The 117597-nt window shown below is 45.2% G+C and overlaps 3 protein-coding genes across 11 annotated transcripts; 2 read left to right on the top strand and 1 right to left on the bottom strand.

The window, feature by feature from the left end:
* Positions 1 to 14863: 14863 nt before the first annotated feature.
* Positions 14864 to 27349, bottom strand: EIF3L (eukaryotic translation initiation factor 3 subunit L). Of its 5 annotated transcripts, none has more exons than XM_083156455.1 (15): positions 27218 to 27349; positions 26983 to 27031; positions 24907 to 25117; positions 23284 to 23369; positions 22610 to 22671; positions 22440 to 22509; positions 22283 to 22356; positions 21781 to 21952; positions 21046 to 21200; positions 18471 to 18641; positions 18255 to 18388; positions 15962 to 16135; positions 15694 to 15883; positions 15514 to 15594; positions 14864 to 15024 (listed from the first exon to the last, which is right to left on the bottom strand). In XM_083156455.1, the coding sequence occupies exons 1-15, from the start codon at positions 27236 to 27238 to the stop codon at positions 14986 to 14988; spliced, it is 1689 nt and encodes a 562-aa protein (XP_083012581.1). In that variant the 5' UTR covers positions 27239 to 27349; the 3' UTR covers positions 14864 to 14985. The 5 variants fall into 5 exon arrangements, with proteins under 5 accessions (XP_083012581.1, XP_083012583.1, XP_083012580.1 ...); XM_083156457.1 differs by having other exon boundaries at positions 23290 to 23369; positions 27218 to 27348; XM_083156454.1 differs by having other exon boundaries at positions 26983 to 27034; positions 27218 to 27347.
* A 24565-nt stretch (positions 27350 to 51914) lies between these two features.
* Positions 51915 to 64689, top strand: ANKRD54 (ankyrin repeat domain 54). Of its 2 annotated transcripts, XR_014454355.1 has the most exons (9): positions 51915 to 52333; positions 53028 to 53075; positions 53155 to 53253; positions 58856 to 58927; positions 59015 to 59062; positions 59631 to 59755; positions 60955 to 61062; positions 63236 to 64207; positions 64527 to 64689. XR_014454355.1 is itself a non-coding variant. In XM_083156453.1 (8 exons), the coding sequence occupies exons 1-8, from the start codon at positions 52123 to 52125 to the stop codon at positions 63308 to 63310; spliced, it is 786 nt and encodes a 261-aa protein (XP_083012579.1). In that variant the 5' UTR covers positions 51915 to 52122; the 3' UTR covers positions 63311 to 64689. The 2 variants fall into 2 exon arrangements, 1 of the variants encoding a protein (XP_083012579.1); XM_083156453.1 differs by having other exon boundaries at positions 63236 to 64689.
* Positions 64690 to 70027: 5338 nt separating this feature from the next.
* Positions 70028 to 94888, top strand: HMGXB4 (HMG-box containing 4). Of its 4 annotated transcripts, none has more exons than XM_083156450.1 (11): positions 70046 to 70183; positions 72416 to 72498; positions 73200 to 73348; positions 75521 to 75599; positions 76958 to 77808; positions 79771 to 79855; positions 80464 to 80528; positions 81638 to 81743; positions 82210 to 82382; positions 92336 to 92458; positions 94135 to 94885. In XM_083156450.1, exons 2-11 carry the CDS (start codon positions 72477 to 72479, stop codon positions 94177 to 94179), a joined length of 1698 nt encoding a protein of 565 aa, XP_083012576.1. In that variant the 5' UTR covers positions 70046 to 70183; positions 72416 to 72476; the 3' UTR covers positions 94180 to 94885. The 4 variants fall into 4 exon arrangements, with proteins under 4 accessions (XP_083012574.1, XP_083012575.1, XP_083012576.1 ...); XM_083156452.1 differs by having other exon boundaries at positions 79774 to 79855; positions 94135 to 94883; XM_083156448.1 differs by lacking the exon at positions 72416 to 72498 and having other exon boundaries at positions 70028 to 70183; positions 94135 to 94888.
* The last annotated feature ends 22709 nt before the right edge of the window (positions 94889 to 117597 follow it).

Genomic DNA, 117597 nt, shown 5'->3' with positions numbered 1-117597 from the left:
CACTGTCAAAATGGTGGTGGCGATTTTTCCATTGATCTGCGCATGTGCAGCGGAGTCTGAATGCTCTATTAATCAGACCCTATTGCACAGCGTGGCTCCCAGCAGAGCGAAGGGGGCTGGGGGGACGGGGACTGGGAAGCTGCACACAGGCCTCCTTCTCTCTTAAAGCTGTGTGTGTGTGTGTGTCAGGAGGGGTATTAATTCCGTGTGTGTGTGTGTGTCAGAAGTATTAAAGCCATGTGTGTGAGAGAGAGAGAGAGAGTGGTGTGGGGGGTATTAATGCAGGGTGAGTAAGGAGGGGGGTGGGGGGTTATTGTGAAGGTAGATTCCCGCACCAGGATCAGTTCCCAAGTTATAGTGTTAAGGAGAGATCAGTACAGTACTTCCTATATGTATTTTAGACACACAATTTCAACTTAAATTAGGTCCATTGGTTTAATGTATATGAAATTGGTCAAAGGAAAGCAATTCAAAGCGAATGCACTCTTCCCTCCACAGAATAAATACAATATATATATATATATAAATGCATACCTCCCAACTTTGAGGCAGCCGGTGAGGAAAGCTGGCGCCGTTGCCTAGCTAAAGGGGGCGTAGCGTATACTCGCGGCGCTGCCGCGAGGCCACGTCACCTGATTTTACCTCGGGAATCCGAGGTAACCGGGACAGTTGGGAGGTATGTATATGTATACTTTATTTATATATCATTTTTAAAATCCTTGAATTTCATATTATGTAGAATACAATATATAGAGGGTGTATTATTACCCTGTTCTTTTTATTTGTTCATAAAAAGTGCCCTATAAGAGGGCTAATTGAGCGAAATATATGATAACATTTAATATAGTAGAGTAAGAAAAAGAAAATCAGATTTGTGAATAATAAAGTTTTAAAATCAGTGTGTTATTTATTATTTATACAATATTCCCCTAAGGGCAGTGGTTCCCAAACTTTTTTGAATCACGGCACCCTAGAGCATCAAAATGTTTTCAAGGTACCCCTAGGCCAAATGTTTCTTATTGAGAAATTTAGAAAAAAAAAAACATTAAATTAAGTGCATTGTGTGTATATGTCACAGTTATGTGGTGAGGGACAGGATTTGCACCTGTTTGTCCACATATATTATGATTGGCAGCCACCAGCACTAGTTTTGCCTGTTACATTGACCATTAATAATATGAATTGATCCTGGTCCACCAACCCAAGGCACCCCTGCAAGTGTCCTGAGGCACCCCAGGGAGCCTAGGCACACAGTTTGGGAACCACTTCCTTAGGGGTTATCAGTGTCCTATATAGATGATGGAGGCGTGGCGATGTTAGGTCCTGTTGATAATGTTCTGTTCAGACTCCAATTCTTCGAATAAAGGTATTTAAGCGTTACAAAATACATCTTTATAGGGTTAACATTACTGTGTAACTATCTAATTTTCATTAACCAGTATTGCTTTATTGTTTGTCATAAAATATACATCTTCTCATGAGTTTTGATTTCACAGAGAATGTTTTGCAGATGATTGTCTCATTTACAAATGACAGCATGGTGTTCTGAAGCAGGAATATACTACACACCAGTCTTTGATTTTAAATTACTCTTTAGTTGCTGCTAGCACAAAAAGAACTTTGGAGTACTGTAATTCATCCTGTTATAATACTTTAAATATAATGACGTACAATCTGCTTGCATAAAATGTGGGATCATAATTAAGATATTTTGACTAATGATTTGTTGTCTCGATGGGCAGGCAAATAAATATATCTCATGGGGAGAATTATATGCCCTCCAGGCATCTTTTAGGATAATCAGTGTGCATTATTCCTTACATTTACCATGCTCTCTCTGAAAGAAGTTATCATTAGCAAGTTTTGCAGGTACTTATGTACAATCACGGCTCCCACGATGTGCATCGTACAGGGAAAAATCGCATGCGATCTGATGCGATGCGATGTCATTTTTCACAGAAATTATGGACATGAGTTGAAATCATGTAAAATGCACCCAAAATGTCATTTTTCACACTGTACCACCCCCACTATCAACGCCAACCCGAAGCGTGGCGAGCGCCGGCGGTACGCGTCCTACGACCTTTTCATACCCCCACTATCCACGTCGGCGTGGAGTTGAGAATAGAAAATGTGGCGAGTGCAGCGAGGGGACACGGATACCTGTGAAGCCCGCGAGGGGACACGGATACCTGTGAAGGTATCCGCGTCCGCTCGCCACGCTTCGGGCTCGGTGGCTCGCTGCGCTCGCCACACTTTCTATTCTCAACTCAACGCCGACGTGGATAGTGGGGGTATGAAAAGGTCGTAGGATGCGTACCGCTGCGCTCGCCACGCTTCGGGTTGGCGTTGATAGTGGGGGTGGTAGTGTGAAAAATGACATTTGGGGTGCATTTTACATGATTTCAACTCATGTCCATAATTTCAGTGAAAAATGACATGCGATCGCATGCGATTTTTACCAAAAATGCATAAAACCACGGTAAAATAGCATCGCATCGCATGCCACTACATATGGCATGCGATGGCATGCGATGGGAGCCGTGAAAGTACACAAGTACCGTTTTGCATTTACCTGACCAGAGTATCATGGCATCAATTTATTTAAGCCCCATACACACTACAAGATAAAATGAAAATTATCTCTCAGAAAGCCCGTTTTGCAAGATATCTTTTACTGGTACTTATGTAATATCTGGGCTCCCGTTTTTCTTATGAGACCGCATCCCCGCACGGGGCTCGCTGCGCTCGCCACGATTCGGGCACCGTAGCTCGCCACACTATATAAAATCAACTCCATGCGTAGTTGGATAGTAGGGGTATGAAAAAATGGGGTGCATTTAACATGGGAGCCCAGATAATACATAAGTACCCTTTTACTTTATCTTCTAGTGTGTATGCTTGATTTCAGTTAATGATGCACGCCCCGCGTGTTGTGAATGACCCCCTTCCTCTTCCAACATATGAGGGAGATCCTCATTAACGTATCATGGCCATCACCCAGTGGCGTAACTATACCTCCGCAGCCCCCGCGGTGGCGGGGGGGCGCAGAGAAATTGGGGGCGCCGCCGGGGGGCTGCGGAGGTATAGTTACCTGTGGTCTTCGTCTTGCCCGGCTCTCTGCCGGGACCTGCCTGACGTCACGGTCCCGGCCGGCTCCTGCTGCAATGAAAACTGACTATTATAAAATGGCTGCCACCATACTGCAGACAGTTTTCTGTCTGCAGTATGGGGGCAGCCATTTTCTAAGAGTCAGTTTTCATTGCAGGAGCCGGCCGGGACCGTGACGTCAGGCAGGTCCCGGCAGAGAGCCGGGCGAGATGCAGACTGCGGGGACAGGTAAGTGTAAGAAGGGGGGGTCAGGTTAGGTGGGGGGGTGGCGGGCGGCGGGGGGGGGTGTTCGAGGGGGGAGGGGGGCGCCGAAAAACCATCCGGCGGGGGGGGCGCTAAAAACTTAGTTACGCCCCTGCCATCACCCCCACCACTGCCGCTCACCTCGGAACCAGCATTGGCAAGTGTGTATGTACTCGCAGATATTGGTGTCGTCAGGGTCGCCTAATGTGTATGGGGCTTTTCCTTTTGAAAAAGTCAGTGTGACAAAACACATTAAGGACTCCTCTTCTTATCACCCCTCTTTCATACAGCACCCAGGAGAACTATATCATGACACCTCAAATGTGGATCTCCATCTTCACACTCTCACCTCCGGCCATTGAACTTACACCATCCAGGTATCTTTTTACCCTTTGGCCACAAGCAGCTGTGTATTGGGAATAAATGCTGTTAGGCCAGACACCCTGCCATAGTGGCGTAACTATGGGGCCGCAGACCCCGCAGTGGCTTGGAGGAGCCAGCGCTGACAGGGTCTGCGGGGTGCCAGCACCAGCAGGACATCAGTGGAGGATGTGAAGAACAGAGATCACCTCTACTGCACGGCACCTCCCTGCTTCCCCACATCCTCCGCCATGTGGGAATGATTGCGGTGAGGTCAGACACCTTGCCACCCGGGCGTGTGTTCCATAGACCCGGCATCTCCACTATCGATAGCCACACATGGTGAGCTGGGCTAAACATCTACTGCCACCAAATGGTTCTGTCTCCTGATGCCGATCCCCGGCTCCCCCGCCTGGCGTCACGACGCTCTGTCATAACAGCACCTGACTCCACAAACAGTGAGTCCGTAGCACCACAGATATTTATCGCCAGCACCACCGCTACCTACAAGTCTCTCCAAGCTATCTTATTTCTTGGCTGGAAATACAATAGCAATAAACAGGCCGCCACAGCAGCACATGCAGGATCCACACTTTAGGGTCAATTTAGTTCACTTAGCAAACTGGATTTGGCCCCTGCCCCGATGGCCGGGGTTTTTGCATGTGGAAGCCCCGACTGCGAATGGACTTGGCGATTTACAATGCCGTCAGGCCGTTCACAGCAGGGAGGGAGGGACGGGAGCGGTGCTGGGCCATGGGAACGCCCAGCGTTTCTTGGGGACACAGGCAGGACGAAGTAGGCCAGGGGCGGGCAGCTGATATCACATGACCTCAGCCACCCTCCCTGTTTTTCGTCCCAGTGCCTGCAAATATAAGTCAGTCTCCACTGACTTATATTTGCGAACGAATGAGAAATCATTCCAAAGGTTGCCGACCCTCGAATGATTTTTTGGTACTTGTTTCCTAGTAGGGCGCCCGTCGCAGGTCATCGCATACCTTAACTTAAGGTATGCGATGGACTCGACCGACACGATTTCAGGGCTATTTTTAGCCTTTTCCCCGACCATTAAAAAATCGGGTACTGCTTTCCTAGCACGGCGCCCACGATCTAGATTGTATGTGTGGGGCTGATATCTCAAGCATCTTATGTGTTTGTGCGGCATAAGATGCCTGAGATGATGCAATCGACGCGATCGACGAGATTTTTACATTGCAAGCATCTCATGCATCTTATGTGTTTGTGCGGCATAAGATGCATGAGATCATGCAATCAACGAGATTTTTACATTGGAATCAATGTAAAAAGGCCCCAAAACCCCAATTTTAATTGCTGACCCCCCCCCCCTCATGGGTGAAATGGCCCCACTATTGACGCCAACCCGAAGCGTGGCGAGCGCAGCGAGCCCGCCAGGGGCGGCGGTACGTGTCCTCCGACCTTTTCATACCCCCACTATCCACGTTGGCGTGGAGTTGATTTCATATAGTGTGGCGAGCGCAGCGAGCCACCGACCACAAAGCGTGGCGAGCGCAGCAAACCCCGCGAGGGGACGCAGAATACATGTAAAGTAGTCCGCGTCCCCTCGCTGCGCTCGCCAAACTATATAAAATCAACTCCACGCCGACGTGGATAGTGGGGGTATGAAAAGGTCGGAGGACGCGGGCTCGCTGCGCTCGCCACGCTTCGGGTTGGCGTTGATAGTGCTGGTGGCGTTAACAATGGTTATTGGGGGCTCACGATTTTTTATCTCATGGATCTCATGCATCTTATGGATGCATAAGATCCATGAGATTAAAAAAATCGGGTCCATCGCGTTGATTGTATGCCTTAAGTACCTTAAACTTAAGGCATACAATCAATGAGATGGGCGCTGTGCTAGGAAAGCAGTACCAAAAAACGCGTCTATCGCATGCCTTAAGTTAAGGCATGCGATGCGACCGATGTGATGGACGCGATTTTACATAGGGAACAATGTTAAATGGGCCAATGGACCCGATTTTTCATTGTATACCCACCCTTATGGGTATTTTACATGTGAAATGGCCCCCCCATTGTTAACGCCACCCCACGATGAATTCCAACCCGAAGCGTGGTGAGCGCAGCGAGCCCGCGTGGGGCGGCGGTACGCGTCCTCCAACCATTTCATACCCCCACTATCCACGTCGGCGTGGAGTTCATTTTATATAGTGTGGCGAGCGCAGCGAGCCCGAAGCGTGGCGAGCTGATGCGTAATACCTGTGAAGTAATGCGCATCTGATCGCTGTGCTCGACACACTATATAAAATCAACTCCACGCCGACGTGGATAGTGGGGGTATGAAAAGGTCGGAGGATGCGTACCGCCACCCCTCGCGGGCTCGCTGCACTCGTAACGCTTTGGGTTGGCGTTCAACGTGGGGTAGCGTTAACAATGGGGGGGCATTTGACCCATCAGGGTGGGTATACAATGAAAATTGGGGTCTGGGGGGCATTTAACATTGGGCCCAATGTAAAATCTGGTCTCAGGGACCATTTTACATTGGTTCCGATGTAAATATCGCATCGATCGCATCACATGCGATGTGATCAACGCAATTTTTTTGGACCCGATGGATACAATCAAAATCGCAGGCGCTGTGCAAGGAAACAAGTACCGATTTTTCCTGCTGCGGGCACAAGTGAGGGGTCTTCATAACACAACACATCCCCTAGCAACCGGAGCCGCGTCATAAGGACTCGGTAAGCTGCAAGCTTTGCAGCTTATCGAGTCAATTTGATTCACCCCATGTCCAGAGCAAGTGAGACCTGGAGAAGCTCGGCTCTCAACTCTGGACAAAAAAACCCTGTGTATCTGCATCATTCATTAGATCAATTAGCACAGTTAGTGACAATATGACCTATGACATCACTACACCGTGATTAGATTCATGGCTGGACAATGTATGGGCCAGGCAAAAACTGAGCATTGTGGGCATAGTGCCAGAATAAGGTATGCAGGCGCTATATAAGAACCTGGTAAAAAATAAATAATAAGTAATAAAGTTCCCATGGGAATGGAGTTGAAGATTGTGAAAGACATTAAGGGGTTTATTCTAGTTCATTCTTTCTGACAAAATCCTTCTTAGATGGACAAAACCATGTGCACTGCAGGGGGGCAGATGTAACATGTGCAGATAGAATTAGATTTGGGTGAGTTATTTTGTTTATGTGCAGGGAAAATACTGACTGCTTTATTTTACACTGCAACATAGATCTCACTTTGAAGAAAAACCCCACCCAAATCTAATTCTCTCTGCACAAGTTACATCTGCCCCACCCGCAGTGCACATGGTTTTGTCCATCTAAGAAGGATTTTGTCAGAAAGAATGAACTAGAATAACCCCCTAAGTGAGCCACTGGTATGGGGGAAAGGACCACAATGTCGGAGCTGGGTTCAAAAACTTGGATGCAATCACGTTTTTTGGTGTAAAAGTAGTATTATTGGGCAGACTTCAGCCAAAATAGGGGTGGGGGCTTCTCGTGCAGCGGGTGGGTAGGTCTTTAGCAGCAGAGAAAATTGGGAGGACCTTTAGGATTTGTATATATTGCCAAACCCTGCTCCCTATGGCACTACCGCCCTCTAGTACAGCTGCGGCCACACTAGAGCAGAGGTTCCCAAACACAGTCCAGGTTTTAAGTATATACACGGCTCCGCACCGATGGTTAAAACAAATTGAATAAAAATACTAATGAAGTCACCTGCAGCCAAGCATGGATATATTTGAAACCCTCAATATCGGGGTTACTATAATGGAAATAAGGCATGATATGATTAAACTAAAACGTGTAACAGTAGAGATTAATTTTTTTTTTTTTTTATTCAGCTTGAGATTAAATTTAAATTAAATCACATTACAGATGTGTTAAAGATGTGTCCTCACACAACTCAACACGTTACATGACCTAGAGAGACCATGTGACCCTGCTAGTGCTGGGCATCTTTTTTTATTTATTTTTTATCTTCTTCATAACGTGATGTACCAGGAGCCACAGTCAATTAATTTGGTATGCAACACTTGTATATTGGGGAGCAACGGATTCTTTAGACAAAGCACCATATAGGAAAGCCGCAACAGCTGTACACAGATGTGTATTTCAGGTAAAAAGCAAAACACTCATTGCTAGAAGAGTAACACATGACCTGTTTCACATGACTGCATCAATGTATGGAAGACAACTGTACATTTCTACTTTTGATTAGGGAGTAGATCTTAATAAAAATTATTACACAGGTTAGGCTGGGTACACACTAGAAAATAGATCTACAGATTGATCTGCAGATATATCTACAGACAGATCAGGTAGCATGTCCTTCATACACTGCCTGATCAGTCGTGGCCAACATCGCATCTGGTCAGGAGCATTGACAAGCCCATCGCTCATATACACTGCACCAGCAACGTGTCTGAAAAGCGCCATTAAAACATCGCTGGTACACATTGGCCAATGGTCCAACGATATATCGCCCATTCGATTAAATGACCACTATATCTCCAAGTACGCATTTTCACAATGAACGAAACAAAGTGTTTTATATATGTCAATCAATTTTAAACATATTTCTGGTGCGTTCCAGAGGGTCAGTAGATGCTGCATTCATTAAATGTACTCTATTCTCAGGAGTCTGTTTTTGAACGTACATATCTGTAGTTGATATTTTTGATTTACACTTCTATGTATCTAAATCTGTTTGAATGTTTTTGTCAACTTTTATTCACAAGTATTTAGCCATGTGGATATATTCCAAATTGTGGAAATGTGTCCTTAAATATTCTGTAAAACAAAGTAGGAAACATAAGCATGGATTAGTTAGTATCAAATTACATATTGTAACCAGTACATTTCACCATGCTCATCATGTACTTGGTGATTTGGCTACTGAAACATGATGATGCCTGGCCGATCTGACTGGCGATGTAACATTTGGCAAGGTGTTTGCACAAATGATTGTGCAAACACATATGTCTGGCAGCAGTGTAATTTAACTCTTAACAAAGTTCAAGATAAGTTTTATTATATGCTACAATATTTTCTAATCACACTTGAAGAACTGTTGTGGGAACTTTCAACGCAAAGTTTTTTTTTTTTCATTAGAATTGACCTTTCTAATGTACATTACCAATGAACCTCGAAAAATTTGAATATTGGGTACCTATATGTTAGTTGGGCGCCCACTATAGTTAGTACGCTCATACCCCCCACTATCCATGTCCGCATGGAGTTGATTTTATATAGTATGAGCGCAGCGAGGCCGAAGCGTGGCGAGCGGACGCGTAAAATGAAGCAAATAGCTTAGTGGGGGCCCAACTAACATATAAGTACCGAATATTGTGCAAAAGTTCATTTTGGTAATTCAACTTAAAAATAGGTGAAACTAATTTTATATAGACTCATCACAAAGTGAGATATTTCAAGCCTTTGTTATAATTTTGATGATTATGGCTTACAGTTTATGAAAACCCCAAATCCAAAATCTCAGCAAATTAGATTACATGAAATCAATAAAAAATGGATTTTAAATACATAAATGTATCATGCATATGTACTCAGTTTAGGCCCCTTTTGCATGGATACAATCAGCCTGTGGCAATGCTGAGGTGTTATGGAAGACCAGGATGCTTCAATATCGGCCTTTAGCTCTTCTGCATTGTTCGGTCTCATGTCTCCTCTTTATCTTGGCAATGCGCCATAAATTCTCTTTGAGGTTCAGGTCAGGCGAGTTTTCTGGCCAATCCAGTCCAGTAATCCCACGGTCATTAAACCAGGTTTTGGTACTTTTGGCAGTGTGGGCAGGCACCAAGTCCTGCTGGAAAATTAAGTCAGCATCTCCATAAAGCTTCCCTACTGAAGGAAGCATGAAGTGCTCTAAAATGTCCTGGTAGATGGCTGCATTTACTCTGAACTTAATAAAGCACAGTGGACCAACACCAGCAGATGACATGGCTCCCCAAACCAACACAAACTGGTAAAACTTTACACTGGACTTCAAGCATATTGTGTGCTTCTACATTCTTCCTCCAGACCCTGGTTACCAAATAAGATGCAAATTTTGCTCTCATCAGAAAAGAGGACTTTGGACAACCGAGCAACCACGGTTTGTTGTTCAGGCACAGCTTGACAAGAGGAATGACATTTAGGGCGGGATGTATTAAAATACATCGCCGCCCTTCGTGCCCCCCCCCCCGCCGCGATGCCGCCGCATATGTACTAACATATGCGGCTGGCATCGCGATGCGGTGACGGAGGCCCCCCGCGATACCTGTACTGTGGTCTGCGGGGGGTCTCCGTCACCTCCCAGCCGGCTTCTGCAGTTTTCACGCCGGGGACAGCTAAGCAAGCTGTCCCCGGCGCTTCCTCCTCCCCCTGCAGCCGGAAGGACGTCCGGCTGCGTTGCTACGGGGAGGAAGAGCTTACCTTCCGGGGTCCAGGAGGACCTGCAAGAAGGTAAGCCCAAGGGAGGGGGGAAAGGGGGGGTCGGCGAGGCGGCGGGGTTGCGGCGAAAAGAAGCCCATAGGCTTCTATAGGGTATCGCCACCCAAAGGTGGCGATACCCTGCCCTGCGGTGACGTGGCGAACGGGTTTTAGTACATAGGAAAATGCGGTAAAACGGGGGTTTTACCGCATTTTCCCTTTAGTACATCTCGCCCTTGATGCCCATGTCCAGGGTCCCTTTGTGTGTGGTAGCTCTTGATGCACTAACTCCAACCTCAGTCCACTCCTTGTGAAGCTCCCCCACACTTTTCAATTACCTTTTCCTGACAACTATCTCCAGGCTGCGGTCATCCCTGCTGCTTGTGCACCATTTTCTTTCACTTAACATTCTTTGAATGTGCTTTGATGCACAGCACTTTGAGAACATTTGACCAATTTAGCAATTTCCTTTTGAGGCTTTACCTCCTTGTGGAGGGAGTCAATGATGGTTTTCTGCACAAATATCAGGTCAGCAGTCTTCCCCATGATTGTGAATTCTACTGAAACAAATTACGCCCATATAAAGTCTCAGGAACCCTTTGTAGGTGTTTTGAATTAATTAGCCGATTAGAGTGTGAAACTTCGAGCTGACAATATTCAAATTTTCTGCGATTTGGGATTTTTATAAGCTGTAAACACTAACAAATAAAGCCTTCAAATATCGAACTTGGCATGTAAATGAGTCAATATAATATTAGTTTCACCTTTTAAGTTAAATTGCTGAAATAAATGAAGTTTTGCACTATATTCCAATGTTCTGAGTTTTGACCTGTATATGTTTCTGATGACTGCGGCTGTAATTGGGAAATTCAAAAAAATCAGAACCATGAACTTTTTGTGCTTAGCTCAGTAGGTTTCTATACGTTTTTGTTTCATAGAAACTTAAGCCTACAGTACTTTTTTTGTTCCACTTCTATTAATAGAATGATCAGCATTTTGGAAGGTACCTATTTACATTTTGGGAGGGGTCAATTTGCTTTTTCTGCACCTGTAAATACATTGTATGTGCAGCTGCTCTGTATAAAAATTGGAATTATAAAAAGGTTATAAAAACAAAATACTATAAAAAAAATTGCAATACTTTAAAAGTATTTACACTCTTTTTGTAAAATGTTTAGATTTTTTGTTAAAAAGCTGTTTTTCCGTTGCTTGGACCATACAGTGGGGATCGAATGTTTGGGCACCCCAGGCAAAAATTCATTTTAACGTGCAAAAAGAAGCCAAGGAAAGATGGAAAAAACCTCCAAACTGCATCAAATTACAGATTAGACATTCTTATAACATATCAAAAAAAGTTTGATTTTATTTCCATCATTTACACTTTCAAAATAACAGAAAATAAAAAATGGCGTCTGCAAAACTTTGGGCACTCTGCAGAGTTTATAGCATGAACCGCTCCCTTTGGACAGCTGAGACCTGGCAGTGTCATGGATTGTTCTCAATCATCATCTGGAAAGACCAGGTGATGTCAATCTCAAAAGTTTTAAAAGCCCAGACTCATTGGCAGTACGGATAATGTAATGGTTAGCATTACTGCCTCACAGCACTGAGGTCATGGGTTCAATAACCAGCATGGCTCTAACTGTGCAGAGTTTGTATATTCTCCCCATACTTGCGTGGGTTTCCTCTGGGTACTCCGGTTTCCTCCCACAATCCAAAAATAAACTGGTAGGTTAATTGGCTCCCAAAAAATTAACCCTAGAATGTCTGTGTGTGTGTACATGTTGTAGGGACTGATGTGAATGTTCAAATATTCTCTAAAAAGCGCTGCGGAATCTGTGCGCGCTATATAAGAAACTGCTAATAAATAAATAAATCTGACCTTGCCCAAACAATCAGCACCATGGGTTCCTCTAAGACAGTGGTTCCCAAACCTGGTCCACAAGTACCCCCAACAGTGCACGTTTTCTAGGTCACCCGGCAGGTGCACATTATTCAGACACATTTTAAAAGATCCACAGGTGGAGTTAATTATGTCGCCTGTGATTCTGTGAGGAGACCCTGAATACGTGCACTTTTGGGGGTACTTGAGGACCAGGGTTGGGAACCACTGCTCTAAGCAGTTGTGTAGAACACTGAAACTGAGAATAGTTGATGCTCACAAAGCAGGAGACGTTAAATGGAAGTTAAATGAAGATCTGGAAGACCAAGAAAATATCAGACAGAACAGCTCGCAGGATTGTGAGAAAAGCAAGTCAAAATCCATGTCTGACTGCACGATCCCTCCAGAAAGATCTTGCAGACAATGGAGTTGTGGTACAATATTCCACTATAAAGAGATAATTGTACAAATATGGTCTTCATGGAAGAGTCATCAGAAGAAAACCTCTTCTACATCCTCACCACAAAAATCAGCATTTGAAGTTTGCAAGTACTGTGGACCGATGAGGTTAAAATTGAACTATTTGGCCGGAATGAGCACAGGTACGTTTGGAGAAGGGCACAGAATTTAATGAAAAAACCTCTGTCCAACTGTTAAGCATGGGGGTGGATCAATCATGCTTTGGGGTTGTATTGCAGCCAGTGGCACAGGGAACATTTCCCGAGTAGAAGGAAAAATGGATTCAATAAGATTCCAGCAAATTTTGGATGCTAACTTGATGTTATCTATAAAAAAAAGCTGAAGTTAAAGAGAGGCTGGCTTCTACAAATGGATAATGATCCTAAACACACCTCAAAATCCACGGTGGATTACATCAAGAGGCGTAAACTGAAGGTTTTGCCATGGCCTTCACAATCTCCTGACCTCAACATAATTGAAAATCTATGGATAGACCTTAAAAGAGCAGTGCGTCACAGAGCGCCCAGGAATCCCAAAGAACTGGAAGACTTTTGCAAGGAAGAATGGGCGAAGTTACCTCACACAAGAATTGTAAGACTCTTGGCTGGCTACAAAAAGCGTTTACAAGCTGTGATACTTGCCAAAGGGGGCAGTACAAGGTATTAACTCTGCAGGGTGCCCAAACTTTTGTAGATGCCATTTTTTGTTTTCTGTTAATTTGAAAGTGTAAATGATAGAAATAAAATCAAACTGACTTGTTATAAAGGATGTCAAATCAGTAATTTGATGTCTTTTGGAGTTTTTCCATGGCTTCTTTTTGCACATTAAAATGAATTTTTGCCTGGGGTGCCCAAACTTTCGATCCCCACTGTATGTATGTACATACATATACACCTTATGGACTATGGGAATTAGTGAACTAACTTTCCCTTACTATTAGGCAATTTCCCGCTTGGTCTCCTCCCACGTAAACATTTTTTGTAGTATTGACATTTTTTTTATGTCTTGTCTGTCACTTAAGTTTAAGATATTAGAAAGTTACAATTTAATACGAGTTCTTAAAACGTCCCCACAAACAGTGGTCTTTTATTTCAGCTATAGATTTGCAGCAAATCAATCCCTTCTATCAATCATATTTTTGAAGTTGCAAGTCAGCTGCATCAGGCAGTGTGCGTGCCATCAAAGCTGACATTCACTGTTCCTTTAAATGGGAGGAACTGGGAAAATCTCCTTTTCTGTGAAGGAAACCAATATCTGCTGGGTTAGATGCGGTCAGATAAAATGTCTGTTGGTCTTATGAGGCCAGTTTCAAAGCAATCTCCTAAATGCCCCTACATTGCTCCGTGTGTAGGGGCTATAGCGATGCACGTGGCTCAATCGGCCACCAATTAATATCCACCCTGCTGGATATTAAATCGGTCAGGGCCAGAGTTCTCAAACACTCAGCACACAGAGCTGAAACATCACTGTGTGAGGAGCGATCTTGTTGAAGCGTTCCAAGCGGTCTAGTATTGCTCAGAAAGCTCCAGCATCCTCCTGCGTGTAGGCCCCATTACAGGCATTTAATCTGACCATGTACGGCCTAGCTTAAAACTGGATACACATTAGTAGATATATCTGCAGATGGATCGGGCAGAGTGTTCCCCATACACGTTGCCCGATCCATCGGGACGGACATCTCAACTGGGCAGGCAGATGTACATGCATCCGCTCATGGAGCTGTCAATCAACGGCAGTTCCTGCAGTGGCTGATCAGGCAGTCAGCGGATCGCCCGTACACAGAACGATGTGCTAATATATCTTTAGATAGATCAAGTATTGGCTGTATTGCAAAGCCAATGCTATATATCTGAACTACGCCATTCATAGATATGTCGATGGGTCATACTGGCCGATGGTGCATTGATATATCAGCCAATGTGTACGCACCTTTAGAATACACATCCGCAAACAATCTGGCTACTTAAGTCTCATGAGGAACATCTGCTTAAAAGCTCAGATAATTCATGTAGGCTGCGAGTTCAGATATTGCTGTCTTTAGTTGTAGTCACCTGATCAGTCACTATGTGGGTGCTTTATTAGTCAGGCCAAAAGTCACAAGATCCGGGGGCTGATGTGCCACATGCTTTACCCATAACAGGAAAAACATAAAAATGTTAGCCGCCACAGCTTTTCTCTTTCTGCATAGGCCCGTAAATACATAGAAGTCAATAAAAGGAAACAAAATAGCAACTTATAGCGAACATTAAGATACATGCAGATTTAGGACTAGATTCAAAATTTTTACTATATGTTTCCTAAGAGAAAAGGACAGAGCACTGCATTCAACTTAACATCCTAATAAATCCACAAAAACTGTAAGAACAAAAAAACAACACAGGTATTTTAATGTTTTGAGCATTTTTAATTAAAACATTTTTGTCCAACGGTTACAGATGGTAAAGTGTTGGTGGCGGTCGGTAGCCCTTTTGTCCATTATAAATATTTGGTCTATGTGGATTCTTTTCAAGGTTTCAGGCTCATCTTCTTCAAGGTTTTATTTAGCTGTAAAACAAAATATTTCTCTCACACATGCACAAACAGAGGCAATCACAAGGTAGCAGACTACCTTTCGAAGCATTTGCTTTGAGCGGGCTTACTAGTATTATATACTTCTGATAAATGGATATAATCCTCATTTACATACAAACTCCTATTTTGGTTAAGCCTTGTTTAGATCAATGAAAATACATTAACTTTTTTTTTTTAATTGTTAAAGTCCTTCAAATAGATTCGCTTTTTTCATTAAAATCACCACAACAGCACATTTTGTGTACATTGGTTAGAGCAGTAGTTTTCAACCTTTTTTAACTCGTGGCACACCAAACAAGATTTAAAATTGCCGATGCGTATCAGTCCCTTACGGGGAAAAACCACAAAGACTATGGCCCACACAGGGAAAAAAAAAATTAAACAACAACCCCATTGGCCTCCAAAATTAAGAAAGAAAGAAAGAAAGAAAGAAAGAAGAGAGACTTGAGAATGACAAATTACCTCTTCAAACTTATGTATCTGCCGTATAAAGAAATCTCCGTAGCGCCGAGCAACTTTAGTGTCTGCAATGTGTATCATGTCCTGAGGTAAAAAGAGGTTTCAGATTAAAATTTTTAAAAACTAAAATATTTCAATATACCGATTGAGATTTATGCGGTTTCTCTGTCCACTTTTGATCACCTTATCTATGTAGAAGTCTACTTCTGATGCGGACTGAAACTCTCCTTCCAGTGCAGAGATACCACTAGTCCACACCAGATTCTTCATCTTGTGCTTGAAAACAAGCAACTGTATGCGAAACTCCTGCTCTGGCAGATCCAAGAACCCGGCCAGTTTAGCCACTGGCATGGTGGTATACAACTTCAGAAAGCTGTAAGCAAAGGAGAGGTGAAGATACCAACAAATGAAAGGGACTCTCTCCTAGACTGGTGCCAGTAGCAAGACTCACCTGCGGATGGTGGAGAGCTGGGCCTGCTGTTGAACCTCATCCAGAAATACTTTGAGCTGTTGCTGATATGGTTCCTTGTGATAGTTGGGGTGAACATTGTCATAGTTGGGGACCACTGGTGACAGGAACTTAGGGCAGGCAAAATTAAAAAGCTCCTCATAGATCTGGGCATCTCTGTTGGAGAAGAAAAAGTGAAAATGTCAAACAGAAGTTAGATGCCAGCTCAAAAATCATTTGCCATGTATAAAAGCATCTAAGATATATATCCATCATATATACATACAGTATGATGTCAGACACTTCATTTTGATAGCATGCGTTAAAAATGCATGAAGTGTCTAACATCATATACGATGTAGGATATATATGAAGTTAGACAATTTATAAATTAATGCATACCTTTCAAAATTATATTTTAATCACTACAAATCATGCCCCAACACCAAGCTCTACTTTTTCCTCCCTATTTCTGCTGAAACTATTTTGACTCTTGGGAGCACCACCAAACCTATTTAACCTATACGGTAGAATTGTTCTATGTTGGCTCCTCAGTAAATAAACAACTGGTCTCTGACAGCAGGAAGGCGGAGTCAAGGGCTGCACTAGCCCAAAGAAGTTCTACTCCTTGGTGCCCGGACCTTTAGCTCCGGAATACCCTTAACTCCCAGCATCCACCGCTGGCCGCAGGAAAAAAAAAAAAAACAAGTTCTAGATCTCCATACCCCTATGTAGACAAACCCAGTGCAGCCATTTCAGTTAACGATCGGCTGCTCGATGTGTTGACCTGTAGCAAGCTTTAACTTCAGGTCAAAAAGAAGGTGAAGACCACCCGTATACACAGCCAGATGCAGATCTATCTTTAAATATCGTTCAGGCATATTAGGTGTAAAACAACAGACTTGCTATATATTGGCCATTTGATATTGCCCAATGTATACCCATTTCCTGCGATGGTCAATTGTTACATTGATCTTCATATTTCGATGTGACATTTGATTAAAGTAAAAAAATGTATAAAATAGATATTTAATGCTACATTCTAATCTAATACCCCACCTCTCCAGAATGTTGTCCCCTCTGAGGGTTTCAAGTCACCTCACTCTACATCATTAAATGCTAAAACTTTGCACTAACTTAACTGTGTACCCAGCCAACAGGACAGCTGTTCCAATGATATATCGGCTGTCCCGTGCACAGTGTACAATATTTCCAGCAACGTATCATTCCATTTTTATATCTTTCCTAACCAGTGGAGCACATTAAAAAAAGGGTCTAATATGCCTATAACAAATACTGGAGTGCAGAAGATAAAGCGGAAGTGGTTTGTTAGCTTGTAGGTGACAATTCCCCATAACACTGGCAGAAGCTACACAGGAAAAGCCTTACCACCAGAATATCTAGGAGTAACTTCTTAGTAAAAGAAGAAAAAAACAAAAAAAGCAGTTCCCCTTTATGTCTAGGCGATGCTGTAATGTTATTAGAGTGCTTATTAGAGACTATAGCTTATAAACCCCATCAAAGTCAACGTTATTACCAGCTAACTAGCCCAGCTCACCAAGATCAGAGAAATCTGTCAAAGATATGGGCATATGCATCACATTCCTCTAAAAGGAAACAAATGCCCAGAATGGGATCCAACTTCAGTACCAAATGTGCAACAATGAAGGATTCTTAGTTGCCAATGTATACAGCAGCATTATAATGTAATTGGGGGAGATGCCGTTATCTAAATGGTTGAGTCCGAATATGAACATTAAGCTGTACCATTTCCACATCCGAACCCTACATCTAGATTAGAAATCTTGTCTATAGGGGACAAGCAAATTATCCTGTTTGTCTAGAAAACTTGTCATCTGGTGAATTAGTCAATTTAGTAAAAAAATTAAAAAAATAAACGGGAACTATCCACTTCGAAAGTATTACAGTGATTTTATTTGTAAATAAAGTTTTATTTTTCCCTGTGTGAAACTTAATAAACAATTTAAATCACATGGCCCAGAAAATTCACTTAATCTCCAATACTACAAATGTGTGTGTTTTGGAAAAAGACAAAAATCAAAAAAAAATGGTTTAGGGACTATGGTTTACGGAGGCCTAGGGAACCTCTTAACCATACTTTGTACATGCTTATGGTTTCCTGCAGCACACTAAGCAACACTGTATGCAACTAGAATGTGTTTAATAACAGTAATAAATTGAAAGCATGTGAGATAAAATCCATCTTCAAATACTGAAAGTTATACATTATGCCAAAAAGTCATCAAAGAGGACACAGTGCCTGGAAAGTGCTCACCCTTTCTGCATACGCAGCATCTTGTCCCCATATTTCTCTCTCAGCTGAGTGTGAATACTCTCATCAATACGCATAGGGTACATTGTGAGGGCGATGGCCAGCAGCCCATGCATCTGCTCATTCTGTTTGTTAATCTACAAAGAAACAAAGAGAAGCTCAGTGTTCCAGATGCTAGAACATAAATATAGAACACAAAGTGATACACAGTTTATTTACCATTTCATACTTGTAAGTCGTCCTCTGGAACATACTCTTAGTTCTCTGGATATATAGCAAGATGTTGGCGAAGACCCGAATTGCATCCTGGTATCGTCGCATCATAAGGTAGGCAAAACCCACGTAATAGTAGGTGGTGACCTGGCACTCAGGAACTCTGGAGTACATGCTCTGCAAAAGCAGGAGAAGTGTTACAGGTGGGCTGATAATATACAAACATGCAAATAAAACAGTGCTGGGATGGGCACATTGGCATTGAGGGGCAGAAACTACCTGGGGCGGTGCACCTGTCAAAATGCAGGTGCCCTTGGATGAGCTCTAGGACACCTGCAATATGGTTTGGCATGTGTACCGTGCCAGTCACTCTACCCTGCATCTGCCAATGTCCCCATCTAAGCAACATTGAGATATTAAGAGGGAAGAGAATAAAACATTCAATCTTTTTCAGTTTGGGAAAAATAAAAAATAACCACTTTGAAATAGAATTGTCTAAAGGCCCATACACACACAACGATGTGTCACTTAGGACACATCGTTAATGACCATCGTTCACTTTCTCCTTTGAAGGGGAAAGTGAAAGACCATAAATATTCAGAAGAACGTTCGCCCTGCACGATGTTAACGACCATAGCCAAATTGACCTGCATGCATGAACGATGGCTATGGTTGTTAACAACCCGCGGGTACGTGCACCATCGGTTGTTGCCCGTCGTTGAAGGCATACACAGTAGACTATGTATAACGATTCACCTCCAGAACGACCCTGATCAACGTCCTTCATGGTCGTACAGGGAGGTGAATATAATGGAATCGTTTATCGTCGTTTGCCTGCTATCGTCTAATGTGTATGGGCCTTAAAAGTGCATCATATTGATAAAATGTAGCCTTTTTTTCTAAATCTAGTAACATTGTATGAGGAAATGGCCAATAGGTGGCAGTGTAGTCTTATGTGCAAACTATTTACTATTTTTATTTGACTAAAGTAGCACACAAAACAAAGCCAATAGACAAGTAGCAAACATAAAACACCAGTAAGCCCGCTCAAAGCAAAAAGCTTCAAAAGCCAGTCTGCTACCTTTTGTGTTTGTGCATATTTGAGAAGGATGTAGTTTCACTCTCTGCCAGCAGATGGCAGCGTTTGAGAGACTCACAGACGATAGACAGAAAGATAGATAGATAGATATGGGAATCACACAATAAGGTAACACCCATATTACAATAATCCTTGCATGGAAATTCACAATAGCATTGAAAAACACGCATTGAAAAATACCTTAATAGAATAACCAGGTGTATTTTAAAATAAAAAAAAATATAAAAGTGTTCCCTCTAGGAACTACGGCGGGCAGGGCGGGAGGGGGTCGGACCGGGCCCGCTGACGTCACTGTTTTGGGCGTGCCCGGGCCGCCGACGTCACAAAAGAGGCGTGCCTGGGCCACGCCGTGACGAAAAGGGGCAGGTCCGGCCGGCGGTGTCACGTAAAGGGCCCGACCGGCGGCGTCACGCAAAGGGGTGGGACCGGCCGGCGACGTCACATAAAGGGGGCGCATCCTGGCCACCCGGACGGCTGTACACTGCCGGGAAAGTGCCGGGCATCGCTAAGTACAGCGACGCCTGGCTTCCCCGGTCACAACAAAGGGGACAATGCAGGCTGTTTTAGCGGGGCGCTGCCAGAGGGGCAGGGCGCATTTTGCACTTTAAAAATCGGGCAGGGCGCAGCGCCCCGCTAAAACAGCCTAGCGGGAACACTATAAAAATGACAAAATACAATTATGAAATAGGTAAAAGCTCGCTAGGGGTGAGCAGTTGGAATCTATGGTAAAAAAGGTGCACCCCTATCCAGAAGATGTAATGGTTAGCATTCCTGCCTCACAGGACTGAGGTCATGGGTTGGACTCCCACCTCGACCCTGTGCAGAGTTTGTATATTCTCTCCGTGCTTGTGTGGATTTCCTTAGGGTTCTCCAGTTTCCTCCCACAATTCAAAAATATACTGATAGGCTAATTGGCTCCCAACAAATTAACCCTAGAATGAATGTGTGTGCATGTACATGTGGTAGGGAATATAGATTGTAAGCTGCACTGGGGCAGGGACTGATGTAAATGTTAAAATATTAAGCGCTGCGGAATGTGTGCACACTATATAATTAACTGGTAATAAATAAAATAAATGTTGTCAATTGGAGATTGCATTCGAGGATGTTTCATTTCTTGGAGGACAGTCTGTACATAAGGTAATTGACGAGAATAACTTTTCAGGTAAGCCTTTACTTATTTAAGGACATAGCTGCCAGTCCATGCTACAGAAGTGTAATACTGTAGGCATGAAAAGTGAGGGTAGGAGTTGGGTGTACTATCCACTGGGAGAGAGAGAGACATGTTCTGAGTGGCACCATATCATTTATGTACAAACAATTTGATTCCCTTAGGGACAGTAAAGGAAACGTGTGGGGGGAATTACCCAACAAGATTTACAATGGCAGTGTAATGACATAAGCCAATATTATATGCAGGGAATGCCTTCAGAGAAGTGAATAGAAACTAGAACAGTATAAAAATATCAAGATGGCTGATACCTTCTTGTTGAGCTCTATGTTCTCCAACACTTTAATGGCCTGGTAGTAGTCCCCCAGCAGGGAGTGCAGACGCAGCAGCCCGACCAAGCTGAAGTACCCCAGCATTTTGTAGAGCGAGTGTCTTCCATACTCTCCGGCTACACTTTCAGGGTCACCTGGGAACACAGGACAATAAGACAACTCTCCACAGGCTACAGAAAACATGCTAATTAATAGGTTACAGCGTGATGCGGTCAATATGCCGGCAGTCTGAATCCCGACCGCCGCAATCCCGGCACTTTGTCCCTCTATGGGTGTCCACAACAGCCACAGCAGGAGAATAAAATAGTGTGCCAAGAGTAGCGAGGCACCAGGGCCGCTGCGTGGCAAGCCTGCATGGGGGGGGGGGGGGGGGAATCCACGGCCCCCCCGTCGGTATTCCACCTGTCGGCATTTAATACCAAATCGGTTACAGCAATTCAATTGTCAACTTTATGATTCCAAAACATACAAAGTAAGGATACAACCGACAATAGCAAATAGGATCAGACTGTGCCACAAAAAAAAGCTACAGAGTCATTTTATATATTTTAGGAGTCAAATATGACAGTCAACATGACAGGTGGAATCACTCTACAAAGAGTCAAAGGCACAAGTTAGTCTTTTGTATTTCCGATAGTTTTACCGATGACATAACTCAATTCCTATTACCAGAGGAACCTACAGTATACCAAAAGCACAATGCAGCTTGCTCACCTCCACTGGTGTAAACCTCCAGCTGGCGGTTAATGTTGGACTTGTCCACTAGAGAATGCAGGACATTGAGAACACTGTGAACATTCCAGATCTTGGGGTTAGAACGTAAGAACTCTATTTCCTCCTCTGACTTCTTTGCCGTCTTACACCGATATTGACTAAATGATTGAAACTGAAGTAAAAATGGACTGATGACGTTAAAGGCCAAAAACTTGACACGTTTAGAACAAAAAATCATATTCTTGAACGATTAGATGGACAGTATACTCCGCCATCATAGTGTTACTATTACAAAAAGGCTTCTTAAAAAGTGCCGAAAGCATCAACAGGACATAACAGAAGATAAGCATAAAAATATATGTCCAAGTACAGTACGCAACCATAGTGTAAGTACAAAGCAAAGGCCAAAATAGTACTGCATCACCCCACATGCTAGGTGGGAGAAAGGCGCACAATACATAAAAGGACAAATACAAGCAGAGTAGGAACATTTATCTTATACCTGGTATATAAATTCATCAATAATGTCCCACAGCCACTGGTTTGGCAACTCCAAGGGGGCCGGTCCATCTGCATCTACAAAAAGAAACCATTAAATCTCCCTAAAACACAAAACATTTAAAAAAAAAAAAAAAGTGTCACATAGGACACAGACTTACTGAGAATGTAGTTAAAGAGGTTGCAATAGTTGTAATACGACTCAAAACGCTGCTCCAATGTGGGTCCTCCCTACAAAGAAAATATGTGAGTTCCTAGGAACACATTCACAACAGACACCACCACGCTAGAGCAGCCACTTCCCCAAAGCACATGCAGAATGGATACTTACACTGACTTTAGCATATATGTGTCTGTAATACAGCTCTTTATAAAGAATTAAGAACACAGCATCTGGAAGAGTGGAAAAAGTCAAACAGTCGTGGTTAAGATTCGGTATCAAAGAGATCTATAGAACATGCTTAACCCTTTGAGTGCAAACATCTGAGAGGTTCAAAATATGAACATCGCTCACATTTGTTAAATAAATTCAAATAAAAAAATAAAAATAAAGATATATCTTATATAAAGTAAACATTACAGGTCATTATGATGAATAAAAATATTTGCTTGGCAGTTTTCACTTGGCACTGAAAGGGTTAAGCAATATAAAACCATAATAAAGTTCTCTTGTATGTGGAGATTATGGATAATTGGCAGAATACGCAAGGGAAAAGAAATCAAAGTTTGCAGAAGCAGAACATAATATTTCTCATTTCCACTAATAACTTCCTTAATGGATAACATTTCAGTTTTACATACCTGCTTCTCCATTTATGAGACTATGGGCCTAAGATCATACCTGTAAAGGTTTGAGCCACTTGGAATTTCATAACAATCACCATAAGCTATCCAGTGGCCCATTTGTGAGATGCAGCCTCACCTTCTCCTGCCCTATCCAGATAGTGTAAGGACACATTAAGCTGCAGTACTGGTATAATGACAAAACTACACACATGGCCTCACCCTTACCATTTCCAACTTGCGCGGCGATAGCCTCTGCTTCTGGCCAGGGGGAGTTCTTGAAGAAACGCTCAGTTAACTTTGCCCAACTGTAATACAAATAGAAAGTCACTATAAATAATAGTTAGATTAAACAAGACGTGCACACTACCGAATGATAGGATGATTCTGATGGTATGGTTCTATCAGATGCAGCTGCATATATAAATTATTGCTTGGCTCGTTCATGCTTACCGCCCTTGTAAATGTTAATGGCATGAAGAACACTAAAAATGTAAGAATGAAGCACGATTGCATAACGCATCAGTACATGTGAATGAGCCCCTAAAGCTGCAAGATTACTTTCTATATGTAAATCCTCATATACATCAGCATCAATTCTAAGCATTTAATGTGCTCTTCATGAACCAGGTTTGGATATTTATTAGTCCAAAATAATAATATAAGGATGCTGTCCATCACTTAATGTCTGAAGCATTGTTTTTTTTATGTACGATAGCTTTAAAACAGGTTATTCAATGTACATCTAATGCTTTTACAAAAAGGACAAAGTACATTATTTTACTTTTATGCATGTCTCAATTTTCCATCCTCCAAATGCACAAGCTATATAGCAGCAGAAACCTTAAGCCAGTGGTAGCCAACTCCAGTCCTCGAGAGCTACCAACAGTTCACATTCTCCAGACAACCCAGCTGCTACACAGGTGCACTCATTACTCACTAACACATTTTAAAAGCCACAGGTGGAGCTAATTACTTCACTTGTGATTCTGTGAGGAGATCTGGAAAACATTAACAGTTGGTAGCTCTCAAGGAATGGAGTTGGCTACCAGAGCCTTAAGCTAAGAAAAAAGGTACTAGTTATTGTTGGTCTTCTTTCCAGGACATTGATCTTTAATGTTACAACCAAGCGACGCAGCCCTTACCCACATGCTGGCTAGTCCGGCTGCAGACAGACGCATGTCCACGTGAGACAGACTGAGCATGCTTTGAATAGAATTGAAATAGAAGGTGGCTGGGTGACGCAGATCGCATCTGAATCGCAAGGCACAAGAACTGCATGCAAATTGTACCGTGTGTACACAGCATTGCTCACTATTCTAGCCATGGACATTCTCTCTACTGCAAAGTGCCATGGTGGGGGATGATAGAGCCACCTTTGAACAGTGATATGAACTACTTTACCTTTGGTTGAGTATTTCACATAGATCCTAATAAATATGAATTTTAAAACACAAGTCCTAGACACTTGTATTTAAAATGTGTCCCATCATTATGGGACACTGTATAACAATTACACAGATGACTAACATTGGGACAGATTCAACTCGCAGCCATCAGTAGCTTGCCTTGTGTAAATATCTGCCAGCTTTGGCAAACGGATTCTGATCACACCTCCCAGGGTGCGAGCCAACTGTCTTCAGTATTTCATGCACAGAACTGCTGGAGCTTCAACACTTCATTATCTGTCCATTTGTATTCAAGCAATGGTTGGACTTTACTTCCATCACATGGTTAGTTATGTACATTCAGTTATTCTCTACATTAAAATGGTCCATTTACTTTGTGGGATATACAACACTGCCAGGGTCAAAGCAATAGCAGGGTATCATTATAAACCCTTACCTGTTCTCATAAATATCCTGGATCTCATAAACCTTCTGGTCGATGACATCACTGGACACTCTGCTGGCTTGCAGCTCATACACTTTCTGGTCAATTAAATCTGACACAGTCTTGTGGAAGTACTGAATAAAGTTCTTTATCACCTCAGGGATGACCTGATATGTCTGCTGCTCATATTGGCGTTCATATGCTAGGTCCTGCTTAGGGTCACCTGTGACAGAAAAAGGGACAAACTTTGAAAATATAAAAATATGAAATTTTTTTTGAACAAACATCTTGCCTGGCAGAATAACTTTGCCCTGAAAATATCAAATTTAAGGCTATAACATAATAAAATAAGTTACCATATTACATTGTATACAAATTTGCATTGCCACAGATTTATCTCCATCCCCTGTATCAATACCTTATAAAGAGGAGACTGTGCTTGTTTCCTAGCACGGCGCCAGCGTTTTTAATTGTATCCATCGGGTCCGAAAAAAATCGGATCGATCGCATCGCATGCAACCAAATCGCATGCGATGGACCTGATTTTTACATTGGAACCAATGTAAAATGGTCCCCGAGACCCGATTTTACATTGGACCTAATGTTAAATGCCCCCCAGACCCCGATTTTCATTGCATAAACACCCTGATGGGTCAAATGCCCCCCATTGTTAACGCCACTCCACGATGAATGCCAACCCGAAGCGTGGCGAGCGCAGCGAGCCTGTAAGGTACCTTGGTACTTATGTAATATCTGGACTCCCGCTTTTCTTATGAGACCGTGGGGCTCGCTGCGCTCACCACGCTTCGGGCACGGTGGCTCGCTGCGCTCGCCACACTATATAAAATCAACTCCATGCGTAGTTGGATAGTAGGGGTATGAAAAAATGGGGTGCATTTAACATGGGAGTCCAGATAATACATAAGTACAGGTACCTTTTCATACCCCCACTAGCCACGTCGGTGTGGAGTTGATTTAAATAGTGTGGCGAGCGCAGCGTGCCCCGCATTACTTCACAGGTATTACGTGTCCCCTCGCCACACTATATAAAATCAACTCCACGCCGACGTGGATAGTGGGGGTATGAAAAGTTCGGAGGACGCGTAACTCTGCCCCTCGCCACGCTTCGGGTTGGCGTTCATCGTGGGGTGGCGTTAACAATGGGGGGGGGGGGGGGCATTTCACATACAAATTACCCATCAAGGTGGGTATACAATCAAAAATCGGGTATGGTGGGCCATTTAACAATGTTCCCTATGTAAAATCGTGTCCATCGCATTGGTCACATTGTATGCCATTATAATGGCATACAATGGACCCAATTTTACATAGGAATTTAACATTGAATATGGTAATGGTAAATTGCGTCGGTTGCATCGCATGCCATTATAATGGCATGCGATGGACCCGATTTTCTAATTGTCGGGAAAGGTTAAAAAAGCCAGAAATCACCGTCTCCCTTCAGGCATCCTGGGGTTAGCTAAAAGAAACTTTGTTGGGACAACCTATCATGGAGCATGTGTTGAGCTCCTACGGAGGTGCAGCAGCTTGTGTGCTACGCTCGCGCGTCCTAGTCAGATGAAATACCAGCGGGGACATTCTGGCAATCACCAGCGCTGAAATAGAGGTGCTCCCTCTGTAGGTTAAACCACTTGACTAAGGGCTTCAAAAAGTGATAAAATTGAGTGATAACCAACTAGCTTCTGTCATGTTACAGACGGAGTTTAAAAAATGACAGGTAGGAGCTGATTAGCTGGTTGTTTATCACTCCATTTTATAACTTTTTGAAGCAATATACATCTGGCCCTCATGGTGCCCACTCAGAGTGATGCGGATTGGCACGGCACACTCCCGCGCATCAAAAAGCACAACAAATATGTGTGGCATGCACTTTTTGGTCTAGATCGTATGTAGTTCAAAACACACACACACCACATTGCTTTGTGTGGGCATAATAAGTACTTTGCAATCTACATTTAGATATCAGAAGCGTCAGTTATCAGTGGATGTCACGTGAAAACTCCCAATACCTATAGTAGGCTGTCCCCTATGCTGGTCACATACAGTGTGCCGGTGCAGTTCACCTACCTGTGTGCCCATCATACTCTGCTTGGTAACTGTATGGATCATAAGGAGTCTGCTGAGATAGGAGTAACAGAGAATTAGTCATCAGGATATGAGAGTGCAGCAAATGAAGCACACATGCACGGTTTATCTATAGCCCCCATGCAAGGTGTGCCATTCGCCACATCACACACAGGCATGCCCGTGTACGCGACATATTCGTTTAGGGTCCCTGCCCGCACCATGACAAGACCCTTACATCATATTCCTCGTAAGACATGGTCACTGAATCCGCCGCACACGCTCACCACCAGCCGCAGCGCGCACACAGGATAGAAGAGAGACACTTCCGGCACGGTGCGATTGCGTCGCTTCCGGGGCCGCTGTCGTCCAATCACATTTCTCCTCACAAAATCAAAAGCGCGCAGTGTTTTGTTATTCTCAATTTGATTGGTCTTACAAAGAAAGCCGCTAGTTTCGCCTGCAGCACATGATGTTTTACTTATGATGCTGATCAATTTTACCATATGATCAGCAGCAGGGCATTTGTTATTAGATAAGCGCTGTTATGTGCAGCCAAGCCGATACTGTGTAATCTTCTTTCCATGTGCTGCCTCGTATCTCAGGTGTATATATATCTTATTTACTCTCTGTAGCCTCGCATACACTGTGTTAGGGGATGTGTATGTCTAGAAGACAGGATTGATTTGATACTGGAAAATTATTTGCACTGTGTATTTACAGCAGGGGTCGGAAACCTTTTTTGTGCCAAGGGCCATTTGTATAGGAAAAAATCCTTCGGGGGCCATATGTAAAAATCTCTTACAAATTGTCCTGCTGCAGCCGTCCCACGCTCTGGCGGCTGCCGATGAATAGGACTGATAGTCTCTGGCTGCTGTTGATTAAGAGGAATCTCACAAGAACTGCCGACCTCTCGCGAGAATTCCCCTGTACTTGACCCCAAGCAAAGCCACCGAGTGGGTGGGCGGGCCACTCAGAGCGGCTACGGGGGCCGCATACGGCCCCCGGGCCTGAGGTTCCCCACCCCTGATTTACAGGCTCACATATAAATCCCACTGCAAAATGCTCTGGGATGCTCACACATTTTTATAAATCATGCTGTTGTGTCTGATTATCCCCCTGCTTCTCAGGAAGATATGCACACTAGAAAGGATTGTATGGAGAGGAGAAGTTGTCCATAGTAACCAATCAGTCTCTTGTTAGCATTTATCAAGTACATTCTACACAATTATAAGTAAAAGCTGATTTGTCAGTGGTTCCCACCCTGGGGTGCCTTGGAGCACTTGCAGGGGTGCCCTAGGTTTGTGGGCTAGGACCAATTCAAATTATTTATGGTCATTGTAAAAGGCGAAACTAGTGCTTTTGGCTTCCAGTCATATCATACTGTATATATACACAAACAGAAGCGAATCCTGTCCCTCAATACATAACTGACCCTAAGGATGACATATAAACATAACTGACAGAAATGTATATTTTTTTCTAAATTACTCAATAAGAAACTTTTAGCCTAGGGGTGCCATGATTTTTTTTTCTGATACATGAGGATGCCAAAAAAGTCTGGGAACCGCTGTGATGCACCCCCAAACTAAAACAGCACAATCTACTTTGGAATATGGGGTCAGGGGGCGGCAGCAGACGGAGGATGATGGCGACCAGAGAGCCAGACTGAGGGCAGGAGGAGGGGGGGGGTTGTGTGTGTGTGACGCCGGTGAGGGGACCAGGGACCAGTGGAGCTTACAATCCATATTCCCTACCACATGTACATGCACACATTCATTCAGGGGTAATTTTGTTGGGAGCCAATTAACCTACCAGTATATGTTTTTGGGGTACTTGTGTAGTTTCACGGCGCCGCCGCACGCACAGTCTGTCTCAGAAACTTGGCAGCTTGCCAGACGCTCTGTTTAACTGTGCGCATGCCGCTCTAGCTCTATTTAACTGTGCGCGTGCCACTCTAGCTGTTCTCAGTGCAGCTCGTGGCTGCTTTCCATATGTAAGCTACGTTATCAGCGTAGCGCCGGGCAGCAGCGCGCTGCCCAGGCGCTGACAGGTCACTGTGGTACTTGTAGTTCCACAGTGAAATAGGCAGTCCTGCGCACCGCTGACAACGGGGGCATGTAAAGTGGGCACACCGCTGACATGCCGGGGCTTCTAAACTAGACACCCCGGCACACCGCTATCAAAGGGGGTGTCCCACATGTAGACGCTAAAATGTAGGCGCTAAATCATCTGAATGCAGACCCTCTGCAAGCCGCTAAGAAGGGGGAGTCTGGATTTAGACGCTAAAGCGTCTGAATCTAGACTCCCTGCAAGCCGCTAAGAAAGGGGACATCTAAATTTAGACGCTAAAGCGTCTGAATCTAGACTCCCTGCAAACCGCTAAGAAGGGGGACATCTAAATTTAGACACTAAAGCGTCTGAATTAAGTTGGGTGTAGGGGTACATCTAAATTTAGACGCTAAAGCATCTAAATTTAGTTGGGTCTAGGGGTACACCATTAAACCTGTTCACAATGACACTAGTCGACGCAACAGCTGTCGACCTTGTAAATTCCACTATCCACGCCAACCCGAAGCGTGGCGAGCGGCGGCGGTACGCGTCCTACGACCTTTTCATACCCCCACTATTCCCGTCGGCATGGAGTTGATTTTATATAGTGTGGCGAGCCACCGAGCCCGAAGTGTGGCGAGCGGACGCGGATTACCTGTGAAGTAATCCGCGTCCCCTCGCGGGGCTTGCTGCGCTCGCCATGCTTTGGGCTCGGTGGCTCGCTGCGCTCGCCACACTATATAAAATCAACTCCATGCCGACGTGGATAGTGGGGGTATAAAAAGGTCGTAGGACGCGTACCGCCGCCGCTCGCCACGCTTCGGGTTGGCGTGGATAGTGGAATTTACAAGGGCAACAGCTGTTGCTTTGACTAGTGTCATTGTGAACAGGTTTAATGGTGTACCCCTAGACCCAACTAAATTTAGATGCTTTAGCGTCTAAATTTAGATGTCCCCGATAGCTGTGTGCCGGGGCGTGTAGTTTGGAAGCCCCATACGTTAGCGCTGTGCAGGGGTGTCCAGTTTACATGCCCCCGTTGTCAGCGCTGCGCAGGACTGCCTATTTCACTGTGGAACTAAAAGTACCACAGTGACCTCTCAGCGCTGGGTAGCGCGCGCTGCTGCTGCTGCTGCACGGCGCTACGCTGATAACGTAGCTTACATATGGAAAGCAGCCACGTGCTGCGCTGAGAACAGCTAGAGCGGCACGCGCACAGTTAAACACAGAGTCTGGCAAGCTGCCAAGTTTCTGAGACAGACTGTGCGCTCGGCGGCACCGTGAAACTACACAAGTACCTTTTTTGGATTGTGGGATGAAACCCACGCAAGCACCCTTCAGCCAATCAGCAATTGGCTGATAGAGGACTCAGCCAATCAGTGCCTTCCCATTCATTTGTGGGGGCTTTTCTGTTGTTGTTGCGCCTACTGCCCAGCTGCCTGGTCCCCTCACCGGTGTCCACCGCAACCCCCCGCTCCCTCCGCCCGACTCTCTGGTCGCCACCCCCTGCCGTCCCCTGCCCAGCTCCGTGCTGCATGTAAGATTTAGCAAATCGGGACCACGCATTGGTCGGACAGGATGTCTACACGTGCGATTTGGGCCGATTACATGGCCAGATTCATCTTAAATTTCCTGTTTACTGCAGTGTTACACATAAAAGATGACAACCTAAATGCAATTTGTAGTTATATGTGACTGCTAAATACAGAGAACCTTAAGATTAGAATGAAGTGAGCTAAAGCTGCCCTACCTATGATGTACCTCACCTTAAACCACTGAGAAAGGGCACGGTGCCTCGCTATGATTGGCACACTATTAATGTGGTAAAGTATGAGAAAATACCTTTAAAAGAAAAAAAAATAGAAAAAACTCATGTTTAGGGTGAGAGAATCAGTGAGAGATTTGGTAAGAAATCTTCAGGTTTTTTTTAAGCGTCAATCATTTACACTGCAAAACCAGTTTGATTTTGCAGTGTAAATAATTGCTGATTTAAAAAAACCTGGAGATTTTTTGACCAAATGGCTCACTTTCTGATTCTCTCACCCTGGCCCTTATTCTGATCGGTGCGGCCCGATCAGAATATGCGGCCAGGACCGTGCAGGCGAATCCCCGCCTTCCATACGGATCGCCACCTCCGTCCGTACGCGGATATGTGGCGGTCCGCATGAAAGTGGACGGGGATACGCCTCCTGCATCTTGGGAGCAGCCCCTGCATTCGATGGTCGCCGAACATCGAATGCAGGGCCGCACGCTCCACCAGCGCCCGCCACCCTAGACCACACGGACACTTGTCCGTATGAAATCATGTATGGGGGCGGGCAGCTGACATCCGGCGATGTCAGATGCCCGCCCCCTACACATGCGTCACGGCTTCATTACCATGCATACGCCCTGCGTTTGCATGGGAACGCCCATGAAACGCGGGGCGTATGCATAGGGTAATGAGGCTAAGTAGCCCTTCACGCCCCTCTCCGCGCCCTGTGCGGCGTCTAAAGAATACGTTCGGCGAAACCGCTTGCACATGCGCAGAGTGACCTCTGCACATGCGCAGTCGAAAACCATCGGCGGTACGACCGCATGCGGAAAAATCCGCACCGATCAGAATAAGGGCCCCTATTACATTTCACCCACAGTAAGCACCCACTGGGGCTTATTTACTGATATTTTAGATGCAGTTAGTAAATTCATATTTCTGAATTTACAAAGGACAGTATACGGCCATTCTTATTCTTTTGACAGGCATATTCTTATTCCTATTCAGGAATACGAACGCACATTCAAATTCATTCAAATGGTGATTCCAAATTTACTAACCGGCCATATTGAACATACGGACGGTAATTTACCTGGAAATACGGCTGGAAAATAGTAATTTTCCAGCTGTATTTGGCAGAAGCCTGCCCGGATCATGTGCAAAAATAGATGAAATAAATATATCACCCGAAATGTGGTCCCCCCGCCCGGCAATTACCAGCCCCTTGCTCAAGGAGCCTGGTCCTGATTTTAGAAGTTCAGAGTTCAAACCACATAGGGTATCCCCGCAATTTCTAAAAACAGCATCAGGCTCAAGGTTCATTCCTGGTTCCCAAAATACAGGGGACAAAATGAGTAGGGGTGCCCTGTATTTTGAGAACCAGCACTGGGCTCAAACAGTTGGCAGGGTAATGCAACAGCCAGGGGAAATAAGTTCCAGCAAGCCTGCCCTGTATGCAGGGACTTGGAGAGCCGCAAGTCCCAGCATGCAGCGCATTAATGGGCCCGCTGAGTCTTGTAGTTCTACAACATAACAAATAGATAAATAATACACACACACATAGAAAAGTCAAAGTTTATTGCACCACACTACAAACATTCACACAATACTCACCTATTGGACCAACGTTGGCCTGTCCCCTTCTCTAGTACAGGGCTCAACAAACGCCGGGCGCCAGGTCGCCACGGCGACCAGAGTTTCCTCCCTGGTGACCAGATCCCGTGAGTGGTGTGGCCTGCCCCTTGCCGAGGAGACAGGACAGCGGCAGTGTGTCTCAGCTCCTGTCTATGCTTAAGGAGGCCACATAGCTGCTGAATGCTTTTAGTAAAGTGACCCCCGCCTAGGGTGACCAACTCATCCCTTTAATCCTGGACACATATTAATTACACAGGTTCTGTGGCTGGCTTTCACCTGGTTTTAAACTGCCACACCTCAAGACTCCATTTCACCTGGCTTTAAACTGCCACAGAACCTGTGTAATTAATATGTGTCCCAGATTAAAGAGATGAGTTGGTCACCCTACCCCCGCCCCCTGGCAGCATATCTGAGATCTGGACAACACACGCGTCACAGAGATCCTTCTAAGCTTCCTCAGCAGTGTGGCATCCGTGGCTCCCCTTGCACCCAGCTAAAGAGCGACAAGTTACTTTGTATAACTATTATCAAATTAATACCCCTTTTACACCAGAGGTTGGACCCGGGATATTGCCGCTCCAGTCCGGGGCAGGGCATGGTGTAAATGGGCTGAAAAAAAAAATAACACGGGTACTGTTCCCCGGAAATCTGACCCGGCAAATGTTCAGGGTCGGACACGGGGCTTATCCGGGGCTCAGGGTGGTGTAAATGGTCATTATCCGGGTTATTTGGTGGGTAGAGGGGCGCAAAGAGCTGATTGGTGCTTCTGCAGCTCTGGCAGATGATGTCATCTGCTGGAGACCCGCACAGGGCGCATGTAGCAGCGCAGCAGCAGCGTTACCACACTCTCTCCTTCGGCACAAATATTGGTGTCGAGATCTAGACCTCTCAGCCAAGAATTGTGCTCTCCTCCTCCAAGTGTGAAGCAAGTAGCACAGGGTGAGAAGCTGCTTCAAACTCTCAATTGTTGAAAAGTACAGCACAAACTGCAACACAGCTACTCCGTCTGCTATCTTTGCAGCAATGCTGGGAGCAGAACCCACTCCCTCCCTTTTCCCTTTCTTGTGACCTCATCTCAAACAGCCCAAAGGTCCATTTTTAATGACACCAGCAAGGAAAGACAGTGTGAAAGGGCCTTACCCGGGAATAACCCGGATTGAATTGCATTGTAAATGGGGTCTGAGGCAGGGCATGCCCTGGCAATTTCCCGTGTTCGATTTCCCGGGTCCTACCCAGTATTCTGTTGTAAAAGTGGTATAACAGTAACAAATCCTGATTGTATAAAAGCCTGGGCTCTGTGCCAAGAAACAGAGTGATACAGTAGCAATATAGCTCTTTAAATGTAACCAGTGCTTTTTTTACTTTAACACACGGCATAACAAAGGCCCTGCATTTTTAAATGCTATCTTTCTGCACAAATAATTTCTCAACTTTCCTTTACACACAATACATGTTGGTTTGTTTGAGGTATATGTGATTTTAACCTCTTATTTCGTCTTGTCTAACATATTTTACATGGCCCTGAGTTTCAATGAAATAAAGGAAAAACAAAAGGGTCATTTTAATAAAAATGTATTAAAAAATACAGAGAATTAATATCCAGGTGTGCATCCAAACCCGCAACCGCTTTTTTCTCTTTTCTGTCTTACTTGTACCTCATTGGTTGTTGAGATAGCACCCCCACCATACAAAAGTAAGGTGGAATACCCCCGAATATAAGGGGATATTAAAAAAAAACACAGAGTGCAGACTTGCTCCTTCTTTCTGACCCCCTCTGTCCACTAGCCCGCTGAAGTAAACCAGCCATCAGCCGCAGGTGAGGGAGTAGCTCACAGCTAATTAGCTGTTCAGGATCGTGCACCCTGCCGGAGACACTAGCTATCGGTCCCTGGAGCCGCTCCCTGGTTCTCCTGAGTTGTACAGGAGAAACATGCTGTAATCTGGGGTTACATTGGTGGCTGTATCTTGAGGAGGTTGCTAACAGAGCCCGGTGCCAGAGGAAGGAAGACGCTGGTGGCCGTAGTGGCAGGACAGCCACTAGGAACATCACTCCCCTACAAAGGTGAAAGGTCTGGAGAGCAGGCGGATACGTAGAGCTGTAGTGGCAGGAAAGTGATCTGGTGTTTGAGAAAATTCCCCCAGGCAGAGTGACTTTGAGGTTCTGGTGGCAGAATCAAGATCTCCAAACAGTTGGGTGAGAGTATCTTAATTTTTTCTCTTATAAATTGGTCCTTAAAACGTATACATTTGACTGTGACGGGATACCCGGGGTTAACATCTAATCCCCTAAAGTCATAAGTATATAGAGGAAGCATCCTTAAAGGTCCAGGATATTCCATCTAAACCTACTGTATCTCTGGGTATATATTTGCAAAGTGACAATTTTTGTGTAATATTTTATGTACATGTTTTTTATATTTTGTGTTTTTACTGGAGTTTTTTTCAGAAAGTATTATTTTGAATGTAATAAAATTGGGACATATTTTTAAGAAAGAGAAACGGTACTTGTGTAGTTTCACGTTGCCACCGCGCGCACAGTCTGTGTTTGATACTTGGCAGCTTGCCAGACTCTGTGTTTAACTGTGCGCGTGCCGCTCTAGCTGTTCTCAGCGCAGCGCGTGCCTGCTTTACATATGTAATCTATGTTATCAGCGTAGCGCTGGGCAGCAGCAGCACACGCTGCTCAGCGCTGACAGGTCACTGTGGTACTTGTAGTTCCACAGTGAAATAGACAGTCCTGCACACCGCTGACAATGGGGGCATGTAAACTGGACACCCCGGCACACCGCTAACGTACGGGGCTTCTAAACTAGACACCCCGGCACACGCTAAAGCGTCTAAATCCAGACTCCCTTCACCCCGGCACATGCTAAAATGTAGACGCTAAAGCGTCTAAATCCAGACTCCCTGCACCCCGGCACACGCTAAAATTTAGAGGCTAAAGCGTCTAAATTCAGACTCCCTGGAAACCGCTAAGAAGGGGGCATCTACATAGGGGTGCACTGTGCAAAACACTCTTAAACCTGTTCACAATGACACGTAACAGCTGTCGACCTTGTTAATTCCACTATCCACGCCACCCCGAAGCCTAGCGAGTGCAGCAAGCACCGCGAGGGGATGCGGTACGCGTCCGACCGACCTTTTCATACCCCCACTATCCATGTCGGCGTGGAGTTGATGTTATAAAGTGTGGCAAGCGCAGCGAGCCACCGAGCCCGAAGCGTGGCGAGCGGACGCGTATACCTGTGAAGTAATCCGCGTCCCCTCGCGTACCCAGGAAAAACCCTGCAAAAAACACGGGTGTAATTCCAGGGGCATAACAACTGGAATTTCACAAAGACCCTTTCACACTGAGACAGAACAGGGGAAATTACTGCTTGCCCTGGCAAAAACCCGGGTTTTTGCGGCAGGGAGAATGGGGTATAACATATCATGTCCAGGTATTGCTGGTACAGATGTTACCAGTAGTGCCAGTTACATATCATGCCCCCAGTAGTGCCAGTTACATATCATGCCCCCAGTAGTGCTGGTACGGTACTTGTGTATTATCACGGCGCCCACTAAGCTATTTGCTTAGTGGGCTATTCTGTGTAGGAAAATCGCATTGCATCTCATGGGCCATTGTAAGTGCCGATGCGATGCAATCGCATATACATGTAAAGTAATCCACGTCCTCTCGCCACGCTTCGGCCTCGGTGGCTCGCCACACTATATAAGATCAACTCCACACCGACGGGAATAGTAGGAATATGAAAAGGTCGGAGGACGCGTTCCGCTGCGCTCGCCACGCTTCGGGGTGGCGTGGATAGTGGGGGGGGGGGGGGTGCCTAAAACCTCATTGTATGTTATTACTGTACACCTAATGGCATTGTACAGGTGCGATGCAATGCGATTCCCCGGGAGTAAGAGAGCAGTGAATAAATTACATAGGAAAATCGCATCGCACTGCCGTTATAATGGCCCATGCAATGCGATTTTCCTACGGTGCCGTAAGTAAGAAACTTGGGCGCCGTGATAATACACAAGTACCGCTGGTACAGATGTTCCCAGTAGTGCTAGTTACATGTCCTGTTCCCAGTAGTGCCAGTTACATATCATGTCCCAGGTATTGCCGTTACAGATTGTTACCAGTAGTGCCCGTTACATATCTTGTCTCCCAGTAGTACCAGTTACATATCATGTCCCAGGTATTGCCGTTACAGATTGTTACCAGTAGTGCCAGTTACATATCATGTCTCCCAGTAGTGCCAGTTACATATCATGTCCCATGTATTGCCGTTACAGATTGTTACCAGTAGTGACAGTTACATATAATGCCGACAGTAGTGCTAGTTACATGTCCTGTTCCCAGTAGTGCCAGTTACATATAATGTCCAGGTATTGCTGGTACAGGTGTTACCAGTAGTGCCAGTTACATATCATGCCCCCAGTAGTGCCAGTTACATATCATGCCCCCAGTAGTGCTAGTTACATGTCCTGTTCCCCAGTGCCAGATTAAGCCTTCGGGGGGCCCGGGGTACTTTAGCCAGGGGGGCCCCCTTGCACTTGTCATTACTGGCCGCACACTGCATGGGAGAATACTACACTGTCAAAACACAGAGTAAAGGCAGTAAAAACTTGGTCAATGGGTAACTGCATATATATATATATATATAGTCCTCGTAGGAACCGCACTCCTCAATAAACACAAATATGGGGTGCCTTCCTTGGGTGCCCAGAAGCGGGGCCCAACATACAAATTCCTTCAGTAGGCGGCACTTCCTACCACAAAAACGACTCAAGGGGTCAGCATTACATTATCAACGTTTCGAAGCTTTAATGTAGATTTTCCCTGCATTTCTAGGCTCACAGATTATTATTATTAGATTATTAATAATTAAGACACAAAACATTTGTAGTGTTTCAGCCTTTGTTTACTTGTATAAAACAAATTTAAAAGGCATATGAAAGCATGTTCCCCTCTAATGATTAATAGCTCTCACCTCCTCATTTGTCCAAGACATGCAGGCTTTCAGGGGTTAAAATCCACTTCTGGGGTCTGTGGTGCTACAGAACATGCACAGTGTCTCCCTGCACGCTGTATGCTGTCTCTGGGCGTGTCTGTGAGTGTCCACCACAACAGGAAGTTGCCCTGCTAGCAAATCAGCACTAGCAGAGGCAACACGGGAAGCAGGAACATGTCCCTGCACCTTTCACACCAGCCAGTAACCCTGGAAGGACCAACCTAGCAGGGTTGTAAACTAACCCGGGAATTTGTCCCTGGAACCTTTCACACCAGACCTAGTCTCGGGTTGTTCCCGGACCCAACCCGGGAATTTAGGCTGGTGTGAAAGGGGTATAGGTGGACTCCTTATCCCTCTCATGGGGACTGGGTCAAAGGGCCTTATTCTAGTTCACTCTTTCTGACAAAATCCTTTTTAGATGGACAAAACCATTTGCACTGCAGGTGGGGCAGATGTAACATATGCAGAGAGAATTAGATTTGGGTGAGTTATTGAGTTTCTGTGCAGGGTAAATACTGGCTGCTTTATTTTTATACTGCAATATAGATTTCACTTTGAAGTAAAACCCCACCCAAATCTAATTCTCTCTGCACATGTTACATCTGCCCCACCTGCATTGCACATGGTTTTGTCCATCTAAGAAGGATTTTGTCAGAAAGAGTGAACTAGAATAAGGCCCAAAGTGATGGCCCTGGTCTCCATATCTCTTGTCGCTGGCTGCTCTGTGTCATTGGGGGGGGGGGGGGGGCGGGGGACTCCTTGTCCTTCTCCTGGGGTCTGAGGGGCAGATTTATTAAGCTTGGAGAAGAGATAAACTGGAGATAAAGTGGAGAAAAGGTAAAAGGAGATAAAGCACCAGCCAATCAGCTCCCAACTGTCTTTTTCATACACAGCTGATTGGCTGGTGCTTTATCTCCTTTTACCTTTTCTCCGCTTTATCTCCAGTTTATCTCTTCTCCAAGCTTAATAAATCTGCCCCTGAGTCACAGTGATTGGCACAGGTCCCCATTCTGCAGCTGGCAGCACCAGGCAAGGAGCCTGGAAGAGGACCTGCCCATCCTTGGATAGGGAGCACAGCATGGCTTCAGACTCTGGGAGCTCAGCTTCTCTCCCCCACTCTCTGTACTCATGGAAGTACCCGCCAGTCCCAGTCTACTGTCCTGTTTTCTCGTCACCAGGCCCGCCGCTAGAAATGTGGGGGCCTGGGACTGACCTTCAGTCCGGGCCCCCAGTGGCACAGCGCCACCCCCAGCCCACACCCACGTGCGCCCCACCCCTATTACTTACCAGCATGCAGCAGCAGTGGTGGCATCTTCGTCTCCCTCCTTCACGGTCCGGAGCACACACTGCAGCCTGCAGAGCGCCGAGCCCCTCTGTATCCTAGGCTTGGCGCTCTGCAGGCTGCACTGTGTATTGTGCGTGCCTGGCTGGGGTCTGCCGGGTGCGGGAGGCCCGGAGACGGAGTGTGGGCAGCTGATGTGGGCTGTCGCTGCCAGCATCCGCCTATCTTAAGTGGCATGTGTGGTTTAATGTGAATAACGGACACTGCTGTGTGGTGTAATGTGATTGGTACTATTATGTGTCCGTGCCCCTTCCGCACTAAGCCACTCTCTACATTTTTTATATGCACCTGTGGTGCACACTGTCCCTGTCTTTACCATGTGTGTCGAAGGGGGGGGGGGGGGGGGGCACCAATTCCTTTTCTGGCACAGGCAAGAACATTCACGGCACTGCTGTGACTGGGAACATGTGTATAAGAGGCACTACTTCTATGGGCATTATACTCCTTTTTTTCTCAGCGTGCGCATTCAGCATGTGCTCTTTGTAAAGTATGCAAGGGTGCAAATCGGTGGCGTAATAGCACCGCAGCCCCCGCGACCGCGGGGGGGCGCTGTGCATATGCGGGCGCTGCAGTGCTATAGTTACACCCCGCCGGCATCCCCCGCAGTCTTTACCTGTCTTCAGTACGCGACGCTGGTCCCGGCTCCCTTCTTCTGCTATGAGGACCACCACAAAATGTCCGCCCCCATTTAGCAGACAGTTCTCTGAAACTGTCTGCTGTATGGGGGCGGACATTTTGTGGTAGTCCTCATAGCAGAAGAAGGGAGCCGGGACCAGCGCCGCGTACTGAACGTAGGTAAGACTGCGGGGGATGGCGGGGTTGGTGCGGCGGGGTTGGTGCGGTGGGGTTGATGTGGCAAGGTAGTTACGCCCCTGGTGCAAATGTATAGTTTGCAGGGGGCGCAGCACACCCTAGGACCAGTGGTGTAGCTAGGTCCCACGGCGCCCGGAGCAAGGGCATGTTTCGCGCCCCCCAATTTGTAGTAGGTGAGGCTCCTGCGCAGTGAAAAGTGGACACGGACCAACATTATACCACACACCGTACATATTTTAGTGAACTTTGTAATTCCAATTACACAAAAGCCCACACATGATGCCCATTGCATATTATACAACACTCCGCAATGCCCAAGACATACTATATAACACTCCGCAATGCCCATGACATACTATATAACACTCCGCAATGCCCATGACATACTATATAACACTCCGCAATGCCCATGACATACTATATAACACTCCGCAATGCCCATTACATACTATATAACACACCTTAATGCCCATTACACATTTGACACAAAAGTGCCACTTACCTTCATGCTCGATGCCAAGGGGCTTCATGCTCTTTTTTTTTTTTTTTTTTTTTTATTAAGTTTTTATTTTTCATATGCAAAATACAGACAAAACACTTAAATACAATACATCACATATACATAAAAAAAGCTTACATCCCCCATGGCCGGTCACTCCCCCCACTATACAGGAAATCTCTGCACCTAAATGTTATAGAACGTACGGCTGTAGACGGCACTAAAACGGGCGAACCCTTCTGCTCCATCCCGTATAACAAAAAGGAAGAGAACCAGTAATCGATCACTATTACATTATTGCACATGAATTCAACGTGCTTAAACTTATACCTATACCACTTGTACTCCTATACTTAACCCACCCCCCTAAATATTTACTCTCTTGTCATGTTTAACAAGCGCTAACATTTTTAAACAGTGCCTACCATGTTACTACCTATATACAAAGACATTTATTATTGAGTGAGTCCAAATAATTTAACAAACTGTATAATATTAATAAGTCCACCCCCCACCCCATACCCTATGGTGCTCTAGACACGCCCTCTTGTAACAACACCATGTTTCATATATCCAAGCAACCCCTAGTACATAATAATAATTCAATACTAAGGAAAAAAAATCTAATCAAATCTAATAATATATCCACTTCATCCTTGATCGTGCCTTTACCTTATTTACCATAATATTTAAGTTAATTCAAAAATTGTTATCGTTAATAGACTGTGCAAAAAATATTCCAAAAAAAAGGGAGAGAGCATTTGGTGATAAGTGAGTCAAAATTTCTTCACAAAGCTATATAGAATTTGGAAGTCGTCCACCCACCCCATACCTTGTAAAATTTAGAGAAACATCCTCGTGTAGCATACACGTATTTTTCATGAGAACAAGTAGCATTAACTAAATTGGTCCACTCCACCACTGAAGGCCCCACTGTTGCCATCCATTTCCTTGCTATGATTACTTTAGCACAAGATACTAAGATCCTGATCAATTGAGTCCACTGCCCACTTAATTGGACATCCACCACCCCCAAAACTAAACATAAAGTACAGAAGGTTGAACTTGGGATGCCTAGTTCCCGCATAATATTGCAAATGGCAGACCAAAACGCTTGCACATGCACACAATCCCAGATTAAATGCCAGTGTGTGCCAGGCTCCACTCCACACCTAGGGCACCCCGCACTGTCGGTGTTCCCCATACGCCTTAGTCGCTCCGGAGTAAAATATATTCGATGAAAAATATTGAATTGAACCTGCTGTACAGAGAGGGACATAGAAGAAATACTTGTGGCCGATAGAATCTCTCTCCAATCTATTAACAAGACCCGAGGGATAACCCTAGCCCACTGAGACCTCAGCTTGTCCCAGCCACTTTCCTGATTGAAGGAGTGGATATATCTGTATAATTTGGAAAGGTGCTTCCTGGGACCCAATTTTTTTACCAGCGCCTTACAGGGAGCTTCCCGAATCTTCAGGGATCCCTTCCTTAACATACTTGCTAACGCGCTCCTAACCTGGAGATAACTGAAGAACATTTTCCTAGGTAGATCATGCCCCTGTTGTAGGTCCTCAAAGGATCGAATACCCCCATCTTGCATCCATGCTCCAACTTCCAATAATCCATATGCCTCCCACACTCCCCCGCCTTGGCCCCTCAAATTTTTACCCTCTGACAAGGACAAAACCGAGGTTTGTGGATCAATATCAGCAAAGTTTGTCATCTTTTGCACCTGTCTCCAGACGCGAATGGCTTGGGCTATCAGGGGGGGAGCTTTACCCCATAACTTCCCCGCCAGGAGCACTTGAAGAGGAGACCCCCCCAATTGCCCTGTTATCGCCAGGGTCTCGAATTCCCCGACCCCCTCCCTACCCTGTATCCATGGGCATAGATGACTTAACTGGGATGAATAGTAATAAAGTCTAAAATCCGGGAGGGCAAGACCCCCTTCTACTCTGTCCCGGGTCAAGATAGATAATCTAATCCTCGGGCTTCTATTTTTCCACACAAATGAGGACAGAACACTGTTTAGCTCATGAAAGAATTTTACACCTACATAACACGGGGAATGAAGCAACAGATACAAAAGTTTAGGCTGAATACACATTTTCAACAAATTGACCCTGCCAATTTGCGAAAGTGGCAAACCCACCCATCTCCGACACTTGGTTTTAATTTCCGTTAATAGCGGCCTCAAATTGTCCGCGATGTACTCCCGCGGATCGCCGGAGATTACAACGCCCAAGTACTTGAATTTCCTAGATATTTTTAACGGGCAGGCTAGCTGGATAGCAGGGGGCACGGGACCCAGGAACATTACATGAGACTTATCCCAGTTCATTTTAATACCTGACATACCCCCAAATTCATTTAGAAGGTTCACTATTATTGGGAGGTCAATGTCCGGACTGTCAGACCCGATTAGGAGGTCGTCGGCGTACAAAGATACCAATTTACTCCCGCAAGAATTTTGACAGCCCAGCTTCTGTCTAAGTAGATGAGCCAGGGGCTCCACTGCCACCGCAAACAACAACGGGGACAGCGGACACCCCTGCCTCGTACCTCTGGCCAATGGGAAAGAGGCGGAGGTGAAACCATTAATCGATATTCGGGCCAATGGCTGTCGGTACAGTAATCTTATCCAACCTATGAATCCCTCCCCAATGCCGAAGGCTCTTAATACCGGCCATAAAAACTCCCACTCAATTACGTCAAATGCTCTACTGGCATCGAACGAAGCCACCGCCGCACTTTTATTGCCGGAATTAATAATTTGGATAAAAGAAAGGACCCTCCTCAGGTTTACCGCCGTCGACCTTCCCGGTCTAAAACCTGTCTGGTCTTGGTGAACAATTTCATCCAACACTCTTCCCAATCGGTTGGCCAATATTTTTGCGAAAATCTTGGCATCCGAGGACATAATGGAAATAGGCCGATAGGATTCAACCTGGGAGGGGTCCTTCCCTGCCTTGGGAATCATAACTATATATGCTTCCTCCATAGACGGAGGAAGCCTACCCTCTGCCCTGGCACCGCCCAATAATTCCCATAGTGAAGAAGCCAGGACATTTGAATATTTTAAATAGAATTCCCCCGGTAACCCGTCCAACCCCGGGGCCTTATTTCGGGGGAGGGCCTGAATTACCGACGTAACCTCTTCCAAAGTAATTGGAGAGTCCAACATCTCTTTAGAGTCCCCAGAAATTTGCGGGAGTCCCAATGCCCCCAAATAATCAGCAGTACTATCACTACTATTCAGGGACTGAGAGGTGAACAGTTTTTTATAATATGACACGAAGCTGGAAACAATTGCAGGGGTATCCGTCACCCTGTTACCTTTTTCATCCGCTATTTCAGAGATAAGATTAGACGACCGCTCATTCTTGGCCATCAACGCTAGCCATTTCCCACCCCGATCTGCGTTTACATACCGCTTATAATCTCCAGTTCTCACTCTCTGACAGAAAGTGTCCTGGACGTGATCCCGCCATTCATTAAGAGCAGCCTGCCACGCTACCCGGTCCACTTCCCGATCACTAGATACAAAATTATTTTCTAACTCCACTGACCTAGCCTCCAGTCTTTCTGTCTCCACACGATAGTTCTTCTTGGCGAAGGCAATCTTCTTTATAAACACCCCTCTAATGTATGCTTTGAAGGAGTCCCATAAGGTGGACCCACAGACCGAGCCATAATTCAGTTGGAAATACTCCTCAATCAATTGTTCCACCTCCTCCGCCTCTCCCATCTGTGCAAGCCAATATGGCTGCAATTTCCAACACCTGTACCCAGCCAGCCTTGCTAAATCTAGATCTACAGTTATCGGGGAATGGTCCGAAATACCCCGCGACCTGTATTCAACCTTCAGGACTTTATTTAATAGGTCCTTCGAGAGCAGCACTAAGTCCAGTCTCGAAAAGACCCCATACGAATCGGAGTAGCATGAAAATTGTTTCCGGTTAGGATACCTAATCCGCCATGGATCCCACCAGCCGACTTCCTGAATAAATTCCCTGAACTTACTACCCTCGTACGTAGGCTGACCTCCGGGCCTCCACCTATCCAAACGGGAGTCTAAAACCTTATTGAAATCGCCAAGGCAAATAACAGACGCCTGGGGAAAGCCTGCCGCAAACTCCACTGCTTTCTTTATAACTTCGTAGGAGAAAGGAGGGGGGATGTAAACTGATAATATACAAATCTGCATTTGATCTATACGGCCTTCAATAAAAATGTACCGACCCCCGGGGTCAATCCTATGGCTACCAAGAGTAAATGCCAGGGACTTTTTAAACAATATGGATACCCCCCTAGACATATTGGAGAAAGGGGCATGAAAGACAGAGCCAATCCAGGGCCGCCTTAAGGAATTTGATTTTTCCCCACTGAGATGAGTCTCTTGAAGGCAGATAACATCTGCCTCGTACTTTCTACATTGCCCCATGACTGTCGCCCTCTTGACCCTGTCGTTCAGTCCCCTAACATTCCATGATAGAAAACGCACCCCCATACATGTTTAACCTTATCTGGAGGATCACCATCACAGCCAACAACTTTATTAAAGAACCCCTTATAGGTTCTATACACTCTCGGGGGTGACCGGACCATGTAAGCTCCCAAACACTACCATGACAAATACAAACACATCCCCGCCCCCCCTCCCCCCTCCCTGTAGGCCCAACCCCAGGCATACCTACCCCAAATCTCGCTTCCCCCCCCTCTTTTGAGGCTTAAATTAGTTAACCACTAGGAGACAAACCCCCACCCCCCTCCCCCCCGACCCCCGGCCTTATCCTACTGACCCTTACATTAACCCAGCGGGGTCACCTGAAAACCCGACATGCATTAAACAGGGCTGAGACTCCCCGATTAACCAGGAACCTGGCCCCCTGATCTATTTAGCTAGCCAAAACCTGGCGCTTCCCAGGATAAGAGCGGTCAAGCCACTCTGCAACATCCCCTGGGGAAAAAAAAATGTTAGACACACCATCTACCACCACCCTCAATTTGGATGGGTACAACATATTGAACTGTATGCTCAACTCCCGTAGCCGGGTCTTGACCAATTTGAATTTCATTCTGTCCCTCTGCACCTCGAGGGGGAAATCGGGAAAGGTGGAAATCTTCTTCCCGTTATGAGCCAAGTCCCCCTTATCCCTGGCCATTCGAAGGAGGGTGTCCCTATCCTTAAAATGCAAAAACTTAGCAATAATAGTCCGTGGTAGTGCCCCGGGTGCAGGGGGTCTCCCCGGAATACGGTGGGCCCGCTCTATGGCGAACTGGGGAGAGAAGGCATTCCTTCCAAACTCTTGGGTCAGCCAGTCCTCTAGGAACTTTTCCGGCTCTCTGCCTTCTACTCTTTCATCGAAACCTAGAAACCGAATATTGCTTCGTCGAAGCCTTCCTTCCATATCTGTGAGTTTTGCTCTCATCTCACCTACTTGTGAGGAGATGGATTTAATTTGAGTGCTTAAAGGAATAGCCAGATCCTCTAACGAAGAGACACGCGTCTCTACCTCTGTCATCCGTTCTCTCATTTTTTCCGCATCTTGCCGGATAAGCATAATGTCCGTCTGAACTTTGCCCAACTGCTCGGCAAGGCGAGTTTCACACTTATTAATTGCCTCCATAACCTGTTGCAGGGTAATGTCTGGGGTAGCCTGAGCCCCTTCGCTTTTGCTGGGGAAAGATACAGGGGTAACCGTGCGAGAGCTACCCCCGGCCTGAGACTGGGCCTGGGTTCTTGCATACTTCTCAAGCCTGGCGGCCGCCGTGGTTTGGCCTGTCTTTCTTATTATTGCCAGGAGATATATTTCAGTTACAGTGTAATACGTGAAGTTCAATAGAGCACAATCCCAGACTTATTATTCCAGAAATGCAGCAGCAGTTTATACGTAATTTAAGAAGTAGCCCAGTCCAAGCTTGAATTAAGCCAGCCGGCTTTCTGCCCCCCTCTCATCCGCAAACAGGGCCTCAGGTGTGTGATCTCCCCCTCACAGAACTCTTTATTAGGGCCACGACTGTAATTCTTCCAACTACTTGATGATACACAACTCACCCCGCGTAACCAGAAAACAGCTGACCCAGCCAGGGAATTGATAGACCCAGGCTCTTTCCAAACAGGTTTAGTTGGGGCACTCACAGTTTTGTAGACAGTCCCGTACAGAGGGGGAACAGGCGGCCTCTCCGCTTAACAAGGTGGGGTGGCTGAAGGCTTCAGGCTAGCACACCTTCCTGGCGCTGGCGCCCCACCGGCTCTCTCTACTTCCACCAGATTTCACGTGGGCTGAGGGCTGCCGTACAGTGCCGGCTGCTTGCTTGCAGACACCGTGGGGCTGCTGGCGCCCACTAATGACGTCTCCCGTGTGTCTCCTCTCAGCCTCTCGACTCCTTCACGGCGGCTTACACACGCTCCGGCCGGACCTCTAACACTGCGCCCACATCAGCTGGGGGGAACTCCACTTCCAAGCGGTCACCATAGCCGGCACCTCATGTATCCAGGTCAGCTCCGGGCTCGGGGAGGATGTGGCCGCATCGGGATAAGCTGCCGGGCATCAGGCGCGATTACCTCGCTTCATTCGTGCCGGGGGTGGGGGGAGGGGAGAGCGTGTCTCCCTACGCTACATGCGTCGTGGTCCGCCCCTTCCCTCCCGAAGTGCAGCTTGGTGCTTAGGTAAACACTATTAGGTGAATATTGAGGGGGCTTCATGCTCGATGCCAAGGGGCTTCATGCTCGATGCCAAGGGGCTTCATGCTCAATGCCAAGGGGGACAGAACTGTGCAGCGGCCCATTCCTCGCTGCTATTTTCAATTGCACCGCCAGTAGTGTGCAGCAGGAAGGGAGGGAGTGGTAGTGTGCAGAAGGGAGGGAGGGTGGGAGCGGTAGTGTGCAGCAGGGAGGGAGGGTGGGAGCGGTAGTGTGCAGCAGGGTGGGTGGGTGCAGCAGGGTGGGTGCAGCAGGGTTGGGGCAGTAGGGTGCAGCAGGGTGGGGGGGTGATGGCAGTAGGGTGTGGGAGGGTGGGTGCAGTAGGGTGTGGGAGGGTGGGTGCAGTAGTGTGCAGCAGGGTGGGTGCAGGAGGGTGGGTGCAGTAGGGTGGACTGCAGTAGTGTGCAGCAGGGTGGGTGCAGGAGGGTGGGTGCAGTAGGGTGGACTGCAGTAGTGTGCAGCAGGGTGGGTGGGTGCAGTATTGCAGTAGGGTGGGTGCAGTAGGGAGGGTGGGTGCAGTTGCAGTAAGGAGGGTGGGTGACTGCAGTAGGGTGGGTGGGTGACTGCAGGAGGGTGGGTGACTGCAGTAGGGTAGGAGGGTGGGTGGCTGGGTGACTGCAGGTGGGTTTGACTGCGGGTGGGTGGGTGACTGAAGGTGGGTGGCTGCAGGTGGGTTTGACTGCAGGAGGGTGGGAGACTGCAGGAGGGTGGGAGACTGCAGGAGGGTGGGTGACTGCAGGAGGGTGGGTGACTGCAGGAGGGTGGGTGCAGTTGCAGTTGCAGTAGGGAGGGAGGGGGGGAGTACATATTGTCAACGATTGGAATGTGCACCGGCGAAAAATCGCTGGGTGCACGCTCCTGTTTTCAGCCCCTAATGGTCGCTGGTCGGAGGAGCTACCGCCAGGCAAACCTGGAACGTTTTCCCCATAAGATAACATGGGACCCGCTAATTCCGATCTCCACTCGGTTCCAACAGCTGCCAGTTCCCCCTACAGCATCACAGAAACTTGAGGTTGATCTCAGTCGAACCCAAATCGCTGGGCCTTCAATCTGATACCTGGTCCATATGGGTTCATTGGTTCTAGAGATATTGCAGGTAAAACTATTTTTTTTTTTTTCATTTCTGAAATGTAATTTCATGGCTGTTCATGTTGTTTGAGGGCAGATTTCTCTGGAACCAAACGGCCCAGTTTCACAGGACCAAAATCATTCGAAGGCAACATGTAAATGGGTCAGTTGGTTCCGAAGATATAGCTGGTTGTTTAAAAGGGGGGCGGAGGTGGTTTTCTCTCCCGCTCACACCAGAAAATGCAGGGACTAGGCTGGTGTAAAAGGGGCCAGTCCGAGAATGTCCCTGCATGATCCTGGGACCATATTCGCTGCATTTTCTGGTATGAAAGGGGTATTATTTCAAATAGCCGGGACCTGCAGTGCTCTGAATACAGCCGGGCAGCCCCCTGCTCTCTGCCTAGGGATGGCCATCGACCATCGATGATTCGAAATCATCGATGGTTCATGGCCGATGTCGAATACTTTTGCCATCGATGGGGGAGAACCAGATGGTTTCCCTCCATCGATGGAATAGCAAAACGATGTTTTGCTTTTTTATTTTTTTTTCAAAGTGCAGGGACACGGAGCATAGCTCCGCCCCTGACACCCGCGAAGCCACGCCCCCTGCGTTTTGATTGGCCCATAGGCCAATCAATCAAACACAATGGATGACCATCAATATGTAAAAATATCGATGGTCATCCATTGCATAGTTAAGCACTATCGATGGCCAGTTGCAGAATTGCCATTAATGGCAACCATCGATGGCAATGGCAACAATGGCTATCCCTATCTCTGCCCGGCTGTTAATGGTTGTCATTTCTGCCCGGCGGCGACTGTCCCCCAGTTACTGCGAGCATGTATTTCCCCTTGGCAATGAGCATGGAACCCCTGGCAATGAGCATGGAACCCCTGGCAATGAACATGGAACCCCTGGCAATGAACATGTAGGTAAGCAACACTTATGTAGCATCATTTTTAATAGGCATTATGGTGTTTGGCATAATACGTAATGGAGATTATGGTGTGAGGCTTAACATGTAATGAGCATTATGGTGTAAATTTTTAATGTGCGCCTTTGGCGCGCAATGCCCCTATTTATGAAGCATATTGTGCATTATTGCTCAATCTGTTTGGCATAGTGCAGGCATGTCCAAACTATGGCCCTCCAGCTGTGAAACTACAAGTCCCATCATGCATTGCCACAGTTTTGCAATTAGGGAATGCTAAAACTATGTCAAGGCATGCTGGGACGTGTAGTTTCACAACAGCTGGAGGGCCACTGTTTGGACATGCCTGGTATAGTGTGTATTTTGGCTCCATCCATGTGGCAAAATGTGAATTTTGCCTTAATCTGTGTGGCATAACGTGAATTTTGACTCCATCTGTGTGCCTTAGTGTGATGTTTTGCTCAATCGGTGTGAATTTTGTCTCATTCCATGTGGCATAATGTGTAAGAAGTAAGTACAGTTTGTATAAGGGGTATATGGTGTGGTAAACTTAGGTTACCACATAAAAGGTGCTGACATACTGTCTACCAAGTTTCTGTTTTCAGTATTTTATTATGACTAGAGTGACGTCTCACCCCGCAAGTATTTTAGGACATCGGCGTCCTGCGGGTGCACCTTTGGAGTGCACCCACCAATATATCTCCCTGCATTTTTCTTATGTCAGCCCCCTGCATTTTCCAGGTATATATAATTAGTTGAAAGTATTTACACAAATAGAGACACACCCACATACCTCCCAACTGTCACGATTACAGCGGGACAGTCCCGATTTTCGGGTCCTGTCCCGCTGTCCCACCCGTGGCAGGCATTGTCCCGCTGCGGGGGGTGGCAGTTGAGAGACCCCCCCAATCTAATAGAATAGACGCTGTGCGCATTAGCACAGTGTCTATTCTCGTATGAAAATGAGGTCGCGGCTAATTAGCATAAACCACAACCTCATTTGCATACGCCCCACCCCCTTTTCGGGAAGCCGCGCGAGTGTCCCTATTTCCCCAACACAGAAGTTGGGAGGTATGCACCCATGAGCAGACCACCCAACACTGGTCACGCCCCCCACATTATTAGATGCTGGCCGCAACCCCTATTATTGCGCATAATAGGCCCTTGATAGTTTTCAGCTCCAGGCCCATTTAGACGTTAATCTGGCTCTGGCTCTGTGTGTACACAGCTTAATTTCTGGGTGAGTGAGAATAGATTCGGCAGATACGGCAGATTTTTTTTTTTTTTTGATGCTTTGTGTTGCGTGATCCAGACGCATTCGATTATCATTTGGCTTGTGAATTTGCACAACAGCAATCAGGTCTGCATAACCCACAAAGTGTCCCCATATGTTTTAGATTCAATATTAATTGTTTTTGGATACTGGATAATGTATCAAAATGTCCATCACCTGAGCTAAAAATGTACAGAGCTATACTAATGCTGTGTACACACGGGGGCGATAGGGGCTGAAATCGCTGGGAATATGTTCGCTGAGCGACCATATTGCCAGTGATTGGAGTGTGCACCAGCGATAAATCGCCGGGTGCGCACTCCCATTTTCAGCTCCTGAATGGTCGCTGGTCGGAGGAACATGCTCCTCCGACCAGCGACATCCCCTGCCTCTTCACCCAGCAGTGTTTAAATTTTCATCTGCGACCATCTCTGGTCGCTAGGGTGGCCAATCCCGGGATCGGGATCGGCGGGATCCCGGGATTTGGCCCCAAAATGTCCGGGATTTCAATCCCGGGATTGGAGTATCCAATCCCGGGATTTTGGGATTAGACTGCGCATGCGCAGTCTAATGCCGGGCAGCTTCTGAGCACCCGCTCAGAAGCTGCCCGGCTGTTCCCGACCCCGGCGTGCGGCCTGCGCAGCGTGACCTCTGACCGTCATGCTGCGCAGGCCAGCGTCCTGCTACAGAGGACCGCTCCCGGCCGACTCCTAGCCTCCCCTCCTGCTTCTGGTGCCGCCGCTACCTGCTCGGAGGCAGGCAAGCATCACCGCAGCGCCGCTGTCTGCCCCGCTCCCGCCAGCCTGTAAGTAAATCTGCACCCCTGCAGCGCTGCTCTGCCCCGCTCCCGGCTGCCACGCACCTGCCCGCCCATATAGGGGTGGACAGGGTGTGTTTTTCTTTTAGGGATGCCAATCCCGGGATCCCGAGAATCCCGGGATTGAGCATTTTTCAATCCCGGAATCCGGGATTGAAAAAATGCCCCGGGATTGGCATCCCTACTGGTCGCAGATGAAAACGGGACACGGGGCAATATGATTGCTGAGCAATATATTGCTAGCAATATATTGCCAGCGATCATATTGCCCCGTGTGTACGCACCTTAATATTAGGCCACGCGGTGCACGCAACAATACCCCGTATAAGGGGTATGGGTGAAACCGGACCAGGACAAAACCCCCGGACCGCCGGACCAGACATCAAACTCTGCATTTTGGAGCTTGTAGCCTCCTGTCCGGGGGATGTCCTGTCGGGGGGGGGGGGGGCTGATTTGAATGTCATACTGACTGATTCCTTGAAAGTCTCAAGTTTTGTACACTACTGGCCCTAACTGCACTTAAGATTAACTGTTAGGGATGCCACCAAGGTGGTATAGGTAGCACTGTTGCACTTGCCCAGCAGTACTTAAAGCCTCCCACAGGCTATGGCTTCACCTATAACAGGCATGTTTGTGATGGTGGGGGGGGGGGGGTGCCTGTCACACCTGTCACCAGGTAGAGGTGGAGGGGTAGAATAAAGCCTCTCTGTATGGTCCGGGCATGCCATGTAGCAAAAGCCGGATGGTCCGGACCACACAGGGAGGCTGTAATCACCCCTTCCCCATGTCCCTGGTGATAGCTATCACAGGGACCCCCGGACAAGACACCCCCCGGACAGGACACCCCCCGGACCGGACCCTACAAGCTCCGGACTGCAGATTGTGATGTCCTGTCCGGAGTGTAGTCCGGTCCGGTTTTTACATGGTCCCCCGTATAAGGGAGCAATGAAATGTGCACTGTCCAGCAGCCCACAGTGTGCAGCAGCACGTAATGAGGAGGAAATGCATTGCTGCTGACTGTCTGACAATTTCATTCTAATCATTCATTTCATGCAGCAGGTAAAATGGCAGTTATCAAATGATATGCAAAGCAGCATGACGTAGCCAACCCCTATTGGTTGTTAAAACAAGGGGCTTTTTCTTTAGTGTCAGGTTTGCGTCTCCCCCAGTTGCTGCTGATTGGCTGCGGTTCCTGGTTGTTATGGTGACTGTGGCCTGGAGGCCTCTCGTTTCTGGAGCCTGTGGAGCGGATGGAGCTGGAGGATCAGGGCAAGCCGCCGGTTGTTCCCGCGGACCTGGGCCCCGGTGTTCCTGGAGCGGAGCTTTGCCCACCCGCTGTGCCGGAGCTCCTAAGGGCGCTGTGGGATGAGCCCGAGAAGCCGAGGAGATGTCCACGGGGCCGTGTGAAGTCTCACCGGCAGCACCGGTACCGGCTGTGCCCACTGGGCAGGGAGAGCTACGGTGAGCGACTGGGCTGGTGATTTAGCTCCGTTCTCCGATGTGTAATATTGACTGCAATCACCCAGAATAATGAGGTGTGTGGGCACCAGTGTGCCACCCTTATTGCAGCCTGCTTTGTCCCATGTATTACACTCTAATTTTGGGCCATTTTTAGTTCAAAGGGCCATCCCCATACTGTACCTACAGTGTGAGATTGAGGTGTCTGTGATGAAGCATGACCCCTGTGGGTATGGAGTGGACGGGGTTTTATTGCCGAGGTCGGTGTAGACAGCATATCGGCAATCGCCATTTAAAGATCAATATGAAAATGTGGTCATGGTTAAAATATTGACAGCCAACATGCCAACACCTGCAAACAGATCAGAAACTTTTGAGCTAGGCTTAACGTTATATGCTGACATCAGGTCCCTGCCTACATTCTGGTAACAGTCAGCATTGGGATTGTTGGCAAAACATCCTATGCCCATTACATAGTCTGGTCCAGTTACACCAGTTATCATGGGGCGTATTTCACATAAACTGAATAAAAGCTCATGGCTCTAATTTGGACATGGATGTAGGAGTGATTTTATCATTTACATAAAATGACCAGTTATGTAAAAAATCATTTGTAATATGTTTTTCATGTTTATACCACACTGTCTGTCATGAATAATGTTTTCCATCGTGCAATGCATTTTGTTTTTACTAACAGCACTAAGGAAGTTACGAGAAGCCGCCAATGGGAATGACGTAGACACAGGTGCCTGACCCATATATTTCTAATTATTATTTCCCACTGGCTATGAGATCCATCCTCTAAATATCGCATTATTTTCCAGTCCAACGTTTGCTTGATGAAGGAGCAGATCCTTGTGCTGCGGATGACAAGGGCCGTACAGCACTGCACTTTGCATCCTGCAATGGAAATGACCAAATTGGTAAGAGACATAAAATGGGTGAGGGTTCTAGTTTACCTTTTTATATTGAATCCCAACAAAGGTGTGGAGGGAGTTTAGATTGACCCACCATAATGTTGTGCTGTGGACAGCACGACAATGCTCTTATCTGCATCTGATGTGCAACAGTTGAAAACTGTTGCTGTTTAGAGGCATTTATAGGTGTTTCCCATGTTCATTGAATGCTTTGTACACATTAGACATTATTTTCAATGATTTTGGCCATGCCGATGGGTCAAAACAACAACATCTTAATATTGTCTGGTGTGTATGCTCTGTATTGCTGAGGATGTGTTCTCAAGCACGTTGTTAGCGACATACACTGTTATATGTACATGCAGTATGACCAAAGACATTGCAAGCTACGTTGCTGCTGGCATCACCCATCACGCCAACCCACGGCTCTCCCCCTGTTAAAGTGCGGCTCCTGCTCCCACTCCCCTCTCATACATCAATGCGGCTCCCGGCAGGCCCCCCAGCAGCATCCCATTACGCCGGCTCCGCTCTGCGCAATGTGACATCATATCGCATATGAGAGGCAGGAGGTGCTGCCACATGACAGGAAGAGAGGACATGGTTGCAGGCCTTGAGGATGCGTAGAGTGGTAAGTATTCCTCTGCCTCTTAAGTCCATGCCGCAGCTGGGGTGGAGCGAGCGGTAGTCAGTGGCAGCAGGGTGGAGCGAGCCTGCCGCCTATGGAAATGACAGCTCCTCGGTTAGGGGGAGGCCACGGCGGGCAGGATGCACTAACCCTGACCCGCCGCGGTATTTTCACAGCACTATACTCCCTGATTCCTCCTCCCCTGTTCTAAATACAATAAAACATATATATATATCAGCAGACAGACCTTTGCAGTACTTCACATTCTGACCAGAAACTGGACTTTCTGTTCTGCCTCTTCGTGTGTTTTTTACCATCGGAGGAGTAGATTTTGTGGGGCCGAATCACTGGACCGGGACAAACCTTGTGTCCAACAGGTGGACAACCCCTTATTATTTGATAGTCCCTCCTACATCAATTTGAATACCGCCCACCATTTTTAAGACCCATAAAATCATTGTGGACGCTCCGTGATTACTTTGTCCTTACAAAGAGACAATCCTGGTAATCATCTACCTGAAGTGAAAGCTACCACAGCCACTAGACCCCTAAAGAAAAACATACGTCAATATGCCTATTTGAAATAATTTTTTAGATATCTGAATTTTACCCTTGTGAGGGAGGTCATCACAACTTATGTATTATTGAAGCAAAACCAGCTGGTATAAACGCTGCCAAATTGCTTCGGATTCTGAATTCAGCCCCTTCGAGGGAGGTATACACTGTTTACGCATATCTGAAGAAAAACACGCGGGTATTAGCGTTTTTATATCATCATGTACTAAACCCCTGATGAAGTCTTTTTAAAGACGAAACGCGTCGGGTTACTTGCTTTTCCGAAAAGGATACCATTCCCAGATGTGACTCTGAAAAAATTATTCAATAAAAAGCACACTGGTTTTATAAAGATTTGTACTGTTTTGTATTTTGCCTAACTATTGTTAGAATTTATATTTGGTGGTTGAAAGCGCTCTCTATACCTCTATTCCTCCTATTTTCAAACACCACCTCCCACTAACAGGGGGGGTCATAGAGTAGCGGCTTGTAACATTCTAAGGGCGCACGTGGGGTCATCCTTTTGATATATATATATATATATATATATCAGCATGTACCCCGGCACTCAGATAAAATTCAGCATATACTGTGCTCCGGTGCCTTCCATGGAATTATACCTTCATAGACTGGAAATAAGGCGGCACTCGTCAGACTTCATTTGCAGTGAATTCAAAAGTAGTTTATTCCGACATATGTTTCGGGCTGAGCCCGTAGTCAGGGACAAACAATGATACAAACAGTGCACATATATATACCCATCCCACAACCAAGACACCTCCCCTCATTAACCCCAACAGATCACAGCTGGGTCCTGACACGCCGATCACCTCTACGTCCGATCCTGTGTGTCCTATCCTGACGTCAGAGGCTAGTAGCGTCGGACCCAAATGCTCACAGGTGGGGTCAATCAGTTAACTTCATAAAAATCTGTATAAAAAATACAAAATACAAGCAGGTACAATGAATACCAGAAAATTTGTACATATATTAAAAACAAAAGCACACATGATTGCTTGACGGTCATATTATTGAACAAATGTTTTTATACATATTTAAATGTTCATTATTAATATCATTTTAATCATTTTAATTGTTAAGTAAACACATGTATGCATGCCGGGATTATAAGGATCAAGAAAAATTTACATTGGGTATATAGTTTAAAGAGATCTGAGATACAAAGCTGGAAAATAGTATTGTTTATAAAAAACAAGATAAACCCAAATACTCGTTTAACCCCTTTGGCGCAATGGTCTCAAGTTTATGTATCCATTTACACTCTAATTGTAACAACAATTTATTTCTATTTCCCCCTCTTATTAAAGTAGGTATGTGATCAATTAATTTTGATCGTATAGATGATAGAGTGCCCAAATCTAGCACAATGTCTGGCCATCGGTTGATCACTCGCTCCAGAATTTAAAGCTGAGCGTATGGCCAACCGATGGTTAGCCATCCTTTCTTTAAAAGTGGTGCTGGTCTTCCCCACATATACTAAACCACATGGACAAGTTAAAGTATATATCACGTATCTAGATGTACATGTGAGAATATGCTGAATGTTATATTTCTTGCCGCTATGTGAATGTAGAAAGTGGTCACTGGCTGTCATTGCGCTGCAGGTAGTACACCCAGTACAGCGATAGCAGCCAGGTTTGCGTCTTAAGAAGTGTGCTGGCTGGTTATTAACCCCTAAATCTGTTACATCTAATTTTACCAAAGATTGTTTAAGGTTTCTACCATTGCTGTATGCCGGCATCAATCGTACATCATGAAACATGGGCAGATCGCGGTCAGCATTCACCATTGGCCACAAATTTTTTATTTTCTTTGTGGTCTGCCTGCTGGCCACCGAATATTGATTTACCCAAGGGATAATTTTATCCTTTTTCTTTTCTACCGGTTTGGGCAGCAGACAAACATCACGGGGAATGAGCATCACTCTATCTCTGGCAGCTATAAGTTCTTTATGAGGGTAACTGCGTTTTTCAAATTTGGTGACCATAGTATTTAATGCCTCAAGGACTGCCCCCTCATCGCTGGTGATTCGTCTCACTCGAAGCATCTGCGAGAAGGGGAGCCCTTTTCTCAATGGGAGAGGGTGAAAGCTGTCATTAACCAAAATGGTATTTCTGTCAGTTGGCTTGACGTACAGATTGGTCGTGATATTACCACTCTCAATGTGTATCTGCACGTCAAGGAAACTGATCACCGATGTGCTAATATCATATGTAAACTGAATAGCTTCTCCTTTGGCATTGTGTTCATCCAATATCTGTTGTAACATAGCTGCCTCGCCAGTCCACACAATCAAGAGATCGTCAATAAATCTCACAAAATAAATCATTCTGGTAACAACCATCGGCTGGGAAAAGATTTTACGTTCTTGTTGGCACATAAAGGCATTGGCATACGACGGGGCCAAACTGGACCCACACTGGACCCCATATATATATATATATATATATATATATATATATATATATATATAAGCACACTGACACAGCAGCATATGAGTTATCAATGTTTCAGGTGCATTTATTGGAGCACCTTTCGTCAGGATACAAAAATGAAAGGTTTGACTTGGCATAGACACAAAATGGGGCGTGGCCTACTTCCAAATAGACCACGCCCTTTTTTGGCGTGCACATGTTGTTGGCTCTTTAGCTTGACTACAGATATTTTTCGGCTTTTTACCTCTGACTGGTTGGCCACCCCTGACCTAGTGTGTGCACCCAGCATTAAGCAGAAAGGTGTAAGGGTTAGCATTACAGCCTTACAGCCCTGAGGTCTTTCCACCATGACCCTAACTTTGTGTAGTCTATATATTCTCCCAGTGCTTACATGGGCTTCCTACCATAATTCAAAAATATAATGGTAGGTTAATTGTCTCTTAACAAACCGGGACTCTTATGAATTACACAGGTTCTATGGCTGATTAAACCAAGGACAAATGCAGGCTTGAATTCAGACAGCATATACTTGTTTTTGCATAATTTTTCACAAAAAAAAGTATTTTTCGTTCTTTGGATTCAGATAGCCACAGAACATGTATAATACATTAGTGTCAAGGTTTAGGGATGGTATGATAGGCCTACAGTATGTATGACTGATTATCCTCTGTAAAAACACTGCAGAATGTATGTGCGCAATATAAATAACTGATAATTAATGTGTATGTACAATATAAATACCTAATAAATAAACAACATAAATTTGTATCATACATGTTAGAAATGACATACACTTTAACAAGCCTTAATATAACACATTTCACATAGCAGTGGTGTAATTACAGTAATCTTATCTGTAAATATGAATTTTCTGATGCATAGCAGTCAATTGAAACTGACTGAAACAGAAATTATGCATGAACTATATTATCGGTACTTGTTTCCTAGCACGGCCACAATCTTATGGATCGTGTACCTTTTAAGTTAAGGTACACGATCCACACGATGGACCCGATTTCAAATCAGGTCCATTTTGCCGGCTAGGACACAATATCGGGGGCATCGCGTCGGTCGGGACCATTAACATTGGTACCGACGCGATGCCCCCCATTTTTCCATAGGCTTCAATGTTAAAAAATATTTTAACATTGAAATCGTGTCGGGAAAGGTAAAATATCGGGGGCATCGTGTCGGTCGGGACCATTAACATTGGTCCCAACGCGATGCCCCCGATTTTTCCATAGGCTTCAATGTTAAAATATTTTTCAACATTGAAATCGTGAGAAAATGTGAAATGGGCCAATATGACCCATTTCACATTATAGATGTCCCCGTCGTCACCCCACGCTAGACGCCAACCCGAAGCGTGGCGAGCACAGCGAGCCCGCGAGGGGCGGCGGTGCGCGTCCTCCGACCTTTTCATTCCCCTACTATCCACGTCGGCGTGGAGTTAAGAATAGAATAGTGTGGCGAGCCACCGAGCCCGAAGCGTGGCGAGTGCACGCGTATAACTTCACAGGTATACGCGTCCTCTCGCGGGGCTCGCTGCGCTCGCCACACTATTCTATTCTCAACTCCACGCCGACGTGGATAGTAGGGGAATGAAAAGGTCGGAGGACGCGCACCGCCGCCCCTTGCGGGCTCGCTGCGCTCGCCACGCTTCGGGTTGGCGTCTATCGTGGGGTGGGGTTTACGCCGTTAAATTTGGGGGGGTTGGGAATATTTTACATTGAATCCAATGTAAAATCGGGTCCCAGGGACCCGATTTACATCTCATTCAATGAAAAAATCGGGTCGAAGGTCGATCGCATGCGACCAAATCGCATGCGATGCGATCGACCCGATTTTTCCGACACGACCACCCTGATGTAAATCGGTGTGGCCGTGCTAGGAAACAAGTACCATATTATCTAATTTTGTGTATTTTTACATATAATATATTCAGTATAATCTATGTTCTGACTTCTTTTAGTACATTTGCTACTGGACCATGGTGCTGATCCAAATCAGAGGGATGGCTTGGGAAATACCCCATTGCATTTGGGTAGGATATGTTTTTTGTAAACCTCCTTCATTTCTCCTGAGGTAATGATTGCGTACACTATGTAACTGCATTTTGTTTTCTTCCTAGCTGCTTGTACAAGCCATGTCCCAGTGATTACAACACTTTTGCAGGGAGGTAAGACCTATTTTGTTATACTCCGTAGACTACATTACTGGATGTGTGACTTGTTGGTATGGGGGGGGTAAAGCTGTATCAGCACACATAATGTGCACTGATACCTTTCCTCGCCCATGTATTCCTGTGTCTGTGATGTGAAATGTCAGGGGCATTATGCACCCATTTCATTATTGTTGCTGCTATCTTCAAGTTGCACTGACTGTTTATATACCTACATCTATCAACTTGGACAGCTGCAGGCTTCATTACCTTCTCACCACAGCAGGGACAACTCTTATCCCTGGCTTCTGGCTTGCACGGTAGATCTTGGGATAATAACTAGGCGGGAGGAGAGACAACGCATCACCAATAGGCTAATAGGGGAATCCCTGTAGTGGAAGATTTCACTCCACCACTTAGGTAAACTGGTATTTCTACATCTCGTCGCTACTGCTTCCTGTTTCACCTTGGTAAATAGGCAAAGCAGGAAGCATCAAACCACGCGGGTATAATTCATCTGCCAGTTGAAAAGTACTAAATTTACTTTTAAGAAATGATGTGTTTGCTCTTGTTTTTTACCCCCAAGGTGCCAGAGTGGATGCTTTAGACCGCGCGGGACGGACACCACTGCATTTAGCTAAGTCAAAGCTGAACATTTTGCAGGATGGAAAATCACAGACTCTAGAATCTCTGCGACTAGAGGTGAAACAGGTGAGAGTTGAAGATGTTGACCGAAAGTAAAGCTGGGTACACAACTAAAGATGTATCTGTCCAATCTGTCTGGTGGGAACAAAACTCTGGTAATGTATGGGAGCAAATGACAATAGATCAATTGCTCCCACATGCTGAAAAATGAAACCTCGCACATTCAGACAAATTGGTTAAATCCGTTTGATTTAACATTTATCCAAACAATCCTTTTTGATAATTTTCCAGAGTTTGGGTGCAAATTGCTGATTTTTATTTGCTCCCATACATTGCGAGAAATTTGTTCCCACCAGACAGATTGGACAGATAAATCTGGTGTGTGCCCAGCTTTAAAGCCTAGGATCGGTTTCCAATGGATCGGGTCAAGAAATCGGCTGAAAATTGGCCAAATCACGTTTGATATCTGCTCCGACTCAATGCTTGGTCCCGTTTGCATCGAGGCTGAGGTCAAACATGCTGCATAAAAGCTAAATTGTATGTGCAGCCGCCAGCTTTTTAGCCACCACAATGTACCGCATCCGTGTTCCCTTGAACTGTCATGGCAGCTCCCCGGGAATCCTTTTACATGTGATAAATCAATTTATCACATGTAAAATATGGCATTTTAAGTGCCAAGTCAGATGTTTGCTCTCCAGAGGAGCTGCTGGGGGGGAGCTCAAGGGAAATCAGCCACTGTCTATCCTTAAGGTTTTTTATTTTCGTTAGGCTTTAGAGATCCAATCTGAAAAGGAAAAAAGGCAGATTAAAAATTTAAAAAACCTAGAGGAAAATTAAATTGGTTATATACAAAAAATCACACACATCCCATTGAAACAGACCCAGTGTAGCAGTATAATGCATTTAAACCCATTTAAAGTGATAGGCACAAAATGAAAAAGTGCTGTTTGTCCCAAAAGCTAACTTATCGCACATTTTAGCTTGCCACCATAGAAGGCTGTGAGCTGATATGTGTCCCAACACAGCTATTCACGACCCAATGGAGCAACAATTTAATTGCTCAATGTGGCACCATCTAATGGTAGTCTTTGGGAGAGAAAAAAATAACTTTCCCCTTTGAGATAATATTCAATATATGGTTTATAATTTTAATCTTATTAACAGACTGCTAATTATATTTTCCTGCTTCATATCAGAAGTGTGTAGTATGCAAGTCTATTTTAAATAAATGTGTTTTTTGTGAGACATTGTCATATGATTTCTAGATCATCCAGATGTTGCGGGAATATCTGGAAAAACTGGGACAGCAGGAACAGACAGAACAGCTGAATCAGATCTGTTCTAGACTACAGAGGACAAGCACCAAGGAGCAGGTAATAACTAACCCAGAATATATAAAATGCATTATAGATACTAATCTTGGTCATCCTGGAAAGTTTTTTGGTAGTTGGGCTTTATTGTTTGTGCAGCTCATCCTATCTGTCTGTTGGCCTTCAACTCTACAGCAGAATTGGTGGTTTTTGGACACACAATGTGCACAGAATCATTCATACAATTAAGCTGCTGGGTCAGTAAACCAAGGGGTTAATGCTCGTTGCCAAGGGGTTAAGGCATGGGTCTTCAAACTGCGGCCCTCCAGATGTTGTGAAACTACAAATCCCAGCATGCCTTGCCACAGTTTTAACACTCCCTTATAGAAAAACTGGAGAGGCATGATGGGATTTGTAGTTTCACAACATCTGGAGGGCCGCAGTTTGAAGACCCATGGGTTAAGGGTATCAGATCCTCGGAGGAAACAGATGCTAAAAGTCATGTTTGACCTCTAGCGTCTATCTCCTCCGAGGCGGAGGAGTGCAGGGGAAGGAGGCAGCAGCAGGCAAAGGAGTGCAGGGGAAAGTGGTGGCAGACCCATTGAACGACCGGTTGCATGTGATCTCAATCACGACTGATCAGACGCGTAGCATGTCTGATCAGTGGAACAACTATTCGCCCCGTGAAACTGCGCATTGCACGATTGTGTGCACACAATGTGCATGCAGTCCGTCATACAACCTGTCGAGATTGTACGCTTGGGGCTGGGCGGTCTTTGTCCTGGCACACGCAAATATAAGTCAGTCTCCATTGATTTAAATTTGCAACCATCGAAATTATTTCTCCTGCTGCGTGACATGCGAGGGTATATGTTTTCACAACCCATCCCTTCGCATGGTTGCAAGGGGATATGGTGGTGGGGTGTGTATTCGCCAGGGCGGCCTTTGCAGCTTGCAGTCAACCAGAATGAGGGCCAAAATCTGCAACCATTTCTGATGTTTAGTATTGATTTTTTTTTTTTTTCTGCCATATTCAATAGTTTCCAAAATGGCTGGAGAAGTGACCTCTTTTATTCCTGTCTTTGCAATTTTGTACTCTTCTTCATATATGTGAATGTTAAAATACTGTACCTTACCTGAATTGCATATAATTTACAATACCTGTGGGTTTTCAATAAATTATTATTATTTAAAAAAATAATAATAATCACGCCATATAGTTCATTTAAGCTATACTATCCTATATTTTTTTTTTTGTTGGTACTTGTTTCCTAGCACGGCGCCACCGATTTTAATTGTATTGATCGGGGCCGCAAAAATCGCGTCCATCGCATGCCAACCAAATCGACTCGATTTTTACATTGGAATCCATGTAAAATGTTCCCTGAAACCCCCCCCCCCCCCTTCCGATGGGTGAAATGGCCCTCCATTGTTAACGCCACCCCACTATTGACTCCAACCCGAAGCGTGACAAGCGCAGCGAGCCCGAGAGGGGCGGCGGTACGAGTCCTCCAACCTTTTCATACCCCCCCTATCCTTGTCGGCGTGGAGTTGATTTTATATAGTGTGGCGAGCGCAGCGAGCCACCGAGCCCGAAGCGTGGCGAGGGGACGCACATTAGTTCACAGGTATACGTGTCCGCTCGCCACACTATATAAGATCAACTACACGCCGACGTGGATAGTGGGGGTATGAAAAGGTCGGAGGACGCGCACCGCCGCCCCTCGCGGGCTCGCTGTGCTCGCCACGCTTCGGGTTGGCGTCAATAGTGGGGTGGTGTTAACAATGGGGGCCATTAACCATACTTAATACCCATGAGGGGGCATATACAATAAGATATTGGCCCTTTTCCCATTTGTTCCCTATGTAAAATCGGGTTGATCGCGTCGATCGCATTGGATGCCATTATAATGGCATGCGCCCGACGCGTCAACGCGATTTTAACTTTAAATCTAATTTAACATTGTTCGCTATGGGAAAATCGCGTCGGTCGCATCGCGGCCTATTATAATGGGCCGCAATGGACGCGATCAACGCGATTTTGTCTTTACCGGCAATTAAAGCTGGTAATTGACAGAAAATCGGGTCCATCGTGTCGATCGCATGCCTTAAGTACCTTTAACTTAAGGCATGCGATCAACCCCGACGGGCGCCGTGCTAGGAAACAAGTACTTTTTTTTTTTTTTTTTTTTTTTTTATAAATAATGCTGTTACAGAGCTGTGCTTTTATTTTCAGGTGGATGAAGTGACAGAGCTTTTGGCCAGCTTCACTTCTCTAACCCTCCAGATGCAGAACATGGAAAATAGGTAGCCAAAGATGCTCTGATTGATCCTCACTGCTCTACTGCATCAGGAGCTCTGCAGTACTCCGTTGTTATGGTGATGTAGTGTCTTCACTACCGTGCAGCGTCTGCATTACTTCATATATACCAACTTCAGCATACTTTCCCATTGCTAATCGCTATCTTCAGAGTTTTTGCAAAATTTCCTTGTAAAGGATGAAGACATTTAAAAGGCTGTGACAAAAGCTATTAATAAAACAAGGACTCCTTTCTAAACTGAACAACAAAGGAGTGTCTATGTTGGTACGATGTTCACACCAACCAACTGTTATTCCTTAACTCAAGGAATTATATACTTTGAGGTGTTTTGTGAATATACATGTCCTGTGTAATTTTTTAGCAATGCTGTTAAATTGTACACTTTGTGCTGTGTCTTGTTAAAATATTAATCTTTACCTTGGCTGTTTAATCCCTGGTCTTACCTTTTTGTTTGTGTGCACATAAGCGTATCTGATGGATCCTATTTCATGTCCTTAGGCTGAAGTTTGCTTGTAAGAAAGTCCTTACAATTGCTACTTGTTCAGGTCACTTATAATCTGTATAAGAAAGTGTTTTCTAAAAACCTTTTCAATGCTCATTTAATAATGTCCTTACTGCAAATCTGGTGCAAACCTACTAATATGTCTGCTCTTTTCTGGAGGCAACACAGTCATTTTCTATAGGGACATGTTTATGGCTAAGCACTTAAGTGAAAGCCAGTGTGCTGGTAATATGGTGCTATACTGCCTGTTCTAACTCATTAAAATTTAAATTGTTCCATAAATGTGCACGCAGAGCAGGTTGTTCCATAAATGTGCACGCAGAGCAGGTTGTTCCATAAATGTGCACGCAGAGCAGGTTGTTCCATAAATGTGCACGCAGAGCAGGTTGTTCCATAAATGCGCACGCAGAGCAGGTTGTTCCATAAATGCGCACGCAGAGCAGGTTGTTCCATAAATGCGCACGCAGAGCAGGTTGTTCCATAAATGCGCACGCAGAGCAGGTTGTTCCATAAATGCGCACGCAGAGCAGGTTGTTCCATAAATGCGCACGCAGAGCAGGTTGTTCCATAAATGCGCACGCAGAGCAGGTTGTTCCATAAATGCGCACACAGAGCAGGTTGTTGCATAAATGCGCACACAGAGCAGGTTGTTGCATAAATGTGCACACAGAGCAGGTTGTTGCATAAATGTGCACACAGAGCAGGTTGTTCCATAAATGTGCACACATTTTCCTGTGCAGTGTGCATAAGAGCTATATGGAATGTAGGCATGCAAACCCTTTAAATGTGCTTTATAAAATAATCCTATATGACCCAAGAAGGTTATAAATGTTGTTCAATAGGCTTTAATAAAAAGTAAAATATTAATTTGCTGATATAAACCTTTGCTGATAGCGAAATATGAATTGACAAATAGGGTCTTAATTTGCTCTCTCAAATCTAGATATATACTAATTTGTGAGGCTCGTCTGATATTCCTGGTGTAGCCCATCCACAGAGCATTTCTGCAGGCTGGTGGTCAGTGTCCGCTTGGTTATACCCCTTTCACGCCAGAAATGCCAACCTGGGAATTAAATTACTGGGACATTCCCAGTTTGGGCCCCATTAATACATGCTTTTGAAGCAGGTACATCCTGGGTTGGCACCTTTCATACTGAACCTGGGTTGACCCTGCATTTTTTATGAGATTGTCATTAGAAATTGACTTTCTTTAGGCCCACAAAGATGTAATCATTAGAGAGAGGGAGTGGGGTAGAGGTAGAAGGAGAGAGTGAGAGAGAGGGTGGGCCATTGCAGGCTTTCAGGAGTTAAATAGCACTGCTCGGGTCTGTTGTGCCACAGAGCTTGCACAGTGTCTTCCTGTATGCTGTGCAATTGCCAATGCAGGCTTTCAAGGGTTCTGCTGTGTGATGCCTCTGCGTCTCTGGAAATCCACAACAACAGGAAGTTGCCCTGCATAGCCAATAGGCAACACGGGAAGGAGGGACATGTCCCTGCATTTTTCATACCAGCCAGTAACCCTGGAAGGTCCCTGGACCAACCCTGGTAGCTAGCAGGGTTAAATTCCTGGGCAGCAGTTGGGAATTTTGGCTTGTGTGAAAGGGGTATTAGAGAAGCAACCCTTCCCAAAATAGCTGCCTAGGAAGGTAGGACAACATTATGGGTTTAACCCTTTCAGTACAAACATATCTGTGAGAGATGTTCAAAATATATGCTAAAAATGCCAGCATTGCTCACTTTTGTTATATAATATCAAATAAATGTGGTGTAAAAAAAGACTATTTCCTATATAAGGTAAACATTACAGGTCACGATGATGATTATAAATGCTTGCTTGACGATTTTTTTTTACTCCCATTTTGACAAATTTACTTGGCACTCAAAGGGGTAAGTATAATTCCTTTGGGTATCTCTGGTATAATTTTCGATACTTGTGTATTATCACGGCGCCCCCGATTTTCCATCGCAGGGCATTGTACGATTAAAAATTGCATTGCATGCGATGTGATGCGATTTCACCCGATTTCTAATTGTACAGGCACCCAGATGCCTTATTACCATGTTAAATGCCCCCCCAGACCCGATTTTTAATTGTATACCCACCCTCATGGGTCATGAGTATGTGAAATGCCCCCCCTCCCATTGTTAACGCCACCCCACTATGAACGCCAACCCGAAGCGTGGCAAGCGGCGGCGGTACGCGTCCGCCGACCTTTTCATACCCCCACTATCCACGTCGGCATGGAGTTGATTTTATAAAGTGTGGTGAGCGCAGTGAGCCACCGAGCCCGAAGCGTGGCGAGCGGACGTGTATACCTGTGAAGTTATGCGCGTCCCCTCGCCACAATTGTGGCTCGCTGCGTTCGCCACACTTTATAAAATCAACTCCACGCCGACGTGATAGTGGGGGTATGAAAAGGTCGGAGGGTGCGTATCGCCGCCCCTCGCGAGCTTACTGCGCTCGCCACGCTTCGGATTGGCGTTGATAGTGGGGGGCCGTTAACAATGTGGGGGCATTTTACATATTTATTACCCATCAGGGTGGGTATACAATTAAAAATCATTATTTGATAACTGTTTTCTGTATATTACCATGTGGTTCTTTAGGTCTACCCAATTTATCTCTCTCCAATTCATAGGGGGTATGCAATGTGCTGCCGCTACTTCCGACATGGGAAATAGTGGCGGCTCCCTATTCAATGCTGTCTTTAGCGACAGCATTGATGCGGGATCACGGCAGAACGGGCCCGACTTTAGAAGCTGTCGGGCCCATTCTGCCTATAACGGCCGTGGATTGTCACGATCTGGGCCGCAGATCACCAATCCAGGGCCGTTTTCGCGGCCATGTCCCTTTGCGGCAGGGGGGACATTGAATCCCGCCTATCGTTCTGTGGTCAATCAGCATGCAAACGGGCCAGGATCATGGCTGTCGGCGGGGATCGACAGCCGTGATCCCAGATTGCATACCCCCCTTAGTACATGAAGTAGATCACTTAATCTTTCCTACCTGAGGAAAAAACACAAAACACCAGTCCTACTGTTTTGACTATTATGCTATGAGAACGAAAAAATGTAACCCTAATTTTATTACATTGGATCAATTGTTTGTATATTTGGTTAAAAACATAATCAAAGTAATGTTTCCATTTTATTTTTTTTGTTGTGTGTGGGTGTGCAGCACTTACTCTAAAGACTTATACATACACAAAGATGTGTCAGTAACGACCCATCTTTAACTACCATCTTTCATTTTCACCCTTGAAGTGAAAATGAACGACCTCAGCATTGCAGGTGATCACTGGTGCACGACGGCTGACAAATGACCACAAACGATGCAGGACCTTTTCTATTGAAAAAACAAACAATGTTAACGACCATAGCCAAATTGACCTGCATGCATTGAAGATGGCTATGGTCTTTAACGACCCATGGGTACGGCGCATCGTTGGTAGTCGTCCATCATTCACAGCATAAACAGTAGACGATGTTAAAAGATTCACCTCCTAAACGACCCTGAACGATGTCGTTCTGGGTTGTTCAGGAGGTGATTTATAATGGTGTCGTTCATCATCATTAAGAAGACATCGTAGTGTGTGTACGGGCCTTAACAAACTACAGCAGTGGTTTTCAAAGTGTGTGTCCCACAGCCTTCTGATTGTGGCCCATGACCATGTTATTAATAACTACTGCCACTTTACAGACACAGTAGCTGCTGCAACAAAAGTCGCTAACGTGTGCACCTCTCAATCAGGCCCTGTAAGGAAAACAGTGGTAAAGGGGGAAAGTTACTAAGACAAGAGCACTATTTCAGGAAATCGGTGGCCGGCAGGGTGCTGGCATCAGCTGACAAGGAGGGAGGGACAGCTGAGAGCATTACGAGGTAGTAGAAAAAGACTGCAGCACAGTCTAGTTCTACTTTTGATTCCCATGCCGCAGGGCCACGCATCGGGATCGGGTGTGGGGAAACACGGTGCAATTCGCACTAACTTGCTATTGAAATCAATTGCCAACCTCAAACACCAGCTTTCTGTCAAACAACTTGCATATGACAAGCAATAAAAAAAATAGCAGGTTGTTATGAGGATATGGGTTCTTTAATCATCCAGACACGAGCAGATTAAACCAAAATAATGGTTTATTTTCCACAACACACAACAACAAATGCTATACAGGAACAATAGGCCAAGTAGCACCCCAAACATGCAGTCCTTGTAGAATTACAGTTCCAAACCATTTCCACACCTCAAAACTATCACTAATCCACAATGCTGGGATAGCAGGTTAGTCCTCCCAATTTCACAGGGATCCCCACCGCAACCCTATGACGTATTCCACAAAGACGTGGATAGTGCAGGAAATCTGTATAATTCCACACAGCACTGGACACAGGGGACTAGTTGAGCCCAGCCAGGGCGGATGATGCATTTCACAAGATACTTAGGGCCAGGGCGGATGATGCATTTCACAAGATACTTAGGCAGGATAGCGATTACCATGAGGAGCTGACCTGCGCATGCTATTTAGAAACCTCCCAAATTCACTGCAGCCGCAGCAGTCATGTGGCCTGGAGAGAATGCCGAGCAGTGTCCGGGAGCGAGTTGCTGAGCAGTGGCCGGGAGAGGGTCACGAGGATCAAGACACAAGCAGCGGCCGGGGAGCAGGTGACGAACAGCGGGGTCAGGAGACCCCTTGCCTCACTTCCCCACACCCTCCTCTTTCCCCTCACCTAACCACATCACCCCTGTCATCTCACTCCTTCTTGTCCCCTATCTTCTCCCCCCAGCACCTCTATTGTCACCTCATCCTCTCTGTCACCTTACCCCCTTCTCAAGAAACCCCTGGCCACCTCACCCCATCATGCCCAACCACATCACCTTCAGCACCTCACCTTCTCTATCGCCCCCTCTATCCTAACCCTTTATTAACCTCACCCCTCCGTCACCTCACCAACACCCCGTTTGCTTTGCACACCCCCTTTTCTGCAACCACACCCTCTTTTCAGTTCAGTGCTCTTTACTTGCCCCCTTGGGTAAACGTTGTCAGCCAGCCCCTGGAAGAAGGTCAGAGCTGAAGGGACCCATGTATCATATAAAATGTGCAGCTAATTCCCTGAATACACATTTTGTAACGGGGTGGGGTTAACCGCGAACATTAAGTATCACCAGAATGTATGTAGGAGTGATCACAGCAGGAATCTCCAATCCCTGCTGCGATCCCTCCTGCCCCACTCGCAACCGCATCCCTATAGATCAGTGGTGGGTCCCGGGGCTACCGGCATCCTGATACTGGGATACAGACCCCACCACCACCTCCCCAAAGCAGAGTGCACCTGTCTCTGCGTCTGCAGGTTGATACTTTCAAACAAAAGGATCGCATTGGTGGAAAATGCCACCCAGAGCGCATTGCATTTGCGATCCAATGATAAATGGGCCCTAAAGTCAAAAGTTACTAGTTAAATTATTTTTTTTGTGATGTATAAACATACAGGTTGGTTACTATCCTCTCAGAGAAACACCAGTTTGTTCTGTGTGATAGATTAACAACATTACATAACATACACTGTATGGATGTACTAAAAGGAATGACAGTGGAATGACACTGCTGATAAGGAATGCCAATTGACTATAATGGGAGAGAATGACTTTTATATTAATATTTCTGAAATTATTGCACATATCAACTATATAATTTCAGAAATATTAATATAAAAGTCATTTTCTCCCATTATAGTCAATTGGCATTCCTTATCAGTCATTCCACTGTCATTCCACTGTCATTCCTTTTAGTATGTCCCACACTGTAGTAGAAAAGCATACACTGTAGTAGAGAAACCCTGCTGACAGCGCTCACTAGAGCAGGCATTCCCAACCACGGTCCTCAAGGCACACCAACAGTGCAGGTTTTAGTGATATCCAGGCTTTACAGATGGTTTAATGATAATTCCTGAGCTACTAATTAAGTCACCTGTGCTCAAGCCTGGATATCTAGAAAACCTGCACTGTTGGTGTGCCTTGAGGACCGTGGTTGGGAATGTGCCTGCATAGAGGGGTTAGCCTACTACAACCCTCACTTTGAGTCTGAGAGGAAAAAACCTTTGTTTTCCCTAAACACTCACACTGTAATTATACTGGTGCAGCCGCGCTTGGATGACGTAGACAGACATTTTCCCAACCCAGTTAGAATGCTCGGCACTCTCAGTCTGGCCAATCACCAGTCTCTGTGTCATCAGTGGCGGAAGTGAACGTCATGACGCAATATGCGTCCAGCAGCTCGGTTTGTCTCCTCTATGATGGCGGGAAGCCGGGGGAGCACAGCGGCGGAATGATCCCGGTACAGAGCGCACATCAGAGGGAGGACCCAGGTGGGAGCCAGTTCGATAACAGACACTGGTGCTGTTGTTTGTGCACATGTGTAGCAGCGCTCATAGTCATACTGGTGACCACACACTGGTGCACAGACTTTGAAACTGCTCAGGGCATGCATATTAACATAATATAGTGCTGGACACGATCCACTCTTTTATTACATGTACAGAGTTCTAACATAATCTTGTAATGTACTGACTCTCTACATACAGTATATATACACATTGCACATTCAGTTGTCAATGCCATGTGCATACATGCACAGAGCGGTCATGTACTGCCTCTACATGTATACACATTGCATAGTCAGCTGTCCATGCACAGAGCTCTAACCCTGTCGTGTACATGGGCAGCCAGCAGTCGCCACAGCCAACGATGGCGCTATCCCTGCTGTGGAAATATGGTATTGCTCACCCTGTTGCCAAAATCAATAGCTGCAGGTGTTGGAAAGGTCAGCGTTGTTGACCATTCTTACACTGAGGGAGATGTATTATAGCAGCACTTATCGTGCTGCTATAACACTTCCTGCATCACCTCATTACCGAGGTGGGAACAGAAAGATGTATTCACATCTTGTCCACTGTAGCAGGGGAGTGAAAACTCCCCCACCCCCCTCCACCGGCGATGCACCCTTGTGCTCATCAGGGCATGCTGATGCACTATCTATGCATGCCCAGCCTCCTGTACTGGTCATGCACGAGTTTATGACACTCGCACGAGAACTCTGGCGCAGCCTGGATCCGGTGGTCACCACAGTGCTGTCACTGCTGCAGAGATAGGGCATAGCCACCCTACAGCTGTCTAAATCAATACATTGCCCAGCACACAGCATCTGTGTGTTTTTCTTTTACATAGAAGTGCCGATATGGAGAGTGGCGCATAGTACCCCTGCTATTTAACGAATACTGGCAGCTGGCCCCATCATACATGAGAAGCGGTATCAACACATATAATGTGCGCTCATACCACTTCTCCCCATTAACGGCTTTTGATAGATTTGCCCCATGATTTATTCCGTGCTTTCTCTTTACATGCCCAGAGAGCTTAACCTGTCTCACTACAGTAGGTGCACAGGGGTAGATGTACTTAGCCTTGGAGAGGGATAAAGTACCAGCCAATAAGCTCCTAATTACCATATTACAGGCTCTGTTTGAAAAAAATGATCCATCGCCAAAGCTTAGTACGTAATTGAGAGCTAAGCTGCTCAGGTCCTGATGTTTCTGTGTACAGATAGCAGAGGCCTGTCAGCGGCTACCTACATATTGAAATGGAGGGCGCACAATGGGATGAAATAGGCAAACCAATAACCCAATATAATAGCATAAAAATTTGTTAAACATTCTTAAAAACATTAAAATTACATGTGTGCCAGGAAACATAGTGACATAAAAACAAATACAGTGGAAGGATGGAAGTCTAAGCCACACCAAACAATGGTGGTTGTGGTGGGCGTTCTGAGTAAACATGGAAGGTCCTGGGCTGTACAGCGTGGCACCTCCGCAATAAACTTGTCCAACAACAAGTAGATCTCCATAGATGAGTTTGAGCTTGGACTGTTACATCAGCTGTAGATAGGCAACAGCAGAGTAAACCTGGTGGAAAATGAAAGTGCTTATATATACATATATCTGTCTAGCTGTATGTTGGAAACATGGAGATATATATATATATATGTGTGTGTGTGTGTATATGTATATATGTGTATATATATATATATATATATATATATATATATATATATAATGTGTGTGTGTGTGTGTGTGTGTGTGTGTGTATATATGTATGTGTGTGTGTGTATATATATATATATATATATATATATATATATATATATATATATATATATATATATATATATATATACTCGAGAATAAGTCGGCTCAAATATAAGCCGAGGCACCTAATTTTACAACAAAAAACTGGGAAAACTTATTGACTCAAGTGGGACCCTCACTCGAGTATAATCCAAGGGGGCTTTTTCAGCATAAAAAAATGTTCTGAAAAAGTAGGCTTATACTCGAGTATATATGGTGTGTATGTATGTATGTATGTTTCTTCTAGAAACTGGGCAGGGACAGCATAAGGGAGTGGACTGTGCCCGCCAACTTCACAAAAGGGACGGGCCCGGCTGCCATTGTCACTAAAGGGGGCAGGCCCGGCCGCCACCATGAAAGGGGTTATATAAGCATTAGCTGCTGCAGTGCAGTAACAAAACTCTTCCTCTACAGGCTGGGTGTTCCAACCCTGTTCGGACACTTGTACTAGACGACTTGATGGGAAGACTTGGTTATGGCATACAGTGACACTCGAGGTATTAACCTTTTGCAGTCCAATTATTTGTATTTTTTTGCAATTCAAACAGTCTGGTTTAAATTATTTTTATCATTATTCAAAAATGTCCTACATTGAATGTTGAACGATGTTAATGGTCTTATTCTAAAGTTGCTCACCATTGGATTTGCTACTAGTACTAGGGCTGTTGAACCTGACTAGACGATGGACCTGAAAGGGTTAAAGAATTGATTTTTAGGGGGGTTTATCCCATTAACTTCCACCCCAGTCCCTATCTGATCCTACCTCCAATCTGTCTTCACAGCTTCCTCTCTCCATATTCAGCAAGTTTGAAACAGATCAGTGTCCCTGCAAAAAATCGCTTTCACTTACTGCTATGATATTTTTAGCACAACAGAATAATTTGGCCTGTCAAGTGGCCTCTAATAGTATCTGGCAGTTCTTCAACTCATAGAGGGGAGGAGGAGTTAGCCTTTTATATAGCATTGTGGTATGCAAATATTCCAAAATCTGAAACTCCAATATACTTCTGATCCCAAGCAATTTGGGTATGGGAGACTCCATTTGTACTATTTATTCAAAATATCAAACTTTTTTGTTTGGCCTGTCAATAGTGCAGAAACATAAAAGCCATCTGCCTGATAAGCCGATGCTGAAATATCACCTTGTTGCCTTAGGTTGGATAAATATGTGACTTTCTTTTACCACCTCTATCTTCAGAAAGCTTGTACATAGAACGTGGGATGGACGATGTTGGTTTGGCGGCTGGCAGAAGCCAGCGGGAGAAAAAGCGATCCTACAAGGACCTACTGCGCGAGGAGGAAGAGACCGCTGAGCAGGTCCGTAAGTCATCAAAAAAGAGACCTAAGGTGAGAAATTTGATTTTGTTTGCTCCAAGCCAAGGTGTACTACACCTTACTGGAGAGTTCCCGAAGTCTACGCCGGAACGGGTTGCAGTGTCCTCATCTGTTGCGGGGCTGTCCAGCTAGTGGTATATTGGCTTTCTTTGCCCTCAGCAGTACTTCACTTGTCTCACCTCAATGTTGATTTTATTATGAATGACCTAATAATAGAATATTCACCATATATAAATGCGCTGTGTATTTTTGGATGTGTTAATTCTGCACTTATTTTAGTTGCACGGGGGTTTCATTGTGCACTTTCCCCATTTCATTCTGTTGTCTATAGTTATAGAATATTGCCGTATAACATGTTTAAAAATGTGTTCTTTCAGATTCAAATACGAAGTATAATTTCTTTCCTATGTACTGCTTCTGTCACAGAGGGATGCAGGTTTTAGCTTCAAAACAGTCACAATTTGTGTCCGGGCAGGCAGGGCATTAAGCAGTTTGGGCTGATGTAAAGTTTGGGTACTTGTTTCCTAGAACGGCGCCCATCGCAAGCATCGCATGTACATCGCATGCCATGTCCGTGATTTTACATAGAAATGCATAGTAAAATGTATATCGCGTCGGTCGCATCGATTTTACATAGGGAACAATGTTAAATGGCCCAATTGACCCGATTTCACATAGGGAACAATGTTAAATGGCCCACAGACCCCAAATAGCCACCCTGAAGTGTGAAATGGCCCCCCCAATTGTTAGGCCACCCCACGATCAACCCGAAGCGTGGCGAGGGCAGCGATCCCGCAAGGGGCGGCGGTACGCATCCTCCGACCGTTTCATACCCCCACTATCCACGTCGGTGTGGAGTTGACAATAGAAAGTGTGGCAAGGGGACGCGGATACCTGTGAAGCCCGCGAGGGGACGCTTATAGCTGTGAAGGTATCCGCGTCCCCTCACGGGGCACGCTGCCCTCGCCACGCTTCGAGCTCGCTGCGCTCGCCACACTTTCTGTTCTCAACTCCACGCCGACGTGGATAGTGGGGGTATGAAATGGTCGGAGGACGCATACCACCGCCCCTCGCCGGATCGCTGCGCTCGCCACGCTTCGGGTTGACGTTGATCGTGGGGTGGCGTTAACAATTGGGGGGGGGCATTTCACACTTCAGGGTGGCTATTTGGGGTCTGTGGGCCATTTAACATTGTTCCCTATGTGAAATCGGGTCAATTGGGCCATTTAACATTGTTTCCTATGTGTAATCGCGTCGGTTGCATCGCATGCGATTTTTTTGGGCCGCATGCGATGCGTCCGACGCGATTTTCTTGTGATGCCTAAGATCAATATCGTGGGCGCCGTTCTAGGAAACAAGTACCAAAGTTTGAAGTGAGTCAGTTTTGTTGATATATCTTGTGTGTTTTCTCACTGCATCTGCTCTGGTGGCAAGTGTAAATGATGATTTGTATGCAACTCTGCTTATGGCTGAATGAGGGGGTAATTGGGTAATAACCGAGTGTAAGAAACAAGGCAAAGTTTAGTGAGTGCATGCTGATATTTACGAAGCATATACTTAGTGCACCTTTACAGTGCTGGACTGGGGATTGTTAAGGCTGTGTAGAGACTGACAGGACTTCAAGAAGAGTCTCCACTTCCACACCATATTTATTCAGCAGTCATCACAAATACGCCCTATAGCGCATATTTTACAGAAATTGTGGATGCGGGACTCCGTTTAAAAAAATGAGCTGGTTCCCAGGGATGCTCTGTGCTGAGGCCAGCTGATACTGAATGCTGATACTGTGTAAATGTGTAGCTAGTTTGCCAAGGGAGGAGGTGTACAAGGCGAGCAGGACTTGGCTAGAGAAGTATACAGTGAATGTCCTATGGGAAGTGTACAATCTGATTAATTTGCATTTGGTTTGATTACTGTACGTGTTTCCTGTTGCTCTGCTGACAAGTACATTTTTGTGTAGCTTTTTCTTCCTTGTAATTCACATGAAGCCATCATGTCCTAACCTGCTTTTTGTACTGTACAAATAATTCTTGCCGATGCTTTGATGCGTTTCCGTTAGGCCAGCTTTACACCTTATTTGCCTGCCACAGGTACATTTAGGTAAACATGCATACACTGTATATCACATCATGAATTTGCACATTAATCCAACTGATGCATTTGTAACCACGGTTTTGTTGGTAGGATGCAGACTTTCTGTTCATGGGGTCGGAGTCACATAAGAAAAAAAAGAAGCATTCCTCAGATGATGCCTACTACCCAGGTATATGCAACCAGCAATCGCCCTTCATTCATATGTGAAGAGGCATCTGCCACAACTCTTCCACATAAGGCCTGATTCAGACCTGTTTGCTAGGCTGCGTGTAAGGTAACCGCCACCAGTTTGAACATCCGACCCCCCCCCCGTGCGCAAATACCCTCGGTAACTTGGGAGCGGATGTGTATGGTAGTGTTCATTCTAGCACCCGCCATATTTGAAAACCCATGCAGTTCCTCTTCCCTGCCTGGGGTGTTGCTGTCTGCTGTGGTGTTTCTAGCACAGGTCTAGTTTGCATATCAGTGCTGATATACAGACCACACTGTGCTACAAGCACTACAGCAGACAGCTCCATCCCAGGCAGAGAAGAGGAACTGCATGGGTTTTCAAATATGGCAGGTGCTAGAATGAACACTAAATGGTACCATCCCCTTGCATGTGGCTGCAAGGAAGAGAAATCATTCAATGGCCGTTGTCTTCCAATTTCGGGCAGGCGCTGATGTCATGTGATGTCACCATGCCTGTGTTAGCTGGCAAACGGCCAGTGTTTTTATGGGGTCGCCCATAAAACGCTGGGTATTCCCCTCCTGGAGTGAATGGCTCGGCGAGTGTGTAAAGGCCCCATACAGTAAAGATTTGGGCCTGATTCGGATGGATCGGAAAATGAAATCGGGCCAAATCGCATGTCTAGACACCCCGTTCGACCCGATGCGTATCACTCGGGAGGTCGGACTGTCTGCACATAAGATTTGCTAAATCTTATGTGCAGCCTGAGGGTGGCAGGGGCAGCGGATGCTGCAAGGCTGCTGGCGGGGGACGCTGCGAGGCGGGCAGGGGTGGGGGACACAAAGGTGGCAGACACTGGTGAGGGGAACTGAGAGCCGAGCAGGAGGAGCAGCAAGAAAGAAAAAAACAATACAAATGAACGGGCAGCCAGTGATTGGCACTCCCTGTTACCTTTGCCGGCTCACCGGCGTTCCCTGCCCGCCACCTATATGTCCGCCGCCCCCCTGCTACTTCCACCTGCAGCTCCCCGGGGGTTCATATAATCGCATGCGATTTATCATATGCAAAACTTGCCACATCAAGTGCCTAATCGTTTGTCCCCCTCCCGGGGAGCTGCCGGGGATAAGGTATGACTAATGTATGGGGGCCTTCACTCATCAAAGTCATACTCTCCCAGGTTTGCACATGCGCAGACCCCAACCATTGGGGAAGGGGCCAAATTGTGACTCGTATGAGCGTTTCTGAATTGGCCCCATAGTTTGCACCTTTGCAGCTCTTTATTGTTTTCTTTCAAAGATTGTTCTTATTTTTTCCATTCTGTTTCCATTAGTAATGCCCTATACCCTGTTTGCTTTTAGAATTATCTCCCTCCGAGGGAAAGAAAAAGAAGCTCCTTCCCAGCTCCCCATCTCCATCCTCTGATACTGCCATGGATCTGCTCAACTCCATGTCTTCCCCCATAATTACTTCAAATAAACTCCCTTCAAAGAAATCAGAGAAGATGGTGGCCTCCTCTTCCAGCTTCCAGTCGCCCATCCAAGTACCACGTAAAGATCACCGTAAAAAAGTTGGAGAAGATGCTGTTGAAGACCTCTCCCACAAAGCTAAAAAACCCAAGCCTCTGACTCTACGTGAGCCAGATGGCTTGCGGATGAAACTCATCTTATCTCCCAAGGAGAAAACAAGTGAGCAAATGTTCCCACAGCAAGAAAGTCCAGCACTCGGTGGCGGAACATCTCCCAAAAAGAGCAGCAAGAAATCATCACGAGACGAAGTGGAGAGAAGCAGCCACAAGAAACATCGAAAAGAGACCCACGCACCAAGGCTCAGTGGGACTCCAGAGTCTGCTTCTTCTTCTGGAGGGGAGCTGGAGGCTGGAGAACTAGTGATTGATGACTCATTCCGAGAAATGAAGAAGAAAAAGAAATCAAAGAAAAGTAAGAAGAAGAAAGACAAACACAAGGAAGACAAACACAAGGAAGACAAGCACCGGAAACACAGTAAAAGCAAAAGAGAGCATGGTCTAGATAGCAGCCCTGCATCAGTCACCGCTCCTATGCTTCCATCACCAACCACTCCTATCACTGTCACGTCTCCTCCTCTACTCTTACCGATACAACCAACAGCAGCACCTCTGGCCACACCCATCATTAGCCCTCATCCTGAGGGTACATCGGATAAGAAAAAGAAGAAAGAGGAGACCGAAAAGGTAAAAATTTGGGGATTTGTTTATTGGGAAGTATTGTTGGGAAACAATAAAACACGAAATCTAACTCTTTTTGCACATGTTACATCAGCCCCACCTGCAGTGCACTTGGTTTTGTCCATTAGAGAGTGATTGTGCCTTTCCGAGTGAATCAGAATAACCTCCATAGTGTGAGGATATAGCTCTCCCTGCTTCTCCTCTTTACCAAGGCAATACAGTAGCAACTATAAATGTATTACCATCTCAGGGATGAATGATTGGCGGAATGAAAACCCCTCCATTGATCCCTGTTGCAGCACCGGAGTCTAGTGATGATGCTATCAGATGACTTACTAGCCATGCATGAGATCCTGCTATTATTGCCAGGTCTCCCATGCAGCCCAGAGCCTAGCAGCTGCCACAGCCAGGGTAAGATCTGTCCGTGCTGTGGAGAACGAGCAACAACACCTGCACATGTCAGAATCAATAGCTACAGGTGTCAGAATGGTCAGTGCTATTGACCATTCATACATTGCCCAACATATTGGCGTGCTATCTTACACATACTGCCAGATTCCACCTCGGAGAGAAGCGGTATCCGTAACTGAGGATCATACATCTACCCCTGAATATTCCTTTTCTGGGACAATAATGTATATTTTTATATTTGAAGGATTTTTTTTTTTGGTGACCCTATAGTTTTTGTAAAATCTATTAAAAAGTAACAATGCACCTTTTACAACACAGAGGAAGCCCTTTAATTTACTTAAGAATATAATTGACTAGAGCTCTTATTAATGTCTTGAGTTTAATGATAAAGGTGTGATAAAGGCTGTAAATGCAAGATATATATTTTTTATTGTTAATGATTTTTTTTTTTACAATAAAAATATTTCTTTTATTTATAGCCAGCACTAAAGAATACAATGTAGCCTAGAACTAGTAGAACTCCTTTACCTCACAGAATTTCATATTCAAACAAGGAATTTGCACAAAGTGCTCATTAAGCAGTCACCGCTCTAGCAATTTAATGAGGCACATAGTCAGAATTTAGTGGAACGCAATAAAAATGAATCTGAATGATCTTTTGGTTTGTTGGATGGCTGTCTCACCTATTTATTATCTTTCCATAAATCTTTTGGTTTGTTGTATGGCTGTCTCACCTATTTATTATCTTTCCATAAATCTTCTGGTGTGTTGTATGGCTGTCAAACCTTTTTATTCTCTTTCCATAAATGTAAAAAAAATCACAGGTCTCAAAATCCATGTTAATGCCCATTCGTCATCTTTATATAATTATGTCTCTTTATATATTGCAATCATGTTATATACCACTTTACAGTGTCATTCATTTAATGTCCTTCAGATTAGTTTCTTTCACGTGCACTCAAACTGGGATTTATTTGTATCAAATGCCAGCTAACACGCCCAAATACAGAAAGAACATGAAACCTCCACTGATCCTTAGCCATTCATATGTGTCAGATACATTTGTGTGATCAGAACAGCGCATACTGCAGCTTTTTTTTCCACTTACATTTGGTCTGTATTACACATACTGTACTAAATAGACAAACCTCATTCTTGTATTATTACCCGTGCTTTCAGTATGTATACAATTACAAATCAGATGCAGCGCCACATAAAGCAGATACATTCATTCATAATGTTCATTCCAGCACCTGCCAACTTTGAAAACCCATGCAGTTCCTCTTCCCCGCCTGGGGTGTCGCTGTCTGCTGCAGGGTTCTACCACAGTGTGGTCTGTATATCGGCACTAATATGCCTACCAGACCTGTGCTAGAAACAGCACAGCAGACAGCGACACCCCAGGCAGGGAAGTGGAACTGCATGGGTTTTCAAAGTTGGTGGGTGCTAGAATGAACACTATAATAGATGATTCTTACATGAATGTTGGTAATCCGTGCTGCCATTGCATGAACTGTCCTAAGTAATATGCCTTTATGAATATTCTATGTGTACAAGCAGCCTAAGAAGAAGAACATGTCTGCATATCAAGTTTTCTCTAAAGAGTACAGAGGCAGCATCATAGCAGAGCATCCAGGCATCGGTAAGAGGTGCACAAACACTTGTTAAAGCTTTGCGGATTTAAAGGGGATTCGGAAACCTAGGGGCAGATGTATTAAGCCTTAACAAGATAAATGCAAGGGTGATAAAGAGAGATAAACGTCCAGCCAATCAACTCCTTACTGACTTTTTTCAAACACAGCCTGTAACATGGCAGTTAGCAGGTGATTGGCTGGATGTTTATCTCTCCTTATCAGCCTTGCATTTATCTCTTGTTAAGGCTTCATACATCTGCCCCCTTGTGCTCTACTTTTCCAGTAATATATCGATGGCTACTTTGGGACATCTACCATTTTCTCAGTACAGATGGGTTCATTTCTTATTGTTAGTGTTGGGCTCCCACAAGTTTAAAATAAAAAATTGACGCCCGTGTCACCAAAACTTTATACAGGTCATACAATTGACTTACTGATTATTCTTAATGTTCCAAATAACTTAAAACCATCATAGTAATCTATTCCCATTATACTATATATTTTGTTGCTAGGTTAGTACATTTTCTGCTAACAATGATTTATAGGTGACTATCCTGGTTACGTTTCTATGAGATTCTTGTTCTGGTTTGATTTTTGTTTTTTAATAATTCACTAGATTTTGGAGAACTCAGTAAGAAGTTGGCTGAAGTGTGGAAGCAGCTGCCGGACAAGGACAAACTTGTAAGCTCAAGGTTTAAAGGGCTTAATAATATTGGCATGTGTGTAACTAGAGATTTCAGTTACAGCTTGAACTTAACACTATTTTGTGGATTTTCCATCCGACTGAACAGACCACTCACATTTTGAGACCATGGCCGGATACACACTTCAGCGATCTCACTCCGTTATGTTATTTCTGGCCAAATCAGAACCGCAAATGGCTGGATCGCTTAGGGGTTTATTCTAATTCATTCTTTCTGACAAAATCCTTCTTAGATGGACAAAACCATGTGCACTGTAGGGGGGCAGATGTAACATGTGCAGATAGAATTAGATTTGGGTGAGTTATTTTGTTTCTGTGCAGGGAAAATACTGACTGCTTTATTTTACACTGCAATATAGATCTCACTTTGAAGAAAAACCCCACCCAAATCTAATTCTCTCTGCACAAGTTACATCTGCCCCACCCGCAGTGCACATGGTTTTGTCCATCTAAGAAGGATTTTGTCAGAAAGAATGAACTAGAATAACCCCCTTAGTGTGTACCCATAAATTTGCACGCTCCTGCTGCAGATTCAACCAGAAGACATAGCTAGCAATGCGATTCTGCCATATACACATGGCATACTCTGTGGCCCCCTGCATCATAAAATGTTTCTGAAGTGTAGCTACCCTTAAATACTTTTAGAGTTTTATAAAAGTAGTTATTGCTCAACCTTAAAATACTGTTGGACTTATCATAGGATAAGCTATATAACAACACTAGGAGGTGTGAAAGGGGATAAGTTTCCTTGGCAAAGGCATCTCAACTTACACCCCTCACTGCCCAATCTTTCCCTAGACTTGCATATTTTTGTGCGCATTCATATAAGGGCACAACATTTTTGTTGTAAGTTTAGAAGTATTGTAAGTTTTACATATTCCCGCAATTACTTGCACTGTAAGTTGTTTCTTGCAAATGGGACCACTGTCATAACTGACCACTGATATAAACTAATAACTTTAAGACTTAATTAGCAAGCAGACCCAGGGGCCTGACTTTTCATGATTAATGTCCAGTGGCCTCCCTGATATGAGAATTGTGGTTTGTGTGAATGTCTCCTAGCTTTTTTCTCTTGTTCCGGTGGTAGGTTTGGAAGCAGAAGGCCCAGTATCTCCAGCACAAACAGAACAAAGCTGAGGCCACCACTGTAAAACGCAAATCCAGCCCTTCAGAGTCCACTTCAAAGAGCAAAGGTATTTATAGGATTTTTTTAGGGCAGGGTGCTGACCACCGGACGGGGTACTTTGTTCAATCGGGAGGACACATTCTATTTGAAACAATTACACATTACGGCACACACTGTAATGCCTCTTACACATTATACCACACACCGTAATGCCCATTACACATTGCATACACCGCAATACCCATTACACATGATGGCACACACCGAAAGTTCTCAGTGGCATGTCAGCACGGTGGGGGTCAGCGTAAGGGTGTACAGTGGCACACAAAAAGGGCAGCATGCATTTTGAGGTTTTAAAAACGGACAGGATGTGGCACCCTGCAAAAAAAAAAAAAAAAAAACCTTAGAGGTAACACTAAGCACCGACATTACAACTCCTGCAGGTGTTTGGTTTTTTCTAATAATCTAAAAACTTGTATTGGGTATTATTTTTACATTGCAGTATTTTTTTCCCTTGTTTCTTGAATTATTAGGATCCTCCTCTTCAGGCCTGTCCTCTCCTCACAAGAAGTCCCCAAGTAGCGTTGTATCCTTCTCCTCCTCTCCAGCTAAAGTCCCTGATACTGAGCCCATTGACGTGGCTGCCCATCTCCAGCTACTGGGAGAGTCCTTGAGCTTGATAGGCCACAGACTTCAAGAAACAGAGGTGATGATCACTAGAGCTGCTTTGTGTTATTCGCTTTTCAGTGTCAACTGGGGGACAGACTGGAACTGGAAAAATGACTTGCCATTAAAATGCCTGGTAAAAAAATAATCAGACAATTCTCTCTGATCCAGGGTATTATCACTTTTGCCTTATGGCAAGGGGCTCCGTCATGCTGGAAAAGGTGTTGTTCATCACCAAACTTTCTTAGAGGGTTGGGAGAAGTTGCTCTTGGAGGATGTTTTGGTTCCATTTTTTAATTCATGGGAAAAAATTAGTGAGCCCGCTACCTTGGCTGAGAAGCAACCCCACACATGAATGCTTTACTGTTGACATGACATGACTGAAGGTAGCACTCCCTTTTTTGTTTTCTGACCAAGCGTTTTTCCAGATGCACCAAACTGAAAGGGGAATTCATCACAGAAAATGTCCTAAGCCAGGGTTGTCAAACTCAAATTCATCGGGGGCCGCATCATCAGTTTGGTCACCCTCAAAGGGCCGGTTGTATCTGTAGGACTATGTGTCCACTCTTTATTATCATAAATTATTGTCACTGCATTCAATTTTTACTGTTTTTTGTAATAATGTAAGTAATAACTCGCTCTGAAAGCAGAAACATAGTCAGAATAATGACAAGTAGATATTCAAATGTACAATTTTTTGAAAAATGATTTTGGGAGGAGTTACCTGGATAATACTTGAGAAAGTTCTCAGGAAAGATATTCCTTCCTGATAGGGGAGATTGGGGACCTGAAAATGACTTATTGGGCTAATATGAGCTGCTTGGATTTTGAGAAAGATGGAAATGGTCACATAGCTATCCTAACACGTCTTAAGTGGCTTAGTCGACCTGAACACTGTTTGGCCTTGAAGTCAAGTTAGGAGGAGAGCAAGGCCTGGTGTGTAAACGTCACCCTCAGTGACAGATCCCCATGTACAGCGGCCAGCCCGAGCTTGACACTACTAACCTATTCCAGTCAGCCGCCTCGCACACACGGTTACCACATGGAATCCAGCAGTAGTAGCGACCAATCACATACTTCCATTGCGCCCATCCGCTACTACCAGTGCGGATCGCCAGCTGCGTGACGTCCCAGCATTTCCCAGCACCAACCCCGCAGCTCCGGCTACGTGAGCTGATTGAAGGGAGAGTGACGTCACACAAGTTCCACAACTCCATCTGGATGCACGCCCTGATTGGCTGCTACTCCATGCAGTAGTAGTGCAAGCCGTCAGACGTGCGGCATGATGTAGGAGTCACAGAGCTTCTGGTAGCTCTCATGCATCTCATGGGACACACTGCGTGCTATCTCCTCAGCAGACTGCAGGCCAGGATCTCAAAAAAAGAAGCGAGAATAAAAGGTGAAGGCTGGCGGCGGCTGCGCGGGCCACATGACGAGGTCTTGCGGGCCAGATCTTGTGTTTGACACCCGTGTCCTAAGCAGTCCAATCCCTGTACCTTTTGCAAAATATCAGGAGGGAAGTGGCTTCTCTGCTGCTCTCCTTGACACCAGGCCATCTCCCAACATGCTTTGCCTCACTGTGCGTGCATGAACGTTCTTCGGCGCTGTGAACCCTTCTAAACAACTATTGAAGCTCTCTTTTTGAAGTTCTTGATAATTCAATAAATGGTTGATTTGCACCTTATTTTTTACTAGCAGCAAAACCCTTGCCTGTGAAAAGCCCTTTTTTGTGCAATGATAACTGCATGGGTTTACAGGTAACCGTGGTTAACAGGAAGAACAATGATTTCAAGCCCCACTCTCCTATTAACCCCTTCCCGACATTTGACGTACATTTACGTCATGGCCGGGAAGCACTTCCCGACACATGGCGTAAATGTACGTCATGGCTTTAAACTGTCACCGCGTCTATAGACGCGGTGACAGTTTCAACATGTCTGCTGTCCCTGACAGCAGACATGTCCGTGCATGCCCCGGGGGGGCTGCGATGCCGCCCCCCCGTCGGCGATCGCTGTGATTGGCTGTTCAGTGTGAACAGCCATTCACAGCGTTTTCCTGTGTCACCGGCGAATAACGTTCGCCGGTGACACGGGATCAGAGGTGATTGGTGCTGTAAAGTACAGCACCAATCACCGCGGGGTGTAAGGGTGACACTGGTGTCACCCCACCTCACCCCGCCCGCCCCCAAAGGCCGTGATTGGTCCGTCGGACCGACGGACCAATCACAGCCAAGGAGGGGGATTTAAACTAACGGTGACTGCACTGCAGACGCCATTCCGGTCTGGAAAGCGTGCAGTGCGGTCACCGTACCCCCCTGCCGCCATACTGACCAGAACCTTGCTGCCTGCAATACTTACTTGATCGCTGCTGATTGATTACTGGATCCTGTTCAATAATTGTGCCTGTGAAATTGTGCTGCTGCACTGTATTAGCTAGATAGATAGAGAGATAGAGAGATAGATAGAGAGATAGATAGAGAGAGATAGAGAGAGATAGAGAGAGAGAGATAGAGAGAGATAGAGAGAGATAGAGAGAGATAGTGTCAGAGAGTGCTATATTTTGTGCTGCTGCAGTGTGATATAGTTATAGATAGAGAGAGAGAGATAGAGAGAGAGAGATAGAGAGAGAGGCCTACTGACAGAGTGCTATATTTTGTGCTGCTGCAGTGTGATAGTTATAGAGAGATAGAGAGAGATAGAGAGAGAGAGATAGAGAGAGATAGTGACAGATTGTGCTATATATTTTTTATATAACTGACTGCTGCCCCCTCCTTTTGTGCTGATCAGTATAAATTAACTGATCAGTAACTTTTTGGGGGCGCAGGTTTTTTTTTATATATAGATATACCTGTGAGTGCTGCTGCTGCAGTGTCATAGAGTGTTAGATAGTGTTAGATAGTGAGAGATAGAGAGATAGAGAGAGATAGTGATAGAGAGTGCTAAATTTTGTGTCTGCTGTCCCCGCCTTTTGTGCTGATCACTATATCTGAGGTGATCAGCAACTTTTTTGGGGGTACAGAGGTTTTTTTTTTTTTATATATACCTGTCAGTTGCACCAAAGGTTGTGCACCTGCTGCACCTCACTGGTAATCAGTGTCGCATCACTGATCACCTTTTTTTTTTGTGTGTGTGCTGTGGGGTATTTTTTTAATTTTTTTTTTTACACACACTGTGATTTTGTGGGTGTCCTGTGGCCGCTGTGCGCTGATCAGTGACGTACATCACTGATCATCTTTTTCGGCACAGGGTTGATCTATTTTTTTTTTTTTTTGATCAAATTCCTGTTGCCTTTGAGCGCTGTTCAGTGACAGACGTTACTGACCAACATCTGTGCTCAATTTTTGGCGCAGGACCTTTTTTTTTTTTAACCCCTTCCTTTTTTTTTTTTTAACCCCTTCATTTTTTTTTTTTTTTTTACCCCTTCATTTTTTTTTTTTTTATTGGTATAAAGCATTTTTTTTTTTTTTCTGCACTACATACACACTACACACTACATACCCCCCGGATTGAAATAAAGTTTGTGCCCCCCCCTACACTATACACGTGTTGAAACATTTCACTACCGGTAACACAAAAATACAAATGGCATCCCAAATGTCCTCCCAAATGTCCTCCCAAATGTCCTCCCAATCATCCAGGAGAATGTATTCAGTGGAGGAGGCATATGCCATGCTTGCTTCTGACTCTGACACAGGCAGTGATGCAAGCGGGGAATTTGAAGGATTTGCCTTAAGCTCCTCTTCCTCCTCTGCTGATGAGGGACCCCCTCAAAGACGCCCCCGTAGATCAGCTGAGATTCCCCCCCCAATAATTGATCTAGTATGGACCCCACCACCAGACAATTTTGAGCCCCAGGTTCCTGAGTTTTTGGGCATGCCAGGAATCCAATTTGATTCCACAGGTCTCAGAGAAATTGACTTTTTCAAATTATTTTTCTCTGATGATTTTATAAATTTAATGGTGGACCAAACTAATTTATATGCCCAGCAGTTTATTGCTCAAAACCCCACGTCATCATTTGCTAGGTGGACCCCTGTAGATGCAGTAGAGATGATGACGTTTTGGGGTCTGGTGTTTCATATGGGCATAGTAAAAAAGCCAGAAATTAGGCAATATTGGAGTACAGATGTTCTGTACAGTACTCCATTTTACCGTATGGCCATGCCCCGGACTCGATTTGAGACAATTCTTAAATTCATACATTACACCGATAATGCACAGTGCCCACCCAGAGATGATCCCACCTTTGACCGGCTATTCAAAGTCAGGCCGGTCATTGATCATTTCAGTGCCAAATTTGAAGAGGTGTACATCCCTGAAAAATTTATTTGTATCGACGAGTCCCTTATACATTTTAAAGGAAGGGTTAAATTCCGCCAGTACCTTCCCAATAAGAGGGCAAGGTATGGCATAAAAATGTATAAGCTGTGTGAAAGCACCTCAGGGTACACTCACAGGTTTAGGGTATATGAAGGGAAGGATTCAAGAATTGAACCGCCAGAATGCCCCCCCTCCCTCGTAGGTGTTAGTGGGAAAATTGTCTGGGATTTAGTGCACCCCTTCCTGGATAAAGGTTATCACCTCTATGTGGATAACTATTACACTAGCATCCCCCTGTTTAAGGCCCTTGGTTCAAGAGGTACAGCAGCTTGCGGTACTGTGCGCAAGAACCAAAGAGGCCTCCCAAAAACGCACATTGCCCAAGTAATGAGAAGGGGTGAAAGCAGGGGAATATGCAACGAAAATATGTTGTTGGTCAAATATAAGGACAAGAGGGATGTCCTTATACTGACAACAATTCACGGAGACAGTACCACCTCCGTCCCTGTACGAGGTGCTAGTACCCACACCTCCAAACCTAATTGTATCCTGGATTACAATAGGTACATGGGCGGAGTGGATCTTTCAGATCAGGTACTGAAGCCGTACAGTGCCCTGCGGAAAACAAAAATCTGGTACAAGAAGGTGGCCGTGTATATCATCCAGATGGCACTGTATAACGCTTACGTGCTATTCCGTTCTACCGGCCAGAGGGGGACATTTATGCACTTTCAAGAGGAAGTCATAAAGGGCCTAATATTTGGGAACCAGCAGGCAGAGGGCCCCAGTACTTCTAGTACTGGCCCCCGTATTGTACCAGGGCAGCATTTTCCTGATGAAATCCCCTCCACTGGAAAAAAGGGCAGGACACAAAAAAGGTGCAAAGTTTGCTATAAAAAGGGAATAAGAAAGCAAACTATTTTCCAGTGTGACACTTGCCCCGACAAACCCGGCCTATGTATAAAGGAGTGTTTTAAATTATACCACACATCTATGGAATATTAGGTTCATAATTTCACCGTGCTTCGGGGGTCTTGCTAATGCCACATAGCACCCACCATTCATTCCACCAGAATCTGAGCCGCAAAATCCAAAAATCACTCCTTCCCTTCTGAGTCCTGCCATGCACCCAACTGGTATTTTTTGGTCACATGTGAGGCATTGCCATACTTGGGAGAAATTGGGGCACAGATTTTGGGGTGCTTTTTCTCCTTCATTCCTTGTGAAATTGAAAAATTTTGAGCCAGAACTGCATTTTTGTGTAAAAAAATGTAATTTTTCATGTTCACTGCCCACTTGTATCAAAATTGGTGAAACCCCTGGGGGTTTGAAATGTACACTATACCCCTAGATGAATTCCCTGAGGGGTGTAGTTTGCAAAATGGGGTCACTTGTGGGGGGGTTCCACTGTATTGGTGCTTTGGGGGTCTTGCTAATGCGACATAGCACCCACCATTATTCCACCAGAATTTGTGCTGCAAAATCCAAATATCACTCCTTCCCTTCTGAGTCCTGCCACTTTTTGGTCACACATGAGGCATTGCCGTACTCGGGAGAAATTGGGGCACAGATTTTGGGGTGCTTTGTCTCCTTCATTCCTTCTGAAAATGAAAAATTTTGAGCCAGAACTGCATTTTTGTGTAAAAAAATGTAATTTTTCATTTTCACTGCCCACTTGTATCAAAATTGGTGAAACCCCTGGGGGTTTGAAATGTACACTCTACCCCTAGATGAATTCCCTGAGGGGTGTACTTCGCAAAATGGGGTGACTTGTGGGGGGGTTCCACTGTATTGGTGCAACATAGCACCCACCATTCATTCCACCAGAATCTGAGCTGCAAAATCCAAAAAATCACTCCTTCCGTTCTGAGTCCTGCCATGCACCCAACTGGTATTTTTTGGTCACATGTCAGGCATTGCCGTACTCGGGAGAAATTGGGGCACAGATTTTGGGGTGCTTTTTCTCCTTCATACCTTCTGAAAATTAAAAATTTTGAGCCAGAACTGCATTTTTGTGTAAAAAAATGTAATTTTTCATGTTCACTGCCCACTTGTATCAAAATTGGTGAAACCCCTGGGGGTTTGAAATGTACACTATACCCCTAGATGAATTCCCTGAGGGGTGTAGTTTGCAAAATGGGGTGACTTGTGGGGGGGTTCCACTGTATTGGTGCTTGGGGGGTCTTGCTAATGCCACATAGCACCCACCAAAATTCCACCAGAATCTGAGCTGCAAAATCCAAAAATCACTCCTTCCCTTCTGAGTCCTGCCATGCACCCAACTGGTATTTTTTGGTCACATGTCAGGCATTGCCGTACTCGGGAGAAATTGGGGCACAGATTTTGGGGTGCTTTTTCTCCTTCATACCTTCTGAAAATGAAAAATTTTGAGCCAGAACTGCATTTTTGTGTAAAAAAATGTAATTTTTCATGTTCACTGCCCACTTGTATCAAAATTGGTGAAACCCCTGGGGGTTTGAAATGTACACTATACCCCTAGATGAATTCCCTGAGGGGTGTAGTTTGCAAAATGGGGTGACTTGAGGGGGGGTTCCACTGTATTGGTGCTTGGGGGGTCTTGCTAATGCCACATAGCACCCACCAAAATTCCACCAGAATCTGAGCTGCAAAATCCAAAAATCACTCCTTCCCTTCTGAGTCCTGCCATGCACCCAACTGGTATTTTTTGGTCACATGTCAGGCATTGCCGTACTCGGGAGAAATTGGGGCACAGATTTTGGGGTGCTTTTTCTCCTTCATACCTTCTGAAAATGAAAAATTTTGAGCCAGAACTGCATTTTTGTGTAAAAAAATGTAATTTTTCATGTTCACTGCCCACTTGTATCAAAATTGGTGAAACCCCTGGGGGTTTGAAATGTACACTATACCCCTAGATGAATTCCCTGAGGGGTGTAGTTTGCAAAATGGGGTGACTTGTGGGGGGGTTCCACTGTATTGGTGCTTGGGGGGTCTTGTTAATGCCACATAGCACCCACCAAAATTCCACCAGAATCTGAGCTGCAAAATCCAAAAATCACTCCTTCCCTTCTGAGTCCTGCCATGCACCCAACTGGTATTTTTTGGTCACATGTCAGGCATTGCCGTACTCGGGAGAAATTGGGGCACAGATTTTGGGGTGCTTTTTCTCCTTCATACCTTCTGAAAATGAAAAATTTTGAGCCAGAACTGCATTTTTGTGTAAAAAAATGTAATTTTTCATGTTCACTGCCCACTTGTATCAAAATTGGTGAAACCCCTGGGGGTTTGAAATGTACACTATACCCCTAGATGAATTCCCTGAGGGGTGTAGTTTGCAAAATGGGGTGACTTGAGGGGGGGTTCCACTGTATTGGTGCTTGGGGGGTCTTGCTAATGCGACATAGCACCCACCAAAATTCCACCAGAATCTGAGCTGCAAAATCCACAAAATCACTCCTTCCGTTCTGAGTCCTGCCATGCACCCAACTGGTATTTTATGGTCACATGTCAGGCATTGCCGTACTCGGGAGAAATTGGGGCACAGATTTTGGGGTGCTTTTTCTCCTTCATACCTTCTGAAAATTAAAAATTTTGAGGCAGAACTGCATTTTTGTGTAAAAAAATGTAATTTTTCATGTTCACTGCCCACTTGTATCAAAATTGGTGAAACCCCTGGGGGTTTGAAATGTACACTATACCCCTAGATGAATTCCCTGAGGGGTGTACTTTGCAAAATGGGGTGACTTGTGGGGGGGTTCCACTGTATTGATGCAACATAGCACCCACCATTCATTCCACCAAAATCTGAGCCGCAAAATCCAAAAATCACTCCTTCCCTTCTGAGTCCTGCCATGCACCCAACTGGTATTTTTTGGTCACATGTGAGGCATTGCCGTACTCGGGAGAAATTGGGGCACAGATTTTGGGGTGCTTTTTCTCCTTCATACCTTCTGAAAATTAAAAATTTTGAGCCTGAACTGCATTTTTGTGTAAAAAAATGTAATTTTTCATTTTCACTGCCCACTTGTATCAAAATTGGTGAAACCCCTGGGGGTTTGAAATGTACACTATACCCCTAGATGAATTCCCTGAGGGGTGTAGTTTGCAAAATGGGGTGACTTGTGGGGGGGTTCCACTGTATTGGTGCTTGGGGGGTCTTGCTAATGCGACATAGCACCCACCAAAATTCCACCAGAATCTGAGCTGCAAAATCCAAAAATCACTCCTTCCCTTCGGAGTCCTGCCATGCACCCAACTGGTATTTTTTGGTCACATGTGAGGCATTGCCGTACTCGGGAGAAATTGGGGCACATATTTTGGGGTGCTTTTTCTCCTTCATTCCTTGTGAAAATTAAAAATTTTGAGCCAGAACTGCATTTTTGTGTAAAAAATTTAATTTTTCATTTTCAATGCCCAGTTGTACCACAATTGGTGAAACCCCTGGGGGTTTGAAATGTACACTATACCCCTAGATGAATTCCCTGAGGGGTGTAGTTTGCAAAATGGGGTCACTTGTGGGGGGGTTCCTAAATTTTAGCATCTTATGGTGCCTAGAAACCTACATGGTGCCTAAAAAATAATCTCAGAAAAAGGAGTCTCCAAAATCAAGTAGGTGCTCCTTCTATTATGAAGCCTGTGGTTTGGTCAACGTGCACACTAGGGCCACATATAGGATATTTATGAAAACAAAAGAATTGGGGGAATCAATTTTTAGTCACATTTCTCTAGTAAAATGTACTGTGTTCCTTAGAAAAATGTATTAAAATTGCAAATCTGCAAAAAAAAAGAAATTTTGAAATTTCACCTACACTTTGTTTTAATTCCTGTGAAACACCTAAAGGGTTAACAAACTTCCAAAATGCTGTTTTGAATACTGTGAGGGGTGCAGTTTTTGAAATGGCATCATTTATGGGGGTGTCTCACATACAAGTCCCTCAAAGTCACATCAGAACTGAACTGGTCCCTAAAAAAATCAGTGTTTGAAATTTTCTTGAAAATTTGAGAATTTGCTATTCATATTGTAAGCCTCCTAGTGTCCAAAAAAATGAAAAGGAAGTTGAAATAATGATGGAAATATAAAGTAGACATATGGTCTATGTTAGTTATTAACTATTTTGAGTGGTATGATTATTTGTCTCACAAGCAGAAAATTTAACATTTTGCAAATCGCTAAATTTTCCATTTTTTCACGACATTTTGGTATTTTTCACAAAAAAACACAGACTGTATCGACCCAAATTTACCACTAATTTGAAGTACAATGTGTCACGAAAAAACAATCTCAAAATCACTGGGATAAGTAAAAGCAAAAAAAAGTTATCCCCACTTAAGTGAGACATGTCAGATTTGAAAAAAATGGCTCTGTCAGGAACGCCAAAACTAGCTCTGTCAGGAAGGGGCTAAAGCTTCCAATGTGTTATTCTATCTCAGTCATTGTGATGGTGGCCTCCTGCCTTATCCTCATCAATGCTGTGTCAACGAGAGAATCACTGACCTGTCAGCTGGTCCTACCGTGGCCTGGGATGAAATGCAGTGGAAATGTTTTGGGGATTAAGTTCATTGTCATGACAAAAGCTGCACTAACTTTTCATAAGATGTTAAAAGCTGGTAAAACTCATGAGTGCAATAGATTGTCTTTATTTTTTTCTTCTAAGTTGCTGCCTTGTATTTTATCTTAACTGTTCTTGTTTTTCAGGGAATGGTTGCAGTGTCTGGTAGCTTGTCTGTGTTGTTGGATTCCATCCTTTGTGCCATGGGGCCGTTGGTGTGTCTCACTAGCCATGTTCCCCAGCTCAGTGGCTGCCCGAAGCAAGTTTTAGTAAGTGCTGCACTGTGCTAATTAGATGTTCGTGGGTGGAGCTTTGGTTTAGCAGCTGGTAATCTCCGCCTTCTTTCAAATTTCTATTGTAGACTGTGAGCATCATGGGTAATGTTTGTGGAGTTTTCCTGCAAATACCCCTCTTAGCATTTGGGTATAAATCATTGGGGTAAACTTAAAAAATCAGAATCAGATTTTATACTTTCGTTTACTTGGAATTTGATTCCGGTTACAATGCAACTGCCGAGAGACAACATAACGGGGAGGAATACAATATACATATAGTGTTCCCTCTAGAAATGAGGGCGGGCAGGGCGCCGCTGCACGGGGGCAGCGCAAGGGGGGCGGACTGGGCCCGCCGACGTCACAATTGTGGGCGGTCCTGGGCCGCGACGTCACGAAAAGGGGTGTGCCCGTGCCGCGGCGTCATGAAAAGGGGCGTGCCCGGGCCGCGACGTCACTAAAGGAGGCGGGCCCGGCACCGCCGAAGTTACCGTGCTGCCGAGGAAGCGCTGGGAATCGCCGTCTAAGGCGGCGCTGCGCTTCCCTGTGCACACAGCCAGGGCAGGCACCACGCTGTTTTAGCGAGGCGCTGCTAGCAGGGCAGGGCACATTTTGCCCTGTAAAAATCGGGCAGGGCGCAGCGCCCCGCTAAAACAGCCTAGCGGGAACACTATACATAGACAGTGTGGAGCACAGTGTATATTACTTTACAGTTTTTGGTTTGGGGGCTTGCTAGAATTGTTCAGGAAGTGGACTGCTCAGGGAAAGAAGCTTCTACTTGACTTTGCAGGAATTCAAAAGTCAATTAGAAGCATAAAAAGGCTTCTTTCCCCAAGCAGTCCACTTAAAGCTTCTAAAGATGAAAATAATTGATGTTGCCCATAGTAACCAGATTCTGTCTTTTTTATTTTCTAGTATACCATTTTCTAGCTCTTAATTCTTGCTCTGATATAGTCTATTTGGGTGTAGCATGCACACAAAGCAGTGTGCATCCAGCACTGGATCAAAGATTCAGTGTCGGCCTCTCTAAAATGCAAGAGGGCATGCTAAAGCAATTCAATCCTCTCCTTATTCAGTAATACAGGTTGAGTATCCCTTATCCGAAATGCTCTGGGCATTTTGGATAAGGGATTTTTTCGGATTTTGGAATACATTTTTTTTTTTCATATCTACCTGGCCCCATGGTGGTGCCCCGATGCCCCCCACAGCCGCCTTTAGGATACTATTCAGCAGCATCTCCGGTCCCAGGGGCCGGAGATGACACTGAAGAGGGTCGTGGACATGGGGGGACATGGTAAGTATGACAAAAAGCATTCTAAAAAAAAAAAAAAAAATTCTGAAGAACCACGGTTTTCGGTATAGTATGACAAAAAGCATTAAAAAAAAAAAAAAAAAAAAAAAGAAATATTCTGAAGAACCACGGTTTTCGATATTTTTTTTTTTTTTTTTGGAATACACGAATAAGGGAGACACCCGTATTCAGTATGTGGAAACAAGTTTATAAACCCATTGTTCCATACTACGATGAAAAGAACGGGGATTAGATTTTTTATTTAATCTACTTTAGTTGTTCTTGCATTTGATATGCTATTCTATGTAGGAACGGCAATTATATAAAATTTGTTGTTAATTTTAAATGCTAATAGTTTGTTTACTCCTTCTTCTTTCTTCAGTCCAACACTTTGGACAACATTGCCTACGTGATGCCTGGCTTGTGACTACAACAAGAGACGTGACCTGTGGAATTAAGAAAAAACACAGACACATATAAAAATGTACAGTGCTGTATTATATGTATACAACTTGTAAGTCTATTTTATACCCCCTAGTCACTTTATTGTAATTTTTAGAGCAAATGTTCTGTGAAATCTACATGTCGACCTGCACCAGAGTTACTGAAAATGTTGAAACCTAATCATCGTTCTTACAATACAAGATTAGTTCGTTATCGGCAGCGCTATCAGGTTTTTATTCTTCAGTGCAACACTGAAGTCTACATTTTTTTTGTTCAATTAAAAATTAAGCACAAGCGCCTGAAATTGGAACTTCATACACAAAATGAAATGCTTTATTTTACAAATTAATTCCCAGAATTTATGTATAGAAAATAGATAAATATGCATCTTATACTGACTTCCATCAGACCCATAATTTCCTGTATGTCAGTCAGTGGGTGATGACGTGTGTATTAACACAGGGTTAATGCAGAGCAGAATGCGAGTCAGGTGTAATATACTCCTCCATAGGCCTGGCTCGCTACCCATCAGAAGTGCGTATTTGCACCAGTGCTAACCTTGGTGAAAAAAAATATTCTGAAAACCAGCATATTTAGGCATGTGCATAGTTCTGTGTGGTCTACTATAGGGAAAGGATTTAGCTAAAGTGGAGTCAGTGTCGTGTACCCCTTTTTCTTCTACGATCCCCATGGCAGCCAAGACCTTGGGATTTCATCCCTCTCCCTCTAGTTAGACAGGCTGTTTTTTCCTTAGGACCTCCCTCTGTTAGTATAAATCCCAGCTCCTCCCCATCCACCTTGTCTTTTTTTCCTGTCTCCTTTCGTTTAGTTAGAGAGGCAGAGCAGGTTTGTTTTTTTTTTCAGGGAGCTTACCTTAGGTAAGGGGCACTCTGGGGGACAGAGCAGCATGGGAGCGTGGACCTGCGGTCTCCTGCCCATGTGGAAACGGCCTGGGATCATGGCCAGCATTCAAGTCCAGGCTAGCACGGCGGTTATCTTGGAGCTCCGGCAGGGGTAAGTCTCCTGTGATGTGGTACAAGCCGGCTACAGCAGCGGGCAGCGTGTCCGCGGCTTCCGGATGCGTGGTCGCGGACTACAGTACCCAGAAGTCAGAGCGTTACAGACGCGACTTCCGGGTACGGATTAATAAATGCCTGTATGAACTACACTTCCCACAAGGCCGTGCGCGTGACGCACTTCCGGTGCGGGCGCGGCGGGAAAGGAGCACAAGATACAGGCTATTTAAACCCTGTGTGTGCTTGTAGCAGCAGTATGCAGTTGCTGCTGGTGAGAGAGGTTGCTGCATCTAGTGTGAATTACTGCCGGATAAGGTGAGACTGACTGCTGCTGCAGTTAGTAACTGGAGTATGGACTAGTGGACTTATGTTAATGCAGTGTGTCTATTATAGGACTGCGTGTTATTCTGCTAAAATGGATGCGCCTTCCCCCCCAAGGACAGATAGTGCCCCTGTGAGGTAAGCTCCGGTATTACAGATAGGTAGGAAGAATTAATTTTTTATTATGATAGTGACAGGCTTTTTTACTGTTTTGTAGTGTGCCTGCCAATCCGGTGGTTCCCAAGAAGAAAATAGCAAAAAAGAAAAATATTGATAAAAGCTGTATGGTCTGCGATAAAGTATTCTCCGGACCTCAGACAAAATCTGTATGTGATAAATGTGATACTCAGCAAGTTTCTACTCCTGAGCAACCAAAAATCCTAAAGGATTTAATGGAATGGATGAAGAGTTCATTTGTTTCCAAAGAGGAATATTTGGGAACACAGAGTAAGAGATCTAGGGATCAGGCCGGGTTCGATGATAACGATGATGATGATGATGAGGAGGCTGCGTCAGGAGGAATTCCGGATGCAGACTATGTGCCCTCTGACGAATCTGGAGAGATTAAGGAGGAGCCTAGGAGCTTCAGTTTTGAGAAAGTGGAAAGTGTTCTGAAGGCTATTTACAAAACTATGAACTATAAAGAACCCGTGAGTACTGAAACAGGAGAGGACATTCTGTTTGAGGATAGGTCCAAAAAGAACCGACATTTTCCTATTCATAAAGTAATGAAGGATTTAATTACAAAGGAGTGGTCTAACTTGGACAAGAGGCAGGGTAAACTGTCTAGAATAGACAGGATGTATCCGGTTAAGGATGATGTGTTTTTGAATTGGTGTTCCCTACCCAAGGTGGATGCGGCAGTGGCGGAGCTTACTTCCAGGACCACCCTCCCGCTTGAGGATGGGGCGTCATTTAAAGAACCCATGGACAGGAGAATGGAGGGAGCTTTAAAGAAGCTTCATTTCTCATCTGCGGTGTCGCTTAAAGCAGGAGTTGCGGCTGCATCAGTTGCTAGGGCACTGAGATTGTGGGGAACCGAATTGCATTCAGATATAGAGGAGAGAATCTCCAAGCAATACTTGTTAAAAAAATTAGAGACCATGCAGAAGGCAACCGAATTCCTCTGTGAGGCCTCACTAGACATCGTATCTTTTGCAGCCAGGTCTATGGCGGCAGGTGTAACGGCGAGGAGAGCGCTCTGGCTGAGGTCATGGGCCGCCGACGCTAACTCAAAAAATAGGCTGGTAGCTCTTCCATTCGAGGGCTCCCATCTGTTCGGAACAAAGCTGGATGCGTTAATCCATAGGCTGACGGGAGGAAAATCCCTGAGGCTCCCTCAGGATAAAAGGAACAAGTTTCCATATCCAACCTCGTCTAGACAACAGTACAGAGAGGCTAAGGCCTACAGGCCGGGAAGACCTTACGGACAAAGGGGCTCCTTTCCATTGTCAAGACAATCCTTTCGGCAGTCTGCTAGAAGAGGAGGGCGGCAATGACAGCCACAGAATACCAGAGGTGGGAGCGCGGCTACTGGCCTTTGCCAACCTCTGGAAAAGTCTAGTACAAGACAAATGGGTGATAGACATTGTAGAGAGGGGTTATGCGTTAGAGTTCCTAAGACGACCCACAAGAGATGTTTTTTGGGAATCCAGAAAACCCAAGACACCGTTAGAAAGGATGGAGTTAAGAAAGCTGCTAAAGCAACTGAAGGACATAAAAGCGGTGGAGCCAGTTCCAGTCCGACAAGAAAAGAAGGGCTTTTATTCAAATATATTTCTGGTGAAAAAGAACACGGGAAGCTTTCGAATTATTTTAGATCTGAAAAGATTGAACAGCTTTATAGACGTGAGAAGATTCAGGATGGAGACCCTGAAGACGATTCTGGCGGGGATAGAAGAGGGCGACTTCATGGTCTCGCTAGATCTAAAAGACGCGTATTACCATGTGCCAGTAAGAATCCAGGACAGAAGATTTCTGAGATTTTCTGTGATGAAGGAGCATCTACAATTCACGTGCCTGCCTTTTGGCCTAGCGACGTCCCCCCGAGTCTTTACGAAGGTTCTAGTCACGATAATTGCCGTCCTAAGAAGAAGGAGGATACGTATTTGGCCTTACTTAGACGACTTGTTGATAGCGGCGTCCTCGAAGAAAAAAGTAATGGAGGACCTGGGGCAGGTGATAGAGATGCTTCAAGACTTGGGATGGATAATAAACTTTCAGAAGAGCCAGTTAACGCCAACAAGGTCGATTCAGTTTTTAGGGGTTCTGATAGACTCAGGAAGGTTCGAGACTCGCCTGTCAAGAGAAAGATGTCAGAAGATCAGAGATCTGGCAGAAGATGTTATGGGCAGGGAATCCTCACAGCTGAGGTTATGTCTGCAGCTTCTGGGCATGATGATGTCTTCCATCGGCACGATCCCATGGGCCCATTGGAGGTTAAGAAGGTTTCAGTGGGCGCTTCTTCCCTTCATAAAGAGAAAATGGCCCCTTACAAAGTCCGTCAGACTAGAGAAAGCAGTGAGAGACTCTCTGTTATGGTGGGCGGATCGGGAGATGGAGAACAGGGCAGTTTCTCTAAGTCTTCCTCGTTTCGCGGTGTTAACTACGGACGCAAGTGCCTCAGGCTGGGGGGCCCATATGGAAGATCAAAATATTCAAGGCTCTTGGTCGAAGGAAGAGAGCAAAAAGTCCTCCAACTGGAGGGAAGCGGAAGCAGTTTGGAGAGCCTTAATAGGACTCGAGCACAGAGTCAGAGAAAAGCATATCAGAATTTTTTCAGACAACATGACAGTGGTCTCGCACGTCAATCACCAGGGCGGCACCAGGAGTCGAGTTCTGATGGCAGTTATGTCGAATATCCTGATGTGGGCGGAGAAGAACGTTCTTTCCATTACGGCGATCCACGTGCCAGGCAAAGAAAACGTGCTGGCAGACTTCTTGAGCAGGAGCGAAATCCTTCCTGGCGAATGGGAGTTGAATGGGGAAGTGTTCCAGAAGATAGTCAAGTCTTTCGGGGTTCCAGATATAGACCTGATGGCTACGAATGCCAACAGAAAGGTGAAGAAATACTTCTCAAGGTACTTTCTACCCCAAACATCAGCGGTGGATGCCTTTTCGATTCCTTGGACATGTCGTCTGGGATACATCTTTCCTCCATTCCCGTTGATCCACAGGGTGCTAAGAAAGATCGTGCAGGAGAGAGTGACGGCCATCATAGTACTCCCTTTTTGGCCAAGAAGGTCTTGGTTCGCGACGGTGCTGAAGCTAGCAATACAGGAACCTCTGACTCTCCCGGTCATTCCAAACCTTCTATCTCAGGGGCCTGTAAACCATCCAAATCCAGGGATGTTATCTCTAAAGGCTTGGAAATTGAAAGGAAGCTACTGAGAGAAGAAGGCCTTTCAGAACAAGTTACTTCCTTGTTGCTAAAAGCTAGGAAGGAAGTGTCATCGCTGGCATACTACAGAGTGTGGCAGGCGTTCATCCGCTGGAAGGGCTCAGAAGAAAGGGTTGAACGAGCCTCCAACCCTGAAGTGCTTCAGTTTCTATTTAATGGCTACGCAGCTGGCTTGGCCTTATCGACATTGAAAGTACAAATCTCTGCTTTGAGTGTATTACTTGACAGAAAACTGGCAGAAGAAAATCTCATAAAGAGGTTCTGCAACGCGGTTAAAAGAATTAGACCCTCAGTAAGGTCGCTGGTTGCCCCATGGGACCTAAACTTGGTCTTGAATGCCCTTATGAGAGACCCGTTTGAGCCACTAGCAGAGACTCCCTTGAAACTTCTTACCTGGAAGATAGTGTTTCTAGTCGCGGTCACTTCCGCTAGAAGGGTCAGTGAACTTCAGGCGCTATATATTGAGGAGCCCTATCTGAAGATTTTCATTGATCGGGTAGTCTTAAGGACACACCCCGATTTCTTGCCGAAGGTTATCAGTTCGTTCCATCTTAACCAGGAGATCACACTCCCGGCCTTTTATCCTGAACCAAAGGATAGGAAGGAAGAGGAATGGCACACATTGGACTTGGTGAGAGGAATCACCATTTACCTAGACCGTCTTAAGGACATAAGAAAGTCGAAGAATTTGTTCATTATCCCAGAAGGGGTAAGAAAGGGTCTGTCACCCTCGAAACAGACAATCGCAAGGTGGATCAGAGAACTGATCATATTCGTCTATCAACAGGAAGACAAGGAAGTTCCTGGTATTATAAAGGCACACTCCACCAGGGCCATGGCAACCTCATGGGCAAGGAAGGCTCAAGCCTCGGTTAAGGATATCTGCGGTGCGGCAACTTGGTCATCCCTTCATACTTTTGCAAAGCATTATGCTCTTAATGTATCGAAATCTTGCTTTGGGGATCAAGTGCTCCAGAGTGTCCTTGAGGATTAAAATTATTTTTTGGCATTGATATAGTTTCCCTCCCTTTGTTCTTGCTTTGGTATTATCCCAAGGTCTTGGCTGCCATGGGGATCGTAGAAGAAAACTGCGGATTATACTTACCGATAATTCCTTTTCTTCCTAGAGATCCCATGGCAGCCATTAGTTTTCCCCCCCTTGTGGTGTTTTTTCCAGGACGGAGTAAAGGAGACACTAAAAAGACAAGGTGGATGGGGAGGAGCTGGGATTTATACTAACAGAGGGAGGTCCTAAGGAAAAAACAGCCTGTCTAACTAGAGGGAGAGGGATGAAATCCCAAGGTCTTGGCTGCCATGGGATCTCTAGGAAGAAAAGGAATTATCGGTAAGTATAATCCGCAGTTTTTGTGCTGTGTACAGTACATTCAGCAAGGATGTGCCACATCTTTGCTTGTTCTGTCCGATTTTTAACCTCCTTTTATGACACTTGGTGTTGTAATTCCCATTGTTTAACAATTTTATATAATTTTATTATAATAATAAGTAAATAAGATTGGAAGGAATGCTTTGTGGTGGGGAATGAGAGAACCTAGGTATGTAAACGGCATTGTGTTTATAGACTTATTTAATATGCATTTTAGATGCATTTACACTTTACAACCATGTATCTGACAAATCAAGTATTCTTGTTAAACCCATTAGTACAGATGTGGCCTTTTATGTTGGTGTCACGTGATACAACACCTGGCATAGCGTGGTGTATGCCCATGCAATGCATTTACGTCAATGGGTCCAGCATGGTCATTTATTGCTGGCTAATTGATGCCTCAGCACTTATCGAGGATTGTTTGTTTCCCCCGGGACCTGCTGAGGGCCAGAAAAAAAACCCTTATAATTGCACTGTTTTTGTGATTGCAGCAGTGAAAACACATAGAATTCGTGATAAGTTTATGGACCTTTGTGTCTTCAACCGAAAACAGGTTATACACCAGGCGTTAAAAACAGGTTCTGATTTGATTGCTTTAAGAATCACGAAAATGTCACGTTTTTATCAGTGCTATTTGAATTTCCCCTTTTAATTTACAAACACCATTTTAATGCTAAAGTTTAATGCTAGTTTACAACTGATCCTATGCATTTGTCTTGCATATTTGCATTGGATAAGTAAAATGTGAAATGCACACAAAGTAGGAATAACACCTTACTTTTGTTATTTAGAAAATTGTGTTTGAAGTGACTGTAAATAAGACGTGTTAACAAACCCACTTTAATCCCTACAAAAATGCCAAAAACTATCAAAACCAAGTTTACTTTGTAAATATTTCTTATATAGTTTTTTAATTGGTGTTGTGTTTTATACATAAAAAAAATAAAATGCTTTACTGCTTACAGTGAATGTTGTAAGTGATCCTTGTATTGGAAGTATTACACTTGTCGATTGGCGCTAAATAATAATTTAAATGTTATACAGGGGCTAGAAATGAAATGCTTGAATTAATTATTTTTATTATGTACCAGTTCTGGGTTAAAAAGCTGTGTGTGTGCTGTGTATTAAATTAAATATTGTTAAGAAAGCATTTTATGTTTGTCAGTTAAAACCAAAGGCAGGAGCCAGCTACATGTGCAATTAAAATGAGCACAATTTAAATTCCCTTCACGGTGACCTATGCCATCATGTAACCATATAACCGCAAATAGGACTGAATTTATTAAGGACATAGGCATATATGACACTCAGATTGCAAAATGCAGGGTCGCACCGGGACTTTGAAACGGTTCAGTCCCGAAGCGACCCTGCATTTTGCTCTCCACCTCGCAAGATAATCATCGGGGGTGGGAGGAGGCGGCAGTGCTTGGAACTGACGCTGTTCCTCCATCAGTGAGAACAGGAACCGGGTCGCTCGACCCGTATTAACCCATTCACACCGCACAGCAACCTATCTATGAACCTGCTTTTCTTACCGGTTCGTAATGCCGGATTGCTGCCAGTTTTCTGGACCTGGTAAGCCCTTTTTAGATCACACCTATTACCGGGTCGAACCAGCATGAACCCGGTAATAAGGTGCGTACTGAAAGGGGTTTTACGGTGTCCTTTTTGTGATGGCTTGATTGGGTCCAGAGTAGGTTCTAGGCAACTAAATCCCCCAATCCTTGGGCGGTCCCAGGGGCCCAAAAAAGTTCTGGCCAATACACAAAGGGGGGGTATTCTGGTCCGTTCGCAAGGACTTTACATTCGCACTGGGACCGATGTTTGGCGTATGCGCATACGTCTGGTGCGTGCACGCACCCAACATTGAGGGCGGAGGGTGTGGAGCGGCGGTAGATAGTCACACCGATGGGAACGCCCAGCGTTTTTTGGGCGTTCCTATGGAATTTGCCCGGTGATGTGGGGGCGGGCAGCTGACATCACCGGGTGACAGCTGCCCGCCTACTTCCTTCTGAATGCCCACGCACATCTAAGGTTACCTCCGAGTAACTTTAGATGTGCGTGTGTCTTCCACATCATTTGATGATCGGCGACCATCGAATGATTTGGGTGTTCCGACACAGCCTGCGAATAGATGCTTATGTTAAACATCCATTTGCAGCCTTACGAATCAACCAGAATAAGGTCCAAAGTGTGTCAGGGAAGCAAGATATGCCAGAGTTGGATTACATAGAGTGGGTAGAGGACATGGGGTTTAAGAAAATAAATTTGGTCAGATCCAGGAGCTGACCACAGAGAGGTGTATGCCGGGCACACTATGGGCATGGGGAGCATGTTCAGGGCCTTCCACTTGATGGATTTGGATGAGAACTTCAGCGAAGGATGACAAATGGTCTGGGATGCCTATTGGATTGGCCAAGACTTCTGTCCAATGTCAAGTTGGTGTACGCCGGGCAGACATTTGACCAGGGGAGCAGGTTCTGAACCTGAGCAACGCCGGGTACCTCAGCTAGTCTATATATAATTGTAAGCAATGTCTTAATGTATATAATAGCATAGTTATGTGAACTGAAGAAGTAGGTATAAAAGCAGACATGCTCTTATAGGGGAATTACACAATGTGCTGCTATTTCAAGTTTCTCTTACACCCTGCAAGGGAAAACTTGCAATGTTGCTAATACCATAAATGGACAAAATGTATACAGTACTCCTTTGAATGGAGTTCCAGTCCCAACACTAACTATCAGGTTAATGTACAAGTCTAATGGTGGGGACATTCTGCATGTGCAGTGCGGGTCCTGCATCCTTGCATGCAGTGGCTGCTAAGTCCCAGTCTGATTGACAGGCTGGGAAATGACTAGGTCTGATCCACAAAATAGAGGTGTGCTGAAGTTCATGTCTGCCTGGCGATACAGATTTACTGACCTCTGATGCAGATTAGTTATCCTTCAATTTGTCACAGTCAGAGCAGCAGAGCACAGACCTGGTACTACTGGGATCCGTGCAGTGCCAGATTAAGGTCTAAATGGGCCTGGAGCTGAAAATTATCAATGGCCTATTATGCGCAATAATAGGGGTAGTGGTGGGCGTGACCAGTGTTCTGGTTGGGTGGTCTGCTCATGGGTGTGTCTCTATTTGTGTAAATACTTTCAACTAATTATATACAGATGGAGCGGGCCTCGCTCTTGCAGGGGATATCGGAAGATTCGCCATATGCCATCGCCTCCATCTGTTCTGCGAAAGGGGACGCGTGCGTCCCCTTCCGACGGCACCTCCCAGCTTTCCCACCTAACCCTGTCCGTCTCCCTGGAGCGGAGACGGACAGGGTTCCCGCTGCCCGGAAACTGAGACGCGCGTGCGTGTGAGACGCACGCGCGTCTCAGTCAGATAGTCAGATGGAGCGGATCGCCAGCGGAGACAATCTGGCGATTCGCCAGCAAGAGGGAGGCTAGCTCCATCTGTATGCCTGGAAAGACAGGGGGCTGGCATAGGAAAAATGGCACAGAAAAGAAGGAAAATAGAAGCTGTACATATACTTACATGGTGCCCTTCAAAGGTGCACCCGCAGAACGCCAATGTCCTAAGATGCTTGCGGGTTGACGCAGTACTCCAGTCATAAAAAAATACTGAAAGCCAAAACTTGGTAGACAATATTTCAGCACCTTTTATGTGGTCACCTAAATTTACCACACCATATACCCCTTATACAAAACATGCAACACAGTAGTAACCCCCTTATACTGTACTTGCCTCTTACACATTATGCCACATGGAATGAGACAAAATTCACACTATGGCACATGGATTGAGTCAAAATTCACGTTAAGCCACACAGATTAAGGCAAAATTCACATTTTGCTACATGGATTGAGCCAAAATACACACTATACCAAATGGATTGAGCAAAAATCCACAAAATGCTTCATAAAAATTTACACCATAATGCCCATTACATGTTAAGCCACACACCATAATGTCCATTACGTATTATGCCAAACACCATAATGACTATTAAAAATTATTCTACATAAGTGCTGCTTACCTACATGCTCATGTAAGGTAGGACTAGTTGTGCGGACCCAGTTGCCATGATTTCACAGTTCTGCTGGCCTCCTGCAGGCTAAGGCTTCACCAATAACAGCCACATTTGTAGGGCTGAATTAGGTCCAGCCCCAGATGGTGCCGCCTGGTCTTGAGTGGGACATGGTGGCCCGCAGGAAGTGGGACACACGGCAAGGTGGGGTGAGATGGCGTACACACCCAGCCTACCAATGCGTGGGAAAAGTAACCCCACAGGTGCAACAATGCACTAAGGTGGTATATACACAACAAACCCCTTGACAACTTCGCGCAGGGATGGAATGACCCCTAGAGGGCAAACCAGACCCCCAGTGCGAGCTGCTGCAAGAATGCAGAGATGGTACAGTACAATTTCAATAAAAGAAAATCTGCAGGCAGAACCCCTGATTTATCTGGGATGATGCCATCACAGCAGAAGGAACTCAGGGGACTGCAGCACAGGAATAGGCAGGAAGGAGCACTGATTGGGACCAGGAACACAGACTCTGTAGCACAAGCAAGACTGGGCACAGGACGCTGGATACAAGGGCTGGGACCGGGCACGCTCTGGAGCAGGAACCAAGACAAACAGAACTGCACTGGGAACTATAACCGGCAGCGTCTGCATGCTGAGAACCTAACTATATAGCCTTGCATGCAGCCACACTCAAGAAGCAGGATATGCATGAAACCCAGAGAGCTGGATTATCAAAACCCTGATCCAGGGGAAAACATACAAACTGCAAACAGAATATATTAACTGCACATTTACACCGATCCACTAGAGGTAGATCGTAAAAGCTCATTGCCATGTGGGTTTACATGCTCATTGCCAAGGGGGATTACATGTTCATTGCCCCTTGGCAATGAACATTTAATCCCATGTAGCAGCCACCGGGCAGAAGTGACAGCCATTGACAGCAGCCTAGTCCCTGCATTTTCTGGTGTGAGGGGGAAAGAAAACCCCCCCTCCCTCCCCCTTTTAATCAATTGGCTATATCTTCGGATCCAACTGATCGATTTACATGAGACCAGTATCATATTGAAGAACTTTTGAGTGGCTTCGAATTATTTCAGTCCTGTGAAACCATTTGGCTCCAGAGAAATCTGCCCTCAAACAACATGAACAGCCTGAAATTATATTTCAGAAATGAAAAACTGGTTTACCCACAATATCTCTGGAACCAATTACCCGATATGGACCAGCCTGGTATCAGATTGAAGGCCCAGCGATTTGGGTTCAACTGAGATGAACATCGAGCCGGAGGGGGAACTGGCAGCCGTTGGAACTGGGTGGGGGTCGGAATTAGCGGGTCCCATGTTATCCTAGGGGGAAACGTTCCAGCTTTGCCATGCAGTATCTTCGGTTCCCGGGGGGCTAGTGATTGGGGCCGGTCTCGTTGGATAGCCCTGGCCCTCAACTAAAAAATGGACCTATTTGGAAAGTGGGCCTGGAGCTACAGCTCCATCAGGCCCATTTTTAATCCAGCCCTGGTAATAGGCATCACGGTGTGTGGGGTAATGGGCATTGCAGTGTTTCAAAATTTGGAAATGGCATCATGGTGTGTGACAAAATGTGTAATTGGCATCGCGGTTTGTGAAAAAATGTGTAATGGACATCGGTGTGTGGCATAACATGTAATGGGCATCGCAGTTTGTTGCATAATTTGTAATAGGCATTTACTGTGAGTGGCATAACGTGTAAGTGGCATTACGATGTGCAAAATCAAGAATAGAATTGGAGCAAAGGTTAAAAAAAATATAAGGCGTGTCAAGGGACAGGACTGGAGGCAGGTCAATAGGTGGGATGTGAGTGGATTAAGAGACGGGCCACTGTCCGGTAATCTCTCAACCAAAAGGTGGTAACCCTATATGTTGACCATTTTTAGGTGTCAACCTAGGCATTGTTGACCATAACCCTTGAAATGATGTAAAGTGTTCCCACTTAAAAAAGTCTTCTTTAGTAAATATTCTTTTATAATTAATAAAAAAAAAAACTAAATGGAAGAGTCGCTGTAACAGCTGTTTGGTATTACTATAGAGGTGTCAAGGTTATTTTTTGCTAAGCAAAGTAATATTCGTAATGCATACCTCCCAACTTTTTGGATGAGCAAAATGGGGCAGCTGCGTGTGCCCAAAATTAGGAGTGTGGCTTCTCGACAAGGGGGCATGGCCTGCAAATTACATAATCCCCGCACGGCCACATCTGTTTTCGCCGCTGTGGAGGCCTGACCAGCGGCGCTGTAAGCTGCTGGCCAGCCCCCAGCCTCTCTGCTGCGAGAATAGATTCACCAGATGAGAGAGGGCCTCCCAACTGCCCGCTCCTCCCCCCTCCGCTGGACAATGTCGGCGCCGGGTGGGATGCAGGAACATCCCCAAAAACCAGTTGGGAGGTATGGTTAATGTATAAAGCCTTCAAAGATGCTTACAGCACCCAATGAGCTTCTATCATTTTATAGAATGTACTTGATAAATTATATCTAAACTCTAATGGGTAGGTATAGGCAACTTCTCCATCTGTTCGCTTAAGGCACAGGTTCTCAAAGTCGGTCCTCGGGACCCCACACAGTGCATGTTTTGCAGGTTTCCTCACAGTATCAAGTGAAATAATTAGTTCCACCTGTGGATCTTTTAAAATGTGTCAGTCAGTATTGAGTGCACCTGGCTTAAGAATATAGTGTTGATTATTGATAGCTCCAACGTTTATGCGATAAGTCAGGCATTGATGGAGAACCATGGGTGGGTTTTGTTTTGCACATGAGCAGTCAGCTGATGCTACAGGTTGAGTGTCCCGTATCCGAATTATTCCGAAAACCATACATTCCAGAAAGTGGAAAAAAAAAAAAAAAATTTTGTTAAAAACTCACTGGGGACATCTGTAACAGCATCACTGAGGACATGATATGTAACTGGCACTATATATGTACAAGAACATGATTGCTTGGCATTCAAATTCAATATCTGAGATAGTACACAAACTTTTTTCATGTTTTTGAAACCTTGTTTTTTAAACAAATAAAATATATTTGTGTGCATTTCATGTGTTTGATGTGTTTATACAACATAAATGCAAGATACTTCAAAATACATCATTGAAATATTAAAATATTCTGAAATACGGAATAATCCGTTATCCAAAATTCTCCTGGTCCCGAGCATTTTGGATACGGGATACTCAACCTGTATTACACCAACTAAACTAATGATAATCAATGGCAACCGTAATCTGCTGTCACTGCTGTGACTACTTACAGTGTTGTAGAGAGTTGGCTGTGGCCTCAATAATTTTTTGGGGGACGTGCCGGTTATCATAGGTTTGGCCAAGCCCAGGCTTGCCTACCCTCCCGGAATTGCCGGGAGGCTCCCAAAAATCATGCCCCCCTCCTGGCCCCCTGGGAAGGTGGGCAATCCTTCCGCATTGGCCAGGCAGCCCCCGCACCCCATTCCATGCTGCACAAAATTACCGGTTTTCGTGGGTCCGCAGCGGGGCTAAAATGCAGTGAATTGCGTTGTTTGACTGCTATGTGGGCGGGACTTGATGACGCCTGCCCTGCCCCGCCCCCTGGCTTCTCCCGGAGAGGAGAAAACAAAAGTCAGAAAGTATGGCAAAGCCCCTTTTAGGAAAAAAATTCGCAAAAAAAAATATGGCTCACCACAATGAAAAAGTCAGCATTGGGGGAGGAGCGATCAGTGTTATAGATTCCACCCTTTCACAAGTGGGCAGCAGACCCGGACTCCTCTAATACCACTTTTACACTAGAATCCCGGGTCGAACCCTGTATTTTGACCACAGGAATTTTCCAGGTCAGAGCCTGCTTCAGACACCATTTGCACTGCACTTCAACCACGTTATTCCCAGGTCAGTGCTCTTTTATACTTAAAACGGGTCAGCCCTGCTTTTCCCTGATGTACTTAAATATTGCCTTTTTGGGCTGTTTAAGATGAGTTCACAGGTCACAGCAGCAAAATATTAGTTATCCATCTGTTCTTCAGTGATCCACTCACTAACACTAACTAGTCCCTCTACATGCACAGAGAGACTCCTAGGTGTCAGAAACTAGAAGATATATAGTAATTGCATGGTAATAAGAAAAACATATATATATAGAGAGAGAGATTGTCAAAGATACACCTTCTTAAAGATACATAGGGCCTGATTCAGGTGGGGGTCTGTGAATGCGCATGCGTGGATCTGCGCATGTACAGACTCCCTGTGCGGATGCCTTTGGTAAGTATCACACTCTCCAAGGCGTTCGCATGGGCAGAGGAGGGTGGGGGAGGCAGCAGGGGAACACCCAGCCTCCCCATGAACTGACATTCCCATGGGATGCAGGTGATGTCACATGACTTCAGCATCTGCCCCCAATTCAGTCATCAGCAGCCATCTGACAGGTAAGTATTGACTTACTATTCCGACTGAAAGCTGCAGAAAGTTGACGCTTGGTCTTTCCGATATATCTTTTTCCACATTTACAGTATATAGATCAGGTGTGTAGTGAGACGTCATGCAGCTTTTAATAACTCATGATTTTTTATGTCCCAAAATCTGTGCCATAATCTTCATCTACATATTGGCACGTTTTGCACTTGTTGCATGGGAAAACACCTTCACTGTTTGTAACCAATTTATTTTAACAGTTGACTTAAGGTGATGACAGATTTCAGAATGGCAGCTCACCTAAACACTAATTGAGGCTTGGGAGGAAGAAAAGTTTGTAGCAGGGGGTGGACAGTTAGTACATCCCAATGTTTAGTTAACATTTCTCTTATATTAGAAAGTAGTAATGTAAGAGACATTTTAACTAAACATTGGGATGTACGTGGACCCCCTGCTACAATGTGGCTCTGTCCAGTATATTGCTGGCAGCAGAGGATGATGTGGGGTATACTGTATATGTGCTGTGCTGCATGGCCATAACCAACTGCCACCACCAACTGCCGCCCGCATGCCACATTGCAATCCTCAGTGCACAGCAATATCACTGGCATTTCCTGAGCAGCAGCTGATGTGGACACAGGAGAAAAGGCGTCTCAGGTTAGATCAATTTGCAGGTTATTAATCGCTGCCAGTGATTCTCCGAGTGAGTTATCAGTGAGTGGAGCTCAGCGCACAATTACATCTGTGCTTTTTCTTTCTCTTTTTTTCCCCCTTTTTTTTTTTTTTTAAACTTGATCACCTTCTGCCTCCGGTTACAATGAGCCGTCGAGAGTTATCCCAGCTGATTGGAAATGAAGGTCAGTAAATGTTTAGTAAATTAAATCTTAGACCAATGTCTCTTCTGTAGCAGTTGGCCTTTGTAGTGGGAGGGATTATAGCAGTGGTGGCTGGCCAGTGTCCCTGTGTTACTGGCTGGCACCTCCCATGCTGTCAGTTACAGATCAGAAGCCGCTAAGCATTGGGGCCTGCATCCATACACTCATACTGTTACAGCTCTGTTTTTTAGTTGTATGGTAATATAATATATAAATCATGTTACTGCTGGAAGTCTTATTGTACACCCGCAATATCTGATCTTTACATGTCACATATGGCTATTTGTTATATCTACAATATATGAAATATCATTTTAGATGGACCCAGCCAGAACACCAGAGAGCCATGGCTGAGGTCAGGACGCCGCAGACCATCCCGTGGGAGTCAGTCAGCAAGAAGATCTGGACCAACATCGGGAAGAGGAAGAACTGGACGAAGAGGAAGAGACCATCAGGCAGTTGCAGAGAGAGTAGATCACCTCCTGCTGGACAGCATCATGCGGCTCGTCCTGTCCCATCTCCCCACCTACAGCAGGCGCACCATTGCAGACGGAGAGGAACCAGAGTACTGCTCCATCTGCATCTCTGACATTGGGGTAGGTACAGAAATGGCTGTATCGTACTGTCATCACACCTTCCATGTTCCCTGTCTGACAGAATGGCTGCAGGTAAACAACATCTGCCCTCTGTGCCGCGTGAGACTCTTGAGCCCGGATCATTTCTCCCACCTTTACTGACGGCTCCCCAGCAAAGCAGAACATCCAAACATAAGATCATGGTCTAAAGCGGTGAGTTCCTGTTTTAAAGTTCAAAAGTTTTTACACTTTTACAGTGTTTTTTTCAATTTACAGTTTTTGTATTTTTCTAATTATTAATAAGACTTGTCACTGATCCCTCCAGTTCCAACAATTGTTGTTACACGTTTACAGTGTTTTTCTCTATTTAAATTTTCTGTTTTGAAACTGGAGGGAATTGACGTGAACAAGCTGGGGATTAGGGCTACTGGCGACACCCCAAAAAAAAAACGACATTGAGCAGCCACCTCATGGGTGTGTTGGAAGAGCTGCTAAGCTGCTAATTATTTTTTAAATGGACAATTAAATCCAACTCATTGATTACTTAATACTTGAACATTTAACATTTAAACCATCGCCGGTACTTCAGCTAGTAAACCTGACCCTTTTCATTGCCAATAAGTCTCCAAGTCATTATTTAAAATTTGTTTATTATTTATTTATTACCAGATTCTTATATAGCGCATACATATTCCGCAGCGCTTTACATAGAATATTTGAATATTCACATCAGTCCCTGCCTCAGTGGAGCTTACAATCTATATTCCCTACCACATGTAAATGCACACACGGATATTGTAGGGTTAATTTTTAGCATAAAAGAAAAAAGGGGGTATAATTGAGCACTTGGGTGGGCTCAAGAATGGAACAGGCGCCTAGTGGGGTGTTGTGACGAGCTGCTCCCACATAGGCGGCACTTGTACTTTTAAAACCAGGTCCGGATTCTAAAGGTTGTACTGTTTTTTCCTACTACAATTTATCTCCGTATCTCATCCCTGGGTTTAACTTTGGAACGTTCTCAGCAATATACCAACATATGGGACACCACCATCGGCATACTGTGGATTACAAATACCACATACATCGTGAGGACACTCCCTTGACTCAAGGATTGCATTCACCCTCCAGCGATATTTCAAGATCCTGCATGGTTTATGGACTCCCTTAATTCGATCATGGCCAAATCACCCAGTGGGAAAATGAGTTATTAATCTATATAGGAGATACACAAGAACAAACAGGACTCCAGTACTACTAAGTTACATATAAAGACTTGCATCTATCTAGTTCAACCTATGTTTTTAATAGTTTATCCCTTGTTGTATAGTATGTTCTGATATTCTAAAGACAGATTATGTTACTTATTCGTACCCATGGATGTTTTTAACCAATAAATGTTTATCCAACCTTATTTTAAATGCATTTATAGTGTCTGCCGACACCACTTCTCAAGCAAGAGTTCCAAAGTTTGACTGCTCTGACTGTAAAGAAATTTTTTCTTCTAGATGAACAAAAGGTACTTGTTTCCTAGCACGGCCACAATCGCGGCCATCGGGGGTAATTTTTAGTGGCCTGCGACGCGACCGACGCGATGCCCCCGATTTTTCCATTGAAATGCATTGAAAACAGTGAAAAATCGGGTCGGTCGCGTCGTGTGCACCTAAAAATGCTTAAATGGTCCAGACGCGATGCCCACGATTTCCCCATAGGGAACAATGTTAAATGCCTCAATTTACCCGCGATGACCACGATTTCCCATAGGAAACAATGTTAAATGGCTCAATTTACCCAAATCAGCATAGGGAAGAATGGTAAATGGGCCAGAAACCCCCAAAAAACCCACAGAGCAGTGGAATGTCCCCCCAAAAGTAGTTGACGCCACCCCGCCATCAACGTGAACCCGAAGCGTGGCGAGCGCAGCGAGCCCGCGAGGGTCGGCGGTACACGTCCTCCGACCTTTTCATGCCCTACTATCCACGTCGGCGTGGAGTTGAGAATAGAATAGTGTGGCGAGCGCAGCGAGCCACCGAGCCCGAAGCGTGGCGAGCGGACGCGGATACCTTCACAGGTAAACGCGTCCCTTCGCGGGCTTCCCAGGTGTCCGCGTCGCCATGGACACCTGGGAAGCCCGCGAGGGGACGCGTATAACTGTGAAGGTATCCGCGTCCGCTCGCCACGCTTCGGGCTCGCTGCGCTCGCCACACTATTTTATTCTCAACTCCACGCCGACGTGGATAGTAGGGCATGAAAAGGTCGGAGGACGCGTACCGCCGCCCCTCGCGGGCTCGCTGCGCTCGCCACGCTTCGGGTTCACGTTGATCGCGGGGTGGCGTATAGTACTTTTGGGGGGACATTTTTATGTTCAGGGGTGTTTTTGGCCCATTTACCATTGTTCCCTAATTTGGGTAAATTGAGCCATTTCACATTGTTTCCTATGGGAAATCGTGGTCATCGCGGGTAAATTGAGCCATTTAACATTGTTCTCTATGGGGAAATCGCGGGCATCGCGTCTGGCCCATCGCACCCGATTTTTTTAGCGGCCGCGATGGCCCCGATTTTACCCCCGATGACCGCGATTATGATCGTTGTGGCCGTGCTAGGAAACAAGTACCGAACAAAATCTTTTTTCTTCTAATCTAAACTCGTGCCCTTGCGTCCTAAATTCCTTTGTAGCAGAAAAAAGGGTGTTTGACAGTTCTATATATTGGCCCCTAATATATTTATACATGTTGAGCATGTCCCCCCTTAAACGTCTCTTCTCTAGTGTAAATAGTCCCAAATTGTTTAATCTTTCCTCGTAGCTTAAATCCTCTCTTCCCCTAATAAGATTTGTTGATCTTCTTTGGATTTTATAAGTATACAATCTTTAATATTTTATTACTCAATATATGCATTACAGTACACTTATTGTATTTATAAGTATTATTATTGCCAACCGCAGAGCCAGATTAAGGTCTAAATGGGCATGGAGCTGAATGATCAAGGGCCTATTATTTGCAATAATATGGGTTGTGGCCAGCGGGATGCAGTTAAGATCCCGGCGGTCGGGATCCCGGCGTTCAGAATCCCGACGCCGGAATCCCGACCTCCGAAATCCCGACACTTTCTCCCTTCGGGGGTGTCCACGACACCCCTGGAGGGAGAATAAATTAGTGTGCCGAGCGTAGCGAGGCACCGGGCCCGATGCGTGGCGAGCGCAGCGAGCCCGCAAGGGGGGGCGATCCACGTCCCCCCCTTGTCGGGATTCTGAACGCCGGGATCCCGACCGCCGGGATTCAATACTGAATCCGTGGCCAGCACCTAATAATGTGGGTGGCGTGACCAGTGTTCTGTTTGGGTGGTCTGCTCATGGGTGTGTCTGTATTTGTGTAAATTCTTTCAACTAATTATATATGCCTGGAAAAGGCAGGGGGCTGGCATAAGAAAAATGCAGGGAGATATATTGGCGGGTGCCCTCCAAAAGTGCACCCGCAGGACGTCAATGTCCTAAGATACTTGCGGGGTGACGCGGCACTGCAGTCATATAAAAAATAATGAAAGCCGAAACTTGGTAGACAACATTTCAGCACCTTTTATGTGGTCACCTAAGTTTACCACACCATATACCCCTTATACAAATCATGCAACACAATAGTAACCCCCTTATGGTGTACTTTCCTCTATTACATATGCCACATGGAATAAGCCATAATTCACACCGAGTGAGCCAAAATTCACACTATGGCACACAGATTGAGTCACAATTCATGTTATGCCACACAGATTAAGGCAATATTCACATTGTGCCAAATGGATTGAGCCAAAATACACACTACACCAGGCATAGCCAAACAGTGTAAAGGATAAAGTAAGATAGCCTGCACTCTAAACAAAGGGTGCAGTCCTAACACAAAAGATAGTCACCACACTCAGGGCCGGATTAACAATGGGCCTGATGGAGCTACAGCTCCAGGCCCACTCTCCAAATAGGCCCATTTTGTAGCTGATTGCCAGGACTTTCCAAGGCGCCCAGCCCCGTGTCGCTAGCCCCTGGGAACCGGAGATACCGCCAGGCAAACCTGGAACGTTTTCCCCATAGGATAACATGGGACCCGCTAATTCGGACCTCCACCCGGTTCCAATGACTGCCAGTTCCCCCTCCGGAATCACAGAAACTCGAGGTTAATCTCAGTCGAACTCAAATCGGTGGGCCTTCAATCTGATACCTGGTCCATATGGGTTCATTGGTTATAGAGATAGTGCGGGTAAACCAATTTTTTTTTCATTTCTGTGATGTAATTTCATGGCTCTTTATGTTGTTTGAAGACAGATTTCTCTAAGACGGCCCAGTTTCACGGGACCAAAATCATTCAAAGCCTACATGTAAATGGGTCAGTTGGTTCCGAAGATATAGCTGGTTGTTTAAAGGTGGGCGGGGGTGGTTTTCTCTCCCCTCACACCAGAAAATGCAGGGACAAGGCTGGTGTAAAAGGGGCCAGTCCGGGAATGTTCCTGCATGATCCTGGGACCATATTCCCGGGTAAATCCCTGCATTTTCTGGTGTGAAAGGGGCATTATTTCAAATAGCAGTGCTCTGAATACAGCTGGGAAGCCCCCTGCTCTCTGCCCAGCTGTCACCGCCGGGCAGTAATGACAGCCATTGACAGACGGGCAGAGAGCAGGGGGCTGCCCGGCTGTCAATGGCTGTCATTTCTGCCCGGCGGTGGCAGCCGGGCAGATAGCAGGGGGCTGCCCAGCTGTATTCAGAGCACTGCTACTTGAAATAATGCCCCTTTCACACCAGGTACATTGATTTTATATAATAAATGTTTACATATTTACACTATGTGGAGCATTTAATCTTCTAACCCGAGGTACACCTGAGATTTGGAAGAAATTTTTCCTTAGATATCAGCACCAGACTAATACATGCGAGACATCTTGTGGCCTAAGTGAAGGCTCATTTATGGTACTGAGTAAACTCTACAGAAAAAGAGAAATAATTTATATATTTCTTTTTGAAGGTCTACACCATGGGTCTTCAAACTGTGGCCCTCCAGATGTTATGAAACTACAAATCCCAGCATGTCTTCTTGACACAGTTTTAACACTCCCTTATAGCAAAACTGTGGCAAGGCATGCTGGGATTTGTAGTTTCACAACATCTGGAGGGCCACAGTTTGAAGACCCATGGTCTACACTATGAGCAGTGCATTTTTTGTGTTTTCTTTGAGGTATAAAAACTCCTGAAGGACATTTCAACTGTCAAAAAAGAAAAAGGGACATTTACATAATCTTTATACCCCAAGTGGGAGCGCCTTATCCTTATTTTGTTTGTGTGTATCTATATTGTGATACTGTGGTCAGAGACAGATTAAGGTCTAAATGGGCCTGGAGCTGAATGATCAAGGGCCTATTATGTGCAATAATAGGGGTTGTGGCCAGCACCTAATAATGTGGGTGGTGTGACAAGTGTTCGGTTTGGGTGGTCTGCTCATGGGTGTGTCTGTATCTGTCTGTAAGGGTCAGGTTTACTCAGGACCGGCGCTAGCCTGAATGACGCCCTAGGCAAGATTTCGGCTATAGCACCACCACTAGTTCCGCCTCTGACCGTGCTCCCCTTTCCCAGCACCATCAACCCTCATCATAGCAGTCATCATTTTGGTGCTCCTACATGCAATATTTTAAATAGAAACAGTGCACACATTTGGTACGTGGCCCAAACAGGGGTGTGTTCTTGCTGGGAAGGGGCATGGCCACACAATAGTACCCCCAATTCAAATTATGTCACACAGTAGTGCAACTTTATTCACATTATATCATGCGATGGTGTCCCTTATTCACGTTACATCACACAGTAGTACCACTTTACCTTATGTACATTACTTCTCACATTATTCACATTATACCCTTAGAAAAAAATCCTGAGAAAATATTGTATTTTATGCACCTCCATGGCCACACTGCAACCCAGCACAAAGCAGTGTGTGCTGGGCAGAGGAGAAGAGCTGCAGCTGCTGCTTTCACTTAATGGGAGGGGGCCCGGGGCCCCCACTGGGCCTTCCATCAGACTTTGGCCTGGGTAGTTTGTACCCCCTACCCCTGACACACATGACACACATTATTAATGTCCTTATAACCATAATGCCCCTTACACATTATGCCAACCTTTATTAATGCCCTTCATACACATAATGACACACATAATGCCCCTTACACATATGTCGCACATTATTAATGCATTTATACATGACACACATAATGCCCCTTACACATATGTCGCACATTATTAATGCATTTATACATGACACACATAATGCCCATTACACATATGCCAAACACTATTGCACAACCAACCCACCCGCAGACAGCACTCGCACAGCCGCTAACACTGTGACCTCTGCCTCTGCTTGGATACAGATGTTTCCTTGACTCAATAGGCCATGCAGCTCCTGGCCAGTTCTGCTAACGTTGGGTGCCTTTTTTGTTGAAAATTCATCTTATTTGCATTGTTATGACCAGCACACACAAGGAGCCCTAATCCCTAATGCCCTAGGCAATTGCCTAGTTTGCCTATGCCTAAGGCCGGCTCTGGGTTTACTTCAGCTAGTAAACCTGACCCTTTTCATCGCCAATAAGTATCCAAGTCATTGTTTTAAATTTGTTTATTATTTATTACCAGTTTCTTATATAGTACATACATATTCCGCAGCGCTTTACAGAGAATATTTGAATATTCACATCAGTCCCTGCCTCAGTGGAGCTTACAATCTATATTCCCTACCACATGTAAACGCACACACGGATATTGTAGGGTTAATTTTTAGCCTAAAAGAAAAAGGGGGTATAATTGAGCACTTGGGTGGGCTCAAGAATAGAACAGGCGCCTAGTGGGGTGTTGTGACTAGCTGCTCCCACATAGGTGGCGCTTGTACTTTTAAAAACAGCTCTGGATTCTAAAGGTTGCACTGGTTTTGTCCTACTACAATTTATCTCTGTATCTCATTCCTGGGTTTAACTTTGGAACGTTCTCAGCAATATACCAACATATGGGACACCACCACCGGCATACTGTGGATTACAAATACCACATACATCGTGAGGACACTCCCTTGACTCAAGGATTGCATTCACCCTCCAGCGATATTTCAAGATCCTGCATGGTTTATGGACTCCCTTAATTCGATCATGGCCAAATCACCCAGTGGGAAAATGAGTTATTAATCTATAGAGGAGATACACAAGAAGAAACAGGACTCCAGTACTACTAAGTTACATAGAGGTAGATTTATTATAGCGGTGCTAACAGCGCCGCTATAACAGTTCCTGCTTCGCCTCAGTAGTGAGGCAAAGCAGGAGGGGACACCGACAAGATCTACTAAGATCTTGCCACCGAAGCTGGGGAGCGCTA

The sequence above is a fragment of the Crinia signifera genome, chromosome 8 (genome assembly GCF_055691185.1).
Source record: "Crinia signifera chromosome 8, ASM5569118v1, whole genome shotgun sequence".
Lineage (NCBI taxonomy): Eukaryota > Metazoa > Chordata > Amphibia > Anura > Myobatrachidae > Crinia > Crinia signifera.
This window is presented reverse-complemented; position numbering and strand designations above follow the sequence as displayed.

Bases quoted from the DNA above. Each gene is read 5' to 3' on its own strand.
- ANKRD54 (XM_083156453.1), top strand. From the start codon at position 52,123: ATGGAGCTGGAGGATCAGGGCAAGCCGCCGGTTGTTCCCGCGGACCTG. The intron at 53,254-58,855 runs GTAAGAGACATA...GACTTCTTTTAG, and splicing joins CAATGGAAATGACCAAATTG to TACATTTGCTACTGGACCAT. The intron at 58,928-59,014 runs GTAGGATATGTT...TTTTCTTCCTAG, and splicing joins AAATACCCCATTGCATTTGG to CTGCTTGTACAAGCCATGTC.
- HMGXB4 (XM_083156448.1), top strand. From the start codon at position 70,069: ATGACGCAATATGCGTCCAGCAGCTCGGTTTGTCTCCTCTATGATGGC. The intron at 70,184-73,199 runs GTGGGAGCCAGT...CTCTATCTTCAG, and splicing joins ACATCAGAGGGAGGACCCAG to AAAGCTTGTACATAGAACGT. The intron at 81,744-82,209 runs GTATTTATAGGA...TTGAATTATTAG, and splicing joins GTCCACTTCAAAGAGCAAAG to GATCCTCCTCTTCAGGCCTG.
- EIF3L (XM_083156454.1), bottom strand. From the start codon at position 27,238: ATGTCTTACGAGGAATATGAT. The intron at 25,118-26,982 runs GTAGGTGAACTG...TTTCTGTCACAG, and splicing joins AGAGTATGATGGGCACACAG to GTGACCCTAAGCAGGACCTA. The intron at 22,672-23,283 runs GTGAGGCCATGT...CCACTCTTCCAG, and splicing joins GCAAGTTGGAAATGGTAAGG to ATGCTGTGTTCTTAATTCTT.